A 115,212-nucleotide genomic window follows, 5' to 3' on the forward strand; every position below is an offset into this window, starting at 1 on the left:
GGGAATGAGCCCGAACAATTAAGAGAAATGTGAAAGATCATACATGGATTGCGCCTTGAAAGAAACTAGGGATTTTAAGAGGCAGAAGTGCAGAAAGAGCAGAGGAAGAGGAGAGGGAGAGAAAGAGAGGGAGAGATAGGGAGAGAAAAGAGGGAAAGAGGGGGAAGGAAAGAGGGGGAGAGAGAGAGAAAGTAGATGGAGATAACCTCAAAAGGGATGGGGGTTGTACAGACAGGGAGAAAATGGGATTCTGGCTTATATTAACTACTCAGAAATATAGTAGAAGGAATTCTTTTCAGTGTAAGTGTCTACTATGTATTCAGTACTAGGGACACAAAGACAAAATCATAAACTGTCTTGAGTCCTAAAGAGCATATATTTGGGGATGGAAGGGGTTAGAGTACACAAAGAAGCAAATTCAAAACATAAACAAGGGAGAGGCAGCTCAGCTTGGGAAAGTGGATGAGGAGCTGTCCTAGAGTTAGGAAAACCTGGGTTCAGTTCCATGTCTGACACAAATTGGCGGTAATCTTACTAAAGTGCATGTCAGACAGCACCATTCGCCTATTCAACAAATTCCAGTGACTCCTTATCACCTCTAAGATCAAATGTAAACCCACTATCTATCATTCAAAGTCTTTCATAATCTGCCACACACACAGACACACACACCCCTCCTTCACCTTTACAGTCTTATATCCTGCTCCTCTCCACCTACTCTCTGATTCAGTGACACTGTCCAACTTGCTCCCCATCTCCAGACTCTGGACGTTTTCTCTGGCTGTGCCCCCTGTTTGGAAAGCCCTCCCTCCTCATCTCTGCTTCCTGGCTTCCTTCAAGATCTAGCCAAAGCCCTACCCTCTATAGGATGTCTTCACTATAGGGCTTTCCCCTCTCTTAATTATTTCCTATTTATCCTAATTATCCTGTACAGGGGTGGGGAACCCGGGGCCTCAAGGCCACAGCTGACCTTCTAGGTCCTCAAGTGCAGCCCCTGGACTGAATCCAAACTTCACAGAACAAATCCCCTTAAAGGATTTGTTAGTAAAACTTGGACTCAGTCAAAAGGCCGCACCCAAGGACCTATGGCCCCACGCGGCCATGAGGCTGCAGGTTCCCCACCCCGATCCAGTACACAGCTCGTGGGTACAAGGTTATTCAAACTGCGTCTCCACTAGATTGTGAGCTCCCTGAGGGCAGCCACCCTCTTTGGCTTTGTAGTCCCAGTGTCTGGCACATAAGCAAGTGCTTAATAAACGCACCGATTACGAGTGACCCTAAAGCACTCTGCAAAGGATGACTGCTGTTATGACTAATATTTAACCCTGGGGATAACAAGGAGCCACTGGAATGACATACTGGGCAGGGAGGTGACAGGACTGGGCCTGCGCCTTAGGTCAGTTTGACATTTGAGGGGAAAAGGGGCTGGAGCGGGAGAGACCCAGGACCACCCGCCAAGGGGCGGTGGTCCCCCATGATCCAGGTGGGGAGCGGAAGGTGATGGAAGGGCAGACAGGAGGTGGGGAGGCGGGGTGGGAAAAAGGACTGGGGCTGATGGAGGGCCGGGGGAAGGGGCCCGAGGAGAAGGCTCAGGCTGAGGGAGGGGGGCCGGGAGAGAGAGCTGAGGCTGAGGAGAGGGACCGGGGGAAGGAGCCGAGGAAGGAGGGAGGAGGAGAAGGAAGCTGAGACTGACGGAGGGAGGGGGGCAGGAAGAGGGGGCCCGAGGAAGGCGGAGGAGGAGGCCGGGGGAAGGGGACTAGGAGAAAGGACTGGGGCTGATGGAGGGCCGGGACAGGGGGCCCGAGGAAGGCGGGGGGAGGAGGAGGTCGGGGGAGAAGGTCGCCTCGGGCCTGGCCTCTCCTCCCGCTCCACAGCCCCCGGCTCAGATCCCTGGGCCGAGTCCCGTCTCGCCTTCCCCGCGCCCGACTCACCGTCCGGGTCTTTCTCCTTGTAGCACTGGTAGTGACACTCCACCTTCATGTTCTCAAGGAAAGAGGCCACCTGCTCCTCATCCTCAAAATCCACCAGACCCGCCATGACCGCCGCCGCTCCGCCGCGCCTGCGCCGCCCCGTTAGCCAATCAGAGCGCGCGCCGCTGAGGCCACGTGACCCGGACTGAGGACGTGCACCTACTGAGGCTGCGCGCGCGGAGTGGAGTGGGCGGGGGGAGGAAGAGAGGGGAAGGGGAAGGAGAGGGGGATGGGACGGAAAAGGAGGTGAGGGGAAAGGGAGGAAGGGAGGGAAGGAGAACCGAGGAAAGGAGAAGAGGAAGAGTGGAAGGGAGCAGGAAGGAGGGAGGAGAAAGGAGAGACCGAGCATTATTGAGCACCTGCTTGGCCCCAGATCGGTGCTGAGCGAATTTGCTCCGGTCCTCTGCGGCTCGCAGTAACCAACCTTTATATCGCTCTCAGAGCTCTCTACTTGTAGGCTTTCTCACACCAACACCAAGGAAACTGAGGCACAGACAGGTTAAGTGACTTGGCCAAGGCAAATAGGTAATTGAGCTGGGATCTAAACCCAGATACTGTGACTAGAGATCTAATGGCCCGAGTTGGGGGGGGGGGTTTTTGTTGTTTTTTTTGTTTTGGGGGTTTTTTTGAGGGTAGGGGAAACAGGGGCCTTTTTGTAGGCAATAGAGATCTAATGAGCGAAGGAAGGAGAAAGGAAGAACTTGGATCCAGAGCTGGAAGGAACCTCACAGAGGTCCCAAACATTAGTCAGTAAGCGCCTACTGTATACTAGGCACCGTAGTAAGCCCTGGGGATACAATGAAAAGCAAAAACATGGTCCAGCTGTGGAGGAGCCCATGAAGTGCACACAGTATTAATTGGGGATAATCGACAGGGGGAAGACGAGCGATGAGGACGATCCGGAGAGGCTTAGCTGGGACTTGAAGGAAGCCGGCAGGCTGCTGCCATAGTCCAGCGCTCCCTGGAGTGGGGCAGGGCCAGAGAAGAGGAGGAGCACACAGACAAGAGGTGTAACCAGGGTCAAATTGGCAGATCTTGGCAACAGATTGGATATGGGGGTGAGAGAGTCAGGAGTCAAGGATGACACCTAGTTTGCCAGCCTGGGTGACTAGAAGGATGGGTAATAGGAAAGTTTGGAAGGGGGGAGGTTTTTTTTGTTTTTTGGGTTTTTTTGGTGGGGGAGAGAATGAGTTCCATTTCAGTACAAGATATGTATAAGATGTCGATGGAACATCCAGTTGGAATTGCCAGTCTAGAAATTAAGAGTGTCAGGACCCCTATGCCAGGACCACGCCTCTCTTTTCTTACTATTAGGAGACACCTTGTCTTCCAGAGCTAAAGCCTAACCAGAAAGCTGTGCCCTGAGCTTGGCATAACGAGTCCTTTGTGCTCCCCCACTAAATGAGCTCTGCTGCAGCTAAATCACAGAATTGGCTCCAACCAGCCCCTGGTGATCCCTGAGCTAGGCCAAGGACCTGCAGGAGCCACACATTCTGGTTATGAAGCCCTACTGTGAATAGACTTTTTGTCTCTAGGCAAATTTGTCCTGTTGCTGTTACACCTCACTGCGTGGTTCTTTGTCTAGCCACCACTATACGAACCAAGGCTTAGCCTCGAAGCCAGGAGACCCCGAGGCCCTACAGGAGACTCTGGCATGTGTTTCTAGTTTTCCTTCTCCAACGAAATAAAGGCTTTCTGCCTGTAACCTCTGTGGCTGTTTGGTCAGGGCTAACAGTTGGTGTATAACCTCTGTGAGCTCTTCGGTATTTTCAGAATTAACAAGAGAAAATTTAGGGCTGGATAAGTAGATCCAAGAATCTGCAGCATGGTGATGATAATTGAAACCATGCAAGCTAATGAGATCACAAGAGAAATAGTATAAACAGAAAAGAGGGCCCAGGACAGAGCCTTGGGGGACACTCACTGTTAGCAGGCATGACTGGACCCTGATAAGGAGCATCAGATAGGTAGGAGGAGAAGCAGGATAGGGTAGGGACCCGGAAAATTAGAAATAAGAGTGATCAACAAAGTCCAAAGCTTCAGAAAAGTAGAAAAGGATGAAGATCAGGAAAAGGACATTAGATCTGGCGTTTAAGAGATCACTGGCCATTTTGGAGAGAGCAGTTCCAGTTGAATGATGAGGTCAGAAGCCAGACTGCAGAGAGGTGAGGGGGGAGGGAGAGAGAGAGAAAAGAAGGAGGAGGAGGTGAAGGCAGCTATTATAGACAGCCTTCTCAAGAAGCTTAGGGGAAAAATGATACAGGATAATGATGTAGAGGGATGGAAGGATTAAGTGAGGTGGGTTTTTTTTGAGGGTGGGGGAGACATGGGCATTTTTATAGGCAATAGAGAAGCAACCCAAAGACAAAGAGAGGTTGAAGGTAAACAAGGAAGTAGCATCTGGGCCACTCTTCCCCCCAAGCGACCTTTTGGGGTCTGGGAAGGGAAGGTATTTTGCCCTATTTGTATACATACGTGCCTCCCACAATAGGCTATAAATTCCTTGAGGGCTGGAACTGTCTCATTTTTGTCTGTGTCCCCAGTACATGTTTAGGCTACTTGTTGTTATTCAGTCGTTTTTCAGTCATGGCTGACTGTCCGTGACCCAACTTGGGGTTTTCTTGGCAGAGCTACTGGAGTGGTTTGCCATTTCCTTCTCCAGCTCATTTGACAGATGAGGAAACTGAGGCAAACAGGTTAAGGTGAATTGCCCAGAGTCACACAGCTAGTGAGTGTCTGAGGCTGGATTTGAACTCTGGAAGATGAATCTTCCTGACTCCAGGCGTGGCGCTCTATCTACTGTGCCACCTAGCTGCCCTAGCTAAGGTATAATATGTCTTTAATAAACAAGTTATCCAAAACACTGTCTAGACCGCCTGAGGAGGTGGTGAGCTCCCACTGGAGATGTTTAAACAGAAGCCGGATGTCACTTGTCTGGAATGTCATAGGGGAAGATCTCTTTCGGGTATGAATTTGACTAGGTAAATGCTTGCTGAAGTCCTTCCAACGGTCCAACTGGGATTCTGTGATTCATCAAATGTTGCACAAACCTCACCTGTTCTGCCATTTCCCACCTGCCTCCTCTGTGTCATCTCTGAAAAAGCTCCTGTCTTTGAAGGCCATTCTCACAGCATCTGTGGAAGAGCAGTGGGGTCTGGTGGAAGGGGCACCGGCCTGAGTACTCAGGAAACCTGGGGTTGGATTTTGGCTCCATCCCTTACTCAGCATGTGACTGTGGGTAGGTCACCTGTCTTCTGTAGCCTTGACTTCCCTGTATGATATGGAAAGAGCACTGGATTCAGACTCAGAAGATCTGGGTTCAAATCCCCACTTGGCCACTCACTACCTGTGCGACGTAGGTCAAGCTACTTAACTTCTTGGGTGGGGTTTGGACAGGATGACTGCTAAGGTTCTTCTAGGTTGAAATCTCTGATCCCCCTAATCCAGGAAATATTTTGTAAACTGCACAGCAGGCATTATTTCCATTTTTGTTTAATCCGCTCTCCCGATAACACCTAGTAAAGCTGTCTTGCATATAGTAGACGCTCAATAAACGCTGAGCATAGGCTTGAGTGAGCTGCTGTAGAACTATTACTGATCTCTCTCACCTGTTAAATCCAATGGCCTCATTCTTCATCCTCATTGTCATTCAGTCGTGTCCAACTCTCCATGACCCTGTTTGGGGTTTTCGGCAGAGATACGAGAGTGGCTTGCCATTTCCTTTTCCAGCTCATCTTACAGATGAGGAAACTGAGGCAAACAGGGTGAAGTGACTTGCCCAGGGTCACACAGCCAGTCTGAGGCTGGATTTGAACTCAGGAAGATGAGTCTTCCTAACTCCAGGCCAGCTGCCTCTCATCCTTGTTACCTTCTGACACTGTGAATAATCCCCTTCTAGTGATTCCTCTCTGGATTTTTGTACACTGCTCTGCCTGCTTTTCCTCCTTCTCGTTCTCCATGTCTGACTCATCATCTGCCTCCTTTCTTCAAGGCTCTGTCTTGGGTTCCTCTGTCTCTTATTTCTGTCTCCATTCACCTTGGAAATCTCATCAGCCTCCCTGGCTTAACTAGTAGGCAACTCCCAAATCTCGGGCTTTGAGAAACTGGGGAGCGCTGGAGCAGGGCAGCCAGGATGAGGGGCCTCAGATCTATGCCTCGTGAGGAGAGGTTGAAGGAACTAGAGGTGATGAGGCTGGAGAAGAGAAGACTTGGTGGGAATAAGATAGCCACCTTCCAGTATCTACCTACAGCCCTGGAAGAGGGATCAGCCCTCATCTGCTTAACCCCAGAGGGCAGAACCAGGAGCAGGGCAGGAAAGCTGAAAAGAGACTGATTTAGACTCAATGTCCAGAAGTCCTTCCTAACAGTGAGAGCCGTCCCAAAGTGGAATGGGTGGCCTTAGAAGGTGGGGGGCTCCCCTTCCTTTGAAGCCTCCAAACAGAGGCTGGACAGCTACATACAAAATGTATCATCGGGAGATCCCTTTGGTTAGTGGCCTGAGCTGAGGCCCTTTGTGGCTCAGAGACCCTGGGATTCTGAGTTTTCCCCCTGGCTTCCCCGCGACTTCCCTCTCTGCCTGTTTCTTCACCGCTCAGATGGAGGTAATAATTCCTGCCACAGGATCACGGAGAGGACCGAGACCCAAATGACCTCTCAGCTTGGTGCTATCAGTGGCTGTATTTTGATAGAATTCTCAGAAGTCTGCAAAGAGCTCATTTAAACAAACCAATGAGCTACAGGCTAATCAATAGACATGTTAATCACCATGAGGTGATGAAGCAGGTCTTGTGCTGTGCTCTAGGAATAAATACCAAGAAAAAGCCAAACGTGGGAGCTTACATTTGACTGGAAGAAGCAGCATGCACATAACTAGGTATGTACGAGATACCTACAGAGTAAATAGAAGGTTACCTCAGAGGGAAGCTCTTCCTGAAGAAGGTGGCTTTTGATCGAATCTCAGAGAAAACCAGAAATTCTGAGTGGCAGAGGGGAAGAGGAAGGGCATTCCAAGCACTGGGGATAGCCAATGTAAAGGCTCACAGGCAGGAGATGAAGTACCATGTGGAGGCCAGTGTATGGAAGGCCAGAAGACTGGAAAGAAAGGAAGGGCTTTAAAAGCTAAACAGAAGAGTTTATAGGATAGAGGAAGCCCCTAGAGTTTATCGTGTAGAGTGTTATTATTGTCTCTTTTACAGGAGAGGAAACTGAGGCTTAGAAAAATTAAGTCACTTGTCCAGTCACTGTGTCTAAGGAGGGATTCAAACCCAGGCTCTAGTAACTGCAAGGTCAGCCCTCTGGCCGCTGCATGTGATTGATGAGAAGTCTACTGGATTAGAAGACAAACAGGTCTTGGTTACCCTCCTAGTTTTGCCACTAACAAGCTGTGTGACTCTAGGCAAATCACTCAACTTCTCTGGGCTTCTCTTTCCTCACCTACAAAATTCCAGGTTTGGACTAGTCCAGCGGTTCTCAAACTTTTCCACAGTGGTAGAAGTCTTCACTTTCAACAAAACTGTGGCAGAACATTGATAGGAAAATGCCCTAAAAATATTTCTAGTGCCTATTGACTAACAATATAATGTTCGTTTAAAATAAACACGTGACTTAGGGGGTTCCTGACAGCACAATTTGAGAACATGGGACTAGACCGCAGGTCCTTGCAGCTTTAGCAATGAAGTGGATTCCGTGCTTGAGAGAGGTAGTATGAACACAAGATGGCGACAGGGAGTTAGGAAAGCGATGTTCCCAAGGGAGGATTCTCTTTTCTTGTAGCATTGAACATTTTTTTGAAATAATTTAAAAATCATAAAGTCTTTATCAGAAACAATAAAATTAAGGTGAAAGAATCAGAAATACTTAACCTGAAAAAAGAAATAAAAGTTTCTTAAATTGCATAAATCAAATTAAATTGACATAAAAATGAGGGGGGCATGACCCTAGCTCTGGCAATTCACTTACCTTCTCTGGGCCTCAGTTTCCTCTATTGTAAAATGAGGAAGTTGGATTAGATGCCCTCTGGGGTCCTTTCTAGCTGTGAATCTATGATGCTATTATGGTTGTCTTCAGATACTCAAAGGCCTGTTGTAAAGAGGCCTATCTTCTTCTGCTTGGCCCCAGAGGACAAACTAGGACCAATTCATAAATATCATGGGAAGAGAGATTTTAGGTCAATACCAGAAAGGGCTTTCTAACAATGAAAGCTGTGCTACAAGGGTGAGGTTTCCTTTGGGAGTTAGTGAGCTCCCTTACATTAAAAGTATTCAAGCAGAACCTACATCAAGCCCAGACAAGTGTAGCATAGAAGGGATTTCTGCACCAGCTGAAAGATTGAACCAGATGCCTTCTGAGGTCCCCTCCTCTGTTCCTCTCCCAGCTATGCTCCTGCCTCTCCAGAGTTTGCTGCCATGACTGGGCTATTTCTTATCCAGGGATTTCTTTCAGTGCCCAGAGCCTTCTCACCGCAGAACAACATCCCTCCACTATGCTAGCTCCCTTCTCCCATTGCTGAGTTCCTCGGGAAGGGGAAGGAGCAGGAGTCTGTTTTGTGGATGGGCCTAGGCCCCTCCCATCTGTGCTTCTGATTCTCCTCCCCTCTACTCCCAAGTAGGACCTTCTCATCCCTCCCCTTTTCAACTCCATTTTACATATTGTCTGCCCTCTATAGATTCTACAATCCAGTCATACTCTTTTGTTCCTGACACATGATGCCCATTTCCACATCTTTGCATTATGTGTTACCTGGGCCTGGAATACTCTCCCTCTCCACCTGCCTCTCCCTTTCCTTGGCTTTCTTCTAATCTCAGATCAAACACAACCTTCAGAAGCAAGAGGTATTTCCTAGTCTGTGCCACCAGGCTGCTAGTACCTTCCCCTCAACAATTATCTTAAATCTACTCTGTATTATTTCGTGATATTGTTGTTCAGTTGTTTTTTGGTTGTGTCCAACTTTTCATGACCCCATTTAGTTTTTTCTTGACAAAAACACTGGAGTAGTTTGCCCTTTCCACCTCCATTTTATGGATGAGGAAACTCAGGTAAAAAAGGGTTAAGTGACTTGTCCAGGGTCACACAGCTAGTAAGTGTCAAAGGCCAAATTTGAACTCAGATCCTCCTGACTCCAGGGCAGGCACTCCATCCACTAAACCATCTACCTTATTTATGTGTATGTTATCTCCCATTTTAGAATGTGGGCTGTTGAGAGGCAGGAATTGTATTTTTGTCTTTATGTAGCAGCCCCTCTGGGCTCATTCTCCCAAACCAGAGGGCAGTGGGCTACTTCTTCCTTCAGGTTTCCAGGGGCACCCCTGAGGATTTGGGATAGTTTCCTAGAACTATTAATCTTCAGCTCCCATCTGGTCTGTTTCTCCACCTCCCTTGCTTATCAATTAGTTAGCCAGAATTAATTAGTTTAGAAATGGGTATTTACTGAAGTGTTACAGTAAAAAAGAGTTGGTTAAAAAAAAAATCTGGGCCATCCTATCTCACCAGTATAGACAGAGGCTAGGGAGAAGTGGGCTGATTCAGCTGAAGCATCTGGGCTTGTTCACACCTAGTCTCAACCTCTGATTGCTTCTGCCTCTCCATCACAGACCTGATGAAGGTAGCCGCTTAGAGCATCCTGTTTTATTCACTGAAGCTGAGGACTGTGGGATGCCACTCTTCCATTTGTGATCCCAAGCTTAGCACATTGCCTAGTTGATGAGTCCAAACCCTACATTCTTCCCAGGACTGTACCATACTGCTTTTGCCTCTGCCTCATCTGCGAGGCAGGGAAAGGGAAGGATGGCATAGGGTTAAGGTTCAGGGGAGGTAAGACAGAGGTCCTGACCTATGTTCAAGAAGGGAAGCCAAGGAGCCTTGACCAGCCCGGCTTCTGCCCGGGGCCAAAGGGCCACATCCTTCCTGGGAAGAGAGCCAGTATAAACTGCAAAGCCAGGCTGGGTTTGCACCAGGGTATCACAAATCAAGGGATTGACAATGCCAAGGAAAACCAGTCCTGGAACATATTCGGGACAGAGGGTCAGTGCTAAATCAGGAGAGCAAAGGGCAATGCCAAGGAACTGCCAGTTGGTCTGGCCCAACCTGTCTTTTCTTTGGCTTCTTATGGCAGCTGCTGATATTTACTGCCATCTCCCCCACATCAGCTCCTTTGGTACCGATGAGCTGGTGCAAGTAGCCCTGTCATACCCTCGATTTCTGGAAAAAGGCTTGGACTAGAGGGAAGGAACTGGCTGGAGGCAGAGGCAGACCAGTGCTGGCATACGGAGGATTTCTGAGGCCTGTTCCCCCGAAAGACTAAGTCTCCTTCAGTCTCCTCAGGCTTCCCAGGGGATGCCCCCAATCCAGAGAGGGAACATTCAAGGTTTCTTTTTCCTGTTCAGACCATGCCACCTCCACCCCTGCCTTCAGTCCCATTGGCAGCTTGGACTGCACCCTTAGAATCAAAGTGGGCTTTCCCCTTGTCTCAATTCCCTGGTTGCTTTCAGCCAACTAGAGGTATAACTGACAGACCTCTTTCATTTTTAGAAAGCATCCCCTTATTGGCCACTGACTCAGTGGATCTTTAAAAAGGGAGTGACTCCAGCCCTGGATCTCTCTCCTTTTCTCTTTCTGGCTGCAGATCATTTCAGCACTGTTTCAAGCTACTTTCTGTGAGAGGGAGAAGAGGAAAGCTCCCCTTGTCCACCATCCCAGGTGCCACGTGGCTATAGGCAGGCACACACACACACACACACACACACACACACACACACACACGCATACATATGTATGTGTATATTTATTGACTTTATATTTGCCATTCAATTGTTTTAAATTTTTAGTTGCAGATTCTATCCCTACCCCCAGCCATTGAGAAGGCAAGAAATACAAAACCTGTTACAAATATGTACAGGCAATTCTTTTTACATAAATTCCCATTGCAAATTCAACTTTAAGTAAAGAATTCTGAAAGAAATCTATGTTCCCCAAAAACACCTATGTTAACTTTATTATACAGTGCTATGTTCTTTTTCTTCCTTCCCGTCCCTTAATTCAGCCCTGGGGCCTTCCATCCCCCCCACCAAAAAAAAAGCAAAACCCCACAACCCTTAAAAAACCCCTTCAAGTGAAGCAGAAGAACAGATGCTAGGAGACACCCTGGAGAGAGGAGACCCTTGTCTGGTCTGCATACCCACCCACGTGTCTGGCACTGCCTATCTGTCTTCTCTCTGTCTCTGCTCAGCTACCTCGTGTCTGTCCCTGGTCCTATGTGCCATCTGTCCTCTCCTGTTTGTATCCAGTATGACCTAATGTGTCTACCCAGGTATGCCCACCCACTCCCTCCGCTGGCATGTAGCCTCCTTCCTGCCTGCCTCCCTCTCTCCCCCATCTCAGTGGGCAAATTTACATTATGAAAAAAAAATCCACTGTAGATAGAGGTCTGCAGGATAATCCACTTACATAAAGTGGGAATTGTCCGTATAGTCATGCAAAACAAATTTCCTAATTAGTTATGTTCTGAAGAGGGGGAAAAAAGAAAAAAAAAGATATGCACTCTGAGCTCTTTATCTGGAGGTGTTTCATCATGAGTTCTTTGGAACTGTGGTGTGTCATTTTGATCAGAGATAGTAAGTCATTCACAGTATCATTTTACAATATTGCTGTTACTATGTAAATTGTTCTTCCAGGTTTTTCTGAAACCATCCCCTTCATCATTTCTTACAGCACAATAGTATTCCATCACATGGGACCCGTTTCCAGCGTCCTGATCTCTATCTGGCCTCTGGACCCACATGGCTCTGGAGGAGAAAGTGAGGCTGGTGACTGCACAGCCCTGCCTCACTTAAATCCGATTCCCTTGCATGGCGTGGCATCATCTTGCTGATGTCATGCTCCTCTTCGAGAACAAAGAACAACATTCCGTCATATTCACATACCTTAACTTGTTCAGCCATTCCCCAGTTAATGGGCATCTCCTCAGTATCCAGCTCCTTGTGACCACAGAAAGAGCTAAGATCAATTCTGGTACATATTCTTTTGATCTCTTTGGGGTATAGACCGAGGAGCAGTATTGCTGGGTCAAAGGGTGTACACAGTTTACTAGCTTTTGGGGCGTAGTTCCAAATTGCTCTCCAGAATAGTTGGACCAGTTCACAGCTCCAACAGTACAATTTGCTGTTTTTGTCTTTTAGTCATTTTCTTAAGTCTTGTCCGACTCTTTATGACCTCTTTGTGGGATTTTCTTAGCAAAGATACTGGAATAAGTTGCCATTTCCTTCTCCAGCTCATTTTATAGATGAGAAAACTAAGGCAGAGTTAAGTGACTTGCCCAGGGTTGCATAGCTAGTAAGTGTCTGAGGGCAGATTTGAACTCAGGTCTTCCAGACTCCAGACCTGGTGCCCTATTCACTGCACCGCCTAGCTGCCCCATAAAGATGTAACTTTTGTTGTGTGTTTTTCAGTCATTTCCAACTCTTCATGACCCCATTTACTTATCTAAGGAGCATGGGTCAGAGGCCCTATTTAAATCAGTCATGGGGTCATAGGTTGAGAGCTGGAAGGATCCCTAGAGGTCATCTAGTGCAACCCTATCATTTTACAAAAGAGGAAACTGAGGCCCACAGAGGTTAAGTGACTGGGCCAACATCATCTGGGTAGGATGCGGGTTGTTGTTGTTATTGTTGTTTCTCCTTAGTTTTCGAAGAGGACCAGTGACGTCACGGGTGAGGCAGTTTCATAAAGTCGTCAGCCTCCCTGTCTTCCGGAGCCTTCCAGGTCCAGCGGCCCAGGATGCTGTGGATGGCCTTGGTGTCTTCCCCGTCTGACTAAGCTCCACATGCTCCCCAGCGCCTGCTTCGGCCACCTTCAGGGCCTTTGGAGCAAATGGTTCTTATCCATCCATTCTGCCGGAGGAAGTCTTCACGTGCTTGGGGTAGACACCCCCCTAACTCACCAGCATCTTTGAGACCCATCAGTCTCAGTCACGCTCAGCTTGGTTTGGCTGAGGTCTCCCAGGGTGTGGCATTGCTCATGCTGCAGCTTCTTGGAGCCACCCTGGAGGTGAGAGTTGGGTGGATCAGGTGGACACCAGAGGTGGATGAGCAGCCCTCACACCAGGGGTGCTACTCTTCCCTGAGCACCCCATACACCCCAGGGTGCGTCTACTTACCTAGTGGAGCCTGGCTTCAAACCCAGGTGCTTTGGTACAACTATTTCCCCCATTTTACAGATGAGGAAACTGTGGCTGATAAAGATTAAGTGATTTGCTCAGGTTCAGTCAGTCACCCTGACCAAAAGCAGTCACATAGTTAGTATCTCAGGCAGTATCTGAGGTCAGGTTTTCTTCTCCCCAAGTCCAGGGCCCTGTCCACTATGCCACCAGGCCTGGGAGTCAGGAAGATTTAGTTTCAAAGCCTGCCTCTGCTACCTTACTGGCCCTGTGACCATAGACAATCCACTTAACTTCTCTGGTCTTTGATTTACTATAAAATGTAAAAGGGTGGAGCCCTATTCCACTCTCTAAGACTTATCTACTCAATCATCAATAGGATAAAATCAGTCTGGCTTGACATCACAGACGTTTGACATATTGACCCCCTTCCCAGTCAGTAAAAGGAATGCAGTGAACCATTTCACTTTCTTCTATGGACAGTTTTGGGGGCAGGAGATGAATTAGTGCTGCAAACTGCCTGTAAGAGATTTGCCTTGTATAGAAATAGTAACAGTAACAGCAGCAGCAGGAATAGCTGAGGGCTGACCAGAGCAATCCAAGATGACAGCACCTGAAATGATTGCCTTGGATGATTCGCCGAAGTTCAGAGGTAGAAAGATCCTTGGAAGTCATCTGGTCCAGCCCACACCTGCGTCCCTGACTGGTGTTCCTCCAGGCTCTGATTACAGCCCTTCAGGGAGGTCGAAGCTACAGCTACCGAAGGCAGCCCATTCCAAAGCTCTCTCTTGGCAGTAGGAAGAGGGATTTCCCTCCCCAGGCTGTCTGCTGTCAGTATTGAGTGGAACTAGTAAAAGCAAGCCTGCTCACACCACCTAAGCAAGAAAACCCGCATTAATTTAGACCATAAATGGCAGGTTAGAGTTGGAATGGCTCTTAGAATAGGGAATGTCAGGGCTGGGAGGGGCCTGAGAACAGGGAATATCAGGGCTGGGAGGGGCCTTAGAACAGAAATTGTCAGAGCTGAGAGGAGTCTTAAAACACAGGATGTCAGAGCTGGGAGGCGCCTGAGAACAGGAGATGTCAGAACTGGGGGGAGCCTTAGAACAGGGAATGTCAGGGCTGGGAGGGACCTGAGAACAGGGAATGTCCAGGCTGGGGGGGGCCTTAGAACAGAGGAAGTCGGGGCTGGGAGGGGACATAGAACAGGGAATGTCAGGGCTGGGAGGGGCCTTAGAACAGGGAGTGTCAGGGCTGGGAGGTGACATAGAACAGGGGATGTCAGAGCTGGGAGGGGCCTTAGAACAGGGAGTGTCAGGGCTGGGAGGTGACATAGAACAGGGAATGTCAGAGCTGGGAGGGGCCTTAGAACAGGGAGTGTCAGGGCTGGGAGGTGACATAGAACAGGGGATGTCAGAGCTGGGAGGGGCCTTAGAACAGGGAGTGTCAGGGCTGGGAGGGGACATAGAACAGGGAGTGTCAGGGCTGGGAGGGGCCTGAGAAGCCATCCAACACCTTCATCCCACAGAGGATGACATGTAGAAGTAAACAAATGTTTTGCATGAGAACCTCACAAGCAAATATTGAGGCTGTCAGAGGAGCTCAGGCCCTGCCCAGATTGCTCCAGCATTAACAGCAAGGATTCCAAACTCACGTAGCTGCCGTGGCACCTACTGACTGGTCCTTTGTGCCAAAGGAATGTGATGAAGTTGGAAGCACTCTGTCTAGGCATCAGGAGATCTGGATTCAAGTTCTGACTCTGACAGCAACATGCTGTGTGATGTTGGTTGCGATGCTTCACTTCTCTGGTCTTATTTTCCCCTTATGAAAAATGAGAGGGTTCAACCTGATGATATCTAAGGCCCTTCCAGCTCTAACATTCTATGGTTCTAGAGGCAGCTAGGTGGTACGGTGAATAGAGCTCTGGGCCTAGAATTGGGAAGGCCTGAGTTCAAATCCAGCCTCAGATACTTACTAGCTCTCTGACCCTGGGCAAGTCACTTTGCCTCTGACTCAGTTTCCTCAGCTGTAAAGTGAGAATAATAATAGCACCTATCTCCCAGGGTTGTTGTGAGAATCAAATGAGGTGATATTTGTAAAGTGCTTTGCCAGCTTTAAAGCACCCCCAAATGCTTCCTGTTGGCTAGCCTGTTTAGAACCTATAGGCTCCCTAAAGTCAGAAGCTAGACCTTTATCTTTTTTATGGCCTCTTTCCTGCCCTTCCCTGAGGATGCTTCATATTCTGCAGATAGGAGGCCCTAGATCAGGGTATTGTGACATCTTTGTGGAGAAGTGAGAACATCCACTCCCATTATTGCCATTCACCCTGACCAGGGGTCATCTCAGCACAAACAGGGAAGCTGGAGGACTCAGCCAAGCTCTAAGGTCAAGGACAGACACAGGGCTCAGGTTTCTTGCTAAGTGATCTCAGGTCTAAGCAAAGACTTTGTGGCTGCTGAAGCAGCTAATGGGATCTGAAGCTGCATCCACTGTGGAGAGCAAAGGAGGGGCCAGTCCTGCTGCCCTCACCCCTGGACAGCCTCAAGGTCCAGTTCTGGGCACTACAGTTTAGCATAAGGAAGTTCAAACAAGGGCTTTGCTGACTGGCAATACCTGAAATGGGCAGGAATGTGTTTGGGGGGTGGGGAGGGGTGCAGGTGGGGCAGGAAGATGCACTATTGACTCTGCTCCCTGGCTTAGCTTTGTCTCTATAGCCTACCTATCCCATCTCACTTCATCTATTTGGGAAAGCAGAAGGGGTTTGGAGTTGAGAAACTGGGAGTCCCTAGAACCCAGGAGTTCTGGCACTTTGTTGGTATATTGGGAATACAGCCTCTAGTGTAAAGGTTTTGTCAAATTCAAATAGAAACAGGGCCATGAAACTATACCTAAGGATACCTACCAGACTCATAGTGACTTAGAAATCCACATATTAACATTATCTATGTTTTATTATATTTTTATTTATTTTGTTAACTATTTCCCAACTTTTTATTTTATATTTAATAATATTATTACTTTATGGAGCAGCTAGGTAGCACCTCAGGTGGACCTGAGATCAAATCTGGCCTCAGATACATAACACTTACTAGCTATGTGACCCTGGGCAAGTCACTTAACTCCACTGCCTAACCAAAAAAAAAAATATATATATATATATATGTATTTTAAAATTATTATTATTATTATTACTTTATATTTTAATCTGATTTGGCTGCACTTGGGAATGTTGTGGGCTTCATGCTACCCTGCTGCTGTGTTTTTGAAACCTCTGGTCTAAGGGAATGCCTACCCTAAGCTAGAGAGAAGTATTTATTCAAAGAGGCTTGATCCTTGGTGACCAGGAAATGGAGTTCAAAGAGAGACTTAAGCCCAAAAGCACTAACTGGGGCAACTATTTAGCTTAAAGCTTGCTCCTAAAGTGAAAAGAACTAAGTGGTTGGGTTTTTTCCCCTAGATACATAGTGGGTCATGTGGTAACGTGTTAAGGGCTGTTGCTCTGGAATAAACATGGAAAGCCTCTAGACTTTAAAAGGGCATGACAGAGCCTACTCTTCCCCTGAGGAACAGGTAGTACGCCAGCTAAGAGCTCTAGCTAAAGCCAGAAGCTGCAAATAGAAAGACTCTCCACAACCACATGTCCATTGGAACAGTACCTGACAGTGGTTGGCAGATGGAATATTCTCAGTGGAATCATGTCTGGCAGAAACCAAGCATTCAGTGGGACCGTGTCCAACAGAAGCTACACCTCCAGTGGAGTGCCAGTACAACCATATTAACTGCTAAAAGAAACCATGAAAATGACTAGATCAGAGAATCATGAGACAACGTATAGGAACTGATGCAGAATGAAGGAAGCAGAACCAGGAAAACAACATAAGCATGGTAAAGGTTGCATTGGAAGTCTTATACCAGGGATTGTGGGCTAGGGGTCCCTTGGAAACTTACAGAGCCTCCAGGGACATGTGTGACTCAGCAATGAAGAACTTGAACTTTGAGATTTAAAAAACAAACAAACAAGCAACCTTCTTTTTATCCACTGAGCCAGAAGAGCTAATTCTGTGTATCTTTAGTAGGAAGTGACTCGTCCTCAGTTGTCCTCTTCTCTTCCAGTTCGGGATCATATCAAGATTCTCCTTTCCTCTCCAGCCATGGGGAAGGCATAGAGGGAAGGACAGCACTACAGATGCTGGCCACGGGGCAGCTTAGAGCTAGAGCTCAGCAGGGGGAGTTTGAGCCTGGGCCTCTGGCTGCCTCTCCTTTGTGTTTCTTTGCCTGATCCTATATCGGTCAGTCAGTCAACAAAAATTTAGGACGTAATAATAATCTTGAGGTGGACTTGGAAGCAGTTATTTGTGAGTCTGAGAGGTGCAGAGGTTCCGGGTCCTCAGACAATGAAGGCTTCAGTTTAGAAGGAATCTCCAAGAACACTCTGGTGAAGGAAGTGACTCTGCATTGAGGGGATTTGTGTTTTGTTGTTGTCTGTCCTTCATGTGCAAAGATAACCGGGACGTCACTAATGTCTTGACTTGCAAGTGAATTGAATTTTGTCAGGGCAGAGCCGCACAAAGTCATCAGCCTCGCTCTCTCTTCCAGAGTCACCAAAGTCCAGTGGCAAAACAAGAATCAGACCAATCGGCCCAGGATGCGCTGGGTGACCTTGGTGTCTTCAGTGTCTGACCAAGCTCCAGGCACTCCAGAGCGCCTGCTTCAGCCACCTTCATGGCCATTGGAATGTTCAAATTGTTCTCATTTGCCCATCCCAAGGGGGGGACATCTTCATGAGCTAGGTAGACATCCCCCTAACTCACCAAGGAGTTTGAGGCCTGACTACCCTCAACCCACTTTTAGCCAAGCCAGTTTTACCGGGATGTGTCCACTCTACTTGCTAAACTCTAGTATCATGCTTTGTGATGGTGATACTCTGCCCTGAACAGCCACTGAGCAAGAAGAGACAGTAAGTCTTTAAAGGGAGATTGCTTCCTCATGTCAAAGCACCGACCCTTCATCACAATTGTCCCTGGAGGTCCCTAGGCATTCCTAGGGGAGAGCTGGTGCATACTCCATTGGGCAAGCTCCAATTCAATCCCTGCTAAAAACGCAATGCCTTCAATAACGTGCGTGGAAAGACCAGATATAACACAAATGAAACCGAATGCTGTGTAATTAATAATCGTCATAGTTCACATTCTGTTTCTTGTTGCTCAGTTGTTTCAGACTCTTCATGACCCCATTTAGGGTTTTCTTGGCAAAGATACTACAGCAGTTTGCCATTTCCTTCTTTGTCACATTACATAGCACCTACTAAGTGTCGGGCACTGTATTAATTGCATTAGTTTTTAAAATTTATTTTATTAATTTATTTTGATTTATCAACAATCATTTCCATATGCTTTTGAGTTTAAAATTTTTTTCCCTCTTTCCTCCCCACCACCCTCCCCAAGATGGCACACAATCTGATATAGGCTATACATTTACATTCCTATTAAACATATTTTTTTAAGGCAATTAGGGTTAAGTGACTTGCCCAGGGTCACACAGCTAGTAAGTGTCAAGTGTTTGGTCTGAGGTCAGATTTGAACTCAGGTCCTCCTGACTTCAGGGCCAGCGCTCTATCCACTGCGCCACCTAGCTGCCCCTACATATTTTCACATTAGTGATGTTGTAAGTAAAAATTAAAACCAATAGGAGGAACCATCAGAAAGATGAAACAAAACTCAACTGAAGGTAAAAATAAGTGAGAGCGATTTGACTTCCATAGTTCTTTCTTTGGATGTGGACAGCATTTCCATTCCGAGGCCTCTGGAGATGTCTTAGATCCTTGTATTGCTGAGAAGGGTTAAGTTTATCATTAGACATCGCACAACGTGGCTGTTATTGTGTACAGAGTCCTCTTGGTTCTGCTCACTTCACTCAGCATCAGACCATACAAGTCTTTCCAGGTTTTTCTGAAGTCAGCCTGTTCATCATTTCTTATAGCACAATAGTATTCCATTACATTCATGTACCACAACTTGCTCAGCCATTCCCCAAATGATGGGCATCCTCTCAGTTTCCAATTCTTTGCCGCCACAAAAAGAGCCGCTATGTATATTTTTGTACATGTGGGTCCTTTTCCCATTTGTATGATCTCTTTGGGATATAGCCCTAGAAGAGCTATTGCTGGGTCAAAGGGCATGCATATTTTTATGGGCATAGTTCCAAATTGTTCTCCAAAATGGTTGGGTCAGTTCACAACTCCACCAACAATGCATTAGTGTTCCAATTTTCCCACATCTTCTCCAACATTTATCATTTTCCTGTTTTGTCATGTAATTGCTTTAGTTTTATCCCACTTGATCCTTACAACAGCTGGGAGGTAGATACTATTATTATCCCCATTTTATAGTTGGGAAACTGAGGCAGGCAGAGGTTAAGTGATCTACCTAGGGTCACGAAGCTAGTAAATGTCTGAGGCTGGATTTGAACTCAGTCTTCTGACACCAGGACCAGCATGCTTTACGCTGTGCCACCTAACTGCTTGACTTTCAGACAAGAAATGAGACAATGTGTCTCCTTTCCTCTCTGTGGTGTTTAGGGGCTATAGGTGTCAAATATTGCCTATGCTCTCAGATTAGGTTCACGTGTTGATTAATTTTACTGAACTACATTTTTTTCTTTTTCTTTTCTATTGTTTGTTACGAAGGATGGGTAGGGAAAGGAGGAAACAAATACATATATATGTGGGAATGTATATACCCACATATATTCAGAATTGAAGGGGGTTTAAAACAGAAAGATAGCAATATGTTTTTAAAAGGTCACAGTTTCATAAACGATGCTTCTTCATTCTTTGTATATTAAAATGTTTGTTCTTTACACATTCAATTGGGTATGGAAATCTGTCTTACCCTACAGGAAAATAGGGGGAGAAGGGGACAAGAGAGCAGGGTGGTGATAGAGAGGAGGGCAGACTGGGAAAGGGGGTAATCAGAAGTAAATACTTCTGAGGAGGGACAGGGTCAAAAGAAAGAATAGAATAGATGGGAGGGCAGGATAGGATTAAGGGAAATAGAGTTAGTTTTTCACAACATGTCTACTAAGGAAGTGTTTTGCATAACTGCACATGTACAACCTATATTGAATTGCTTGCCTTTTCAATGAGGGTGGGTGGGGAGGGAGGAAGGGAGAAAATTTGGAACTCAAAGTTTTAAACACACATGTTTTTAAAGAAAAATGTTCGTGTTGATTTTTTTTAAGGCAATTGGGGTTAAGTGACTTGCCCAGGGTCACACAGTGTCAAGTGTTTGGTCTGAGGTCAGATTTGAACTCAGGTCCTCCTGACTTCAAGACCAGTGCTCTATCCACTGCGCCACTCCTGACTCTTCTTGTCAGTTATCTATTCTTGATCATCCCAGAAAACTGAGCCTTCCCCTCCCCAGCCATCTTCCTTCTACTGATATGTGTATTGTAACCACTCTATCTGCTGCACCACCTAGCGGCCCCTCTTGATGATTACTAAGTTTATCATTTAAAAAGTATTAAAAATGCAGGGTTGGGAGGGAAAGAGGGAGACAATTCAGAATTCAAAATGTAACAAAAATAAATAAAATAAATATTTTTTAAAAAAGTAATAAAAAATGAAAGTACATGCCTCATTCAAAATAACAGAATGAATCAAGGGAAGAGGCAACATCACCGTATGCAAGGTGTCCCCAAAGTCTTAGTGCATACCCACCGCTATCCATGACCTATCTTTCCGGGCTCCTTGAACATTACTTCTTCCCCAGCGCCCTGCGATCCAGTCCCGCTTGACCTTCATTCTATTCTTACAACCAGTCCATCTCTCTCCATGTCTTCATACTAGCTGTGCCCTCCTCACATCTGCCTCCTCGAGTCTCTTTTTTCCTTCCTGAGCACGTTGGCCTGACCTCGGGAATCACAAGCTGGAAGCCTCATAGAGTCCCTCTCTTCTGGTAAGATACAGTTCCAGCACGATGTCTGCATGAAGCCATTCCTGATCCCTACACCTGCTACTAGTGCCATTAATTCCCTTGGATTAACCACTTTGTATTTATCGGCATTTATTCACTTGATGTTTATGCTGCATATATTTGTATAGGTCCTTCTCTCTCCCCCTAGAATGTAAGCTCTTTGCGAGTAACAATTGTTTCATTCATTCTTTGTGCTTGTGTCCCAAGCACATAGTAAATGTACTGGGCCTGGAGTCAAGAAGACTTGAGTTCCAATCCAGCCTCAGACACTTACGAGCTGTGTGACCCTGGGCAAGTGCCTTGATCTGTTTGCCTCAATTTCCTCATTTGTAAAAGGGCAATAATAGCAACCTTCCTCCTAGGGTTGTTGTGGGGATCAAATGAGATAATATCTACAAAGTACTTAGCACAATACCTGGCACATATTAGGTGCTTAATAAATGTCTGTTTCCTCCCTTCAATAATATATCCCTGTTGATTGATTCATTAATTAATGCTCAGTTATTCTGCACCAATAGAAATCTAGGTAAACAATGTAGTGTTAGCAAAAACATTTAACTGAAACTGAATAGCGGATGAAAAGGCAAACATTAGAAACATTCTCAGGTAGTGACTCCCTAAATGATGGCACTTCTCTCCCCTCTTCTCCAGAAGTTAATCTTGACTTTCAATCTTTACTGATTCTGTATCCCCTACCAAGTTGTCAGGGACCCAGTGTCCTCCCCTAGACTCTTTCCCCCCCCCCCCCCGTCTTCTCACAGTGATGGAAATCCCCTCGTTGGGGGCCCAGGATCAGGAGGGAGCTGCCATCAAGCCCAACTTGTGAAAGTCAAACGGGGCAGGGATGTGTTGGTTCAACTGCACATTGGGAAGGGAAGTCTTCTCCCACAGATACCAAAATATCCCCAGCAGCAGCACTCATGGTAGCAAAGAACAGGAAATCAAGTAAATGACATCGACTGGGGGACTGGCTGGACAAATTGTGATCCATGAGCAGGATGCAATGCGGTTAAGACGTGATAAATGTGACGAATGCAGAGAAACGCGCAAAGAGCTACGTGAACTAACAGAGGGGAGCCAACAGAGCCGAGGAAACAAGATACACAACGAGCACAACAATGAAAATGGAAAAAGCAACCACCAAAACACACCTGGATACTGCAGCATTACAGAGGACAGGTTACGGCTCCCAGAGAGAGATCGAAGGAGACGGCCCACCTCCGCCGAGAGCAGAGGCAAGAGGACCGCCACGCGTGAAGCGCAGGCGCATTTTCAGGCTTTTTACATGTATTGAGCAGTCTTGCGGATTTTCTTCTCTTCCTTTCCTCTCTCTCTCTTTTTTTTGTGTGTGTTATTTGTTATATGGGATGACTCTGAGGCGGGAAGGGAAGGGATACTGGGGGATGTTTAGTGATAAAACAAACAACATCGACAAAGATATTTTTAAAAGAATGAATAGTGCAGCATTACAAAGAACAAACATGGCCCCAAAGAAGAAATACAAGGAGGTGTATCCCTTCGTTCCTTTGAAGAGGTGGGGAATGAAAGTCCACGAGTAGGGAATATTGCTACAGTTTCATGTATTGATCAGTTTTGCTGATATTTTTCCTCTTCCTCTTTTTCTTTTTTTTCTTAATGTTCTTTGCTATATAGGATGGCTCTCTGGAGAGGAAGCAGGGGGAAAGAAAATGGGAGAAATTTAGATTAAAAAAAACCCAATAAATTTCTTTTAAATTTTCTTTAAAAAGAAGTACAGGTTTCTAGACCCTACTATGCTTATGTCAAGCCTAAATTTGCCTGTTTACATTTTCCTCTTATTTATTGTTCTGCACTCTGCCACATGACAATCTCTTTTTGGAACGTTTTATGTTTTTCCCAATTACATGTAAAAACAATTTTTAATATTCGTTTTTTAAAATTTTGAGTTCTAAATTCTTTCTCTCCCTTCCCTCCTCCCTTCCGATATAGGTTATATATGTGCAATCCACATGACAGTCTTCAAGCAGCAGTAGTGATGATGAGGAGGAGGATAATAATAATTATATTTTTATAGCATTTAGAGCAAAGCACTTTACAAATATTTCATTTGATCTTCACAACAGGGAGGGAGGTGCTATAATTATCCCCATTTTTTTTTTTTGCAGTTGGGAACAACCGAGGCAGGCAGAGTTAGTGATTTGCTCAGGGTCACACAGTAAGTAGGTGTCTGAGGCTGGATTTGAACTCAGGTCTTGCTGACTCTAGGTCAGAGTACTCTATCCACTACCATCCAGTCATCTCAGGTTCTAGGGGGAAGCTCTCCCAAGTCTCATAATCTCTTCTACAGACAAAATATACCCAGTTCCATCTTGAGATCCTTTCTCCTTGGTAGCCATCCCTCTCTGGGCATGCCCCAACTTACCAGTACCCTAAGGGGTGACGCCCAGAACTGAACACAGGACTGCTGACCAGGGCAGAGGATGGCAGAACTAATCCTGTACTTTCTTTCCTTTTTTTGTAAATAGTATTTTATTTTTTTCCAATTACATGTAAAAATAGTTTTCAACATTCATTTTTTATAGGATTTTGAGTTCCAAATTTTTCTCCTTCCCCTCAGCCTTCTCCAAGACAACAAGCAATCTGATATAGCTTATACCTATGCAATCATGTAAACATATTTCCACATTAGTCACGTTGTGAAAGAAGAAACAGAACAAAAGGGGAAAACCACAAAAGACAAAAACACAGTGAAAATAGTCTGTCTGCTTTGATCCGCATTCAGACTCCACAGTTCTTTCTCTGGAGGTGGATAGCATTTTCCATCCTCAGTCTTTTGGAATTGTCTTGGATCCCTGTATTGCTGAGAAGAGCTAAGTCTATCAAACTCGATTGTTGAACAATGTTGTTGTTACTATGTACAATGTTCTCCTAGTTCTGCTCACTTCACTCAGCATCAGTTCATCTAAGTCTTTCCAGGTTTCTATGAAGTCTGCCTGCTCATTATTTCTTATAGCATATTAGTACTCCATTCATTACATTCATGTACCACAACTTGTTCATCCATTCCCCAATTGATGGGCATCCCCTCAAATTCCAATTCTTTGCCACCAGAAAAGAGCTGCTATAAATATTTTTGTACAGGTGGGTCCTTTTCCCATTTTTATAATGTCTTTGGGATATATCCCTAGGGGTGGTATTGCTGCATCACTAATCCTATACTTTCAAGATAGGCTCCATCAGCCTCCTTTTTGCTCTTGTAGTGGGGACTTCTATAAATATGCTAAACATCCCTTGCATCAATAGTCTCTCTAGAAACCCACACCCTGAGATCTCTGGTCCAGTAAAGCAGACTCTCCTCAATCCAGGGAGCGGCCAGCTGTTCTTTTGGGCTCACTCAGCAAATTGTTTTTCCTTATTAAGTTGTGAAAGAGGAGGAAGCGGTAGCATTTATTTTTTAAGGAAGTTATATTCATTAACTCATACAGTTAATAATAGATGGCCTAACTTCCCTCCCCACATTTCCCCGGAACAGAATAATAATCTTTTAAAAGATGCAAGAGCCCTTTTTGTGGAAAACATTATCCAAGACTTCTGCTGAAATGCCCAACTCTGCTCTCTCTTTACCACTCCCTTCCCTACCTCCTTCTCCTTTCTGCCTTATAGAAACAGACTTTCTGAATGCCAGAGACCCTAGAGCAGTGGTGTCAAATTTGTACAGACACTGGAGATCTTGCAGCAGCATATAGACCTAGAAAACCACATATTAATATTATCTAGGTTATATTGTAGTTTTTGGAGGGCAGCTAGTGGCACAGTAGATAGAGAGCCAGGCCTGGAGTCTGTAGGACCTGAGTTCAAATTCAGCCTCAGACATTTACTAGCTATATGACCCTGGGCAAGTCATTTAAGCTTTTTTCCCTCCCTTTCCTCATCTGTAAAATGAACTGGAAAAGGAAATGGCAAACCACTCCAGTATGTTTGCCAAGAAAACCCCAAATGGCGTCATGAAGAGTCAGACATGACTGAACAACAAAAATTGCGCTTTTATTTATTTTATTAAATATTTCTGAATTACATTTTAATCTGGGAGTTTTATGGGCTACCTGTTTGACCCCTCTGCTCTAGAGGTCCTCTTTGCCAGGGGTCATTCAGCCTCTTCTTAAATTTCTCCCCTGACAGAGAACCCTCCAACCTCCCAGGCCATACTCTCCATTGTCAGCTCCAGGTTTTTTTTTTTAATTTTTATTTTTAAAATTTTTTTTCCACATGCTTTTGAGTTGAAATTTTTTCTCCCTTTTTCTCCCCCCCACCCTCCCCAAGACGGCGCACAATCTGACATAGGCTTTATATTTACATACCCATTAAACATATTTTCACATTAGTGAAGTTGTAAGTACAAATTAAAACCGATAGGAGGAACCATCAGAAAGATGAAACAAAACTCAACTGAAGGTAAAAATAAGTGAGAGCGATTCGACTTCCATAGTTCTTTCTTTGGATGTGGACAGCATTTTCCATCCCAAGGCCTCCGGAGATGTCTTAGATCCTCGTAATGCTGAGAAGGGTTCCATTTAACAATATTAGTCATCGCATAACATGGCTGTTATTGTGTACAACGTTCTGCTGGTTCTGCTCACTTCACTCAGCATCAGACCATACAAGTCTTTCCAGGTTTTTCTGAAGTCTGCCTGCTCATCATTTCTTATAGCACAACAGTATTCCATTACATTCATATACCACAGCTTGTTCAGCCATTCCCCAACTGATGGGCATCCCCTCAATTTCCGATTCTTGGCCACCACAAAAAGAGCTGCTGTGAATACTTTTGTCCACGTGGGTCCTTTCCCCATTTGTATGCTCTCTCTGGGACACAGCCCTAGAAGGGCTATTGCTGGGTCAAAGGGCAGGCACATTTGTGTAGCCCTCTGGGCTCAGCTCCAGTTTTTAAGAAGTTTCTTTTTCAGTTCCCTGCACACAGTAGGCACTTAATAGATGATTGTTGAATGATTGCTCGATTGAGCAGATAGCTGTATATAATTTCAATTTGCATTGTGATGAGGATATTGATCGAACATATAGCTATATATGTACATGTTGTCTCCTCCAATAAAATGGAAGCTCCTGGTGTGTAGATTGTCTTACGTCTGCCTCTGTATCCCCAGCAGCAGCACAGTGCCGGGCACATAGTAGGTGCTTAATAAATAAATGCTTGTTGATTGATTGCTGATAGTGAGCTAAAATCTGTTCCTCATCAGTCCTTTTTCTGACCTCTGGGGCCAAGCAGGACGAAGCTGATCCCTCTTATACATGTGCATCTTGCAGAGATTCAAAGACAATTATCCTATGTCCCCTGACTCTTCTTCTTTTTTTTTTTTTAATGCAATTGGGGTTAAGTGACTTGCCCGGGGTCACACAGATAGTAAGTACCAAGTGTTTGGTCTGAGGCCAGATTTGAACTCAGGTCCTCCTGACTTCAGGGCTGGTGCTCTATCCACTGCACCACTCCTGACTCTTCTTGACAGTTATCTATCCTGGATCATTCCAGACAACTGAGCCTTCCCCTCCCAAGTGATCTTCCTTCTACTGATATATGTATTATATAGACCTTAGTACTTCGTCTTTCACAAGCCCTTATTGGGTGAGCAGCAGCAAGAGTTAATTAGCTTTTAGAAAAGAGTATTTTCTAAGGTGGCACAAAACATTCCCCCAAATGGGGAGTCCACTGTCCCCTAGCACTTACAAGGTCCCTTGAGAAGAGTTGAGGGCTTGTTAGGGTAACTCAGACCCTTCTGGTTGTTCCCTTTCATGGAGTCCTCATGAAGCTACACCCCCAAGGAGCAGCTTTCTGCTGGGCTCTGAGTGCTGGGGCTTTTGCGGTCCTGAAGCTGCCTTCTTCAGCATGTATAGAGTTCTGGGGAGACCCACAGCTGCAACTGGGGGCTCCCCATTGACCACACAGATTGTTGCAACTGCTCCCGCTTTTGTGCGCATTCCCGGTGCCTGACGCAGTCCCTGTCACACAGTGGATACTTAATAAATGCTTCATTGCCCTCCTGGCCATCAGAGCCTCCCAGCTCAGGCTCTGGTGAGAGCTGGCCCCAGCTAGGCTAATCCCAACATCTGCCATGCCACCTGGTTCCGGTCCTACCCGCCTTTTCCACCTCTTGCTTTGGAAAAAGGAATCAAATCGGCCCTACTACAACAACAAACATTTACTAAGTGCCAGGGATGCAAAGAAAGGCAAAAATAGCGAGTGGATTTATTGCTCTATGACTCCACTCTGGGACTTCCCACTTCCCTGGTCACTGCTCCCCACAGGTTTGTCCTTCCTTATTAGAACTGAGGTCCCCTGACGCCAGGGTCTGGCTTGCTTGTGCATTTATATATAGCACAGTGACTGATAGAAGGAAGCATTTAATAAGTGGGGTTTTATTCATTCATATATTGATGTTCTATTACATTTACACTTTCTCATTCATGCTACTGCTGCTGCTGCTGCTGGTGTTGAGGTCTGATGCTAGAGCTCAGGGTCAGTCCCAGTGAGGCTTCTCCTGTTGGTACTCATACCAGCCCCGAGGACTTCCTGCATACATTCAGCATGTGAGTCTTTAGCCTTCTAATGCTGGAGATTCAAGACCCCAGAAGACTCATTCATCCAGTGACAAAAGCCACAGCCCGCCTGTGCACCAAGATACAGGACTTTTCACAGTTAGCTATGGAGAAGACTATCCCCCTACTCCTGTCCCCCTGGATTGGGAGAAGCTCCAGTCTAGCCCCCTAGCTGGACCCTTGCAGCCCACTATCTCAAGCAGTAAGAAAATCAGCTTCATTACAGCTTAGAATTCAAATCAAGAAAAGGCTTCATTCTGTACAATGACAAGGCAGAGAAAAGCATCAGCTGTAGCTTAGGGGAATGTGGCTCTCCAGGGCAAATAGCCTTCTGAATACGAGCCATTTCCCATTGGTATTTATAGAATACAGAAAACACATAGTCATGTTGGGTTGACAACTGGTCAGCTGCTGACCTTGGGGCCATGGGAGGGAGAAGAGAGTGTTCATCTGTTGTTGGCCTCAGAGGTCCAAAACAGGTGGACTCTGTTTGTCTTTGGATTGTACTTGCACCAGAATTGGGGTAAGGGAAGGCAAAAACGTAAGCATTAGATATAACTGACTGCGTGCAAACTAAAGGCTTATTCTAAAATGGCATTCTTCATGTCAAGAAAGGAGAAACCTAATTCTACCTGGTCTTTCACCATAGTTGGGAATAAGATTGTGAGAGGAGGCAGCTAAAGGCAAGGGTTCCATTTGCTTTGTCTCACATGTCATTTGTTGATTAATCCTTTTTTTTTTTTTGGCTAGGCAATTGGGGTTAAGTGACTTGCCCAGGATCACACAGCTATTGAAGGTCAAGTATCTGAGGTCAGATTTGAACTCACGTCCTCCTGACCCCAGGGCTGGTACTGTATCTACTGTACCACCTAGCTGCCCCGAAAACTTTTTTTTTTCAGGCAGCTGGGTTAAGTGACTTGCCCAGGGTCACACAGCTAGTAACTGTCTGATTTGAACTCTTGACTCCAGGGCTAGTGTTCTAACCACTGCTCCAACTAGCTGCTGTGATTAATGCTTTCTTGTTAGCCTCATGCTAAATGAACCATTAGCAAATCATAAAGTAAATCATTCTTAGTCTCACTTCAGTATGAGGTCACATGTTAGATTCTGGCTGATCCAAAGAGGAGATTTAGTGAGTGGGGGCTCAGAGCATGGTGAGTAATTTTCAGCCTCAAACCAGGTAATTTCCCAGGGGAGCATTTTATACCCATTTTACAGAGGAGGAAAATACACTTTGAAAAGATTGAGTGACTTCTTCAGAGTCACCCAGTAAACAAGTATAAAAGTCCAGATTCAACCTCAGATTGTCCAGCACCCTTTTTGACTCCACCATGCTGACCCTCGTGTGATGTGGCTGCTGGTTCCTGCCTCTTCTCCTCTGGCTGTACCCCAGTTTGTACGTAGGAACATGTGGCTTCCAGGACTGCGCTCAATGGTCCGGATGGAGTCCCATTTCAGCAGAGGGGGGGTGGGACTATCTGTTACCTCACTAAGGACGTGAGATTTGTGCTCATGGAGTCTGAGATTCCATTAGCTGCTTCAGCAACCGCAAAGTCTTTGCCCAGACCTGAGATCATTTAGCAAGAAACCTGAGCCCTGTGTCTGTCCCTGACCTTAGAGCTGGGTCCTCCGGCTTCCTTTTTTGTGCTGAGATGACCCCTAGTCAGGGCATATGGAGATGATGATAATGGACAGAATGCAGTCAGTCCAGGGCCTCCTGTGTGCAGCGAGCTGTAACGAGGCACTCTAGGGGATAGGGGAATAGGCAAAGGCCAGTGCTTTTGCCCTTGGGGAGGTTTCAGTCTAGTTGGAGAATTTATTATAAAGACATGCAATAGTAACATGAGAATAATTACAAAGGGATGCTCTTCTTTCCATGTTGGGTTTTCAAAATCTTACCTGTCCCTCTAGGTCCTTACTCCTCCAGGCAGCCTCCCTGATCACCTTGGGCCAGAAGCTATGTGTCCTTTCATATGTGCCCCTCACAGAGCACTTAATTTGGCCCTCTCCAATGGATATATAATACTGCGTACTATAATTATCTGTGTTTGTGTCTCAGCCTCCTCTTAAAATGGGAGCTCCATGAGGGGGAAGGGATTGGATAATACCTAAACTTTCAGTAAGGGTATGCCCCTTTCAGACTCTGGAAAATTTGCAGAATATAAAGGGGAAGTAAAAAAGAGCAGAAATATAAGGGTTAGTCCCTTTTCAGACGTGAATGGATCATTCTACTAGCCATTTTGTATTTGTACTTAGGTGGCACAGTGGACAGACTCATCTTCCCAAGTTCAAATCTGGCCTCAGGCACTTCTTAGCTGTGTGACCCTGGACAAGTCACTTCACCCAGTTTGCCTCAGTTTCCTCATCTGTAAAACGAGCTGGAGAAGAAAATGGCAAACCACTCCAGTATCTCTGCCAAGAAAACCCCAAATAGGGTCACGAAGAGTGAGACACGGCTGAAATGGCTGCACAACGACAGGGTTGAGGCCATCTCGGGTGTGAATAGGAGTGGAATCGGCAAATGTTTAGCAACTAGCTCTCCAAGAAAAAAAAAATACATGTCACACTTTTAGATTTAATCTGTGCTATTAACATTTTCCCTCCTTATTTCTAGACAATCAGCAAAATGACAAACCAAGCCCAGATTTGTAGCATTTGCTGTTTTCCCAAGGTGTAAATGCTCATAATGAAAATTTAACAACCTATTTTCTGAGTCTGAATTCACTCTAGCATACTCCTGGGTGTGATTTAATCATTCTACCCCTAGTAAAGCATTAGAGGCTTTCAGTAATTCTGTGGTGGGTGAAAGATGAAATAACTGAGGAAATAAATGTTCAAGCTTGCAAGCATATGGATTTATTAAGCAATGCATGCCAATTGCCTAAAAATCAGGACCAAGCCTGCTCAACTTGGCACCGGACCCTGAATATAGGAGGAGACAGAGTTTCATGCTTTAAGAACAATTAAATAAATCCAATTAACTAAAAGAAAACAATTGATTAAGATACAAAATCAAGTGATCTGATTTCTAATTGGAGGAAAGATTAGGGACTTTCCAGGACGGGAGGGGGGAGAGTGAACAGTTGCAGTTCCCTGATATTAGAAAAAGAAGTGTCCTCCCCCACAAAGTGTCTATACAATCAGAGGAATGTGGAAATGACTAATTGATCAGCATGGGGCCAGTTTTCAGATAAGACATGTGTTACTTGAGATGGATAATTGTGAGAAAACTCTTTGAATCAATCTTCGGATCTGACTGGGTTTCTATTCGGCATAACCAACATCCTTAGTTAAAGGGTCTCAAAGCAGCAGGTAGAGGTGATCCAGCTTCCCAGACACACAGGGCTAGGTTCAAACGATGCGATAAAGTTTTCTCGAAATTCTCATAAATGAATAAAGTTTTCTTACAAGACAGAAATTGGATAGATTCCTTTTGAAAAGGAAACTGAGGGGCAGCTAGGTGGGGCAGTGGATAGAGCACCAGCCCTGAAGTCAGGAGGACCTGAGTTCAAATCCGGCCTCAGACCAAACACTTGACACTTACTAGCTGTGTGACCCAGGGCAAGTTACTTAACCCCAATTGCCTAAAAATAAAAAAAAAAATTAAAAATTAAAAAAGAAAAAGAAAAGGAAACTGAACTAGCTCCAGGGTTGAGTCACAAGGTGGAGTCAGTGTTGTTCACTCAATCTCCCTAATTAACCACTTGCTGGTCTAATTTTCTCAATTCTTTTGCATACACAAAGGTCAGGTAAGGCAATAAACTTGACCCTGGGACATGGATTGTCTCACCACCTTTTCCCAGCCATTTATCTGCATGGACCAAAAGGAGAAAAAGGAGTTAAAAAAAACCAAACTGGTGAACCTTGAACCCCAGAGATTTTTGGTGATTAATGGGCAAATGGCCATTGCCTGGGTATGCCTTAGCTTGCAGAAAAGATAATTTAGGATTTTGTACCAAATGGTCACGACAAGTTAGGGTGTCGTCTCTCACCAAAGGGACTCAGCCAGGTAGATAACTGGTTGATGGAGTGGATGAAGTGCTGGAACCAGAGTCAAGAAGGCCTGAGTTCAAATCTAGCCTCAGTCTTTGGGCAGCTTGGTGGTATAGTAGATAGAATGCTGGGTCTGGAGTCAGGAAAACTCATCTTCCTGAATTCAAATCCAGCCTCAGACACTTATTAGGTGTGTGACCCTGGGCAAGTCATTTAACCCTGTTTACCTCAATTTCCTCATTGACAAAACAACTTGGAGAAGGAAATGGCAAACCACTCCAGTCTCTTTTCAAAGAAAACCCCAAATGGGGTAGCAAAGAATGAGACATAACTGAAAAATGACTGAACAACAACTCACATCTTGACTAGCTATGTGACCCTGGGCAAGTCACTTAACTGCTGTCTGACTCAGTTTCCTTACCTGTAAAGTGAGGATAATAATAGCATCTACCTCCCAGAGTTGTTGTGAGGATCAAATGATGTTTTGCAAACCTTGACATGTTAAATACATGCTAGTTATTATTGTTGTTATACAGCCCTTGAATCCATCAGGAAGGGCCATTAAAAGGGAAGCCTTCTTCTACCTCCTGACTAGAAGGTAAAAAAAATCTCAAAGTTGAGGCAAGCCTTCTACCAATTCTGCAAGAAAGGTCTCCTCTCCTTCTGAAAGAGCATGGCCGTAACCCAGTTGAGGATTGCAACTGTTTCTAAAGTGGAAGGTGGAGGTAGTGGTGATGATCACCAAGCCAGGGAATCTATCGGGAGATTCTCAGAAGCTAGAAAGGACACTGAGGTGGTGTAGTACCTGGAGGTGGGAGTATTCCTTGAAAATGTGCGTTGTTACCATTGTGACTTTCCCCATGGACCCGATGTGGATTTATGGGAGAGTGCACCCCAGATTAAGGGTGGGATGCTTTTATAACCACTGTTCCTGCTATGCCATTGGAGTAAATACTTTTACTAAGAGCTAATTAGCAGAAATTAAGGGGGTTCTCATCAATCGGGCAATTCCTGAAAATATTGTGGTAGATAATTGTGATGGAATACCAGAAATGATGAGTGGGATGGTTTCAGAATAACCTGGAGAGACACACAATGATTCAAAGTAAAATGAGCAGAACCACGAGACCCTTGTACACGGTAACAGCAATATCACAAAGGATCAACTGTGAATGACTTAGATATTCTCAGCACTACTGATCCAAGTCACTTCCAAAGGACTCAGGATGAAGAATGCTATCCACCTCCAGAGAAAGAACTAATGGCGTCTGAATGCAGATTGAAGCAGACTATTTTTCACTTTCTTTATTTTTTTTATGGGTTTTTCCTTGGCCTGTGTCTTCTTTCACTTCATGACTAATATGGAACTATGTTTTGCATCATTGCACATGTATAACATATGTATATATATATATATATATATATATATATATATATATATATATCAATATATCAAACTGCCTACTGTCTCAGAGAGGGGGAAGTGGAGGGAGGGAAAGAATTTGGAACTCAACATTTTTGAAAATGAATGTGAAAAATTGTCTTTATGTGTAATTGGGGGAAAATGAAAATTTTTTAAAAGATAATTAGGGCTACTCACAAATAAACATTTATTTGTTGTTGTTTTGTTCTGTCTGACTCTTCATTACCCCATTTGGTATTTTCATGGCAAAGATATGGAGTGGTTCGCCATTTCCTTCTCCAGCTCATTTTACAGATGAGGAAACTGAGGCAAATGGGGTTAAGTGACTTGCCCAGGTTCACACAGCTAGTAAGTGTCTGAGGCCAGATATGAATTCACGAAAATGAGTCTTCTTTACCCCGGGCCTGGCACTCTATCCACTGCACCACCTAGCTGCCCTAAACATTTATGAAGTGCCTACTACTTTCCAGGCTCTGTGCTAAGCACTGGGAATACAAATAGCAAGAAGATAGTCCTTTCCCTCAAGAAGCTTACAATCTAACAGACAAAAGGAAGCTGTAAAGCTTTCCTAGTTTTCTTCCTTATCTGACTTCTCCTCCGGCTCCTTTGCTGTTTGCTCTTCCAGGTCACACCCTCCACCCTCAGCTGTCCCATAGGGTTCTGAACTGGGCCCTCTTTTCTTCTCTTCTCCATGAATACTCCTTCACTTGGTGATCTCAGCAGCTGCCGTGGATTCCATGATCATCTCTACACTGATGATTCTCAGATTGACCCCTCTTGCCCCAGTCTCTCTTGCTGACCTCAAATCTCCAACCTCCAACTACCTTCCAGATGTCTCTAGATATACCAGATGTCCAGTAGAAATCTTGCAGAACTCATTATGTTTCTCCCTAAACTATGCCCCCTCCTACCTTCCTTATTCCTATAGAGACAGCACCACCCTACCAATCCCTAAGGCTCACAACCTAGGAGTCATCCTGGATTCCTTGTTCACTCTCACTCCCACATCCAAGCTGTCGCCAAGGCATGTCTATTTCAGCTTTGAAACGTGTCCAGGATACACCCCTTCTCTCCTCTAATACTGGCACCCATCTAGTGTGGGTCCTCGTCATCTCTCAGCTGGGCCATCACAAGAGCCTGCTGGTAGGTCTGCCTGCCTCAAGTCTCTCTTTGCCCCAGCGCATCCTCGACTTAGGCATCAGTCTTTTCCCCAAAGCTTAGATCTGACCATATCTCCTCTCTCTGTCCAGTAAACTTCAGTGGCTCTCTTTGCCTCCAGGAATAAATACAAAATACTTTGGCATTCAAAGCCCTTCATATCCTAGCCCTCTTCTGCCTTTACAACCTTCTTACATCTTACTCTTCAAAATGTTCTCTTCGTTCCAGTGACAGCAACCTGGCTGTTCCTCAAATAAGATCCTCCATCTCTCTGCTCTGGGCATTTTCTCTGGGTCCCCAATTCATGGAATGTTCTCTTCCCCCAACTAATGACTTCCCTGGCTTCGTCTTCTTCAAGAAGCCTTCCAGTGTCTTCTCTCTATTAATTATTTACTATTTATCCTGCATATAGCTTTGCTTTGTACATATTTATTTGCTTATCATCTCCTCATTAGATTGTAAGCTCCTTGAGGGTAGGAGCTATCCTTTGCCCCTTTTTGTATCCCTAGCACTTAGCATGGTACCTGGCACATAGCAGGTGCTTAACTAATGTTGATTGATTGATTAATGAGTGAGAGTGAAGAGGTGGAGGTGACTCCAAAATGGAAAACCCGGTTGACTGAAAGAATGGCTGAATGCTTTTCGCAAAAATGGGGAAGTTAGGTTTTGGAGGAAAAGGTATTAGCTTTAGAACCTGAGAATCATCTGCATAGGGATGATAATTGAACTCTTGGGAAATAATGAGATCCTCAAGAGAAGCAGCATGAAACAGAAGCAGAGTCGTGGCATGCAGCCACATTCAGGGAATGGAAAGTGGTTGGTGAGATGGACTGAGGAGGAGCAGCCAGGTGGAAGGAGCCAGGGCCAGCTCAGTCACAAAACCCAAATGGACCCAGAAGGAGGGAATATCCTGCCTATCTGTGTCCACACAACATATTTCCTCCTCTCCTCATCATGGTCAATCTATAAGCTCCTTAAGGACAAAGACTGTCTCATTCAATTTAACTCTGCATTTATTAAGTGCCAACTGTGGGCCAAGCCCTGTGTTCAGTGATGGGGAGAGAAAGAAAAACAAAGCGTTCCCTTGTGCCAGGAAGCTTACATTCAGCTGGGGACGGGGTGGTGAGTACGAGGTGGGATCAGACAGATAATGTGGAGAGGGGCCCACTCCCCTCATCCCTAACAGTAACAGCCCGGCTGACTAACTGCCAATAGGCTGTTGTTCTCCTTGTGATTTGTCCTTTGTTTTCAAAGAGGACCAATGACATTACGTCTTGATTTATTCATGAATTGGATTTAAGTGAGGCAGAGTTACACTAAGTCGTCAACCTCGCTCTCCCTTCCCCCTGTCACTGAAGTTCAGTGGCAAGATAAAAGTCAAGATGACTGGCAATGGCCTGGGATGCAGTGGGTGACCTTGGCATCTTCAGTGTCTGCCCAAGCTTAAAGCACTCCACACCACCAGCTTCAGACGCCTTCACGGCCCATTGGAACAGATTGTTCTCATCCACCCATTCCACCAGGGGAAGTCTTCACATGCTTGGGGTAGACATCCCCTAACTCACCAACAGGTTTGAGGTTGCGCTTAACCTGTCCAGCCCGTCTGTTGAGATGGTTTTTTACCAGAATGTCGCTGATGCACATGCTGCAGCGTCCTGGAACCACAGGTGAGAGCTGGGCAAATCAGGTGGACCCCGGAGGTGGAAAGCAGCCCCAGAAGAAGGCTCGGCAAGCCCTCACAGCAGGGATGCTAGCCCTCCCTGGACACCCCATCCACAGATAGGTCCAGGGGCTTGGGAGCGTGGCACCCCCCAGACTACTGGTCCTGCTTTCAGCACAGCCGTCCTCTATGGAGGCTGCTTCTGTAGAGAAGGAACCAGCCACGTCTACCAGCTACCATATGTGGGGCTTACTTGAAGTCAGGCACCCCGTAGGCGGGATAAGAGGCAGCATGTACAGGCAGTTCAAACCACTCCTTGACCATCATCTCCACTGAGATCCTGACGGAGAAGACCAAGGACTCTGAACCCGAGGGGCTTGGGAAGAGCACTGCTTCCAACCCCGTGCCCTCTGCCATCCTCCTGGGAAGGAGGGACAGCTCCTGCAGGGGGCTGCAGCCACAGCTGCTGAAGACCCAGGGAGGAAAGTTCTGGCCACTAGATCCTTGGCAAAGTCAATTGGTTCAACGTCAGAAACCGCTATCATTTTATGGGCAGAAAAGACTTCAAAGAAGGAGCGTTAACAACTACGTGGCCCCTTCCCCGTAAGGACCCGGGACCTTCCCATCTGTCTGGCAGCTGAAATCTTCCCTGTGTGTTGTCTCCCCCATCAGAATGTGAGCCCTTGGACGCAGGGACTGTCTGACTTTTCTATTTGTCTCCCCAGCACTTAGCCCAGCGCTTTGAATGTAGTAAATGTTTAATAAATGTTTCATTCATTCAGATAAGTACCAAAGTCCAGCGCAGTATCGATGCTTAATAAATGTGAGCTGAATTTAGAGCCAGAGGCAGGCCTCAAGAGCGCTGGAGAGGACCTCGAAGAAGGCTTTTCAGAGGGACAGAAGTCAACGAGAACTTCATAGGAGTCAGAGGATGGGGGCGGGGGCGGAGGTGAGGCTGGGGTGGGAGAGCGATGTGTGAGTACGCTTATACCCTACCTGCATGACCTTGGGGGGAATGAAAAAGGGAGGAGCCAGGCTACAGAGGTGCCAAGATGGGGAATCCCACTTCCTGAAGTCATTCTAGTGACAAGCGTCCAGATGGTGCTGGGTGTGAGTGACTAATGCTTTGCCTATCCTTGGTGCTGTGGGAAAGGGGAGATTTATCTTGTCTCAGCTCCTGGCTGAACATCCACCGTCACCCCTACTGTGGGCTGGGTCACGGCCATCCTGCCTGCTCCTCTCTGTGTTTCTCGGGCCCTGGTTACTAATTATAGAATCACAGAATTCGTGTGGAGGGAGACGTCAGCATCTATCGAGTCTAACCTAGAAGTAATGGTTGTAGTATAATGATCATAATAATAGCGAGTGTGCCTACAGAGATGTATATGTTGCTTTTAGATTTGCAAACTGCTTCACAAACGTGATTTCATCTGATCCTCCCAACAACCCAAAGACTTAGATGCCTCTCCTGACTCTCTTGGGGAGCAATTCCCCCAAGATCATTCCCGTTCTGTCACCTCCAGGAGAAAGTTCCTTCTTCCTTACAGGAGAAACAAACAATCACCGGCTCTCCCTTCTTTCTCTATTCTATTATTATTTCCCAAGGACAAGGACCCCATCCCTTCTTTGACCCTCTTTTTGTTCCACAATAGTACACACACACACACCACACACACACACACACACACACACACAGAGGTACATACACACACACTCACAAACACATACACACATATACACACACACTCACACATACATACTCACAAACACACATGCGCGCGCGCGCGCACACACACACACACACACACACACACACACACACACACACACATTTTTATTATTCTTAGCTTCCTTGGCAGCCTCAGCTCAAACTGAACTTTGGATTCTCTCTTGCCATTTTTACAGAAGTGGACCACACTCTTCCACTCCTCTCCTACTGGGCCTTGCTCCCATCTTCTGCACGTTTCTTTTCCAAGTTCAAGTTGCTTGAGCATTACTCCTTTCTTTCTATCTCTGCTTTAGAGTGCCTGAGATGGAGAGAAGGGGGATAGGTCTCCCTTGCCTTCTGGCACCTAATATCTGTCCATATAGAGGTGTGGATTTGTATATATGCAAATCAATCCAGCAATTATCCCTCTGCTCCCTTGGCCACTCCCACTCATTAAATCCTTGGATCCGAGCTTCATTGATTTATGTCTGCCCAGGTAATGAATATATAAAGCTCTTAATCAGATTAAAGATAATAAAAGTGGAAATAGTACATGTAATATAGATCTAGGCTGTAGATTCAGTGCACATCTGGGCCCAACCCCTCCCAAGGGAGAGACCTCTCCCTGGAGCTGAGCAAAGACACATCTCTGGTGTCTGCCATAGCGAAGAAAAAGTATTCTCACTCCCACAAAGCACTGACTGGATGTTAGACGTCTTGGTTGTCTCTCTAAGGACAACAGGGACCTCAGTTCTGCCTTCCAGGCTTCTCATTGGCTTCTCCCCCACCTCCTTTCACTCTTATTCTTGTAGAACTATACCCCAATCCCCAACAGTACCTGGAAGAAAGTAGGTGCTTAATAAGTGTATCTGACCTATCCTCCTTAGATCCTGGACCTGCCAGAACTGAAATAGGGTACTGATCAATATTCCCTATACTACAACTCTCCACACAAAATTTGCTTGTCATAAATTTAACCCTGGTAGTCAGTCAACAAACATTGATTAAGCACTTATGGTGTACCAGGCATTGTGTTACATGCTGGGGATACAAAGAAAGGCACAAACATAGTGCCTTACCCTCAAAAGGGGAAAGGTGGATTGGGCACCATTCCCTTCCCTTCCTAAATTTATCATCACCACAATCCACAACCTCTGGGCAAATGCACCCTGTGCATGCCCATCATATTTGTGGTGATGATGAGTTTAGAAAGGGGAGAGAGGAGATATATATCTACCTATCTATCTACAGCTATATCTCCTCTCTCCCCTTTCTAAACTATCTACATCTAATCTGCAGAGAGAGAGAGTCTGAGAGGTGATTGTGCTAGTGAAAGGAGGGCCAGCTTTGATGGACTCATCAACGTCTAACTGCCTGTTGTCTTTGTCCTTCTGGAAGGCCCCTGTGAGCCAAGACTTACTGCTGATTCACCTTTGCAGGAGTGTGCTGGTAAATGTTTAACAACCAGATCTGGGGTAGAGGGGCATCTACTTAACACACTTTTAAGTTTAATTAATTGGTATTATTAACACTTTCTCTATCACTTTTTAAAGTCTAGACTCTAGGCAATCAACAAAATGATAAATCAAGCCCTGATTTGTAGCATTTGCCAGTTTCTGATTTAGGTGGCTCGGTGGCTAAAGCACTGGGCCTAGAGTCAGGAAGACCTGGGTTCAAATTTAGCCTCAGATACTTACTAGCTGTGTGACCCTGGGCAAGTCACTTAACCTCTGTTTGCCTTGATCCACTGGTGAAGGAAATGGCCAACCACTCCAGGATCTTTGCCATGAAAACCTCATGGACTATATTGTTGTTCGATGGCACACAGGGTCATGTGGAGTTGGACACAGCTAAACAACAACAATAACAATAAGCCATGTAAACGCCCACACTGAAAACTTACCAATCATCCGTGCTTGTGTTCCCAGCAGCCCCTGGCACAGGACTTTCCACATAGTCCCGCCATAGCTAAATTTCATCAGCTTTTTCTTGGTTCTCAGGTCCTCACCCGGCTTGGACGTGGGCAGCTTTTGGACCTTCTCCCCAGCTCCCACCAGCTTCAAGAGTCTCCTCCCTTTGGTCCTTAGGGATTTCTGTCCTGGTTCTCCTGCTTACCTTTTCAGGTTCTTTTCCTGGATCTAATAATAATAATAGTGATCATTATTGCATTTATATAGCTTTCAATATTTGCAAAACACTTTACTTATGTTTTCTCATGTGGGTAGGTGCTGTTATCACCCCCATTTTCCAGATGAGGAAACTGAGGCTGAAGAAGGTTGTGTGCTTTGCCCAAGGTCAAACAATAGTAAGTGTCTGAGGCAGGATCTGAAGCCGGGTCTTCCTGACTCCAAGTCCAGTCGTACCCTTGCACCTCTGTCTTGAGTCTTCTTCCCTTGCATGCCCTTTCTAGACTGTCTTCCTTGTCCATCTCATTGCTCTGAAGGGTTCAAGGAGCGTCTTTATACAAATGACTCCCAAACTTACAAAGCCAACTCAAATCTCTCTTCTCAATTCAAATGGCTTATCTGCACATTTCCATCCAGATGTCCCATGAGCAGCTCAAACTCAATGTATCCGAATCGAAACTTATAATTTCTCCTCTAAAACCATCACTCTTCCCACTTCCTCTTTTTTTTTCTGTCAAGGGAACCACCAGTCTCTTAGCCACCCAAGTTTATTACCCAACCCCGAGGTTATTCCTGATTCTTTCTCCCCCTTACTGCCATATCCATTCAATTGCCAAGGACTGGTGGTTCTACTCCCATGAGGTGCTCCTCCTATCTGCTCCCTTTACTCCCATTCTAATTTGGGCACCATTTGCCTGTTGTCTGGACTATTTCCATAAATTCCTAATTGATCTTCCTGCTTCCAATTTCTCTACTCTCCAACTGATCTTCCACATAGCTGCCAAAGTCATTTTCCTAAGGCGCAGGTCTAGCTGTGTCATTCCTCTGCTCAAAAGCTTTGGTGATTCTCAATTACCTCCAGGTTCAAATGCAAATTAATGAGCCTAGCATTCATGGCCCTCCACAATCTGACTCCTGCCTACACTCCTCATTTTATTTTATATTCTTCTCCTTCATGCCAAACTAGACTATTTGTCATTCCTTGAACTCAAAATGGCGCCTCCTGCCTTCATACATTTGTTGTTGCTGGGTTTTTGTTTTTGGCTAGGTAATGGGGTTAAGTGAGTTTCCCAGGGTCACACAGCTAGTAAATGGCAGGTGTCTGAGGCTGGATCTGAACTCAGGTCCTCCTGACTGCAGGGCCCATGTTCTATCCACTGTACCACCTAACTGCCCCTGTTCCATACATTTGTATGAGCTATTTTCCATGTCTGGAATACATTCTCTCCTCATCTTCACCTTTCAGAATCCATATCTTCTTCTGAGGCTCAGCTCCTCTCTGATCTTTTCCCTGATGCTCCAAATTGTTAGTGTTCTTTCTTCCTCCTCAAATTACCTTGTTTTATTCATGTTTTATCCCCCCCCCCATTCATTTACTCATTCATTCAACAAGCTTTTATTAAACTCTGACTTTTTGTTAGGCACTGTTCAAGGCACTGGGGGATACAAAGACAAACCTGAAATAATCTTTGCTTTCAAGGAAGTTACACTCTATTAAGGGAGAAAAATGGATATAATTATATACAAAATGTAGATAAAATAAATCCAGTGCTCTGTAACTTCTATCTTTCATTCTAGTTCTGAGAAAAACCGACTTTTTGCCTCAAACAGAACAAATTTTATCTCATCTGCCAAAAGTCCTTTCAAAGATTTCAACAGAGCAATCAGGTCTTCCCAAGTCCCTTCTTTTCCAGGGAAAACAAAATGGGAGTATAACGGCCCTCCTGTTTATTCAAATGATTCTCATATGTGTTATGGGACCTGAAAGAAAAACTCAGAAATGGTTGCTAATCAACAGACTTTTTTACATGAAATGCAAAGGTGATGGACAGTCGGGGGAGGGGTGAGGAAGGGGGAATCTAGGTGCAAACTCAGATTTTCCTAATGTTATTTACTCATTTCAGTCATGTCCAACTCTTTGCAACCTTATTTGGGTTTTCTTGGCAAAGACACTGGAGTGGTTTGCCATTTCCTTCTCCAGCTCATTTTACAAATGAGGAAACTGAGACAAACAACAGAAAGTAACTTGCCCAGGGTCACACAGCTAGTAAGTGTCTGAGGCTGAATTTGAACTCAGGTCTTCCTGATTCCAGGCTCAGTGCCCTATCAACTGTGCAACTTAGCTGCCTATAAGGCTTCTTGTATGCAGAAAAACAACAAAATGAAAGGAAATGCTTATTATACGCTAACCAGCTACATTCACAAGGTATAGGGATTCATGGCAGTGCAGAAAAGCAAACCCACAATTAATAAGCATCTGCTTTGACAAGGTACAGGTGATATATGGTACAGGCAGTTAACTATAGAAAGAAATATGTGTTCAAACAGGATATAGGACCTAAAGAGCTTTTCAAAGACTGTGTATGTTAGAGTTGGAGGCAGCTAAGTGGTGAAGAGAATAGAGCAGTGGGTTTGGAATCAGGAAGTCCTGAGTACAAATCCAGCCTCAAAAACTTCCTAGCTGTGTGATCTTTTTTTTTTTCTCAATTAATTTATTTTGATTTATCAACAATCACTTCCATAAGCTTTTGAGTTTTAATTTTTCTCCCCCTCCCTCCCTGCCTCCCTTCCCACCTCCCTCCCCAAGACGGCTCACAATCTGATATAGGCTCTACATATACATTCCTATTAAATATATTTTCACATTAGTCATGTTGTAAGGAAGAATTAGAACCAATAGGAGGAACCACAAGAAAAAGGAAACAAAACAAAACAAAACAAAAAAACAGCAAACAGTATGCTTCCATCTGCATTCAAACTCCATAGCTCTTTCTCTGCATGTGGATAGCATTTTCCTTCATGAGACTTTTGGAGATGTCTTACATCCTTGCATTGCTGAGAAGGACTAAGTCTATCAAAGTTAGTCATTGCAAAACATGGCCGTTACTGTGCACAACGTTCTCCTGTTTCTGCTCATTTCACTCAGCATCAGTCCATACGAGTCTTTCCAGGTTTTTCTGAAGTCTGGCTGCTCATCATTTCTTATAGCACAATAGTATTCCATAACATTCATATACCACAACTTGTTCAACCATTCCCCAATTGATGGGCATTCCCTCAATTTCCAATTCTTTGCCACCACAGAAAGAGTTACTATAAATATTTCTGTCCATGTCGGTCCTTTTCCCATTTGTATGATCTCTTTGGGATACAGCCCTAGAAGTGCTATTGCTGGGTCAAAGGGTATGCACAATTTTATAGCCCTTGGGCATAGTTCCAAATTGTTCTGCAAAATGGTTGGATCATTTCATAACTCCACCAACAATGCATTAGTGTTCCAATTTTCCCACATCTTCCCCAACATTTATCATTTTCCTGTTTTGTCATGTTAGCCAATCTGATAGGTGTGATGTGGTACCTCAGGGTTGTTTTGATTTGCATTTCTCTAATCAATAGTGATTCAGAGCACTTTTTCATATGACTATAGATGGCTTTAATTTCTTCATCTGAGAACTGCCTGTTCATATCCTTTGACCATCTATCAATTGGGGAATGACTTGTATTCTTATAAATTTGACTTAGTTCTCTACATATTTTAGAAATGAAGCCCTCTAACTGTGTGATCTTGGGCAAATCACTTAACCTCTCTTTGCCACTGGAGAAGGAAATGGCAAACCACTCCAGTATTTTTGCCAAGAAAATCCCATACGCAGAGGTACACGAGGGCATGGAGAGTCTGACAAGACTGAGTAACAACAGCAAAGTGTTAGGGTTTGTTTATTTGTTTTTCTTTTCCAGCTCACTTCAGCAGTCCTGTAATTGCTTAAAACCAAAATGGGAGTTACTTAGATTCCATTAAATCGCCATCAGTTAAATCAGTTAAACTCCATTTCATATGAAACCTTTTAGAGTCCCTCTCTATCTTCTTCTGAGTGTGTTCCAATTTTGTTAGTATTTTCCCCAGAACTGATTATCCAGACCTGAATACAACAGCCCAGCTGAGGTCTAACCAGGGTAGGGTACAACGGACCTCCCTAGAATCTCCTTCTTTACCTCCTAGCTTCTCATAATTAGACCCAAGATCATATATGATTTTTTTGCCTGCTGCCTTACACTGCTTAATCAAATGGAACTTGTGGCCCACTAAAACCTGCAGATCATTGTTCAGGGACTATAGGCTAGCTCCTCTTCTCTAGCCTCCTATTCCAATAGAATGTTCTTCTGAAGGGCAGGGACTTTCAGTTTGTTTTGCTCATGGGCCATGATGTGGGACAACAGATGAAGTCTTACCCTTCCCTGGGGCTGCTGAGCTCAAGGTTCGAACTGAGGTTTCTGAACTGTTCCTGAAATCAGCACTCATCAATCATTAGCCATCATCAGAGTGGTGTCAAAGTGTCAACAAGTCTCCAGCCAGGGTATGGGGCAGATGAATGGCAGATGCCCAGTTGGAGAAAATTCACTCTATGCTGGATAAAAAAGTCCTGTGGTACTAGAGGCTTCTGCTTGCCTGCACCACCACCACCACCACCAGCACCACACACACACACACACACACACACACACACACACACACACACACACACACACAAGGACATTTGACTCAGGGCCATAGAAACTCAGGATGGGAAGGGGCATCATCAGAGTGGAAAATCCACCCCAAACTGCCATACGGATTCTGCTTAAAGATCTCCTTATAGTCACTGAGTGGGTGCTGCTTCAGTCAAACTGAGACCTGTTAAAGACATCAGCTTGAAAAGGCCAAGGTCCCCTCACTGCATCCCAGACCATCTCCAGTCATCCTGATTCATATGTTGCCACTGGACCCAGATGGCTCTGGAGGAGAAAGTGAGGCTGGTGACTTAAATCCTCCCTCCCTACCTCCCTTGAATCCAATTCACTTTCGTGTCATGGTATCACCTCCCTGATGTCATGGTCCTCTTTTGAGAATGAAGGATAAACAGCAACAGTAAAGACCTCCAATGTGTGTGTATGGGGAAAGCGCACCATCTCTGGGACAGTTCTAACCATTAGGAAGTTTCTTCTGACAGTAAGTCTCAGATTGGCCTCTTTCTAGCTTCCTCCTATCATGCCTGGTTCTGTTCTCTGGGGCTGAGCAGAACCAAGGCGAATCCTTCTTTCCTAGCCCTTCAGACACTTAAAAACAGCTAGCATGTCCCCAAGTCTTCTCCAGGCTAAACATTCCTGGTTCCTTCACCCAGTTCTTATATGAGAATAACCATCTCAGCTGCCCTCTTCTGGACTCCCTCCAACTTATAATAACAGCTAACATTCAAATTGCAATTTAAGTATTGCAAAGTACTTTTAATTCTATTATCTCTTTTAATCCTCATAACAGCCCTGGGAGGTGAGTGCTATTATCATCCCCATTTTACAGATGAGGAAATTTGGGCAGACAGAGGTTAAGTGACTCACCCAAGGCCACACAACTTAGTAAATGTCTGAGGTAGGATTTGAACTCAGGAGTTCCTGATTACAAGGCCATCACTCTAGATACCAGACCACCTAGCTGTCCCTAAGCTGTCAGTGTTCTTCCCAAAATGTAGCAAAGCAGGGGCAGCTAGGTGGCACAGTGGATGGAGCATAGGCCCTGAAGTCAGTAGGACCTGAGTTCAAATCCGATCTCAGACCAAATACTTGACACTTACTAGCTATGTGACCCTGGGCAAGTCACTTAACCCCAATTGCCTAATAAAAATTAAAAAAAAAAACAAAACCAAAACCAAAAATGTAGCAAAGCTGAGCATAACGTTCTCAGTGTAATCTAACAAGGGCAGGCCTGGAACGACAGAACTATCCCTGCTTTGGTTCTGGGCACTGTGTGTCCATGCTCAGTAAAGTGCTTAGCACAGTACTTGGCACATACCAGGTAAATGCCTGTTCCCTTCCTCCACCCTCCCCTTCCCTACAATTGAGTTAGCTTGCTCGGTTGCCAAAACCTAATGTTGATTTATGTCAGGCTTAAAGTCCACTCATACCCTCAGCTCTATTTCTGACAAACAGCTGTCCAACAGAAGGGAGCAAGCTTTCGTTTCTTTCTTTAAAAGAAATCACTTTTCAGTTCAAGGATAAAATGCACACTCCTCGGTGGCATTTATATCCTTTCCCTTTCTGGATCCAGTCTTCTTTTCCAGGCTTGTTTCAAATTACAGTACTGCCCTCCGTGCATTTTATATTCCAGTGAGACTGACCTACTCCTACTCCATGATTTTCCTCCCTCTGTGACTTTGCAAAGGCGGTCCCTCATGCCTGCAATGTCCTCTCTCCTCATCGCTGTCTTAGAATCCTTAGCTTTTTTCAAAGGTCACCTCAGGTACCACTTTCTACTATGCATCTTTTCTGCTTTGTTCCAGAAGGCCAGGAGCCCTGGATGAAAGCTGCAAAAAGGCCAAATTTAGGGTTGAGGTTGGGGAAAAAAATTCCTAACAATTAGAAGTGTCCCAAAGTAAAACAGGCTGCTTCAAGAGGTGGTAGGCTCCTGCTTCCTAGAGATCTTCAAACAGAGAGTGGGGTGGAAGACCTGAATTCAGATTCAGCTTCAGACACTCACTTAGCTGTGTGACTTCGGGCAAATCACTTAACCTCCGTTTGCCTCAGTTTTCTCATCTGTAAAATGGGGATTTTTTTTGAGGATCAAATGAGATAATAATTGAAAAGTATTTAGCACAGTAGTAGCACATAGGACATAGTAGATGCTATATAGATGTTAGCTGCTATTATTGTTGCTGTTAACATCACCTGTTGGATATCTTATCGTGAAAATTCCTGTGGACTAGAGAGTCACCGAGGTCCCTTTTCAACTCTAAAATTCTGTTCTTCTGGGTTTCTGGTTCAGTGGCATGGACGTGGAGAGCTGTAATATAGGCATTTCCCATGTCCTTAATTTGGCTAAAGGTTATACTAAAGAGCAGATTGGTAAGTACAGTTGGGGGCTGATATATTCCATTTGGGGCTACCTGATGTTATGAGGAGACAAGGAAGGGGGGCAGCTAGGTGGCGCAGTGGCGCAGTGGATAGAGCACCGGCCCTGAAGTCAGGAGGACCTGAGTTCAAATCTGGCCTCAGACCAAACACTTGACACTTACTAGCTGTGTGACCCTGGGCAAGTCACTTAACCCCAATTGCTTAAAAAGAAAAAAAAACCCTAAAAAAAAAAGAGGAGACAAGGAAGGGCAGTTGAGCATAAAGAGAAGGAATACACACGGTTGTAGGGGCTTGGCTGAAGCTCTCCCTTTCCTTCTAGTGAATGGAATCCCAGAATTGAATGTCACATACCAGATTCGGTATAACCAGGGCAGACGATCAGGGAACTAGGCCCATCCTACTTCTGGGCACCCTGGGGCCCCCATGGGGCCCCCATGGGCTCTCCCCCATTGAAGGTCTTCAAGAAAGCTCAATGACCACTTATCAATTTTGGCGTGGTGAGGTCAGAAAGCATTTGTTAAGTGCTTGTTATGTGGGGTTTCTTTTGAGCATGAGTTCAACAGAGTGCCTATGTTCCTTCTAGCTGGAAAATTCTGAGCCTTCCCTCTAACTGCAAGTGTTTTGTCCCTCCCATGGGTAGATGGTATAGCGGTTAGAGTCAAAGGCTGGAATGTAGCTAGGCAAGAGGAAGAACTTGGCCTCTGGGCTTAGCTTTTGGCTTGCTCAGATTTGTTTGCATTTTGGAGACTCTTAAGGGAAAAAACCCCCACAAACAAACAACTTGGTGAGATTTCCTTGGCCAATCTTCTCTGAGATAGGTTTTGGGGCCCAGGATCCCCTTAAAGAAACCAAGCAGGGAATGACAAGGAATCTCTAAGTCAGAAGAGGTTTCCGACCGACTCAGCCCTTCCTGAACAGGAAGTCAAGGCACACATTTATAAATGGGCATGACACTATGGGGCAAAACTGTAGGCCATTGCAGATATGAGGGGGGCAAGTTAGGGTGAGGAGGTCAGATTGGTTAGAGAGATAGGAACAGTGGGAGATCAGCTATGGGCAAAACAGCAGGTCTGGACAGTTAAACAGCTGGAATTTAGACTGGATGTGGACAGATTTGGGGTTCCTGCAGGCTTGAGGGGTGCTGGCACCAGAATGGTAGTGGGGGGCTGTGGTTGAGGGGACTAGGAGGACTTTGTGAATGTTCTGGATGAGGGGGTGGGGGATCGTGCGGGGTATGCAGCAGGCGCAGGCCCCGGGAGACTGTAAGTGCCTAGAGGGGACACCCATTCCCTTGAGTCTGACTTCCCCCGGGCCAGTGACCCAGGCAGTGAGTGCAGACTCCAGCCCAGGGCCGGCTGATTGACAGCTCAGGCTGGGGGCCCGGCTCCTTTAAGGGCGGTGCTGGGGGCGGGGCTTCCCGCCGGAGTCTGCGCAGTGGCGGCGGCGGCGGCGGCGGCGGCGCGGCGGCGGCGGCGGCGGTGGGTTCACTTCCAGGTTCCGCCGAGGCTGAAGAAGCTGAGGGGGCTGAGGAGGCCGGGCCGGGCTGGGGCCGGGGCCGGGGCCGGTGCCGCCTCCCCGCGGAGCCGCCGCCGTCCGGAGCCTCCCGCAGGACCGCGACCAGCGTGGGCCCTGAGGACGAGGACGAGGGCGAGGGCGAGGCGAGGCCGGCGCAGCCATGGTGAGGAGCCCTGGCCGAGGCGGGGGGCGGCGGGGGCGGAGCGGCGGGGATCCGGCGGGCGGGCCGGCCCGACCGAGCCCGAGGCCCCCGCGAGGCCGACCCCGACCCCTGCCCCCCCATCGCCCTCTCTGCCCCTTCCCCCTTAGATGTCCCACGTCCAGCCCCCTCCCCTTGGCTTGCCCTCCTCTTCTCCCTGCCCCCTCCGTCCTCCTCCCTCCTGCTGCCCCCTGCCCCCTCGGTGCTCCCCTCCCCCTCGGTGTTCCCCTCCCCCTTGGTGCTCTCTCCCCCCCCCGCACCTGCCGCAGGCTTTTCCGCCGCCCCCTCCCCCCCGTGGCGCCCCTCCTTCCAGTCTGTCCAGCATTTCTGGAGCATCTTCCAGGGGCCCGGCAGGAGCTGGACACCGGGGTGTGGGGTGTCCAAGGACGGAAAAGGGAAGCTTCAGGTGTATGGGGGAGACCCGGACGGGGGCGGGAGAGGGGCCTGGCTCTGGAGCGGGAGGACCTGGGTTCCAGTCCCGACCCTGCCCCTTTCTGCACTCCTCGGTGACCTTGGGCTCTTCAGACCAGGGCCCGCCTGGGCCTCAGTGCCCTCGTCTGTAAGGTGCAGGGGCCGCACTCGGGTGCCTGCCGGCCCTGGGGCTGCGATCTGTGAGTGTGTGCCGAAGGCATGGCAGTTATGCTGGAGGGGAAGCCACGACGTAAGCCTGGGGACAATCCGGAAGGGGGGGGTCCTAAGAAGTGAAGTGAGGAGGGGCTGCCGACCGAAGGCCACTCGGGCGCCCCCCCCCCCCTTCTCCATTTCCTTCTTTTCTTCTGGGCTCAATCCCAACCCCCTCCTCCACCTCAATTTCCCAGGATCTCAGAGGCCATCTTAGACCAACTCCCTGGTCCCACTTTACAGACGAGGAAACTAAGGGAGGTCACAGAGATAGTGGTCACCCAGGTAATTAGGGACACAGCTTCACACTGGCCTGAGTTGTCAGAGGTAGACCCCACCAAGGGGGACCCCAAGCTTTTGACATGATAGCATGCCCAGGGGCAAAGGGCAGCCCTTGCCTGTATCATTGCAAGGAATGGTACAGCCCATGAGGGAGGCTGGGCTGAGCATGGAGCTGGACTTGAGCCAGAAAGACCTGGGTTCAAGTCCCACCGTTTAAGCCCTGCTCACATGAATTTGTCTGGGCTGCCCTCAGTCACCTTCAAGAAGCTGTTCTCAAGACAAGGGAATGGTTTCCTTTGAAGCATTGTTTGGTGTGGAGATGGTCGGCTTTGGACCTTAAAGAGTCTGTTTACAGGAGGAGGTCGATTTAAACTTTATCTTTATTCCATTAAAACCAACTGTTTGCTTTTAGGGCATAGTTTTTGCTTGTTTAGTTTAAGAATCGCTTGGGCATCTCTAGGGTCCAGAGCATTGGGCTGGACAACTAGGAACTGTGTGGGAGCTCTCGGGAGGGCAAAGGCAGCACAAAATTTGGGAAGGTCTGGTCTGGGAGTCTAGATTTGGGGCGTGGGAGGCAGTGGGGGGAACAAGGCCACTGGTGACTTTTGTTCAAAATAATACGGGTCAAATTCAGTAAGAGAGAACAAAGATGGTTGGACTAGAGTCCAGACTGGGAGTCTTGAGGAAATTTGGGAGGAAACAATCTGTTTCTATTGAAGGTCTATTTGTGAAGTTCTCCAAAGCCTGCTTATCCTAGAAACCTGTTCGTGGGTTGATTATTTTACTTACTGGATTTAGCTCAAGTTAGAGGTTACTTGACATTTGCATTGTGCCCAGTGCTGTTTCAGAATGCATTGATGCTTTAGCTTGGAAATAGCCCTAAATGTTTCTTTGCATAGGTGGACTGTCACCCATAGGCTGTTTGAAACCCTTAAATAATAGTCTAGAGCAGGCCAAAATCCCTAGCCCCGTTTTGGACAGAAAAGTCTTAAGCTAAACTGAGTCGTGAATCATGTTCTCCTGGGAGGTTCATCTTGAATTCCAGTCTGGTCCCCAATCTGATGGTATAGAAAGAACAAGATTACTCTGAGCTTGCCACTAACTTAACTATGTGACTGAGGTTGGGCTCCTTCACTGTAAAAGGGTTTGGGAAGGTTGGACTTGAGGCTCCCTAAGGCCCCTCCCTCTCAGCACTCTGGCTTTGGGGGGAGGTGTCATAGTTAACAGCCGTTTTTGGATTTATGTGGTTTATGAGATCTTTCCTTTGTAAGCCCTTTTGAGTTGAAAGGCCTTTGTAATCAATCAGTTGATCAGCAAGTATTTATTAAGCACCTACTATGTGCCAGGCCTATGAAGAGGAAAAATGGACCATACCCAGCTGTTAAGGAGTTGGCATTTCTGTAAAAAGTCTCTGGATGTGAGGCAGCTATAAAATAAGAGCATTAGAGAAGTTTCTTAATACGTCCTTAAATAGAATGGAAATTGGAGATGGCATGTCAGCTTCTTGTCAAAGAAGTAACAAACTGTCTTAAGAGAATTACATTGTTAAGTGTTTGCTGAATTTTTTCCTAAAGACGTTCTTTGATGCTGCTATTGTATACGTTAACATAGAATAAAGCACCAGTGCTTAGTGTTTATGTTAACAGAAACAGAGGGTAGGAAATACTCAAAAGAAGTGAACAGAGGCAGGTTTTTCTGAGTCTTGGATCTTGCCTAACACCTTGGAGGTGCTTAATGAGCAGCCACTGACCTAGGTGACGTAACGCCTCCCCATAGAGGCATCGAAGTCTAATGGAAGGAACCCAGGCCTTGCCTGTATGTGTGGCCCTGGTCGAGTCACCTAATTTCTTCGGACTGCCCCTCAGCTGTAAAAATGAGGACATGTCACGTGACTCTTAAGTTCTCTTCCAACCTCAAGAGCTGATATGCTTATGTTTAGCTTCTCACTGGCCCCATTCATTACTTTAAAATGGATTATTTGGGTCCATGAAACCTACCTTCCTATTAGCTATTTTACTTCAGGCCAGAGTTTGGAGGTTGTAGGATTGCCAGATAGCAGATTCATGACCTGGAGGTGGCAGAGCTGTCACTGCCAGGCCCAGCAGGAGCAGCTTTTGATTAATTGCTACCTAATTTGTGAGAGAGCCTCTGAGAATCTCACCCAAGTTCTAACCTATTTGCTTCTTAACTTTTAAAATCTGGTCTTCAGGGAGTTGAAGTCATGTCATTGAAAAGAACCCCACTTGTAGCTTTTCAGCTCTGTAGCTGATTTTGCTGTTGATGAGTTGTTTCAGCCTGTGTCTGACTCTGTGACCCCATTTGGGGTTTTCTTGGCAAAGATACTGGAGTGCTCTGCCATATCCTTCTCCAGCCCATTTTACAGATGAGGAAACTGAAGCAAACAGTGTTAAGTGACTTGCCCCGGGTCACGCAGCTTGTAAGCGTCTGAGGCCAAATTTGAACTCCGGTCTCCCTGAGGCCAGGCCCAGAGCTCTGTAGCCACTGTACCACCTAGCAGCTCTCCGTAGCTGGTAGACTGCTTTCCGTGGCGGTAGAGGGCTGTGTTCTAAAGAGTCTTATGAAGGTCTTGCAGCAGAGCTGCTACTTTAAAAGCGCATTGTAAATCATTCAGTGCTGACCCGGAGATATAGCAGACATGATCAATTTCTGATCTTTCAGGGGACTGATTGTGGTGTCTAGATTGTGAAAAAGCCAGGGCTAAAAGCCCCTCCTCGTGGGTTTGGCCACTGAGCTGCTGTTTAGTGTGGAGTGCGCAGGGAAGATGAAATGCAATTGATTTATTGATTGGGTTTTTCTTAAAATCGAATAATAATGTTGTATTTTACTTTGTAAACCTTAAAGTGCTATCTAGAAATGTCACCTATTATTAATTTCCTTTTGAAGATTAAACATTTAGCTTGATGGAGCAGATTTCATGCTGGACTTGAGCCAGAAAGACCCAGATCTAAGTCCCATTTGTGATCTTTGGATCTTTGAACCTTGGGTAATGTGCTCTCTAAGCCTGAGTGTTAAAGATGGGTTGTACACAAGGTGCAGTAAAGGAAGGAGCTTCCACACAGACAAAATACTAGGTCCTTCATCTGTTGATTTAGTTAAGGTCTAGGAGGGGACAAAGTTGAAGCTATTAGCCTGAAATGAATACTTTTATTACTTTATTTGTAGATTTTGCATCTCATATCATCTCACAACCCCGTATGTAGAAGGTACTTGAAAACACTGGACAGAGAGCCAGAGGCCCCTGGGGGCCTCAGTTTTCTCATCTCTAAAATAAATTTAGACCAGATAAGCACCAAAGTCCCTTCCTGCCCTAAAATCTTGGAGTCTATGTATTGCCCAGGATTCCTGTAGGACCCAAGGAAAGAATGCATGTGAAAGAGCTTTAGAACTGGGTGCCACCAAAATGTCAGGTAGCATTAGTATTGCCTTTATGTGCTTATGGAATTAATAAATAATTTATTGGCCTTTAACATTTGGCAGCACTTTTCAAAACTGTCATTTATTGTATTAGCTTATGGATTACTGAAATTTGGCAGTAGCAAGATACCACCTTTATCCCAATGCCTTAGCGTCTGTGGCAGGGCCCAGAGTTTCTCAATAAATGGTTGTTGTTGCTGAAACTTAGCTGTTAAGAGACTCCAAAGTCTAGACCAGTTCAACTCTTAGCCTCACAAAAAATGCCAGCTAATTGTGCTTCTTTCCACCAAGTGATGATGACAGCTTGATTTTTGTGCGCGGGCGCACCTCCCCCTCCCCCCCCACAGACATTTGTGTGGCCACCATTCCTTCTCGGGTCTTTGAAGTGTGAATGACATTTACCAGTTCAGTTGATCAGTTGATTGTATCACTCGATTAACTTGGATTTAATCTGACCTGACACTTACAAGGCACTATGTCCTTCATTGATACGCTTATGTTTAAATAGCTAAACCTCCCATCCCCATCTCCCTCATGGGGACCACCTTGTCTTGATTTTCTAATAATCCAACAGCAAATTAAAAAATGATTTGTTAATGATTTGCTTGGGTTAGGTACTTATGCTGATTAGTTACTGTGACCTGCCCTCCAAACGTTTGACAACCCGCTAAGATCTGTACACAAGACGCTATAACACATAGTGAAACTGACCAGTTGTAGAACAGGAAGAGACCTTGGAGATCATCTAACTGAACCCTTTGGGATCCAGGAGAGGTGGAGGGCTTTGAAGCTGAAGGAAGCTGAGCTTGGGTGAAGATGGTTTAGGGTGAATAGTTGTCCCTTTTGAAAAGGCTTCGAGCTCTGGAGTTAACTTTGGCCACTGAGTGGAAGTTGAGTAATAATATCAATTTACATTTCTCTAGCGTTTTACATAATCTCATTTGGCCCTCTGGCATCGCTTTAAGGGGGGAGGACAGGTTGTCTCTCCTTTTTACAAATGTTGCAATTGATTTACCTGGGGAGGTGGAGGTGATGTGACTGGCCCTTTGTTGCAGAATCTGCAGTTAGCTTCCAAGCAAAGACTTGGTTGGACCCAAGGGCCGTGAGCTCTAAATCTGATCCCTTCCTCCCCATTACCTCCATTCCCCTTCTTCTTCCTCCCCCAAGCTGATTTGTGGATGGTGCTTTGGCCGTTTGAACAAGAAAAGCACAATAAGCAAAAGGCACAGGCTGAAAGTGGAAACATTCTGTGTGAGCCTCCCTTGTTTCCTCCAGATGGGTTTGGGAACACTCTGCCCAGATTGCCTGTCCTGCTTCTTTTTTAGCCTTTCAGTGTTAGATTGCAGCTTGCTGCTTAGTTGCCTGTCCTGCTTCTTTTTTAGCCTTTCAGTGTTAGATTGCAGCTTGCTGCTTAGTATTTTGCGTGCTGGTCACTCCGGAGAGCATGCACAACCCGAAAACTTTATCGGTCACAGTGGGGGAGGCGGCAGTCTTTTAGAAACAAACAGCAAAACGTCCATGCATTATCTGTGTGACTGACTTAGTATGTTTAAATTCCCAATAAAGGCACCAGCAAAATTAGAAGTGCTCGTTTCTTCCATCTATACTGTGAATGTTAGCATGACTAGCGATCAAAAGATGCTTTATCATTACTTCTGACTTGACTGCATTTAAAACAAGACAAAACAAAACCAAAAACCACCTTGACTAGTTGGAATAGTCTTAAAATGTCCTAATGGCTATGAAAGCTGGGGTCACCTCCAAGAGAGACCTAGAAGCAAGTTTTAATATGCAGTAAAGTGTCTCAAATATTTTAACTAATTTTATTATATATCAAATATGGGCTCATGACAGATTTGTCTAGTTAAAAGCATAAATTGAAAAAGCATAGATTGCCCATGTGACACACTAATTGTGTGACCTCAGGCAAATCAGTTTCCCTCCCTGGACTTCGGTGTTTTCATCTGTAAAGGGGTCAGTATCAAAATAGGCCTCGATGATTTCTAAGGTTTTTTTAGGCCTAACAGTTTGTTATTCTGCAGCCTCAATACTGTAATTGCTATTCTGGGGTTGGCTTCTCTCTGGGGTCACTAAGTCATGGTCTCTTTAAAAGCTAGTGGGACATAAGCTGGGTGATCTCAAAGATCCAGCACGCCTGGCCAGGGACTCTGACAGGGAGACTCAAGCTGCCCATTGCTGGCTAGATTACTGAACTCTAGTCATCCATAATTTTTGGTAGCTACCTGTAAAGCAGGAGTTTTTAACTGGGACCATGAACTTGTTTTAAAAAATTCTTTGATAATTATCTTTCAGTATTACTGGTTTTCTTAGTAATTTTATTTTATGCATTTAAAAACGTGATTCTAGGGGGCAGCTAGGTGACACAGTGAATAGAGCTCTGGCCTTGAAGTCAGGAGGACCTGAGTTCAAATCCAGCCTCAGACACTTAACACTTACTAGCTGTGTGACCCTGGGCAAGTCACTTAACCCCAATTGCCTCACCAAAAAAAGGCAAAATAAATAAATAAAAACATGATTCTGAGAAGTGATTCCCTGGGCTTCATCAGGGTGTCCATGACACAGAAGAGATTTTAAGAACTCTTGGTACAGAGACTTTTTAACTGTAGCAAGTCAGATGTCTAACAAAGACCCCACTCAATGGAATTGATGAAAGATATTCACCAATTGCTTAATACCTAGTTACACTATTGGTTGATTGATAGGGAGAGGTAGCCAGGTAGCATAGGGGATAGGGAGCTGGAGCTGGAGTCAGAAAGAACAGAGTTCAAATTCTACCTCTGACATTTGCTCTGAGATCCTGGGCAAGTCACTTAACCCTGTCAGCCACAGTTTCCTGTGTGTGAACTGGGTATAATAACACCTCCAACAAGGCCCTTACATCTTTAAAGAAATCTTTTCTCCTGTCGGAGATCCAAGAAGATTTTTCAGTCAAGGAACTTAAAAACTGATCTCTTGTCCTTATTCTTGTTTTCACATGTGACTTATTTGAGCCAGTGAACTTTTTCAGTACATACATGGATTTCCAGAAAGGAGAGCAGAGGTTCCTGGGGCTCTTTGAGTCACTGAGTTTGGGCAGTGTTCCTGCCACTGTCAAAAAAGCCTGCTCTTTGTAATGCTGGTAATAGATGAGACTGGCCGATCCCAGAGGGCTTCTCCTGAGAGCTGTTAGCAGGGTACATGAGGGCATTATTAGAGGCCGTCGTTTTTCAGAGTGGAGAACCAGAGCTCTGAGAGTGACTTGCTCAAGGTCACTCAGTAAGGGAGGAGAAGGTAACACCCAGTCATTTTCACTCCACCAAACTGCCTCACAGTGGTCAGATTAAGAGAGAAGGTGGTTTTTTCCTATTTGACCTTTGAAATATAAAATGAAGAGTTCAAAGGTCTAGGCTTCAGAGCTTGTATGTAGAGCAAGCACTTGACAAACATTAAGCTACCTTCCTTTGTGGGGAGAGAGAAATTAGGGCAGCAGAAGAGGTGAACTCAGTTAATCTTTGGGTCTGATGTGTCAGAATATTGTTTATAGCAACTTATTTTTTATAGATAATAAAAATATCAGCTTATTCACAAACCAGCTTTTTTCTGATTAATTAAAACAAGTAGCCCAGATTTTCTGACCCTGGTAGATTCCAGCATCTGAGAGCCTGCTTGTCTTTGAGAGTTCAGGCACTATAAATATACAAAGGTCAGAAAGCAGTTTCCAGAGAGAGAATAAACTCGCTCTTTGGTAGGTTTTAAAAGGTGGAATGCCCATTAGGATCAATGGCTTAGAACTCTTCACAATGCTCTCACTTTCTACCAGGGGAAACCAAAGCCCTCTTTTCCTGTGTATGGAAGCTCCTTGTCCCTAAGGAAGCTTTTTTTCCTAGCTGAAGCATCACTTTCCCCAGTGGTATCTCCTTGAACACTGTCTGCCTCTATCTCAGTTACTCATGGTGAGACTTGGGGGTTGTTATCCCATCTGGCTCAGTCTTAAAAAAAAAATCTGTGCTTCTGTTGGGATGGGGAGCTCTGGAGGAGGAAACCCTTCTATCAAATCATAGTAACACACCATTTGGGCAACTTCAGAGAGTTACCTGGGTCACCAAGGGGTTAAAAGATTTACCCAGAATCACATGGCCTAAACACGTCAGATGAGACTTGAATCCCAAGTATTCCTGACTCCAGGCCCCTCTCCCTCTCTGTCTCTGTCTCTCTCTGTCTGTCTGTCTGTCTGTCTGTCTCTCTCTCTCTCTCTCTCTCTCTCTCTCTCTCTCTCTCTCTCTCTCTCTCGTGAGGCAGTCGGGTTCAGTGACTTGCCCAAGGTCACACAGCTAGTATGTGTCAAATCAGGCTGCCTCTCTTAATACCGTAGTAGTCTGGTCTTAGCTTTCCGTTCAGTAGCATCTGAAGGTTCCCAGATCATTTTCTTCATAACAACCCTGTGAGTTAGTGTGACTCATTGTCCATATTTTGCAGATGAAGACTCCGAGGCCCTGAGACATACAGCTGCAAAGTGTCCTAGCAAGGATGGGCATAGAGATTCCTCACTCCAGCTCTCATGTGCTCCCCCACACAGGGCAGGTCACCTTCCCCTCGGATGCGAGGGCACATCTGCCCTCTGGAGCTTTTCACAGGGAGACTTCCTGCAGCATAGTTTGAATGTTCAGGTGTCAGAGTTGTCTCTGAGCTGCCCCTAGAAATGGCCTTTTCCCCTGGATCATGCTGGAGACAAGAGGGTGGCACCTGGCTATTGGCAGTGATCTGGCTTGTACTGCACAGAAAACTGGAATCGCAGTGTGTCCCCAGTGCTCTGTGGCAAGGTGTCTTCCCCTCAGTGCCAGAAATAGCGATATTTTTGGCGTGGAGCATTGAAATGACCTCTGAGGCATGGTGCTCATACGAAAAAAGTAATAGTCAACGAGCATTTTTTTAAAGTGCCTACTATGTGCCAGGCACTGGGGAATCAAAGAAAGATAAAAGACAGCCCCTGCTTTCAAGGGGTTCCCAGTCTAATGGGTCTAAATATACATTGGCATGCATGTAGCAACTGCTTAATATGTTAAATGCCACCTGTGAGTTGTACCTAAGATACACTCTAACATCTTATGAGTCGTGGTGGGGGAGAGAGGTACAGTAGTTCAAGTGAAACTGTGTAACATTTGTTCAAGGCACTTCTCCTCTGGTCCTCAGTTCTCTCATCTGTGAAATGAAGGGGCTGAACTTGATGGACTCAAGTTCAGCTGCACCCCTCCCCCAGCCTTCTGTGGGAGCCCCTGTCTCCTCTAGGTCTCAGTTTCCTTATAAAATATGAGAAGTTTGAAATAGGTAATCATTCCTAGTGAAAACTGTTCAGTAGACTTTTAGTAGGGAAAGGTCACCATGAGTCAGCAACATCTCCCATTGGCATCTTCATCCCCCAGGTTCCCTTACCTATAGTGATCCTGAACATCTTACAGAATGCTTATGTAATTAAGCTCATCTGGTCCATCCCTTACCTGAGGTGTGAATTGCCTCTGCCACATCCCTGTCAGGGTCTTTGCCCAGCCTCTTTCCCTGGAGAGCTGACCCAGACTCAGGATAGTGAGGCATCCCTTAGACAGTTAAAGAGAGAGGAAGAAAACCCAGGGGAGGGCCACGAGTAAGTACCAGAAAATAAACGCAGAATGGTTCAGGGGAGAGAGTTTAAGATTGATTCTGGAAGAAAGGGAAAGCCATTAGAAGAACCCCAGGTGGCCTGAGAGATTCCCCTCCGTGGCCTTTGTCTTTAATTCACAGGGACACCCAACGTCACTTAGACATCTTGGGAATACCTCCCCTATACAAGGACCTGCTCTGGGCAAAGATGAATTGACATGATGGCGGCCACTTTCAAGGCATCATGGCAAAACAAAAATGGAGTTTTGGAAGGCACCTCAGTGGCGATGTAGTCTATGCCATACCAAAGGAATCCCTGATAGAACATGCTGACAGGTTCCCATTCTGGCTTTGCTTTGAAGACCTCCAAAGAGGGAAACCTACCACCTCCCAAGGCAGGCAGCCCATGACACGTTTGGACAGCTCTCCTGATTTCCAGTCTACGTTGGAATCTTTTCACCCCACCCTCATTGCTCCTGGTTCTGCCTTGGCCATACAGAACAAATTTAATCCCTTTTCCACATGAGAACCCTTCAGATACTTGAAGATAGCTCTCATATCTCATCCCTGCCCCCACCCTCAACTCCACCTCGTTCTCCAGGGTTACGTTACCTAAATGGAACCAGTTCCTGCCATTGCTGCTTACCTGACACAGACTTGGTTGCTCTCCAAATGGACATTTTCCAGCTTGTTAAGGTCTTTGTGAAAATGGGGTGACCAGACCTGAACACAGTAATCTGCATGAGGTCTGAGTAGAGGGACTTTGTTATTCCTAGAAGTTATGTCCTTCATAATACAACCCAAGAATCCATTAGATTTTTTTGACTGTCACATTGCCCTCATGATTCATGTTGAGCTTGTAGTCTACTAAGACCCCTAGATCATCTTCAGACAAATCGCTCTCTGATCGTGCCTCAACCATACTTGTAAGATTGATTTTTTTTTCTGTATCCAATTGTAACATTTTACATTAATATTCTCTTAGGAGAGAGAAGAGTTAAGCAGAAATTATAATTTACATTTCTCAAATATTCTCAGGTTTACAAACTGCATTTGAGGTCATAGTATAAGTGGCATTTTGTCCATTTTACAGATGAGGAAACTGAGTCTTATGCTGTGACTTAACCAGTGGTCACAGAGCCCTAGGATTTGAACTCTGACCCTCCTGACACCCAGTTCTAGGGTCCTTTTCCATGATACCATTGTGATACTTTATTATAATATAAATTATATTTTATAGATGTAACAATAATATGTAATCACATTGATGTGGTACTTTAAACTTTCCAAAGCCCTTTCTCCACATCAGCTTTGTGAAATGGATAGTGTCATTTTTATTTCTGAGAGGTTAGGCAACTTATCTTAGTCTTACTGCTAGGGTAAAATTCAAATGTAGAGCTCCTGATTTCCCTGGGCTTCTAATAAGAGTCAGGGTCTGCCCTCAGGCTAAATGCCAAGTAAGCTCCGCTCTTCCAACCCCTGCATCTCTAATCCTCCAGTGGCAGACATTTGCCATCCCGTGGTGCCCTGGGATTAGCTGGTGGCCCAAAAAGCTAAGAACAGAACTGCTGTTGGAGGGTTTCCCTGATTCACACTAGCATAATGCTTAGAATGCTGGTGGCCAACACATATCAGAAATGGACTGCTCAGCCTAAAGTAGCAGTTTCTACATGTGCATGGTGACTTAGAAAACTTCATATTAACATTGTATCTGTTTTATTGTATTTTTATTTAATTCTTTCCCAGTTACATTTTATTCTCTTTCCAGCTGCTCTCTGGAGAGTTGCTTCCTGTGTGTTTTGACATCTTTGACTTAGGACCATGGGTAAAAGGTGGGAGGGTGCCCTTAGAAATACTTTCTGTCCCTTGCCCCTTTTTATGGGAGCTATTAAAGGGCAAGATTTACAGATTGTCAGAGCCAGAAGGCCCCTTAGAGACAGAGAACTCTACTGAGGCCCCTCAGGAGGTCTCAGGTTGTACCTAGCTAGGCAGGCAGGCTGTGAGTGCTGCTGGGGGCTAGGGGCTCCTCACTGCTAGGCCAGGGCTCTAACCACTCTCCCACAGCTTACTCTTCTCCGGTTTCCTTTCCTTTTTTTAAATGATAGACCAATTAATTGAAAGGTTTATGTTCTACTTCATAAAGGAATTTGGCAGCCAAAAAAGTCAGCTAACAATAAGATGCTGTTTATTTAAAGCAGGGATTATTTGTAGAAATTGCCCAGGATTCTGTCTGTCATGTGGTATCTGTTGTGTTAGCCGTGACTTGAATTGTCCTTTTTTCTGGCTGGACAGATGATCCTATGTATTCATTTTTCCATTTCCGTTATTAGTCTCTGGTTGATTCCCCTTCTTTCTCCTTGAGGGTTGTTTCAAAGCTTCTCATCTCCAGACTCAGACTCACCATAGAGACAGGGGTCTGTGTCAGCAGTTGACATCAACACCCACTTTACTCTGATATTCGATCTTCTCCCTCAGAACCTTTTCCATACTTTCTTTTCTGTCTCAAAGGATTGCTGTGAGGGTCAAATCCTTTGTAAACCTGTCTTTTACCTTTCTTCAGTGCTTAGCACGTAGTAGATATTGACCATATCAGTTCTGCCTGTGGTGATGATGGTGATGATAATGGTGCAGTCTCAGAAGATAAAGGGGTATGGGGAAAGGGGTCGTCCTCTTCCTTGCCAAGACCAGATTGTCCACTTGTGACAGTCCCGTTGGCTTTCCTGTTCCTTTGAAAGTTTGTACCATCAGTCATTCTTTCCCCACCCTTTCTCCCTTTCTCTTCAGTGCTTTTTTTTTTTTACTATGTATTGGCTCTTATCACTATCCTTCTTCCACCTCCTTAATAATTGTGCCACCGTTCTGCCAAGCTGTTGGCCTGTATCTCTCCTTATTCAGGTGAAATTAGAAAAGAAGGGATAGCTCACTTATTCAGTATTTTACATGTTCTCTCGTTCTGTCCTCACATCCACCCTGAGAGGAAGGTGTTGCCGTTATATATTCCTGTAGATATAAATTTGGGGCTCCTGGAGTTTGAGGGACTTCCCCCTTCCCCCAGCTTCCTTGTTCCTGGTGATGGGGCTAGCATTCTCCCAGTTAGGCAGGATTTGGGTCTCAGAGTCGCCTTGGATTGGTCCTACTTTCTTCCTTGGTAGTCCCTCTCTCCATTTCAGGCGGCTGCTGAGTCTTGTTGATGGACCCACCCCAGTTCTTACCCACTTGCACAACTGCCTTTCTATTTTAGGTGCTGGACTGTTGTGCTTATCTGCTGTTTTTACAGTATCTCTGACTGCAAGTTTCAAATCAGAAGATCATCTAGTCTACTCCACTCTCCCTGAGATCTCAAGAGTCTTAGGGACTCATCCCATGGGTAGTAGGTGGCGGCGATTCTGACTTCATATCCAGTGGTCTGAGCTGGCTGTAACTGGTCTCCTTGCTTCTGTGTAGTCCATCTTCTTCTGCTGCAAAAATAATCTTCCTAATGTACATGTTACTCCACTGTTCAGAAACTTACAAAGTTCTTTATTTCTTAGACTAAAACACTGTTAGGGGGCTGCTGAACTTGTCATTAGGATTTCTGGTTAACAGCACAAACACCTTTGCCTGACATTCAAGGCCGTCCATAATTGGATTCCAGCCTCTCTTTCCTTCTTTATCTCCCATTTCTCACCTTCTCTAACTTTAGCCAAATTGAACTGTTACTTCTCCTTGAAGCCTTTCTTGATTTTCTTTCCCTCCATCTACCTGTTCTATTGTTCTGTTTCTTCTTTCTCTCCACTCCCTCCACCTTAGAATTGTAGCCCACAAAGACAGACCTTTGTTTTGGCACACATCTTGCCTTGAGCAAAAGTAGGCATTCATACTATAATACATGTTTATGGAATTGAATCTTATCCTGCTGTCTCCTGCCTTGGCTGTTGGTGTAGGCCATCTGCCTGTGAAGATGGTCAGTGATGAAAAATAAAGCCCCATAAATGGCAAAAGAGTCATACCACCCTTTTTTGTAGTTACCTGGAACTGAAAACAGTGTAGATGTCCATCCACTGGGCAATGGGTAAACAAGTATAGTACGTGAATGGAATGGTAAGATGGTACTACTGCAAAGAAACAATGAATGTAAACAATTCAGGGGAGCATAGCAAGACTTCTGTGAACTTACAGAAAAGGAAGGTACATTTTTATAGTAAATATTTTTGAAATATGGTACTTGGGTATAATAACTTTCTAGTGTATGTGTAGATAGATTAATGGTCATGATGGGGCAGCAGTGTAAGTTGGAAATAGCGTCTGTTCAAACCTCTTCTATACTCATGGTCAGTTTCCAGCAATCCTGAATTAATGTGTAGAACAAATGGCATTTCAAGGAACACACCTCCAGAAAAAAGTATTTAATGACTTTCATTCTGAGAGAAAAAAAATCACATCCACATCTTAGGCTAGTTGAAGTGTTGTAATTAAGGAAAACTTTTCCCTGTTTGTTCATTCGTGAAGTGATTTAGCCTTTGAACTTTGTAGTAATCCTACAGTGAAAGGACAAGACGAGAGAAGCCTTCTCAGTTTTAATTCTTGAATAAGTGCTTTGTTTTTGTCTGGCAATAAACATTCAGTTTACAATGAGTAGTGCTATACAAATTTTAAATACTCCCCTCTGCCTTTCTTTATAAATATCTTAAGGTACCCTTTCGGGGAGATCCTTAGTTAGCCAGAGGAAATATTTTGTGGCTGCCTCTATGAATGACCCTCTTCCTGGGGTACCCTCAGCAAGTATTTGTTGAATGAAATGAGGGAATAAACAAAGAACTAGGGTGGATGAGAAAGAACTACAGAGTATACAAAGTACAAGGATAGAGAACAGCCAGGTCCAAAGCGGGGATGTAAAATATGGGAGTGAAGGAAATATAGCATCCAGCCTTTGTTTGAAGAAGGGAGACACACGCACACACACACACACACACACACACACACACACACACACTCTCTCTCTCTCTCTCTCTCTCTCTCTCTCTCTGACAGTTCTGAATGTTAGGAAGCAGCCTTTCTCTCACCCACATTGCTCCTTGTTCTGTCCTGGGGCCACGCAGAACCATTCGAATACCTCTCCTTGGAGGTCAGATCTTATACCTTAAACAGAAAAGACCCAGATTCTGTTCTATAGGGTCTCCTTTATTTATTGAAGGCTCTTGAAAACATGAGGGACAATATGGCTTATTTAGCTTTTAAAAGTTTTATTGATACTGGGTTGTTGGGTTTTTTTTTTAACACCATAGTCATTTCCCCATATACCAGCCCTTCCCCTGCCAAAACTATCATTTTTAAGAAAGGAAAACGATTCAGCAGAACCCAAGCATCTTTTGGCAGTGTGTAAGGTATTCTGTACCCAGAATCCGCCATCTTTTTATCCAGATGAACAAGTGTGTTTTGGCATCTGTCTTCTAGGACCAAGACTGCCCAGGCAATGCCATGTAGGGAAATTCAGTTCCACAAACATTTATTAAGTGCTAACGGTGTGCCAAGGGCTGGAAACAAAAAGACAAAACCGTCCCCTCTCTCAGAGATTTGTTGGTCTGCTTGGGGAATACAACATGGATAGACACAGGGAAACGAACGCAGAGTATGTGCAAAGTTCCGCAGTGTGATTTTAAGAGGAAAAATCCCTGACTGGAAATCAGATAATCTGCATTTTAGGAGATTTTTGAAGTTTTAAAGTAAAATATAATCAATACTTATTGAATGCCTGCACCTGCAAGGTGCTATTTTAGACAACTGTGGGAGAATACAAAGACAGTTGCAACCCCAAAGTTTATATTTATAAATATAAAACCTGGATTTACTGCCTAGTTAGGGAGAAAGAAAAGAGAGAATTAATAAGTGTCTGCCCACTAATCAGGTGGGTGGCAGGCAATGCGTGGCTTAGGAAGCCATTTGTTTTAATGGGCCATGTTTATTGAATGCTTTTCAGTTTTCAGAGCATTTCTCTGTGCATTTTATTGGGAGATGGACATGGACATGGGTAAGTCTATAAATGGTCATTTGAGGAGAGAGAAAGAGCAGTGACAATTGTTTGAAGCTTGTTAGAGAATGAGATCTCCTGGGTTCAAAGTCTTGGGGAGAATTCTGTTTTCATACGTAGAATCATTTACATCAGAGTCGGCAGCTAACGAATGATGCCAAGGTTGGCAGTATGCTAATTATTTTCCATGACTTTATTATATATCCCTAGCCCCTAGGCTTACCATCTGACAATGCATGTCCTTATGATCTAGCAGAAAGAACATTGGATTGAGGGGTCAGGAGTCCTGGTTTCCGGTTCCAAATCTGCCACTTCTTTGATGTCACTTCCTTTTTCTGAGTCTCAGTTTCCTCAGCAAAAGAATATTTTGCTTTCCAGTACTTCAAGGGTCAGTGACTTCAGATTGCTACTGTGCTATACCTTAACAGATAGCCTTCCGGAGTTGGGGTGGCTGAGAAGTTCCCTTGCATTCTGTGGCTAACCTGGTGAGGAGTGTTGGCAGCTCAGTCCTTGGGGACCCCAGGCTGATGCTGTCCATCACTAAGCCTTTCCTGCTTGAGTGGGAATGGCCAGAGCTGGTATGCTTCTGGCGTGGCCTAGAACAGTCCAGGGTCCCTTCCATTCCAGGAAGAGCCATCATAGCATGTCTCTAATGACCTTTCCTCTACTACAAAAAGTGAATAACAATGCTGGCACTACCCCTCTTCACAGGAAAACATTCTGTGTAATCTGAAAGTGCTATGGAAATGGAAGCCATTAGCATCTCAAGTGAAACTGAACTATGGAGTGACAGGTCTCACAAAATGCATGCCTGAAGTTGGTTCAGCAGTCATTCATGATAGCTGAGGTAGATGCCATGGGAAGAGCAGAGGACTGAGATGCTCCTCCTAGCCCTGCCCTGATGGGCTCTTTGGCCATAGGCAGAGGGTTAGACCTCCCAGTATACTCCTCAGGGACTAAGGGGGGCTTGCACTAACCCAGCATCCTTTAGTTGAATTTGGATGTGAAGGGCTAGAACCCATAAAACTTGGTGCAAAAGGTTGGGAAGCATAGAATACCCACCAAACATAAGATGGGCCAGGGAAATTGTGGGGCAGGAGAGAAAAAATGTAAACCTATTTTCCTATCAAGGAATGTTTGATATTACCATCATTTCATGCTGAATATTTTAGGAGGAAAATTTCGCTATCAATGAGCATCAGGGTTTGCTGAAAACAGTTTTTGAACAGAGGTTAAGTCATCTACAAGGTTCCTTCTCACTTTGCATTCTAGCTGTGTTTTCTAAAGCGCCCTTCCGACTCTTCTAAGTTAAGATTCTCTTGAACGAAAATTTCAAACTACTCCCTCTTGTGTTATGAATGGGCTACTGTCAGTTGGTGTTCAGTCTTGATTATTTTACTTGGATTCCATTAACCTTTAGGTGCCCGGTATGTGTGTAGGTGGGGATGCACATACATGCAGACACTGATTTGTGGGATTTTGTTTGTATTCTTTTTGTTTTCCATGGAATATACAGGAGGAAGCATCTCCCTTTTCCTTATTGGATATTTGCTTGAATTTCCTGACCACTCACCTGGAGAAGTTCTGTTCAGAAAGACAAGATGGAACTCTGTGCCTGCAGGAACCAGGCATGTTCCCCCAGGAAGTGGCTGATAGGCTTCTCCAGACGATGGCCTTTCACGGTAAGACCAAACAGTGAAATGCACCCAGTTACTTTCTAGTTAGTGTTGCTACACATGCAGTTCTTTGGTTTAGCAGCAGTGGAAGCTAATGTGGTGGGTTTGATTGGAATAGCAAACATGATGCAGTAGAAGGAGCTCAAGATTTGGGGTCAGGAGACTCCACTTGACTCCTTTTTCTAACCATTACTAACTGTGGCTCTGGGTAAGACAGCCTTGGTAAATCTGGTTGGACTAGATGACTTCTGAGGTCTCTTCTATCTTTAAACCTGTGATCCTGTGATTCCAGAGGGAAAAAAGAATTCACTGGCTTCTAGCCTGTTCTGGCGCTTTCTGGGTAGTTTGAGATGTTATCTGGCCTCTGCTGGGCCAGCAAGACCTATAATAATGTGTTCAGTTCAGCTATTGGAAGGGTGCTGGCAGATTGGAGCATGCCTTGGGGAAGGGGGAAGCCTTGAAGACCGTGCCAGATGAAGGCTGGTTTGAGGCATTGGGATGTTCAGTCTGGGGAAGAGAAAACAGGGTGGACATGTGATCTGACGGGCTGGCCCGTGGAGGAAGGATTTGACTTGGTCTTTATGACTTTAATGGTGAGAATTGGGTTTAATTAGCGAGCCAATTTCTGTTTGATGTGGAAGGAGAAACTTGTTTATGATAAGAGCTGCCACCAAGTGGAATGGGCTGCCCTAGAGGTGATAGGCATCTTTTCTAGAGGTCTTCAGGAGGGAGTGCCCACTTACCAGAAATGTTCTAGAAGAATTCCTAATCAGGTCTGGGATGTACTAGATAACCTTTAAAGACCTAAGTCCCCTTTCCAGCTCAGATTTGGTGATTTGAGGGCCTCATAAATTGGCTGGGGCTCTTGGCTATTTTGGTTTGAGTTACCCACCTTTTTACAGGAATAACTTCCCTTCATTGCACATGGTTTGAAATATACATTTAGAAGTCTGGTGCAAAATACCATGTTTTCAGTGGAGAGGAGGAGGAGAATGAACACTATTCTGAGAAAATGAACTGCTTTTGATCTTTAAAGCTATGAAGGCAAATCTTTTCAATTTATTCCCCCAAATCACTTCTAAGTGGTAAGGGGAAATCCTAAATGCTTAGTCTAGGGAGATAGAAACAAACCCTTGGGAGTCAGTAGACCCAGCTATGATACCGGCGGTGACTCCATTGTACAGTGTGACCATATGTAGGCCACTTCTCTCTGACCTTCATTTCCTCTTCTGTAAACTGAGAGGGTTACAGTAGATGGTGTCTGAAGTCCTTTCCAGCCTTTGCAAGAAAACGATTCTGTGGTTCAGTGGATTTGTCCCAGGCTATATGTTGATTCTGCTGGCTCATGGTATTTCATGAACTTTGAGTGCTCTTTGTGCCAGGACTGAGAGAACAGAAATGGTCAGCAGGGAATAGCAACACTCCGAGGTAAGCAAGGGTAGTAATCTAGTGTCTGATTGCTCCCAATGAGCTGGTCCCCAGGTTGAGACACCACGTGTGCTGAGGTTGCATTGCTGAGCCACAGTCAGCGATCTTGGAGAAATGCTGGCAACCAGGAGCGCCGTTGCTACCCCAGGAAAAGCCAGATGCTCTGATTTGCGATGAAAGGAAAAGGAAAAATCTTCGACTCCAGACCAGAGAGCCTGGATTGGTGAGCCTAGTGATGGGGAGGGCCTCAGCTGGGCCTCCTGGCCCTGGGCAGCTCTTGCCTTTTGTTCTCCTGTAACTCCTGTTCCAGGTATCTACCCTGTAGACTTGGACCATCCTCTGGGTACTCAAAGCTTCACAAGCCTGATGGATCCTGCCAGAGGCGACACTTTGCTGGGCCTGCCCTTGACATTCCATTCCACAGTTACCTCCACAGCAGACTTGAGGCACTAAGGAGAGCTTGTGCAGATGGGTAAAATTCCCGAATGCAGTATTAAAGGTATTGTTGTGAGCCCTAAGACAAGGCAGCAGTGATTAGTAAAGGCCATTATGGCTTCATCAAGAATGGGTCATGTTGGGCAAATCTCATTTCTTCTTTTGACAGTATAACTAGATTGGTAGATCATGGAAATGTAGTAGACACTGTCTTAGATTTTAGCCAAGTGTCTGACAAAGTCTCCTGGCAAAGTTAGAGGAATGAGAAATGAATTCAGAACTCATTGAATGATTGTACGCTGAGAGTAATTATTAGTGGATTGATGTCGTTTTGGAAGGGGGTCTTTATTTAAATACTCCAAGCTTCATTGGGTCTCATTCTCTGTTCAATATTGTTAAGGTAGTGGTAGCGTGATTTTGAATTCTATTGATGACATAAAGCTAGGAAGGACAGCAAACATGTTAGACAAGATTCAGAAATTTCATTCAGCAGTCTCTTATTGAGCATTTGGCATCTACTATGAGCCAGGGGCTGTCTTGGGGAAGGAAAGACAAACACAAAAAACATCCCCTTCTTTCAAGGAGCTTACATTCTGTTGGAGATAAGAAAGGACAAGCTAATTTGAGAGGGAGGGAGAAAGGAAAGGAAGGCAGCTTTGGCCTCAGAGAGGTCGAGGAGGGGAACAGGAAGAGGTAGAAGTGGTAGTGGTGGTGGTGTGTGCCTGGTGTGTAGGCCAGGAAGGTGAACCGACACGCTGCAACAGTGGGCTCCATGGAGGGTCAACTTAGTGTGTGACTGCAGAGGGATCCCGGCCTTATACAGGGCACATTCTCACTGTAAAGAGAGTGACTGGAGTCAGGAAAACTTGGGTTCAAATCCTGGCTCAGCTGCTAACTAGCATCTGACCTGGGGCAAGCGAAATGACCAAGGAACTTGCACTCAGTGGCCTCTGAGAGGGCCCTTCCAGCTCTAAACAGAGTATCCTGTGACTTGGGGCACCTCCCAACCTTGACAAGCAGTCATCCTTGTTAGGGCACCAGGAGCCTCCACATGCACCAACTTGTTTTTCTGAGGTGCATAAATCTCTTTTTGTTGAATGTACCCATGAATGTGGGTTGTTTCCACGTCTGACACAGAGGCCTTATGTGAGCCCAGAGCATTAACTAATAGCTTTAGAGTCTCCATGTATGAATAGATATGTGCACAGTATATACACACATACACAGGCTTAAGGAAGCTAGGTGGAGCTACAGTGGATAGAACACTGGGCCTGGAGTCAAAAGACCCGAGTTCAAATGTGGTCTCAGATACTTACTAGCTGGGGGCAACTAGGTGGCGCAGTGGGTAGAGCACCGGCCCTGAGTTCAAATCTGGCCTCAGACACATAACACTTACGAGCTGTGTGACTCTGGGCAAGTCACTTAACCCCATTGCCTAGCCAAAAAAAACCCAACAAAAAACAGATACTTACTAGCTGTATGAATCTGCACAAGTCACTTAACTACTCAGTTAAAAATTGGGGATGATGATAATAACACCTACCTCTTAGAGTTGTTGTAAGCATAAAAATAAGATAATATTTGTAAAGAGCTCAGCACAGTGCCTAGCACATAGTAGGTGCTATATAAATATTAGCTGTTACTATTATTTGTATGTGCTATGGTAGATCACATTTTTATGGTGCATTACAAGGGGCAGCTAGGTGGCATAGTGGATAGAATGCCAGACCTAGAGTCAGGAAGACTCATCTTCCTGAGTTCAAATCTGGCTTCAGATATTTACTAGCTGTGTGACTTTGGGCAAGTCACTTCATCCTGTTTACCTCAGTTTTCTCATCTGTAAAATGAGTTGGAGAAGGAAATGGCAAACCACTCCAGTATCTCTGCCAAGAAAACCCCAAATGGGGTCACAGAGAGTCAGACTTGACTGAAAAATGACTGAACAACAACAAAAATCGTTTACAAAGCATTGAACTCTCAGTAACCCAGTGAGATAGGTAATATAAATACTATTGTACCCGTTTTATAGATGAGGAAATTGAGTTTCAACAAGAGAAACTGATTGCCCAAGGTCATGCTGCTAATAAATGGAAGAACTGTAATTCAAGCTCATTTGAGCTGGGCCTTAAAGCATAAGTACAATTTCAACAGGTGGAGATTGGGAGGCAAAGAGAGGGAATAGGAGACATTTACATAGTATACCTTTGGTGTCTCCTAGTACTGATGATGTCTGATGATTGTCCCTTTTCCTGGTGTTTCCTCTTACACATAAATATATCAGATTGTTGTACATTCGGCCTCATGTAATTTAATTCTGAAAATATTACTCTGTCAGTTTCTAAGCAACTTCAAGAGTAATCTTTTGGGTGCTTCCTGAGTAATTTCAGTCTCTATACATGTGCCTCCCTGTCCCTATTTTTAACCTGTGGCTCATTTAAACATGTTATTAGTTCTTCTGGTGAGGGACTTAATAATGTACCAGGAGGATTTTCCTCCTAAGGTAGGAAAAAATGTTCTGAGTGCTGTTCTTTTCTCCTAGGCCTGCTAAATGACGGAACTGTGGGAATTTTCCGAGGCAACCAAATGCGCTTGAAGCGAGCTTGTATCCGCAAAGCGAAGATCTCTGCTGTAGCTTTTCGGAAAGCCTTTTGCCATCATAAGCTGGTAGAACTTGATGCCACTGGGGTGAATGCCGACATTACCATCACGGACATCATCAGCGGGCTTGGCAGTAACAAATGGCTTCAGCAGAATTTGCAGTGCCTGGTGTTGAACTCGCTCACCCTTTCCCTGGAAGATCCTTATGAAAGGTGCTTCAGCCGGCTGTCCGGTCTGCGGGCTTTGAGCATCACCAATGTCCTCTTCTATAACGAAGACTTGGCCGACGTGGCTTCGCTGCCTAGGCTGGAGAGCCTGGACATCTCCAACACGTCAGTGACAGACATCACGGCTCTGCTCGCCTGTAAAGACCGGCTCAGGGCCCTGACCATGCACCACCTGAAGTGCTTGAAGATGACCACCGCCCAGATCTTGGGTGTGATTGGAGAACTCAGGCACCTGGACCACCTGGACATCTCCGACGATAAGCAGTTCACCTCCGACATAGCCCTTCGCCTCCTGGAGCAGAAGGACATTCTGCCCAGTCTTGTGTCTCTGGACATTTCCGGGAGGAAGCACGTGACCGACAAAGCTGTGGAGGCCTTTATCCAGCAAAGGCCTACCATGCAGTTTGTGGGCTTGTTGGCCACTGATGCTGGCTACTCAGAGTTCCTCACTGGTGAAGGCCATTTGAAGGTTAGCACGTTTTACAAAACTATTTCAACTTGGGGGCACCAATACAGTAGTAGTAGTAGACGTGCTGGTTCGGAGAAGAGGACCTAGCCTTGGGAGTAACAGTCGAGGTCGTGTGTTATTATCATTTTTAGTCTGTTTTCTTTAAAACCCTATGAGGAAGATATTACAGAAATTATTGTCTCCATTTGGAAACTGAGGCTCTAAGGAACATGTGCTGTGTGTCAGGTCCTCTGCTGAGTGCTGGGGATGCCAACACAAAAGGAGAGGCGATTCATGGCTTTCCAGCTCTACCTGTTAGCTGCTGTTGTATAGCAGAGCCTCCCCCTACCCACAGAGAGAGGCTCAGGAGTTCCCTTTGGTCGGAACGTTTCCTCTCATTCCGTGTGACGGGGCGGGAGCTTCCTGAGGTAGCAGAAAGAGCACTGGATTGTTGGAGGAGACCCTGTGTTGAGTGCCTGGCTGCTCCTCCTGACTTCTGCCCTCAGCAGCTGCTTTAGCACTTTGAATTTCACTTTCTGGGAGTTGGTCTACCTGGTCTGTAAAGCCCTTCTGGGTCTGAATGCAGTGGTCCTAGTAAGTGACAGAGCTGGCCTTGCATGGGTCTTACGACTTCGAATCCAATGTTCCTTTGGCTATGTCCCACAAGACTTGGCAGCCACAGCCAGCCTCTCTGCCACAAACCATTTATAAATTCCATTTTTCCTGAGGAGCCAGAAAAATGCATTTTCATTTATTGACCACCTGTGAGGATACAAGAGAAGTAAAATAATATTTGGCATTTATATAGAGCTTTGAAGTTTGTAAAACACTTCTTAGATTCTCGTTTGATCTTCGCAACAACTCACTGATATAAGTAATATAGGCAGCATACCCATTTTTTAGACAAAGAAAGTGAGGTATGTGTAGAGGGGTCGCATAAGTTGCTTATTGGGGCAGCTAGGTGGCTCAGTGGATAGAGCTCTGGCCTTAGAGTCAGGAGGACCTGAGTTCAAATTTGGCCCCAGACACTTGACACTACTAGCTGTGTGACCCTGGGCAAGTCACTTAGCCCCAATTTCCTCACCAAAAAAAAAACAACCAAAACCAAACAGACAAACAAACAAAAAAGTTGCTTATGATCACAGACCTGGTAAGCATTGGAGGTAGGATTTGAACCCCGTTCCCTTCTGGCTCCAGGTCCAAAGTTCTTTGTAATTATTTTGGGACACTTCCCTATGAGATTAAGTTTATGCCTCCGAAGAGCTGATGATCTTATGATGATCATAAATAAGATGTTACTCCCTAGTGCTTAGCACACTGCCTTATGTAATGTAGTAAATATTGAAAAATGAATGGTATACATCAGTACCTGGGTGCTAAACAAATTCAGTAGAACCAAGGCCCTAGGCATATTGATGATGAGCAGTGAGTTTGGCTACTTGTGGTGATGTCGGGTCGGGCACATGACTTCACTGATCTGGACCTCACCTGTAAAATGAGGGTGTTGGGACACGCCTTGCACGTCCTCTCCAGTTTTAGATATTGTGGAGCCTGTTAGATTCAGAGGGTAGTCCTAGCTGCTGTGGTGGGAGGGGGCCAGGGAGGAAGTGGGCCTCGAGCTGGTTTAGAGCGCGTGAAGGAGGTTGAAGGACGGAAGCTGCCATCAGCGATAGAGGAGAAGGAGGGGATTCAGAGAGGAGAGGAAGGAGGACTATCACAGCAGGGGCCTTTCCAAGATTATAACAAAAGCCATTTATTAAACTTGTACAAAAGAAAGGCGAAAACATGGTCCCTGCCCTTCAAGAAGTTGATATTCTTAAGAGGGAAACAAACTTTAAAATAACTGGGTACATTCAAGATACATACAGAATAGATAGAAAGTGATCTCAGAGGGAAGGCCCTATCAGCAAGGGCACCAGGAAAAGCTTCTTGCAGAAAGAAGGTAGAATTTAATGCCGTCCCAAAGGAGGCTGAGGAAGTCAGGAGACCGAGGTGAGAAAGGAGAGCATTCCTGGCCTGAGGAGCAAGCCAGGGCGGAGGTGGGAATGGGGGAGGGACATGGATCCTTCCGTGGAGGAGGAACGCTAAGTAAGCCCATAAAGTAGAGAAGATGGAGAGTACGTGGAGGGGAGGAAAGCCCGAGAAGACTAGACAGGTATGAAGGAACCAGATGATAGAGGGCTTTAAATGCCAAACAGAAGAGTTTATAGTTGATTCTGGAGGTAGATTTGGGAGGAGGGGGTGACATATAAGGAGACCTGCAACTTAGGAAGACCCACTTTGATAACTAAGTGGAGGGTGGATTGAAGTGAAGTGAGAGGTGAGTCAGTGATTCATCAAATAAAATTACAAGTCTTGGAGGACCTGAACTAGGTGGTTGCTGAGTGCATGGAGGGAAGAGGATGTATGCAGGGGTGTTTGTTTGGGAAGGTGGAAATGACAAGATCTGGTACTGAATTGGAAATATGGGATGAATACGAATGAGGAGTCAGAGCTAACACGGAGATTGTGAGCTTGGGTGACTAGGAAGGCTGGTGATGCCCTCAACGTTAATGAGAAGCTGAAGAGGGCAGAGGGTTTGGAGGGAATGAGCTCTGTTTTAGACATATGTTTGAGGTGCTTACTGAACATCCACTGAGATTCAGTCCTATAGCTCAGGAGACACTCCAGAGCTCGTTATGGATATATGGGAATCATTGGCATAGAAATGAAAATTGATCACCAAGTGAGGTGATGTGGAGGGAGAATAGACGGACCCGTGGGAGACACCCACAGTTAAGAGGTGTGTGCTGAAGATCCAGCAGAAGCTAAGAGGGGGGGCCAAGGGAGCAGGATCACGGCACCTTAAGAAGAAAGATCATTTGGGAGGAGGTGACCAACTGTGTCAAATGTAGGTAATGGTAATGGAGACTGGACAACAGGAGGAACTAGGGATTTAGGATAGTTGAGGAGTATCACTACGGAAGATCGTGAAGAAAGATTGTGAGCCAGGTCCTGATTCTGTAATTGCCTAAGTGGGTCAATCACCAGGCCAGATGATATCTTCTCAGGGCAAAGATTCCATGAAGTATTGGATTCCTGATACTAGGTCTTGATTGATTCCTGTTTAAACCCACAAAACTCAGAAAGATTTAAAAGTGACCTCATAAAGCTGAAATTTAAGCACATTTTCTATCATTCCTTTGTGAAAGGCATTGCTTTCACAGGCCATTGGTTTAAAACTGTTTCTATTTGAAAATCTTGATCCCAGATCAAGAAAGGTGCAATGTCTAGTACTAGCAGACATTCCATACCTCTTGAAAAAAGTGATTTTTAGTGCATCTCATCTGTACTTATAGTCCCTCACTTTTGCAAAGGAGGGAGGAAGGCGTGATCTCGTTTCTCCATTTTTGGCCCAAGCTTGCTCATTGTAATTTTACAGCATTCCACCTCAGTTTTTTTCATCAAACATTAAATAAGCATCTGCTCTATATAATGTGTAGTGAGGTTGGTATAGAAGTAAACAAGACAAGATCTTTGACTTCAAGGAGAAAATAATTGATATCCTATGCTTTGAATTCTTGTGGATTTAAGGGTGTGTTAGCTCAAATCGATTTTTCTGACTATCCGTTTCTTAGGGCATACAAAAAAGCATTTGATCAGTTTTAACACAGAAAAAGAGGCGGTTTAAAATGTTTTTGTACTTCTTGATTTTTGTTACATTTTGGTTTATAGAGTGCATTGTGCTAGAATTGGTGCTTTTACATTCCCTTCTCCCACTAGTTCCTTTTCCTAACACAACTGGGGAGCCCCATGGAATCCCTGCTCGTGTCACTGCAGGCTTCACCTATCCCAGGTTTCTGCCTTGTCAAGCCCAGCTCCCCAGATGTTCACCTGATCCGGTTTCCACCACACTCTCAGTTCTCACTTGGTTGCCTACGCTGGCAACCGAGATGGTGAGATGACTTAAAACCAAGGCATATGAGACTTGATCTAAAGGACTTGAAATGTTGAACCTGCCAAAGAGAAGTTAGAAAGGCTTGCTAGTTCTCTTCAGGTAGCAAGAGAGTCTCTGTGTTAAGCATCTAGGTGACATTATAGTGCATGGAGCCCTGGGCCTAGAGTCAGGAAGACCCGAGTTCAAATCTAGCCATAGACACTTACTAGCTGTGTGACCTTCGCCCTCTTTGCCTCAGTTTCCTTATCTATAAAATGAGCAGGAGAAGGAAATGGCAAACCAGTCCAGTATCTTTGCTAAGAAAATTCCAAATGGGGTCACAGAATCTGAAACGCCTTCACGTAAAGGAGAGATTAGAAGTGTTCCGTTGATCCTGGATTGGATTCGAGGGAGTAGAAACTGTGGAGAGGTATAGAGAAGCAGGTCTCATCTGAGGATGAGGAGGCGTTTCCTCATCATAAACCTTTCCCAAAATGGAATGGGCCACCTTGGGAAGTGAGGAAGGAGTGGGAGGCTTCCCATCCCTGAGTTCTTGTGCTCTTCAGGCCAGAGGCTGCATGACTCCTCGGGGAGCTCATAGAGGGGGCTCAGACTCCAGACAGAAGTTGAACCTGGATGATCTCAAATGTTCTTTCCCACTCTTAGCATTTCTGATGTTTGTAGAATGGGCTTTCCCTACCCAGACTCTCTGTTTAGTAACCATTCCAATAACCAGTGGTCCTGTGAGCCAGACAAAAGAAGGATCTTAGTGATACTGCCATTGAAAAAGAGATAAAGATGAAGGAAAGAAACAGTATTTATGTACAAAATGTTCTTCTTAGATTATGAACTCCCTGGGTACACAGACAACATGTATCTTAAATTATCTGCAAAACTAAATGCATTCAAACTTGTAATTTAGCATGGGAATGATTAACATTGATAACATATTGGATTCTGTTGTATATAGTTCAAAGACCTCCACTTAAGTTCAGCTCTGATGTCTCCCTGATTTGGTGTAGAGGTGACGCTGAGATCCACAAGATTGTGCCTTCAGAGCCCTACCAAGCAGAACAGGTGTTGGCTAGCCTAGGGTGGTGGGTGTAAGGAGGCCAGCAAGGAATTGTCATCCAGAGGCCATTCTAGTTCATTGTCAGGGTCTTCATTACCAGAAGATTGGCCAAGGAATCAGGAAAAGAGATGTAGTAACTCATGACAGTCCACCACAGGGGAAAGGGACTCTGATCTGTGTCCGTGGAAAGGAATTACTAATGAAATCCTGGAACCTTGGGGCAGTTGGAGGTACCAGATTGATGAATAAAGCATTTTTTCAGTCTATAAAACAACGTAGACAATTTAATTATTTGTGAATATTTGACATGGCAATAATGGAGAGTTCCTTCATTTTTGCATATGAGGATAGTTTGAGTCTGTATTTTGTAGAGGAAATTCACAAACCTCCCAGAACCAACAGAATATAGACAACGTCTTGTCTTGATCTTTGTGGTCTGTGTTTTCCTACAGTATTTTATGTGTTTATACCTCTGACTTAAGGCCTTTGACCTCTTGGTATGATGGAGGAGAGATTGCCTGTCACAGATGAGTAGGAAATGGAACCCTGGGTCTTCAGATGGAGTAATTGGAGACTTTGGAATGATGTACTGTTTGTGTTTCTTATTTGGGGAGCACAATGAAAGGAAGCAGTTGAGAACTATAGGCATAGCAAAGTTAACATTTAGACACCAGCTGGGAGAGAGGGGTCAGTAAGCTGCAGAGAGATGACAGGATGGAACCCTGAACCAAGCCTGCCACTGCTCACCTGCCTTCCCTACCTGGACCAGCACCCTCCACTCCTGACCCGAGACCTGGACTTCCACACCAGCGTTTTCAGAATCCAGGCCCCAGACCCTGGGGAGAATTTCCCCTCATTTTGAGGTCCTTCTGTAGGGCCCAACCCACGTAAGTGGTGACTGAGTATATGTAGAGCAGCCCACTTACCCCACTGTCTGCTGGCTGGCCGAGACCTCAGACTGTCTTACTATCTGCCTCCTACATAGACCTACCTTCTGTACCTCCACACAACAAACTCTCCCCCCTGCTTACCACTCCCCTGCATGTGTTGAGCTCTTTGGAGGTAAGGCCTGTTGCTTTTTAAAATGTGTACAGCGCTGCCAGCTCTGCTGCAAGCTTACTGATAGCAATCACTCAATAATGAATGCTTTTTCGTTCATGCGTTTTAGACAAAGGCGCTCAGGGTCAAGCAGATCGAGTGGCTTCCTGTGACCACGCCCAGTAGGGCAGCCAGAATCGGCACTGGGCACCCAAGTGCAAGCCCAGCCTTCTTCCCACTGCCTCTGCTTGTTGAACAAAACAAGGAAAAGGGAGTTCTGTCTGGAATCTTTCAAAGGAACAGGGATTTCCTCAGTATGGGTTTTCCTTCTACCAGAATAGATCACAACCTCCCCGCCCCCTAGGAGGTAATTTCATGAGTTGTGCTGGCCAAAAAAGTTCCTTCTCTGCTGGTGCTCAGTCTCTCCAAACTTTGTGGGCCCTAGAACTGTCACCAGTTGCTGGTCCTGTGCTTGGAACCTTGCTGACTTGGCAGAGACGACCAGGGATCTCCTCAATGGGCGCAGCCTGCCAAACCCCAGCTCCCTTCTTTGCCATGGGGAGGCATGGGGGGAGAGGGCACGTTGGATGGAGTGGGCAGTTTTCTTAAATCTGTCAGAGGAGGGGGACTGAGGAAAATGGCCTTTTTAAAAGGAAAGCTGTCACATCATCAGGTTTCCCAGCTCACGGAATACTGCAAGCACTTCAGTGGCTCGTTATAAGCCCTCCCACCTCCTCCAGCATAATGTATCATCCGAGCTGTCCCTTCACTGGAGTCAGCGACTTGCCTGGCTTGTAATGCGGTTGGCTTTTCGGGTTTAGATTGGACTGGGTGCTGCTGAAATCCCTTCGAGATCTGAGATCTTGTGGTTCTTTTAGAACTTGCTGTCAGTGTCGCTTTCCTGCATGACTATGACGCTGGGAACATTATCAGAACTAATATTGCCAGTTTGGCCCAGCATAGTTTTATGGAACCCACTGATAACAGTGATAACGCAAACATAACTTTCTATTACACTTATAAGTTTACAAAGCCTTAATGAAGCTTCCTCTTCTGTAACATGAGTTAATTAGATAATCTTTGCTCTGGATCTATGACCTTAACAAAGCATTTTCCTGTCATGTAGCTAGTCCAAGCACCCATTTTACAGAGAGGAAACTGAGACCCAGAGAAGTGAAGTGACATGTCCAAGGTCATACAATTAGTAAGTATCACAGCCAGGATTTGAACACATCTCTACTGACTGCAGAAAAGGATGGAGGGAGGTGCCTGTAACAGGCGATATGAGGAAAGAGCAACAGGGCTTTTGTGTTTTTTCACCTTTCCTCGTCTTGTCTGGCTCTGGATTACGTCACCCCCGCCTGTGCGTCAGACATGTCAATGCCGGACACACACCTGCCACTCACCCTTGAACCTGGCCCCAGGACAGCATATTGTTCCCATTTTGCACTGTGTCTACAAGGCCCCCCTCTGACAGTGAACCATCACCATGCCCTTCGTGGGGGCATTGTCGGCTCCTTGTTGCCTTTGCCACTGGTGCCCAGGCTGACGTCAGATGAGCTTGCTGTTTGTTGTGGTGGCAGCTCCTCTTGGTTCATCTCTTCCCCTCACATTCTGCAGTTATTACCCAAATTCAGGCCCCTTTCACCAGGGTAACAGCTATTCTTACTAATCAACTGTAGAATAATCTGTCTACCCCAAAGGAAATTCTCTCTGGTGCCACTTTTTCATCATTTCACCATGATCCTCCCCTCCACAGGACTGTGGCTTGGCTTCCAAACATTAACATTCACATGGGTTCCCCCTCAAACCCCTTCACTTCCCATTTGGTCAGCCTCCATTGGTCCCTTCACTCTGCCTCAGCCACACAAAGGATGACGCAAGAGTTCTTCCTTCATTGAAACCTCTGATGTTGCCCCGTCTGATCCTACCTTCCTCTCATTCCTCTTCTCCCTGTGCTTTACCCCTCCTGCACCTCTTCTTTGCCCTCATCCAGACCCATCTCTTTTCCTCTACCCCTCAGCACTTTCTTGGCTCTTACCCCTGCTTTGACTTCGCATTTCCTCCCTTTCCAACCTCAACTGCAAGTAATTGGCAATTTCGGTTCTGCACTCTCTCCTCTGCTTTTCAGTCCTGTACCCCCTCTGAGTGGGTACGTTGCCAGTTTGTGTTACCCACCACAACTGAGCTCTCCCAGAGCCAAGCCATCCTTTTATCCTCCCTGATGAACTCCCTTTCTCGCTTTCCACAGACACTTTCCCCAACCTCTTCTCCCCTAAAGTTCCCCACACCCCTCTCTCAGCTGTGGACCTGGCCTTTGACTTCACTGAGAAAGTTGAGCTTTCTCTTCATCCCAAAGCCCCGTAACTTCATGTCCCACTCTCTTCCCTTACCCCAGTCTCTGACAGGAGTGGCCCTTCCCTCTACGTGTGCACTGGGTCCCATGCCCCCTCATCTTCCCCAGATCAGATGCTTCCTCAGTTATCCCTTGTGTCTGGAATGCACTTCCTCCAGACCTTTAAGATGAAACTCATTCTCAGTGCGTGCTCACCCCCCCCCGATAAGACCAAAAGCTATCTCACAGTAACAGATAGGTGCTCAAACGATAGGAATGAATGGTTCTCAAAAGAATTGTAAACTAGTAACAAGTATATATGAAAGAATGCTCCAAGTCACCAGTAATAACAGAAATGCGAGGTCAGAACAGTAGTTTGGAAACAATAGATGTTTTACCCAGCACACTAGCAGATTGGCATTGTTGACAAAAGGTGCAGATAGTAAGCATTGGAGGAGTTGTGGGAAGAGCGGTCTCCTAGCTCCTTGTCAGTGGAGTTGTGTCTCAGTACGACCATTTTGGAAAAAAATGTGGAACTGTGTAAATAAAGTGATTAAGATGTCTGTCCTCTTTGGTCCAGAGATCCCACTGCTAGGCAGTGTGCCCCAAGGAGGTCTGATGAGGTCAGGTAAGCAGAAAGGCCCCCTCTACTACAAACTGTTTCTGGCAGCACTTTGGGGGTGGGAAGGAACCAGGAGCAAAAGTGGCTGGCCCTCAGTTGAGGAAGGGATGAGCAGGGCGTGCTGACAGGGTAGTGGAGAGTCACGGAGCTGCTGGAATCAAGGGGTGTAAGTGCAGAGAGTCATGGGAAGGCTTCTATGGACCGGTACAGTGTGAAGTCAGCAGAAGCAGTGAGGAGAGCACAGAGCGAAGGGGAAAAGCAGCAAGCACAGAACAAGGTAGCCCCAAAGAAGAGACAGGAGGACCCCCCCCCACGTACACACATACACACACACTCATGCACGCACGCACACGCCTCTTCGGAGTAGGAGTCACCCTGCAGCACAGCTGTGGGACAGTGCGGAGATCTTCAGACTTTTTTCAGGGTATTTAACAGTTTTGCTTATTGTTTCTCTTTTCCTCTTTTTCTTAAAAAAATGTTCTTTATAACGTGGAATGACTGTGGGGCGGGAGAAGAGGAAGGGTACAGGGGAAAATGTAGGTGATGTTAAAATGAAAGATCTGGCATCATCTTCTACATAAAGCCTTTCTTTGTCCTCCCAGATGCTATTTCCCTCCTTCTCAGACTAACCTCTCTTTAACTATTTTGCATGTGGTCACTCTGTGCTTGTGTCTCTAGTGCCTGGCACATAATTGGCAGATTCCACAGCACAATGTATTGGGACTCATTTCTGCTTTTTCTTATCTTCTGTCTACCTCTTTGCCTTTTTCATGTACTCTTTTTCTACTCCCTTGTCCTTCCAGATGAGTTGACTCAGTTCCTGTTTTTCATTTATTGGTTTGTTTGTTACATTTTGAGCTCCAAGTTGTCTCCCTCGATCCCTCCCAAATCTGCATTATAGGAGGCCAATATTTGATATAAACATATGTGTGGACCCATATCCCGCCTACTTCCTCTGGAGGTGGATAGCATCTTCCTTCACAGATTCTTTGTAGTTGATTTGAATGATCATATTGCTCAGAATAGCTCAGTCACTCACGGTGACTCTTCAGACAATATTGCTGTTACTGTACGATGTTCTCTCAGTTCTCCTTGTTTCACTCTGCCTTATTTCATACAAGTTCCCGTTTCTCAAGGGGCACAATGCCTTTCCTTGCTTCATGCGGCCCTGCTTGCTTCCTTCTGGCTTTTGAGCATCTGCTAGGATCCCTGCTCCTCCAGGAGGTCTTGCCTAGAAGGACTGCAGAGGGCGCATTTTCTCACTCTTTCCTCTTACAGATGAGCAGGTGCATTGGCCCGAGCCCAAACTCCATGACTAGTCTTATCTTGAGTCTTAAGTCCAGTACTTTTTCCACCACAATATGCTTTCTCCTCAAATATCGAATGACCTGTACCACCCCCCCCCACATACACATACATATATATGGGGAGTGGGGTGGGGGGAGGGCTCCGTAATATCTAACTCCTGCAATTTGCTACATTCACCACCCCACTGAACAACACCCCCTTGCTTACACCATCCAATTATCTGATAATATAATCTGATTAAGGTCTTTTATCTTTAACATTTTATTGTTGCTTTTTTTTTACACTGTTAACACTTCTCATAATGCTCCACTTCTTCCCTTATAAGAAAAATCTAAGTAATCAAAACAAACCATGTTGATGTCTGACAACGTGCACTTCATTTTATGTCAGTAGTCTGCCCTCTCCCTGCCAAGAGAATGGACGTGGGCTTTAGCACTGGCCTTCTGAAGTCACAATGGCACCCTGCCTTCCCTACAGTTCTTAAGTTGTCTTACAGGGTTGTTTTCCTTTCCATCATAATGGTCATTGTGTATTCCCGTTTCTGCTTACTTTGCTCTGTTTCGGTTCATTCGTGTTCTTCGATGTGCCTAACTCGGGCAGTTGTTATGAGAGTTAGAAAACTTGTGGTCTTGGAGATTGTGGAGCAGCTGCCAGACACAGAGGGTCAGATGGGGAAATAGCACATTTGAAAGTTTGGAAGACCACTTCTGGAGCTGACGTGCTGTTCTAGCCTGTTCTAAACCTAATGTGTTTTTGGTTTTTAAACAAAAATGATCTTGTTTTAAAGGTATCGGGAGAAGCTAACGAGACTCAGATTTCGGAAGCTTTGAAGCGATACAGCGAGAGGGCCTTCTTTGTCCGGGAAGCCCTCTTTCACCTCTTCAGCCTGACCCATGTCATGGAAAAAACAAAGCCTGAGATATTGAAGGTAAAGTCGGAGGGCTAAGGGGGAATGGCATCCTCTCATGACCATTTTACAGATGAGAAAGCCAAGACCAGGACTTAACCTTGGCTTTGTGCCTCCAGCTCCAGTTCTTCCACTCTGCTGTATTGCTTGAGACAGATTCTGGAAACCAGTGGGAGAACGATCTCAAGGAATGTTCTTGCTTTATGATGATGGGAAGGGGATCCGACTAGAATGAGCTGCTGGATTAAAACCCTTTACCCTTACACCTTAAGACTCTGGCCTTTTCAACAGCAGCAGCAGCTTCCCCTAGTAGTCAGTGGAAGCGTTGAAAGGGCCTCCGGGGTCAGACCCAGAGCCCGTTCATCACCAGCGTCAGTGTCAGTGGATGGGTTGGGGTGGTCACAGCTGGTGCCTTTCCTGATGCTCTGAGGGCCGCTGCTCCCAACGTGCCTGCATTCCCGGGGGGGGGCTTCTTTCATTTCAGCTGGTGGTCATTGGGATGAGGAACCACCCCATGAACTTGCCGGTCCAGCTGGCAGCAAGTGCGTGTGTGTTTAACTTGACCAAGCAGGACTTAGCTGTGGGCATGCCTGTGCGGCTCCTGGCTGATGTGACCCATCTACTGCTCAAAGCCATGGAACACTTTCCTAATCACCAGCAGGTAACTGGCATCAGCCCCACACACAGACTGGGCTTTGGGATGGGCAGCTGATGGCAGCTATAGATGCCTGGAGCCCAAATGATCTAGAGCAGCCATGTGATGTAGTGGCTGGAAAGCCAGAGAGATGGGGATTTGAGGCCTCCGTCTCATAGCCATTGTCTGTGTGACTTTGGGCGAGTCACTTAGCTGCCCAGTGCCCTTGACGGCTCTCCAAGAAGAAAAGTGGCAGGGGTGGTGATGGCCTACATTGAGAGAACATTCACTGGGGAGTTTTCTGGGCCAGTGATGCCACAAGTCTGACATGTAATAGGCATTGAATCCTTGTCAAATTCAAGTAGATTATTTGAGCCCAGGTGCAGGGCTTTGCTCTTCTCTCTGTTCCATTTTCTTATACTTTTTATCTCTCTGCATCTCTTCTGAATTTTTCATTCCTTCTGGAGACAAATGCTAGCCAACGGTCCCATCCTTCCATTAGGATCTCTAATGTTTGTCCCCATCCCACCCTTTGGGCCTTTGTGTAGAGGTGTGGGCATGGATGTGTTGTATCTTGTGAGATACTGGGTCTTTCCTCCTCTTCCTCTTCTGTTCAGAGCTGACACATGGATATCATTTGAGGTGCCTACATTATTTTGAAGTACCTTCATTGAGCTGTCTTCATTATCAGATAATATCAATTATTTTTTAAATAAGGAAATGGGTTCGGAAAGGTTAATTTCCCTGCCTTTGATCACACAACTCAGAAATCTAGGAGATGAGATTTGACCCTAGATTTCTCCTGAATTCAAGTCCAGGGTTTTCTCATTATACTACATGGCCTTCCTCTTCAAGCAGCTTTCCCCTCTCCCTATAATTTCTGTTGAAAGTGTTCTTAATTAGATTTGCAAGACTCCAAGCCAGTATGTTTTCACTAGCTTTTGTTAGGTAGTATTAGTTCTCCCTTATGAAGACCCTGTCTGTCATTCCTGTATTTTAGCTGGGGTACACAGAGTCAGCTCAGGCACAGTCCTCTCAGCTGGCCGTTCATTTCCCCAGACCTGCCTTTCTCCTCCAGCTCCCCATCACCTCCACTCAGCATAGGGAGTCAGATGTCACTGTGGCTGCATGGCTTTCCAGACCTTGGGTTTCAGCCTCCTCCCGGGACTTCGGTAACAGCCATCTCTACGTGCGTCACCAGAGTGACTGACATGACAGTCCGTATGCCCCAACTTCCTGATTCTGCCCACACCTAATTTAATACACATGTAGGAACTCCAGGGAATTGTGTTCCCCAGAGGAGCAGGTGATGATTGCTTTCTCCTGAGGGTCCTATGATCACAGATAGGACATTTTGGGTCATCTCTTCAAGCCGTTTCCCCCCTCCCCCCATCTTCCAGAGAAGAAAACTGAGGCCCAAGCAGGATCAGTGACTTCTCCAAGCTTAGTCAGCCGACTAGCATTGATTAGGCCCCTGCTGGGCTCCAGGTGCTTGCCAAGCAAAGTCATTCAGGTCACAAGGAGCAGAGCTGCGGCTCCAACCCACCCTCGTGAGTTTTCTGGTAGGACCTTGGCTTTCTTAGCTGCTGCTTTCCTGGTCCCCCACTTCCTTTCTTGTGGATGTTCCTGGAGACTAGGTGGCCCATTCCCTGGCTTGTTTCTTTTTAATTTCTCCTTTGAGCAGGAACGTTCCCTCCAGGAAATACTGAAACTGCTAAGAGCCTTTTCAGCTTGCTGAGCATTGGTCTCCTCGAAGGTGACATTTTGCAGCCCACTCACTCCATACATGGCCACGTTTGGGTCACTTAGGCACAGCGGAGTCATTCACTGCTCTGTTGTAAGGGGGCCTCTTGCTTTGGCCAGGCATTATTCCTCTTCCCTTCCTTCTGCTAACTCTACCTGTCTGAACTCTCAGGTGAAGGAGGGTGGGAGTTTGAAGCTGATGCCCAGATCTGCTCTGGGGGCCATGTCATTCAGGGGCTGTCTCTGAGAGTACTCTCTCAGGTACCCTTGGTTGGGGTCAGATCGCCTTCCAAAAGCAGGTAGAATGACATGGCTGTGGGACCAACTGTGATGCTGCATCGGTGCCTTGTCACGGTTACCGTGACCCACGAGCTCCCTTATCCCAGGGGGCAGGCACATGCTGTACCCCCAGAGCCTTTTCAGCTTGCTCTCCTTCCCCGAGCAGACGTGATCGGTGCCATGACCTTTGTGCCCTGAGCCTTCTTCTCTTCTCCCTCTATATCACTTGGTGACCTCATCAGCTCCCAAGGATTTAATTGCCATCTCTCTGCTAAGACTCTCAAATCTACCTGTCCAGCAAGGAAAATCTGAAACTTGGCAGAACCCAAACTGAACTCATCTTTCCCCCTAAAGCCTTCTAGACTTTGTTATTACTGTTGGGGGCACTGCCATCCTCCCAGTCCTCTAGGCTTGCAACCTTAGGCCCCCCCTTAACTCCTCACTATCAATATCCGGGATTCTTGCAAGAGGGGAGCAGTCCATGCCTGGCATGTGGCAGGAGCATAGCAGGGACTGAGCCAGTTTGTGGCATAGAGTGCAGGAGGACGGTACGAGACAAGGCTGGGAAGAAAGGGCAGGGCCTTGAATGCCAGGACATGGACTTTGAAAGAACAAACACAGCTCTGACCTATGCCTGGAATTCACTCCTTCCTTCCCTCTTCCTCTGAAAATGCTCGGTTTCTTTCAAGACTTAGCCCTCCTCCAGGAAGCCTTTCTGGATTTTTGCCTCCTGTCTGTACTCCCGTGGGTTGTGTATTGTTTCTCCAGATGGACTGTAAGTTCCTTGAGGTCAAGGACTGTGTGTGTGTGTGCCTTTTGTCTTTGTATCCTCGGCACCCAGTGCTGGGTTTGTCACCTGGTGTGAACTTAATTAATGCTGGTTGATGGATGTATATTAATTAGCTTCTCTGTGAGATCAGTAATCGGGGCGTTGATTCCTTAGGTCGGACTTCACAGGGCAGGGCTAGGGCTGTTATACTAAACAGGTGGGGAGGAAGAAGGTTTGGGGAGTGGTATAAACATGTGTTGGAAAGACTTGGCCTCTTCCCGAAGAGAGGGGACCTGTCTGGGATTTGTTTGTCCTAAGTCATTTTTTTTCCCCTTTGGCTTGACAGCTGCAGAAAAATTGCCTTCTTTCACTGTGCAGTGACCGGATCCTTCAGGATGTTCCATTTAACAGGCAAGTGAGGTCCTGGCAGTTAGTCCCTGGGCCTGGGGGCGTCACCTGATTGTCTTCTCTGTCAGGTCAGCCTCATTTTGAGACGATTGTGCTCAAGCCCATTCATTGGTTCCGCCTTTACTTGGCGCCACACTGTGAGCTCGTTGGGGAGATACGGAGGTAGAGAGCGTCCTCAATTGACAGTGGCTCGTTGCACGTCCTCATCTTAGAGGTAAAGACATCCTTTGGGGGCATCCTTACCCCAGGGCCATGGCTCTGCCCTCAGATGTGTCACAGGTCAGATGTCACAGGCTGTTAGAAAGTGTGACCATGAATGGCTGCAGATCAGAGCAGATTAAATGTTTAATAGGAGTAGAAAGTGCTAGATGTTTAGCTCTGATTCTTCTTTAAAGCAGTTTAAGGTCTACAACAACCCCGTGAGGCAGGTGGCGCAGGAAACATCCTCATTTTACAGAGGAGTAAACTGAGGCTCAGAGCAACGTGTCCAGCGTTACCCAGAGAATCGGTGTATCAACCAGAGCTCTTCCCTTGGCATTCTGTACTACCTTCCCTCCTGTGCTATGGATGGTGCATAAGTTCCCTTTTCTCATCTGCCCCTAAGTTACTCCTTCGGTTTTTGTAACCAGAGTTGACGTAATAATTCCATGTGCTGGTATTGCCTGTCACAGCTTTCCAAGGACTCTCCTATCCATGATCTCATTAGAGCCACCCAGTGTGGAGAGGTGGGCGGGGCTGATGTTCTAGCCCCATTTTGCAGATGAGAAAATTGAGGCCCTGGGAATTGAAGTGACTTACCCACAATCCCATATCTACTAGGTGGTAGAGACAAGACTTGAATCCAGGCTCTCTGATTCCCCAGAAAATAACCTGGAGCTATTTCTTTTTTTGTTTTTTATTTTCTGTTTTTGTTTTTATTATTTTATTTTTTCCCATTTAATATTATTGTAAAGATAGTTTCCAACATTCATTTTTATAAAAATTTTTTTCCCTCCTTCCTCCCCCTCCCCTGTCTCTAAGACAGCAAGCAATCTGTTGTAGGTTATACATGTACCATCATATTAATCATATTTCCACATCAGTCATGTTGTGAAAGAATCAGAACAAAAGGGAAAAACCATGAAAAAGAAAAAAAAACACAAACAAAAAAAGTGAAAATAGTATGCTTTGATCTGCATTAAAAATCCATAGTTCTTTCTTTGGATATGGATAGCATTTTCCATTATAAGACCTTTGGGGATATCTTAGATCCTTGCATTGCTGAGAAGGGCTAAGTCTATCAAAGTTAGTCATCACACAACATGGTTGTTACTGTGTACAGTGTTCTCCTGGTTCTGCTCACTTCACTCAGCATCAGTCCATACAGGTCTTTCCAGGGTTTTCTGAAGTCTGGCTGCTCATCATTTCTTATAGCACAATAGTATTCCATCACGTTCATGTACCACAGCTTGTTCAGGCGTTCTCCAATTGATGGGCATCCCCTCAATTTCCAATTCTTGCTATAAATATTTTTGTACATGTGGGTCCTTTTCCCATTTGTATGAGCTCTCTGGGATACAGCCCTAGTGCTGATATTGCTGGATTGGGCATAGTGCCTGGAGCTATTTATACCCTGTCATGCTAGCTGCAGATTTCATGCCTTCAGGAGTCATCTGTGGAAACCCTGTCTCCTTGCAGGTTTGAAGCTGCCAAGCTTGTCATGCAGTGGCTCTGTAACCACGAAGACCAGAACATGCAGAGGATGGCCGTGGCAATCATCTCCATCCTCGCTGCGAAGGTACTTCCCAGGCTGGCTGGTCTCTGCTAGCTGGGCTCAAGCTTTCCACCCAAAGTGTGATTCCAACAAACCAGACTGGTGGGATGGCCTCCTAGTTGGAGCAGTTCTCAGACTAACACATGTCATTCGACTGCAGCAACATTCCATTACAGTCAGGGCATTTGGGTGGTGGCTCAGTGGGCTAATGGTATTTGACTCCCGATGGGAATTTCTTGAAATTTACCTGGGATTGTTTATTTGCAGCTTTCTACAGAACAGACTGCCCAGCTGGGAGCTGAGCTCTTCATCGTCAGGGTAAGTCAGTGGCATCTCCATGGCATCAGAGAGTTCCCTTTTCCAGACATTTTCCAGACACTGACGTGTTCACTTTTGCTCAGCCCTTAGGACCCTCTCACTTAGACCACAAGAGTGTCCTCCCTACTGTCCTCCCCTCTGGTGTGTCCTTCACACCGTTGCTAGAAGACTAGCCTGTAGCCCATGCAGGTCTGACCAGGTCCATCTCAGAAGCCGTGGAAGGCCAGCTGGCTGTGGTAGGGCTGCCCCCCATCTTTGCATCTCAGTTCACTCCATGCCTGTGATCTCCCCTCCGTTTTTCCTGGCCCATCTTCTCTTGATCCTCCTTTCCCATGTAGCTGTCTACATCCTGGAACACTAATTTCTATTCACAGCTGATTTCCCTGGCATTGTTTTATCATCTCCTTGAGGTTAGGCGCCACCATGTTTTATCTTCGCATCTCCTCTGCCCCTTACACACGATAAGTTCTCCCAAAACCAATGTTGGTTGAATTGCAGCGCATCCATTGGAGGATATTCCTTGTGAATACTGGGGGAGAAGCTTCTTCCTTCTTTCATAGAGAAGTAGGGTGGTCCAAGGAAGGGTTACTACTGCTCCCTGGGTGCTGGAGCTGAATCTGCCACTGGGTGACTGTAGACAAGTCTCCTTCCCTCTGTGCCCCCATTTGTGAAATGAGGAGTTTGGCCTAGTGACCTCTAAGGGACCTTCTGGCTTTAAAATCCTCTGAATCTATGGATCTGGGCCACCTAGTACAATTCCTCCGTGTTTCGGCTGGAAATTCCACCCCTGTCAGAATTAATTCAGTTGAATAGCTTTAGGGAAAGGATTCTCCAGGTAAGTTGCTGTTGTTCTGGATGATGAATCAATAACTGTTACACAGACTTTAATTTTGACTGTGGAATTTTGTCTTGGTTCTTGAACTCTCTAAATTTTTAAGTAGAAAATGACCTGAATCGGAAAGATTTTCAAAAGCAGTCAGTTGCTGTCCCTTTGGATTTCTCTCTGTAAGCAGAAGTGCCTAGAATTTAATTAATCATTTTATTTCTGACAGGCTTCTGCTTCTGCCAGAAGTGCAGGCTATTAAGGTTTTCTTCAGTCTGCTAAGACCACTGCCTGTTTCACTTGGGTAGCTCTAGATTAGCGAGTTTTTCTTCCACCGACCCTAAATCTGCCATCCTGCACATTAACCCATTGTTGCCCGTTCTGCCTTCTGAGGCCAAGCATCACAAGACTTATCTGCCACGTGACCACCCTTCAGAACCATCAGGAAAGCCAGCATATCCCCCCATGTTTTCTTTTTCCAGTCTAGTTCCTCAGAGAGCACAATCTAGGGGCCTTTGCTATCCTGGACACTTACTGCCTGCTTCTTGATGCTTTCAGGCTTCTTAGTGTCCTTCTTAAGTGGAGAGGTGAGTACAGATAGCTGGGAAATAGACTCGAAGCCCTCTCTCTAGAGGAAACTAAATAAATCTCGAGCCATGAGGTATAGAAACACAGTGCCTGGCTGATGGCGAGGCTCAGGTCTTCCTGGCTCTAAATGTAAGGTACTCTTTACCAGGCTGACTGGCTGCTGGGGAAGTACTTAGTAGCTACTGCTTTAAGTTTGGGAGGGCTCATGGATTTCCAGGTGTCATTGAGTTTAAATCCCCCCTTTCTTTCCTTCCAGCAACTTCTCCAGATAGTGAAGCAGAAAACCAGCCAGAACTCCGTGGACACAACCCTCAAGTTCACCCTGAGTGCCCTTTGGAACCTCACGGATGAGTCCCCGACAACCTGTAAGCACTTCATAGAGAACCAAGGTCTCGAGCTCTTCATGAGGGTGCTGGAGGTAAGGACAGCCGGGCAGTTGAGGCTCCGTCCCGTCCTGCTGGCAGGGAAGTAGTGACTGAGTCTGTTCTCTCTCTTTCTCTCTCAACAGTCCTTCCCGACAGAGTCCTCCATTCAGCAGAAAGTCCTTGGCCTTTTGGTAAGGTGTGATGCATGTTCCTCTGCCCCGTTGTGTCACCTAGTACATTCAAAGCAACGTCCCCAACTATCCACCTCATTATTTTTTTCTGTGGCATTTTACTGATCTTTTGTCTTTCTAGCACCTACATTTCCCAATAGGGTCATCTCCTTCCCCCTCTCAGAGAGCCATCCCTTTTAAAATTCTAACCCTGAGTCCAAAACACTACCTGTAATCTCCCACCTCTACAAAGGAGTAGGGAAAAGCCGCCTTATATTCTTTGGGGCAACCTTGATCATTTCATCCTGCAGCTTTGGGTTTGCATGGGAGGAAGGGGGGACCCTTTCCACTTGTAGTAAGTGTAGGGCAGTCACTATTGCCAAGGCATGCAGGTTGCCCACAAGCCTGAATATGGATTAGTGATGTAAGGAGAGCCAACTGAGTTAAATGTAATCCTTCAGCGTGTGAGGAAAGGTGCAATTGGAGCATTGTGGGTGACCCCAGAACTTCTCTCCAGTAAGTGTTGTATGTGCCCCATTGGTTCAGTGGTGACCAGTTAGGAAGGCCATGGAGGATGGGACTTGGTCCTTTTTGGGGGGGGGGGGGTGTTACAAACTTGACAAACATCAAGAAAGAGGAATGTTTCTATGTGAAAAGAAAAAAAGATTCATTAATTTATTTATTTTTAGTTTCTACAAGTTTTTGAGTTCTAAATTTTCTCCCCATCTCATCCCTTCCCCAACCCCAAGACAGTGTGCATTCTAAATACCCTTTTCCCTAATCTGCCCTCCCTTCCGTCTCCCTCTACTTCTCTTATCCCCTTCCTCTTCTGTTTTCCTGTGGGGCATGATAGATTTCTATACTCCATTGCCTGTATAGAAAAGAATATTATTTAAAATATCTCAGGGGTTAGACCCTTTGGATTATCCCCTCCCAATGTTCCTTCTGGATCCTTCTTTGTGCCCACATCCACTTCAGGCCTCACTCAACTGGCATTAGAGACGTGCAGCAACTTCCTGATCTGTTCATGATCTGCTTGGTGGGCCACCATCCCCACTCTTCACCTCCAGTTCTTTTCTCTGCCTTCCTTGTGTCATATCCAGTCGGAGATCTCTGCCTACCCCCAAGTTAGAGGTAGCTCCCTTGTCACAAAGCAGAGTTGGTACCCTTTCTTTGGCATTTAGGGCCCCCTAGTTTGGACCCTTTCTCCCCTCCACAGACTCAGGGCTTAAATCACAATGAACTTTACATATCTCTTTGTTTTGTTCTAGTCTGCTTATGTCCTGGTATATGTTTTGGTTACCGTTGTTGGTGCCTGATATCCTTTCTAGACCGTGAGCTCCCTGAAGTTAAGGACTCCTTAGTTCTAAGACAGTTATGTCTTAAATGAGCGTCACACCCTCCCCAAAGCCAGCTTTGTGGATAGCGGGCATATAATGATCACGCAATTAAATTTCAAGTTGTCAGAGGGACCAAATCAAGTGGGAGTGCGCAGAGAGGACAGGTTGACTCCTGCTGCATGGGGAGGGAATAAAAATCTCAGACAGTAGGGAAGTGTGGACCGTGGGTGGAGGAGTATGATCTGAACCAGTAAAGAGAAAGTAGCCACACTAATGCATGATGCAGGCGGGGATGAGGATGAATATAATGACAATCACTAGGAGGCCTTAATCTTTTACCTTAACTTTTTACATCTTCATTAAAATTTAATTATGTCCTTTTGGTGCAGTCAGTCATTTGTTTTAGTATTGAATTTATAAGAACTTGACACATTTTCTTCATAAAACCACATTTTATCACACTGAATATTTTTTTCCGCATCTAACCTTGGTTATAACCCATATACTTTTAATGGAGTTTAAATTAGGCATGTTCCTAGGCCATTGAAGCCTGTTTACCTCCATCTCTTGGATAAATTTCTTAACCTTTTGTGACATGAGACCTGGTACAAGATCATTTCACAGTATTCTCTGTCCGTTTAGTAATATTTGTAGTTCTAGTACCAGTCTTTTTCTCAGTACAGCAGTATATTTATCAAAGTTTATCATTCCATCAATGAAGGTAATGCTTCTACAACCTTTGGGAGAAAAAATCCTCCAAACAACTTTGAGGCTGGGTCGCTGACACTTGTTCTGGCAGTGGTTTGGGGGTATAGCAGAGCCTTAAAATGGAAAAGCAAGTTTCCTCAGTAAGTGGCTCTTTGCAGGCTTGAGTACCATCTTGTCTTGCTCAGGAGAAGGCACTTTCTCCTTCTAGCAGTGATTAGCAGATGCCTGGATACTGGCCTTCTCATTGCTTTTCCAACTTCTAGGGGTCAGTGGCACATTGCAGAGGGGTGCTTAATTATCCCCTCCAGCTGCCAAGGCCCTCTGAGGAGCTTTGCTTGTTTTACAAAAATTAATTAAGTTCTTTTATAGCAGTAGTTTGTCAGTGTGGGGCATTTCAGTTTTGACTTCCCTTTGAGCTTTCACACAGCTTTTTACCTTACTGTACTGTCTCTAACAATCAGGGAGACCAGCCCAATGTGGTGTGTCTGGTCAAGGCCAGATACTGAGCTGTAAAACGATCCTAATAATAATGGACTGACTGCCTCCATCACAGGAGTGCTCCTGGATGATTTTGCTTTACAAACATAAGCTACTTCCATTATTTAGGCATCCAAGAAGATGGAGGCATTTGAGCAATAAGGTGAACGTTTGGAAGGACTATTTTGGCTAGAAGCAGGGAACAAGGCTCATTGACCCTGGACAAGGAAATGATCCTTTTCTTCCTTCAAGGCTGTGTTCAGGTGCTGCCTCCTAAGTGAAGCCTTCCCTCATTACTTAAGCTCAGTGTGATCTCTCCATCAGTCAGTCAATCAACAAACATTTCTTCATTGTTTGCTCTTTCCAAGGTACTAGCAAACAAAGACAAAAATGTCAGCCTCTGCTCTTATTTATCAGAGGAACCATGTCCATATATATAAGTATATGTAGAATAAACACAAGAGAGTTAAATATCAGGTAGTTAGTGATAGAAGGCACTGATATCCTTAAATCTGTCAGAGAGCTCCTCATTTGGATCTTTCCTTTTATTTTACTTTACTCTCCTCTAATTTTCCCACCTCTGTACATGTCATTTGCCCTACCATATGAAAAAGCGTTCCAGTATCACTACGAATTAGAGAAATGTAAATTAAAGCCACTCTGAGATACTACCTTACACCCATCAGCTTGGCAGAATTGACAAAAAAAAGAAAATGACACGTGGGAGGGGCTGTGGGAAAATGGGCACATTGATACCCTGTTGGTAGAGCTGGGAACCAGTCCAGCCGTTTGGTACCGTTTCCAAAAAGTTACCCGTGCACACCCTTTGGCCCAGTAGTACCTTCACCCCAAAAAGATCAAAGAATAAAAGGACTCATTTGGACAGAAAAATTTATAGCAACTCTTTGTCATGGCATAGAACTGAAAACTTAGGGGGAGCCCATCCGTTGGATAATGGCTGCACAGATTATGGTATATGAATGGAATGGAATGCTATTGGCCATACGAAACAGTGAAGGGGACTGTTTCTGAGAAACCTGGAAAGACAATGTTATAGACAAGTTCACTTCAGAGAACCCATGATGAAAATGCTTCCATGTGATTCACCTTCTGACTGAGAGGTGGTGAACTCGGTACGGACGAGACTAAGATGTTTTTTGAACATTGCTAGTGTGGAAATTTGTTTTAGTTGACTGTGCATACTTTTGCTTGGGTGTTACTTTGTTCTCCAGTGTGGGGAGGGGAGAACAGAGAGAAAACAGATTTTTGTTCATTGAAAAAAATTAAACTTAAAAAAAACCTAACATCATTTGCCTCTTCCCCCTCCCCCTTACCATCAGTTCTTTGAGGCCGTATGTTATCTTTTTCAGCTTCACATCCTCAGCCAAACAGATTGCCTACCACATAATCAACAAGCATTTACTATGCACCAGGCATTGTCCAAAGCCTTGTACAAAGACAAAGTAAACATAGCCCCTGCTCTTTAGGAGCTTATATTCCATTGAGGGAGACGTCCTGCATATCAGTGGGTGCATAGAAGGTACCTCTAGAATAAGAGGAAGGTAACTTTGGAGAGGGTGCAGCTGGGGAGGGTGGGGAAGACTTCCTGCACAAGATGATGCTTAACCTGAGTCTCGAATTAGGGAATCTTAAGAGGCAGAGGTGGGCAAGAAGGGCGTTCTGGGTGGGGAGGCAGCTCATGAAGGGATGGAGCCTTGTGTGTGAGGATAGGAAGGTGGAGTAATGACTGTCCAGTGGAGCTGGAAAGGAAGGTCAGGGTCAGGTTGGGAAGAGCAACAAGAGTTTTATCTGGTCCTAGAGAGAGTGGGGAGCCTCGGGAGGTTTTTTAGGAGATGAGAGGCAGGGATTGAATTAGGGTAATATGGTCAAACTAGTGCCTTCAGAAATCCGGCATCATTACAGAGAGTGGATTGTGGAGGAGAGAAACTAGGAGGTTGACTATTTGCAGTAATACAGCTGAGAGGTGATGGACTTTGAATTAGTGCAGTGGCCATGTGCAGAGAGAGACGTCTGCTTGGATGTGTGAGTGAGGTGTTGAGAAAAATGCTGAGGTTATAAAACCTGGGAGCCCCGAAGGATAGTGATGAAGAGGGAAGTTTGGAGCAGGGCTCAGTTTGTGGGGGAAGATAATGCATTCTGTTTTGGATGTGCTGCGTTTGAGGCCCCCAGGGGACATCCAGTTTGAAATGAACAGTTTGTGCCCTGGGACTATAGCTTAGGAGACTAGGGCTGGATCCGTAGGTGTGGGAATTGTACGCATGATCTTTGAACCTGTGGGAGCTAGTAAAGTCACCAAGTGAGAAGAAGGGAGAGCTCAGGAGAGAGCCTAGTGGCCCTGACTTGGTTCAGAATCCAATAAAGGAGGTTGAGGAAATAGTGATCAGAGAAGTAGGAGGCCTGCACAGAGCAGGGTCACAAACCAGAGCTCCCCTATGAGGCAGCTAAGCGGTTCAGTGGATAGTGCACTGGGCCTGGCATCAGGAAGACCCGACTTCAGATCCAGCCTCAGACATACTAGATGTGTGGTTCTGGGCAAGTCACTTGACCTCTGTTTGCCATATCCACTGGAGGAGGAAATGGCAAACCACTCCAGTGCCTTTGCCAAGAAAACCTCACGGACAGCTTTCAAGTACTATGGTCCATGTGGTCATGAAGAGTCAGACAGTACTGAACAACAGCAGAGGTCCCCTAAGGAGAAGAGGTGTGCCACTAATGTGTCAGAGGTTGAAGAGGGGTCGAGAATAATAGATGTTTAATGTTAATTAAAACAGTATATCATTAAGAGATTGCCCTAATTGAAAGTTTTAATGTGCTTTGCTTCTTTCCAGAACAATATCGCTGAAGTGAAAGAATTACATTCTGAGCTGATGTGGAAGGACTTTATAGATCATATCAGTAAACTCCTGCACAGTGTTGAGGTTGAAGTCAGCTACTTTGCAGCTGGAATTATTGCCCATTTGATATCCAGAGGTGAACAGGCCTGGACTTTAAGCCGCACCCAAAGAAACGCCCTCCTTGATGATCTGGTACGGTCCTAGCCCAGCCTGTGTGTTGTCTTGTGGAATGATGGCGTGTTGGTCTGTGGTCACAACATCACAGGTTGGAGTCTGTGCAGTCAGCATGATGCTCAATTGTGTTGTGTCTCTGTGTCTTACAGCATTCAGCCATTTTGAAGTGGCCAACACCGGACTGTGAGATGGTGGCATACAGGTAATTAACATATCCATTTGTTCCTTCAACAAATGCCTGTTAAGTGTTGAGTGCAGGGTAAGCCCCAGAGGACTTAGGAGATTTGGGTAAGACATAGATCTGCAGTTGGGATTCTCACTATCTCCTATTGGAATGAGACAGGGGCACAGAAAACAGAAACTCAAGATGGCTTAAGTGCCCCAGGAGGGCTCACCAAAGGACTATTAAAGTCCGAAGGGAAAAGGGATCACGGAGGTTTTCTAGAAGGGAGAAGGGAGACATTTCTGATACAGAGAATGTTGTGGGCAAAGAGAAAGGAGGGAAAGGGTTGAGGCAGTGGGAGCTGGCATTTCTGTCCTTCACTTAGATTGTGGCCTTTGACCTTCACAACCCCTGGGTGGGTAGGCACTGCTGCAGATGGTGGTAACCCCATTTTATAGGTGGGGAAACTAACGCTCAGAGAGGTGAATTGATGCCTGTGGTCAAGTAGAGCATTTATTAAGGACCTCCTTTTTGTCAAGCACTGTGCTAAGTGAGTTTCAGAGTCAGAAATCACACCCAGTTCTACCTGAGTCCAATTCCAAGGCTGTTCAAGGGAACAGAGACTTTTCCAATCTAGCTAGATTATAGAGTCCTTGGAGGAGAATAGTAATAGGATAGCTGGAGAGGCCAGGTTTTGGAGGACCTTGAATAGATGAGTATTAACAATAGCAGGGTATCAAAGCCGTCAAGAGTCATGCAAAAATGCTCTTAATCACTAATTAATAGAGAAATGCAAATTAAAACAATTCTGAGGTACCACCTCTCATCTCTCAGATTGGCTAAAATGAGAGAAAAGAAAAAGGACAAATGCTCAAGGGGACGTGGAAGAATAGAGACACTAAGTACTGTCGGTGGAGTTGGGAACTTGTTGTTTGTCCTTCATGTACAAAGAGGACCATGACATCAGGGAGGTGATGCCACGGCATGCAGGTGAATTGGAGTTGAGTGAGGGAGGGCTGTGCAAGGTCACCAACCTCATTTTCTCTTCTGGAGCTGTCTGGGTCCAGTGGCCAGATATAGATCAGGATGACTGGAGATGGCCCCCTGTGAACTGGTGCAGCTCTTCTGGAGAACAATTTGGAGCTGTACCCAAAAGGCTATAAAATTGTGCACACCCTTTGACTCAGCAATGCCACTACTAGGTCTGTATGCCAAGAAAATCAAAGGAAAAGGACCCGTACAAAAATATTTGTAGGAGCTTTTTTGTGATGGCAGAGAGTTGGGAACTGAAGGGGTTCCCATCAGTTGGGGAATGGCTGAACTAGTGAAATGATGAAGGCGACGGTTTCAGAGAAACCTGGGAAGACTTGTATGAACTGATGCAAAGTGAAGTGAGCAGAACCAGGAGAACAATGTACAAGTAACAGGGATATTGAAAAGAAAATCAACAGTGAAAGGCTTAGTAATTGTGATCCACCACCGTTCCAAAGGACTCATGACGTAAAATACCATCCACCTGCAGACAGAGAACCGATTGTCTCAGAATGCAGATTGAAGCATATTTCTTCTTCTTTCTTTATTTTCCTTTTTTTTTTTTCCTGGAACATAGCTAATGGGAAAATATGTTTTGCATGACTTCGTATGTATGATGGGTATTGTATCTCTTGCCTTTTCAATGTCGGGGGGTGGGGAGTGGAAAGAGGGAGAAAACTTGTATCTGAAAATAAAAATGAAATAATTTTTAATTAAAATCGGTAAATTTAATTAAACAGCCTCATGGAGTAGAAGGCTGTTGCTTACCTAGATAGGGCATGGGTATTTTTACCAGAAGTGGATGATTTTTCACCACCTGGACTCTCTTCCTGCTTTGAAATAATAATAACCCAGTCTAAATGTGTTCTGCTCTCTGCCTTCCCGTCACCATCCCTTCAGCTAGAGGAGTCAGGAGCATAGAGGAAGGCACCACTTTGAATATAGGATGATGCATAATTAGCTGGATAATGAGGTAGTCACAGATATTCAAGTCATAGTTCATTTTTGTGATTGGCTTCATAAGCATTAAGTCATTTACCTCTTTGACTCTCACATTCTGGTTTCACCTGCCCTTAGGGCCTTAGGCCATGGCCCCATGAGCCACCCTTGGGAGGCTTCCAAACCCTGTCACTGCTGTTTTGCAAGGTGACAGCCACCTGGCCTGGTTCTCTAAGTCATATCCAAAATTACTCAATTGCAAAAAGTCTTGAGCTGGTGTTTGCTGTCCCTCGCAGTCCTGCCCCCAGATCCCAAAGATGCTTCCTAGAGGAGAACAATGGCATGAGATGTTCCCTAGGAGCCCACTGTTGGTCTACCCACCCCACCCTCTTAGTTTCCAGTCTGGAATAGACTCTTTGGGAAATGGACGAGGCAAACCAGATAGCTGGGGATGGCCTGCCCAAGGAGGAAGGTGGGGTCAGAGGCAGGGCACCTTCAAGGAGCCTTAGTTTTCTCACCTGTAAAGGGGGGTTAACAACGCTAGCTGCTTCACAGAATTGTGGCAAAGAAAGTATTTTGTAGGCTCTTTGTGGGTAAAAAAAAAGGCCTAGGAACTTGAAGACATCCCAAGGAAATTCTCCAGTTGCTTAAGAGGGTAGCCTAGCCAGGGTCTTAGTGTAGCAGTCTCTGTCCCCATCTGCACTGGTCCTCCGGCTTTGACCAGTCTTATCGGGCACAAGAAAGGCTAGCTTGTTGAGGTTTTTTAGAATAAATTTTTATTGGTATCTTTTGTTTTAATGTCACCTACGTTTCCTCCTTAGTCTTCTCTATGACAAAGACTTTTTTAAAAAAGAGTGAGGAAAGAAAGATCTTAAATATCAGTCAAAACCAGTCTGACAGTGTATGCGGTGTTCCCCCCTGCAGACTGTGTCCCCCCCCACACACATACACACCCCTCTGCAAAGGAACGTAGGGATATCTTATTTCTTCTTTTATTATTATTTTTTTTTCCATTTCTTCTTTAGAGTCAAACATTCTATGTCCTTTTGCAACATACATTTTGTGGTTGCTGTTCTTTCCATTTCTGTTCTTGTATTCTTTATTTCCATTTTTTTATTCTACTTCCTTCCCTATTCTTATACCACAGTTTGTTTAGCCATTCCCCACTCAGTGGACATCTACTTTGGTTCCACATAACGTAGAAATGGTTTTTTTCCTACCACAAAAAAGTGCTGCTATAAATATTTTGGTATGTATAAGGACTTTGTTTTTGGGATCACTGGGTCAAAGGTTTTGGACATTTCAAAGGGGATAGCTTGCTGACATGTTACTCCACGCTAACCTGTTAGCATCAGTAGATGTCAGTGGGACACAGGGTCTGCCATGCTCTTTTCTTGAAGAAATAATGCTCTTTTGAGGTCATAGCCCTTGAAAGGACAAGCTAACCCAGTGAGGTCCCAGGTGACTTGGAATCCAAGGCTGGGAGTGGTTCTCAGAGGAGTGTGTGACAGAAGTATCTAAATAAGGATACAGGCAACCAAAAACAAGTCAACTCAAAGGAAGAAATTATTTTTGTTTGAGGATTAAAAAATTTTAATTATCATCATTGTCTGTAATGGGTGTTCATTATTTCGCATTTTTCGTGCACTTGGTGATCTTTATCTCAGAAGCCAGGTGGAAAGCCTTTTGTAAACCTTGAAGTGCTTTAAAGATGTGAAACTTATGTCTTCTCTTCCTCTCCCTTGAGCATGACTTCCCCTTCACTTACATTGGCCTTTCCCCTTGGTTTTGTCCCTTTTTTCCCTCTTGTTCTGTTTCTGACCTCTCCCTCTGATCTCCCCCCCAGTTTAAAATAGGATGATGACGTTTAGAAGGCCCATTCTGGAAAATGGTGACCTCTCTTCTCATTAACTTTCAGGTCTTTCAATCCGTTTTTCCCATTGCTCGGCTGTTTTACGACCCCTGGTGTGCAGCTGTGGGCAGTGTGGGCCATGCAGCACGTCTGCAGCAAGAACCGTATGTACTAGGGGGGAGGGGGGGCATGGCAGAGGTAGTCTCTGTTTGCTTGCCAACCTGTGCCTGAAAAAGACCAACTGGTTCTTACTCGATGTGTGTTTGCCTTGGTGAATGCATTTGAGGGGCCCTAAGGAATCTTGGATGTGGACCTGTAAGCTTCTCCCTCTTTTGTGGCTACCTGGCTTACTAGAAAGGGTTAAAGGAGAAGGCTGGCACAAGGCTGCTTTCGTTTTACAGTGTAACCATGGTTTTGATGCTCTCAACTGGGTCATTTCTAGAGGGAGAACCCTGGATGCATTTCACATCATAGACTTGCAGAATGAGAAGCGTCCTCAATAACCATCTAGTCCAACTCTTACCTGCAAAATAATGTTCTCCACTTCATAACCAGCTGAAGAATGGTCCATCCAGCCTTTGTTGACAGACCTCCAGAGAGGGTGACCCTGCCTTGTCCAGAGGCAGCCTGTCCCACGGTGCAAGAGCTCTCATGGTCAAGAAGCTTTTCCTTCCTTCGGGCCAATCTGCCTCTTTGGACCTCTCCCGCAGTACTCCTGCTGGTCGCCTTTTGAGTCAGGAGAAAAAAGCATGATCCCTCTTCTGTGTTACGGCCCTTCACATACATACATCGTGATAGTTGTCTCATCCGTCCGAAATTCCCTCTTTTCTCAGCCAATTCCTACACTTCCTTCTGTTGGTCCTCATGGTCCAGCTTTATGAAGTCTCGTTCATGATGTAGTGAGCAGAGCTATCTCCTGAGGCAATCCAGCCCTTCTTGGCAAGCTCTCAATTGTTGGGAAGTTTTTTAAAAGGTGTGATTAGTTAGTATGCTGCCTTGCAGTCAATATCTCTCTTGTTTCTGGTTGTGCCTTTGGGTGTGAAGCAGAGCCCCTCTGGACATCTGTTTTCCGCCTTTGTTGTGAAGACTTTAGTAAGAACCCATCGTGTGTATGGCAGCCGTGCTAAATACTGCAAGGGGTACAAAGATAAACAGCTCTGTCTCCAGCCGTTTTGTGTCTGGCTGGCACACTGAAATCTTTTCTCTCATTTTTACTCATATACATGCTGGGTCTTCTGAGGAGAGAGCGAGGACTTTTCCATCTTGTCTTTCTAACGCAGCCCCTGGCACTAGCTTGGCACAGAGTAGGTGCTTAATAAATGCCTGTTGAATTGAGGTACATTGGAAAAGGACAGGATACCTTTTGGCTACATATTGTTCAGTGAAAGGTCTCATGGGGGAAGGTGGTGTGTGAGCTATTCTGAAGGGAGTGTAAGATGTCTTGAGTCAGAGATAAGAGGATGCAGCTTGTACGCACCTAGTTAGGTACATGTTTTCTCCCCTAGCCTGGCTGCCCACCACCTTATGCTAAGGAGCCTCCCTCTGAGGTCTGTACAGTCCATAATCTGAAGTCTGAGGGGGCCTGAAGCAGAGGACATCTAATGCTAGCCAGTCACTTGATCTTGCCAAGCCTGTAAAATGGAGATAAGAATAGCAGCACCCCCACAAGGTTGCTGGGAGAACCTCGTGGGTGCGTCACTGGAATGTAGAGGTGATGTGGGGTCCACTGGTGAGGCCAGTGCCCAGAGCTCCCTCGATGGGCACTGCAGGGTCATCATGTGGAGCTTGGCAGCAGCTCTGCTATGAAAGGCTAAGGCATGTCTTTTTGCTTTCTTGCAGCGGCCCGGTACTGCAGCATGCTCATCGAGGAAGGCGGGCTGCAGCATCTGTACAACATCAAGGAGCAGGACCAGACTGACCCCCATGTCCAGCAGATCGCCATTGCCATCCTGGATAGCTTGGAAAAACACATTGTCCGTCATGGGCGGCCACCCCCAGGGAAGAAGCAGTCGCAGGCCAAGCTCCACTGAGAACCATGTGTCACAGGGCCACAGAAGGCCGACACTGTGGTTGTGCTCCCTCCTCTGTGCAGGAGGCCTGCTGCAGTGAGGAGCCTTGGTACCTTTACCACTGCAGGGTTATTTATTAGTGGGTGTGGACAGTGATGCCCATTCAAGCGAGTCTCTAATTCCTGTTGTGATTTTTTAAAAATTTAAGGCAAGAAGAGAAGGGCCCCATCCATCCTTCTCTGACCATTGAGAGACCTTTCCACATAATTCTTTGGTGTGTGAGTCTACCTGTGCTTGTGAGATTGTGCATCATTATGAGAAACTTCAGTGCACGAGCCCACTGCAGAGTGGTCCACATTCAGGAGATCTGCAGACCCCTCCCGAGCAAGGTGGCCCTTGATGTGGTATGTGGTCTGCTTTCTCTGCTGGGCACGGCCCGCGCCAGCCATCCCCTGCGAAGGGGCGCGTGTCAGCACAGCCGCTGGATTCTGTGTCCTTGCCTAGTGGAGGCCACTTGCCAGGCTGTTGCTGGTGGGCAATGGATGGAAGAGAATGGGCCCGGCAAGGAGAAGGCCACCAGGTTGTTGAGGGAGAACGGAGAAGAGGAATTGGGCATGTGGCCTCTTTGCTCCGATGCTTTCACTCACACAGCCTCTCTTTCTGAGACACCTCTCCTGGTGCAGCAACCAAGCATGTGTTCTCTCTGTTCATCCTGAGAAGGCTGCTCAGCTGTTTTCTTGTAAAAGTTCTTGGTACCTAATCCCCTTCCCTCCTAAAAAATCTTTCTGACTTGTTTCTTTGTGAAATGTCCCAAGATCCCCCTTGTTTGTAAGTCAGGTTGTAGAGGTGTGAATCCGTATACAGGCTCCTGTGGGTCACCCAGTCATTTCTCCTCTATTTCATGTCTGTCTCTGTCCAGGGAGCCCAAGGTTGCACCACATGCTCCCATGCCCTGTTGGGAGAAATGCTAGCAGTGACGGGCACTGGGGTCCTGAAGTGTAAAGCCCTTGGCCGTCCCTGTTCTTGTTCTGACGTCTTGTTCCTGTCTCACTGCCAACGGAGGAAAAGACAGCCAGGGAGAGGATTTGGCAGGTGCTGGGTATCTCTTGACCCTCATCCGTGTCTTCAGGAGAACCTCTCTCCACTGACCACCCACCACCCAAAAAGTCAGGTGCTGTTCTAGGACTCGGCACAATGGGGAAGAGTCATTGGTGTTTCCAGCAGGGCCTTCTGGGAGCATGGAGGACCTGCACCAGCTTGTTACTGATCCTGGTCTGGGGGAAAGACAGAGTCCATCTTTGCTTTACAACACAACTGTCGTTTCCCCGGGGACAGCCTGTGTTTTAAACAGAGGTTTGAATTGATGTGTTAAAGTTAGAGAGGGAGGGGAGCATTTGTAAGACTGCTCACTTCCCAAAGAAAGTTTTTCTTTTTGATGTGATTATCTTACAAGCATGCAGTTAACATCTTTGTTTGGTCTCATTTCATGTGACTGTGAGAATAAGTCAACTTTAATTTTGGTCAGAATGAAAATGGAATTCGGCTAAAGGAAGAAAACGAGTAAATTCATGGTGATTGGATTTCTTCCAGTCCTGTAGGGTAAGGAAGTCTTGTAGACTTGGCCCATTGTCACAGGTGAAATCTACTTCAGGGGGACATAGCAGGTTTTGGGGTTTTTTTTAAGAGGGAGAAAACCTGATGTCACATTAATATAAAATTGAATTTAATTTCACTTTTTCCTTCTGGGTGTGGTTCTTTTAGCTTGTTTTTAAATGTCACTAACTGTACCACGTGACACATTGGCGGGATGGAGCGTGTACTGGGGTGGTCAGAGCTGAGGACAAGGGACAGCTGTTCGCATCCTCGAAGCTGCTATCCTTCTATCTGCTGCTTACAGCCTGAGCGCCAGAGGGGTGGGCAAAGATCTGTGAGGACTTGGCTTCCCCCCTCTGTCCTGCCCCATACAGGATGAAAGGATGTGTGCTGCTCAGGTGGAAAGGTCAGGTTCATGAAAACACTAAAAGTGTCTGGAAGATGGAAAGGTGTTTTTTTCATCTGTATTATGGTACAGGCAGGTGAGCCCTCTAGTGGAAACCAGGCAGCCATTCTCTTAGCTTGAATCTTTAGAGTTTAATTTAACCTTGACCCCACCCTCTCGCCCCTATCAGCAGTGGGCAGAACCTTTGGAGGAGGAGCTCCCTGGCCAGCGGGTAGCACTTGCCCCAGTTACATTTAAAAATGCTAGTGCCTTTCTTTCCAGGATGGTTCTTAGCAAGGTGTGATGGCACGTGGAGGCACCAGACTGTTTGGGTTGGACCCTAGGTCCAGCTGTGCCGTGATGTCTGTTACCAGTGACCGTTCAGGCCCCAGCCACAAGTGGAATGCCCTGGCCCTCCCTGTTGCCAAGCAGTGTACCTTTGAATAATAGAGCACCAGAATGTGGCAGCATTTGGTGCCTTCGACAGTTCCCTCTCCTGTGGCACAAAGTGGATAAGGGTGGAACCACTCCCCAGTGCCCGTGCCCTCCATGCAAAGGGAAGGGAATGAGGTGCCTTCTGGGCCTCAGAACATCTTCGGAGAAAGAGCTCAGCGTGCACCAGGATGGATATAAGTTAGAACTGTATGTGGGTAGGCGTGAAAGTTGGCCACGATCGTTACCTTTACCTTTCCCCAAGTGTGTTTGGTTGTGACTTTGACACTACATAAAATCACCCTTGGTTTGTGCAATGAGCAAGAATTAAGAAGTGTTGGAGAGGCTTCTTTTGCTTCTCCCGCCAAGAAGTCAGTGCTTCCTACTTGTGGGAGCTGAAGGCTTGTTTGTTTCTTGGTGTTTTTGTTTGTTTTTATTTGAGAATGTAGGACCCATCTCTGTAAGGCTGCACTCTAGGAAATAGACTCTTGTGGTTAAGAATGACCCTGTAGTGTCAATTAGCAGCTCACCCATCTTCGATATGGGGGTGTGGGTGCCCAGATAATGGTGGGCCATGATCACATGAGGAGATGGTTTGCAGGGATCCCTTTATTGGCAGAAATTTGTACTTGGAAGCCCCAGTTCTGTAGAGTGGACTTCAGGGAAATTGCTGCTATTAATGGAAGGCCTGGGGCCATAGGTGTTTGTGACATAAGCTAACGCATATCTGTGGAAAGATGTTTGTTAGCCCATCCTGGTTTTTCCCTTATGGTGTTTCAGGATTCCATTAGGAGCTACCCCTTCTAATGAAGCCCGGCAGGTTCTGTGCTGAGGGAAGAGGGACAAGAAGAAGTCATCGTGGTCCCACCCTTGGTCCAGAGAGTCTGGAAGAGGGGCTCACTTGGAATTGCTGTCTGGCTTCTCCCCTTCCTGCTGCTGCCTGTCACCCCCTCAGACAAGGACAAGTGGCTGGCCTGCAGGTGGTCCCGTTTTCCATAAGTGCATGAAGTCCCGGTAGGAACTGCAGGAGAAGCCTGCCGCCGTGCTTCTTGCCCCCTTTTGCTGTGATTCCTTGCTTCTCTCTCCCCCTGCCCGCTTTGAACAGAACCCAACAGAAAAACTTGAGGGCATCTGCATCTGGTATTCAGGTTCTCTGGCCACATTTGATTGGATGTCCTTCAGCTTTTGGCCTGAGGCTGGCAGTGCTGGTCAAGCCTCGGCTAAATGAGGGTCTTCAATCCTAGACTGGCTCAGACTGGAGCCTGCTCGCCATCTGTTCGCTGCTGGCGAGGTGGGTTTCACTCTGGGGCTGTGCCTCCCACCTGCCTCCTACTCAGGCTTGTGGATGTTTGTGTCTCCTGCATCCAGTCTCACTCAGATGTTTCAGACTGGTGTTAGGGAACGGATAGAGTGTATGTACTGAACGTTTGAATTTCTGGGTGACAGACCTTGGCTTGTCTCTTTGGGGAATAGAATAGGCCCTGTCTTCAGAGGATGATGTGTATGGTGTATGATGAAACCACTAGGAAAAGAGTTCATTGAGTGGCCTTTAAATTAATCAGTGTATCTTTTTTTTTTTTAGTATAGCGCAGGTGCTACTGTTTTGGGTGTGTTTGTGGGAAGATGCTTCAGGTGGTTAGAGTTCTAAATGGGCCACTTGTGCCCTCCCGAGCCCCACCCTAAGCCTGCTGGAAAGGAGTTGAGGGGCAGGTAGGCCCTCTCTCCTTGCTGTGATGTTTGGCCCCGCCTGATGGGGGCTGCCAGGGTCTCGCAGCACCCCAGCCAGAGGTGGCAGCCATTGGTGGGAAATCTTGGGGATCTGGAGGTTTGATCAGGTAGTTCCGAGTGTTTTATTTTAGACTTGTTTTTGCAGAATTCTGCTTCAGTTCCTTTGGGGTGAATTGAGATTAGCCGAGAAGTCACTAAATGTGGGCTTTTTCAAGATTAAAAGTTCAGGAGCATAAAGAGGGAGATGAGCCCAGGTCATCAAATGGCCCAGATAAATAAAGATGAGCTGTCTCTCTCGGATGTTTTCAAGAGTTCCAGGAGCCTTGGGCTCTTGGGGGTTTTTTTATCTGTTTTTCTTTCGCTTTGGTTTTCAGCTCTGCTCAGCTCCTTGCATAGCTCATTACAAATCCGTCAGAAAGCATCATGTCGGTACCTTTTTTCCCCCCAAAGGTTCTCTGTTATCTGGCCCCAATGCACTGTTACCACTGTGGCCAGATAAACAGGATTAGACTGTATTTGTGGACGGTACCTCATTTCCAGCAAGTCCATTACTTGTGTAAGCAGTTGGGGGTAAAGGGGTACAGAGGAAAAAGGAGTTTTTGAGTTTTGGCCTAAATAAATGTTATAAATTTTGTGTATAAGGTGTCTGTTGTCTTTGATGATTGAAATTTACTTTGAAACCTGGTTAAACACTGGTCGTGGGAATATAGATTTCAAGCAGGAAGCTTCTTAGAAACCGTCAGTCATCTTCCTTGTTTTGCGGTGGAGGAGACTGAGGTGCAAAGTGGGGAAAGGGCTTGCCCGAGATCACGCGGATAGCTAGATGCAGGACTGGGAGTTCAGTCGGGTTCACAGCCTCCGTATTTGAGGCTTTTTCTGCCCTGCTACACCATGCCACTTGTTTGTGGCAAACTCACTTGTGATCTGGGACAAATGGCTTCCCTCCTCTGAGCCTGTACTTACAGTAGGGCTATGCCTTGCCTCTTAGAGGACCAAGGAGGACCATGAAGGCAGTAACGAAGCCTTATCTAAACTGTCTTCCCCGGTAGTGTTTTGTACACCAGGGTGCTTAATAAATGAGTATTACATTGACCCCTTGTCACCCTCTCCAGGGCTGGCACGCTCCACCCAAGCACCCCGATGCCCTGGGCCCTCCTCGCTCCCCTTTTCCATCATCAGACCTTACTCTGCTGCCATGCCTCAGGAAGTGTGGGGGTTTGCTCCCTCCAGCCGGGACCGTCTTCTGCAGATCCTTGCTGTCACCCGCTAGCACCAGCCAAGTCCAGCAGCTGGTATGATCGCAGTCTTCTCTGCTCCTGCACTCATCCTCGGTGACTTTTTTTTTTATTCAAAAGCTTTACTGATGCGTAAGATTTTCTTACGTTTGCCCTCCTCCTCACCAATAGAAACTTCACTTTAACAAAGAGATGTGCAAGGTTAAGCCAGAACCACCTGGCGCCTTGTTGATTGTCTGACATGTGCCTCCTTCCATACCTGCATGTGACCACACTGCAGCCCCAGAGAATGATGGAGAGAGAGGTTCCCTCACCTCTTCAAGAGTTCTGTCCTTTATGATCCTGCAGCTGTGGATGGTCTGGGTATGCTGGCTTCAATTTCCTCATGTCCCATGTACCCCAGTCCACTCAGGGGTGGTCAAACCCCAATTTCATCCTCCCTCATTCAAAACCGCCCTCATTCAAAACCGCCCTCCTATTATCTCAAATGCTCAATCTCCCTGACAATCTCAGGATTAGGGTTGGGGACACCCCATTTTCTATCCTCCATTTTCTCATCCCCACCTGCTGGATTTCCTGTTTTCATTCAAGTCCCAGCTGAAGCCCTCCTTTCTGAAGGAAGCTTTTCCCAGTCCCTCTTAATGCTAGTGCCTTCCCTGAGACTCCCCCCCGCAATTTCTCCTCTCTCTTTCTTATTTGTACATAGTTGGTGTGTCATCTCCCCCAGGGACAATTGGTAGCACGGTGGATAGAGCACTGAGCCTGGAGTCAGGAAGACCTGAGGTCAAATTCAGCCTTGGACACTAGCTTTGTGACCCTGGGCAAGTCACAACTGCTGTTTGCCTCAGTTTCCTCAACTATAAAATGGGGATAATAATAATACCTACCTCCCAGGATTGTGAGGACCAAACAAGGTATTTGTCAAGCGATTAGCATGATGCCTGGCACATAGTAGGCCTTAATAAATATTTATTGACTGACAATCATTTTTTCTAAATGCCTGTTTCTCCCCATCATCCCAGCAGGTGGATCACCCCTGTTCTGGCTCTTTTTCTTTCTCCTGTACTGCCTTCATTCCAGGCTTTCACACACGTCTTTTGCTCTGCTTCCTTCAGCAGCTTAGGCTGTGGAGTCAACTATAGAAACATACCCTCATCTCCGCTGAGTCCCCTCTGCTGTAAGGGAATCCCATTCTTCTTTCCTCCTTCCTATCCCAGCCTCCTCCCAGCTGTTCAGACCCTTCTCTCAGTCATTAGGCCCCAACAGGACCCTCTCAGTCATCTCTCAGCAAATGACCCCACTGCAAAAAGCAGGAACGCTTGTCTCTTGTCCCTTACTAGTCCATGCCACAACCTTTTGTTCCACTCTTGGGGATGAATTGGATCATGTCCTTGTTAAGAGGAGACCCTCTTCTTGTACCCTTGGCCTCAAAGACAGAATCTGGAAGTTGGAAGGGACCTCAGAGGCAATCTAGTCCCCTTTGGACCTAAACAAGAGCCCCTCTACAGCTTGTCCAAGGAGTGTCCCCTTTAGTGAAGGACACACTGGATACTTTTTTGGGTCACTTCTGGACAACTTTGTTCAGAAAGTTTTCCCTACATCAAGATGAAACTTACCTCTCCTGGTCATTCCTGATTCTTCCCTCTGGGGTCAAGTTTAATCTCCCCTTTGAGATGACACCCCTTCAGATTCCAGAACATAGCTCTCATGTCCCTCCTGTGTGTTTCCAGGGTCAGCATCCCTAGGGCTTTCCATCGATCCATTTCTGACATGAATTCATGCTCCGAGCCCTCCTCTGGATTCTGTCCAACAGATCTATTTCCGTGTGTGTGTGTGTGTGTGTGTGTGTGTGTGTGTGTGCGCGCGCGCGCGCATGCACACACTCACCACTGAACTACTCTGTTTGCTCTAAGAAAACAAGTTCCATGAAGGCAGGAACTGTTTCCTTTTGTTGTCTTATCCTCGATGCCCAGCACACAGCACCTGACACATAGATGCCCAGTCAAATGCTTGTTGGTTAACGATGGGACAATCACCTTGTAGTCTTGAGACCTCAACAATTATTAAATGATTGCTCAACGATGCCTAAAATTGAATGAGCTTTTTTTGGCTGCCCACATCATAGTTTTGATTCATTTTGAGTTTGCTGTTCGCTAACTGCCTCTTTCCCTGCTGCCCAGGTCTTTCTTAGATAGTTAACTGTGCCTTTCCCATCTCATACTTAGGAAATTAATTTTTGAAGCCACATAAAACTTTTTACTTTCAACCCAATTTAATTTTATCTTTGGCCCTAAGTTTGAGCCTAAGCGTTTTGAGGGGTCTGGATTCTACTATTCAATGTGTTAGCTATCCCTACTAGCTTTGTGTCATCCAAAAATTTAATAAGCTTCCTTGATGCCTAGGACCCTGCACCCAAGAGCCCTGGGACTAGCAGTGCCCCCAAACCACTGGCTCTGCTTCCAGCCATCATCCAGGAAGCAATTCCAGGGTAGATGCTACATCCCCCATCCTATATCCTCAGAAGCCCCATCTACTTAAGACTTGGAGGAAAAAAAGTCCTTGGCATTGTCCGGTGGTGTAACCTCAGGTTTTATCAGTGGAGATACATCTGCTTTACCACTGTCTTCTTAAAGACCATGGGACCTTTCCATCTGACTTACAACCAAAACCTACCAATGTGTTGTCTTCCCACATTAGAATGTGAGCTTCTTGAGAGCAGGGACTATCTTTTTGTTCTGTTTGTATCCCCAGTGCCTAGCACACTGCTTTGTATATAGCAAGCACTTAATAAATGCTTTTTCGTTCATTCAGATGCTTTCATCTACATGTCTGTAAACTTCGGTCCTGATATTATACCACCTTGGGTAAGTCACTTCCGTAATCTGGGCCTCTGTCAAAAAAGGGAGTTGGACTGCAGGTTCCATTCTAGGACTGCTCTTAAGAAGAGCATATGTAACACTTGTGTTGGGCCTTCTCCCGACCTGCAGGGCCCAGGTATGCTTTGGGAGAATTCTCTGGCTCAATGGTCCTACCCAGATAACCTGGGAACATCAGTATCTGAAGTCCTCCCCAATTTAGGACATAGTCACCCACTCCCCTTAAAAGCACACAGGTTCCCAAAGCTCAAACCAAGTTTTATTTGAAATTAAGAGAAATAGGGGCAGCTAGGTGGCACAGTGGATAGAGCACTGGTCCTGAAGTCAGGAGGACCTGAGTTCAGATCTGGCCTCAGACCAAACATTTGACACGTATTAGCTGTGTGACCCTGGGCAAGTCACTTAACCCCAATTGCCTTTAAAAAAAAAAAAAGACATTAAGAGAAATGAATGGAATTCTTTTTTTTCCCATTTTTTAATTTAAATTTTTTATATTTTTTCCATATGCTTTTGAGTTGAAAATTTTTCTCCCCTTTCCTTCCCCCCACCTCCCCAAGATGGCGCATAATCTGATATAGGCTTTACATTTTACGTACCCATTAAACACATTTTCACATTAGTGAAGTTGTAAGTACAAATTAAAACCAATGGGAGGAACCATCAGAAAGATGAAACAAAACTCAACTGAAGGTAAAAATAAGTGATAGCGATTCGACTTCCATAGTTCTTTCTTTGAATGTGACAGCATTCCATCCGAGGCCTCTGGAATGTCTTAGATCCTCATAATGCTGAGAAAGGTTCAGTTTAACAATGTTAGTCATTGCATAACGTGGCTGTTATTGTGTACAAAGTCCTCTTGGTTCTGCTCACTTCACTCAGCATCAGACCATATAAGTCTTTCCAGGTTTTTCTGAAGTCAGCCTGTTCATTTCTTATAGCACAATAGTATTCCATTACATTCATATACCACCACTTGCTCAGCCATTCCCCAATTGATGGGCATCCTCTCAGTTTCCAATTCTTTGCCACCACAAAAAGAGCTGCTATGTATATTTTTGTACATGTGGGTCCTTTTCCCATTTGTATGATCTTTTTGGGATATAGCCCTAGAAGGGCTATTGCTGGATCAAAGGGTATGCACATTTTTGTAGCCCTTTGGGCATAGTTCCAAATTGTTCTCCAAAATGGTTGGATCATTTCACAACTGCACCAACAATGCATTAGTGTTCCAACTTTCCCACATCTTCTCCAACATTTATCATTTTCCTGTTTTGTCATGTTGGGCAATCTGATAGGTGTGATGTGGTACCTCAGAGTTGTTTTGATTTGCATTTCTCTAATCAATAACGATTTAGAGCATTTTTTCATATGACTATAGATGGCTTTAATTTCTTCATCTGAGAACTGTCTGTTCATATCCTTTGACCATTTATCAATTGGGGAATGGCTTGTGTTCTTATAAATTTGTCGTAATTCTCTGTATATTTTAGAAATGAGGCCCTTGTCAGAGACACTGGTTGTAAAAATTCTTTCCCAGTTTTCTACCTTCCTTCTAATCTTAGTTGCATTGGCTTTGTTTGTGCAAAAACTTTTCAGTTTAATGTAATCAAAATTATCCATTTTGCATTTCACAATGTTCTCTATCTCTTGTTTGGTCATGAATTCTTCTGTTCTCCATAGATCTGATAGGTAAACTTGAATGGAATTCTTAATCAGAACCCATCGGAAACAATACATATATACAGGTGAGCAAATCTCCCTGTGTAGCCTGGGCATACACAGTTGTGAACAAGGTCCTTAGGGGTTGATTCTCCATCCTGAGAATCTCTAGGTTTCTCTGATTCCCTGAACTAAGTTGCTTCCATAGCTCTCTGCTGGGGTGGCACCTTGCCTCTGCTCTGCCCTCGCTTTGTTCACCATGCTGCCTCCAGCCTGAGGCGCCTGCATTTCTCCAAAAATGTCAGCAGATGGTGGTAACTGCTTACCTCAGGTCAGTCACTGAACAATCATTGATTCAAAAAGCAATCTGCCTGCAGAATGGCACTAGAGTGGGTAGGGGGAAGTAACCGGAAACAAGGCTCAGATTGGCCTCCTTGCTAGGACTGTTGTAGGAAGGAGCACGATTTTAAAAACATGGATTTTATATTTGATCCTGGAGATAATAGGAGACACTGGAGTTTATTGGGTGGGAGGGAGTAGTGACATAGACCCTCAGTTAACAGCTGAGGAGGGTGATACTTGGGGCAAACCACCCAGTAGCTCGGTGCAGCAGTAATCCAGGGAGAGGGGAAGAGGACGCTCATTAAGAATGATGTCTGTCAGGGGCAGCTAGGTGGCGCAGTGGATAGAGCGCCGGCTCTGAAGTCAGGAGGACCTGAGTTCAAATGCGGCCTCAGACCAAACACTTGACACTTACTAGCTGTGTGACCCCGGGCAAGTCACTTAACCCCAATTGCCTAAAAGCAAAAAAATTAAAAAAAAAAAAAAAGAATGATGTCTGTGGTGGAGGAGAAAAGGAGAAAACAGAACACACTGGATGACACTGAGGTTTACAATCTTGATTATGTGCTAGTAATGTCCTCCACAGTAAAAGGAGAGTTCAGAGGAGGGGAAGACTTGGAGGGGATGTAAGCTCTATTTTGGACTTGCCTGTGAGACATCCAGTGTGAGAGGTCCCAAAGGCAATACTGGACATCAGGGAGAGGCCAGGACTCAGTACATAGATCTGGGAATCATCTGAATAGAGATCATGAGTGAACCCAGGGGAACCGATAAGATCACCAAGTGAAACCTATAGACCAAAGAGAGATGAAGGTCCAGGACAGAGCCTTGGAGGATACCCACAGCAGATGTGAAGCAGATTAAGATCCAGCTAGAAGGGCCCCTACATGGTGCAGGGAATAGAGCTCTGGCCTTGGAGTCAGGAGGACCTGAGTTCAAATCCAGCCTCAGACACTTAACACGTCCTAGCTGTGTGACCCTGGGCAAGTCACTTAACTCTGATTGCCTCACACACACACACACACACAAAATCCAGCTAGAGTTTGACAAGTATCGGTCAGATAGATGAGAGGAGTCCCTGTAAATGAATGTTTTATTAAGTACCTACTATGTGCCTGGCACTTTGCAAATCTCTCATCTGTTGACTGATCCTCAGTAACCCTGGGAGGTAGGTGCTATTATCATTTCCATTTTAGAATGGAGGAAACTGAGGCAGGTGTGGTTAAGTGACTTGCCCAGGATCACACAAGAAGTATCTGAGGTAGAATTTGTACTCTGGGTATTCTTGCCTCCAGGCACAGCGCTCTATCCATTATGCCACCAGCTGCCTCTTTGGGAATACAAAGAAAAGCAAAAAACACCACCACCAGAAAACTAGTCCCCGCTGTCATGGAGCTGTAATAGGGGAAACAACGTACCAACATCTATCTCTAAACAAGAGAGAGACAGGACAGATTGGAGATAGTTAATAGAAGGAAGGCACCAGTATTAAATGGAATTGGGAAAGGCTTCCTGCAGAGGAGGACTTTCAGCCGGGTCTTCAAGGAAGCCAGGAAGCAGAGATGAGTGAGAATATTCCAGGCATAGAGGACAGCCAGAAAAAGTGCTTCATGGTTAATGACAAGAGGTTGCAGTTCAATATGGGCCAGGAACTCTGGTAGGAAGGAGATGGCAAGATGAAAGGGTGTGACTATCCCTATGCAGACCTGAGGTGGGACAGAAGAGCAGGTTCTGAGACTGAGTAGGTCAAGGACCTGGGAAGTTAAGGTATTTGAGAGAGTGCCCTAGTGCATGTTGAAGGCCCCCAGGATGAGGGCAGGAGTTCAGGTGGAGAGAAAGGCTATGAAATAAGCACCTGGGAGATTGAAAGAAAATGTCTTGGGGCAGGTGGGCTTGATAGATAGGGACCACCAGGATATGGATTGGGTGATAAATGTGAGTAGCATGACCTAAGGAGGAGGAAAGGTTGCAGAGTGATGGCTACAGGTGTTTTGACTTCCCCATCACATCAGTGTTAAGGGTAGAGAGGTATGGGACAGGAATGCTGAGCCATAACAGCATCGCTGGAATCAGTATCCTAGAGCAGCCCGCCTTCAGAATTCCAGGTAGTCACATCACTGCTTCGAGGAAAGCTGCTCTTCACTTTTTTAAGTCCCAGAAAAGAACTGGATGTCCGCTGATAGTAGAAAGGCCATGCGAGTGTAATGGCTTCTCACTGCACTGTAAGAAAAAACAAATCAAACAAATACGGGAAAGTGTCGACAGACGCGAACAGTTGTAAAGGAAGGGGAGTGGACTCAATGAAACAAGACATACGACCTGGTAAATTCGTGTTGTTCTGATGACCCGGCTATGTGACAGCTTAAAATGGGGTACTACGGTGGGGGGGGGGGGTCTAGACACAAAGAGGGGTACAAACACCCCTGCCCCTCTCTGGGTCTCCAGACTTCAGGTCTAAGTTCCCAGAAACATGCCTCCATTTTTTGGGGAGGGGTGTGGTTAGGCAATGGGGTTAAGTGACTTGCCCAGGGTCACACAGCTAGTAAGTGTTATGTGTCTGAGGTTGGATTTGAACTCAGGTCCTCCTGAATCCAGGGCCAATACTCTATCCACGGCACCACCTCGCTGCCCCTGAAACGTGCCTCCATTAAAGGATTCATTTCAAATTCAGAGTCCTAAAGTTGGTTCTACCTCCCCTACTCACCACTCTAGCTCAAGCTTCCACCCAATATGGTTTCTATCTACATAATCAGTCACTTACAATAATGACAGTTTTAGATCTGAAATATAACCATTTAGTTAATGAGGCAAAAGAAAAATTACAGATACTAAAATATTAAAGTGCATAAATAATAAAATATATCACAATAACCATCTAAACCTGGATTACATTCTCCAAACAATGCATTCAATAGATACGGTGAAGAATGGGCACACCCTTATGAGAACCTGACCTGACAACACTTAGAGAAGGAAAACTCATGCTTGGGATAAGTGACAACTCCGGACTGCAGGCTACGATGTATATTTAGACCCGGTGAACCACTTCTCCACTCTGTGTTGGTCCTCACCACTCCTCCCCTAGGGAAATCCTCTTCTCTACTCAAACATAGCATTTACAAGTTCCTTCAACTTACCAACACTCTTAATAGGGCTATTAGAAAGTACTATCCCTTACCATAAATAACAATTCTCTAAGTCAGAAAACTGCCGAGCTCAACAAACTGGCA

At 45.7% G+C, this 115,212-nt stretch overlaps 2 protein-coding genes across 7 annotated transcripts in view; one reads left to right on the forward strand and one right to left on the reverse strand.

The window, feature by feature from the left end:
* Positions 1 to 2,073, reverse strand: part of COA7 (cytochrome c oxidase assembly factor 7) — a 7,919-nt gene extending 5,846 nt beyond the window's left edge. The window contains exon 1 of the mRNA XM_020987788.2: positions 1,932 to 2,073. Coding sequence (XP_020843447.1) covers positions 1,932 to 2,037 — 106 coding nt within the window. The 5' untranslated portion in view covers positions 2,038 to 2,073. The remainder of the gene's footprint in view (positions 1 to 1,931) is intronic.
* Positions 2,074 to 48,096: 46,023 nt separating this feature from the next.
* Positions 48,097 to 106,511, forward strand: ZYG11B (zyg-11 family member B, cell cycle regulator). Of its 6 annotated transcripts, XM_020987790.2 has the most exons (15): positions 65,915 to 66,005; positions 67,471 to 67,650; positions 67,738 to 67,926; positions 70,402 to 71,156; positions 82,214 to 82,354; positions 82,818 to 82,994; positions 86,105 to 86,169; positions 87,844 to 87,943; positions 88,187 to 88,237; positions 89,905 to 90,066; positions 90,157 to 90,204; positions 95,558 to 95,755; positions 95,887 to 95,939; positions 99,790 to 99,887; positions 101,563 to 106,511. In XM_020987790.2, the coding sequence occupies exons 3-15, from the start codon at positions 67,896 to 67,898 to the stop codon at positions 101,751 to 101,753; spliced, it is 2,070 nt and encodes a 689-aa protein (XP_020843449.1). In that variant the 5' UTR covers positions 65,915 to 66,005; positions 67,471 to 67,650; positions 67,738 to 67,895; the 3' UTR covers positions 101,754 to 106,511. The 6 variants fall into 6 exon arrangements, with proteins under 6 accessions (XP_020843448.1, XP_078012766.1, XP_020843453.1 ...); XM_020987789.2 differs by lacking the exons at positions 67,471 to 67,650; positions 67,738 to 67,926 and adding an exon at positions 48,097 to 48,308 and having other exon boundaries at positions 65,840 to 66,005; XM_020987791.2 differs by having other exon boundaries at positions 67,471 to 67,926.
* Positions 106,512 to 115,212: the final 8,701 nt, after the last annotated feature.

The sequence above is a fragment of the Phascolarctos cinereus genome, unplaced genomic scaffold (assembly GCF_003287225.1).
Source record: "Phascolarctos cinereus isolate Bilbo 61053 unplaced genomic scaffold, phaCin_HiC Scaffold_5;HRSCAF=322, whole genome shotgun sequence".
In the NCBI taxonomy this organism is placed as follows: Eukaryota; Metazoa; Chordata; class Mammalia; order Diprotodontia; family Phascolarctidae; genus Phascolarctos; species Phascolarctos cinereus.

Coding starts and splice junctions, on each gene's coding strand:
- ZYG11B (XM_020987789.2), top strand. Junction 86,170..87,843: donor CAGGATGTTCCATTTAACAG/GCAAGTGAGGTC, acceptor GTCTCCTTGCAG/GTTTGAAGCTGCCAAGCTTG. Junction 90,205..95,557: donor AGAAAGTCCTTGGCCTTTTG/GTAAGGTGTGAT, acceptor GCTTCTTTCCAG/AACAATATCGCTGAAGTGAA.